The sequence below is a fragment of the Hibiscus syriacus genome, unplaced genomic scaffold, assembly GCF_006381635.1.
Source record: "Hibiscus syriacus cultivar Baekdansim isolate YM2019G1 unplaced genomic scaffold, ASM638163v2 tig00110392_pilon, whole genome shotgun sequence".
NCBI lineage: Eukaryota > Viridiplantae > Streptophyta > Magnoliopsida > Malvales > Malvaceae > Hibiscus > Hibiscus syriacus.
Window position 1 is genome coordinate 1,209,727 of NW_024062720.1, and position 133,140 is coordinate 1,342,866.

Below are 133,140 nucleotides of genomic sequence, written 5' to 3' on the forward strand. Positions count from 1 at the left end.
ACAATAATTCTTGCCTTCATTCTGCTTTGGCCTGAATTGTTGTGGAATTATATCGGATAAAGAAAGCTGTTGGAATATCCACACAAATGGAGATTTAATTTCAGAAATGTCAGTCTTTGCTTTCTTTCTGTTCTCTTCCTGAATTGCATTCACGTTTTTATCTCCATGATTTGGCAATGGATGACTTGATGCGGATGGTGTATTGAATTCCAACTTCCCAGTGTTGATCAAATTTTGAACCACTCTTTTGAATGCTAAACAGTTTTCAATAGAATGACCTGTAATTCCTTCATGGTAAACACAGTGTGCCTTTGTATCATACCAAGGAGGGAATGGTGGTTGCATGGGAACCAAGGGATAAGGCCGTATAACATCTGCTTTTAACAGCGAATCATAGATCTCTGCATACGATACTGGTAAAGGTGTAAAAGACAACCTTTCATTTTCCTTTCGAGATCCTCTAGCATCTGCTCGATTAGTGTTTGTTTCCTCTTTCTTAACCCTTGGTTGGGTTATTGTAACACTTTTCGATGAATCCTTGCTGTAAGAATTGGCATTGTTGACTTCATTCTCCTTTTTCCGGTACGTAGGTCTTTTGGAACTAGACCCATCACTTGATTCAATCTTGCCACTTTTCAAGACATTTTCAATTAATTCTCCAGAAATGACCAAATCTGCAAAATTTCTGGTTGCATTCCCCATTAGATGGTTTAGATAAGGAGCCTTCAATGTATGGACAAACATTACTGTGGCCTCTTTTTCTGACAAAGGTGGTTGAACTTGAGCCGCAGTGTCACGCCATCTCTGGGCATACTGTCTGAATGTTTCATTATTCTTTTTCTCCAAGTTTTGGAGAGTCCATCTATCAGGGACCATGTCTGTCACATGGCGATACTGCTCTAAAAATGCTTTAGCCAAATCTTTCCAGGATCTAATGTTGGCTTTGGTCAATTGAGTATACCATTTTAAAGTCGGTCCTGTCAAACTATCCTGGAAGCAGTGAATTAACAATTTTTCGTCCTTCACATATCCTGCCATTCTTCGACAAAACATAGTAATGTGGGATGAAGGGCATGTAGTACCGTTATATTTATCAAATTCGGGAGCTTTAAACTTGATAGGGAGGATTAGGTCTGGAACCAAACTCAACTCACTAGCATCAAATCCATAGAATGATTCAGTTATTTCCACGGATTTCATTCGTTCTTCTAAGCTCTTGATCTGTCTGGTCAGTTCTTCATTTACTTTTTGTTTCTCATTCAGCTCATTCAAATCTGGGATCAAATGCTCAGTATTAAGATCCCCTAATTTCACATCGGATATAAGCGGATTTTTGCTTGAAGATGCAGGATCCACTTGTTGATCCTCATGTGATTTGACTTCTTGTAACGCAGATGTACGAGCATTGATTTGTATAGGTGGAATACCAGAGTGATAAATTGGTTCTGGTGGAAAACCTAGAGGATATATGGGTTCTTGGTCAAAAGATACAGGATTTTCATGCATTTTTCCACTGATAGCCTGCCTTTTAAACATGTCCTCTATCTTCTTCATCATACTGTCTTGTGAATTTGCAATACTGGCTTCAATTTTTTCCAGCTTCATTCTCATTTCCTCTTGTTCTTTATGATGCTGTTCCTCAATACGTTGTATTTTATCCTCCATAATTCTCTTAGTAGCTTGTCTAGTACCGTAGTGATGTAGTATTTCTCTTTTGGCCAGAGTAACTGCGATTGAAAAATCTTTTAATATTATTTTTTCAAATTTTAATTAATGAATTTTAACTTAATAAATAAAATAATAATTCATAGCGAAAATTATGAAATGAATGATGAATGTATGCAAAATGCATGTATGTAAAAACATTGATCCCAAAAAGTTAACTGTCATAGAACAACTTTCATTGGCATACAAAAGTTTCTTTATAATAGTTCATAACTACAGATAGGGCATAGCTTTCCTATTAAGCTCTATAATTTCTTTCATTAACCATGACACCTTCTTTCCATATCTAGAAACTGGATCAACTTGATGCTCAATTATTTTGGCTTCAACAGCTAGTTCCCCAACATATCTGGCAACTTCGCTCATTTGAACCATGGCCTCGAACACCATATTGCTTCTTTCTTCACTTCTTTCAACATAAAACTCAGTTGACTTTTGCCACTGTTCATTCATTTCTCCAAGAGTCTGCTCTAACTCAGTGATCCTGACTTGACAATTGTGCAGAATTTTTTCAAGATCTCTAATGCGTCTTCGCAGTGAAGCATTTTCCTCATTATTTTCTTTGAGGTCATTAGGCCCTAGACGAACTTTTTCTTGAAACAATGATTCTTCAAGTTGCAAAATGTAAGCATTAAACTCTGAGTTTTTGTTTCTAGACTGATCCAGATCTTCTTCCAGTTTTGTTTGTGCTTCTTGCGTTCTTTGATTAAGCTTCTGGATTTGAACATCTTTGTTTCTGCATCTTTGCATCCAATTGCTAGCCACTTCTTGTTCTACCTCAAGTCTGGTGTTGAAATTTTTTCTTTCTAATTCCCATTTTTTCTTTTCAATATTGGATTCTTCCATCTTTTGGCCTCTGACTTCAAGTTCAGCAATCAAATGGTTCATTTCAGATTCAAATCCCTTGAACATGCTATTTTTCTCATCTTCAAACTTATTAAAGATGTTATTCTTCATCTCTTCTAACTCTTTGGCTCGATCTCTTTCTCTTTGCATTTCATTCATGATCTCGCGATGCTCAGCCTTGTGTTTTATAATTCGCTCTCGTCTGTCGACCTCAAAATCTTCCATTTTTTGCTTTCCTTTTTCCAGGCTTTTGAGTAGACGGCTATTCTTTCCCTTCAGATCTTCAACTCGTCTTTTCTCGATGTTCAACTCTTTATTCATCTGTATTGTTGCTTGGCTTGATCCTGATGCTTTTCGGGATTTATATAATTCCTGGTAATTTTTCTGTAAGGCTCTGTACTCATCCTCACCTTTTTCTTTATCTTTTCTCAATATTGCACATTGTGACGAATGAAAGTCAATGTCAACCCCCAACATAGCTTTATCTTGTCTCATTTGCTCTAATTCTTTCGACCAGTCTTCTCTTTCTGTTTCAAACTCAGCTCTCAGGATTTCAATCTCTGATGGAACTACCTTGATGCGATCATCCATAGAAATATCCTCATTTTGATCTGGTAGAGGAATATTTTCGTTTTTCCTGACAGATCTCCATTCTTCATAATCAGGAGTTAACATTTCTTTTGCTGCTTTAGCTCGGATGCAAAAAGTTGTTTTCCAAGCTGTAACGGCTTCCATGATGTTTCTTTTATAATTTTTGCTGTGAAATGCAAACTCAGATGACTGTAGTCCAGCAGTGACAGGTATAAATTGACGACCTTCATACTGTCTTATAACCAGAAGTGGTGCATATCCAATTCCTCCCCATAATCCGAGCAACATTATCCAGTTATAATCACCACATTTGTAAATGAATTCTCTTTGTATTTGCCACGGGGCTCGCCAAACAATGTCATTGCTTTGCAGATTTCGAAAGGCATTAATCCACATATCTTTCTTAATTTCTTTCGGCCATTCCTGCTCCAGAAATTCCTTTAATGGTGAATAATCCGTATTAAAGCGTCGGTATGAAATCTTTTCTGTTCTCCAGAAATGACTACGGATCCAAACATATAACAACTGAGTACACCCTGAGAATCGTCCACCTCCTAGCCTTCTACAAGCATTTAACGATCTGAAGGTTTCTGCTAGGATTGCAGAAACAAGATTAATCTTCTTCGGTAACTGTTCAAACAAATCTACCACTGCAGCTTCAACATATCCCAATACTTTTGGGAAGATGACCATACCATATATACCCAGAGCAAATAGATCGAATCGTACTTTAATATCTGGATGGCTCTGAATAAGTTCTCTGATGTTGGTCCAAGCAATGCCTTCGCTTTCGCCTTTTTGTTTTGTACGGGATGCTACCCATTCTTCTCGTACCCCGGCAATCTTTGCTAGTTTAACTCGAAAGGGTTGAGTTTTAATTGACTTTGAATAAATTCGATTCTCCAAAGTCCCATCTATATGTAGCAAAGTTGTGTATTCTTCAATAGTAGGGACCAAATCTTCTTTATTGAGAGTGAAGCAATTGTACCCCGGATTCCAGAATTGAACTAGGGCTCTGAGTAATTCATCATCAACTTCAATATAGAGCAAATATGGGATGTCTCCGTAAGTCTGATAAAACTGCAATTTTTTGTTTGAATCCCAACTTTCCCAAATGCTTCGCAAATCTTGCATATCATTTCTTTTTAGTGAAACTGAAGCATAACTGGCCAAGTCAGATACATAATCATCCTGCAGACTGTCTCCTTCTTGTCTTTGTAAATCCTCAGCCCACTGTCTTACTTCTGAGTTTAGAATTATTTGACTTGAACACTTTTTATCCATAGATGAAGGCTTTCCAATGAGACAATTAACACAAGGATCAATGTCTTTTATCCTGTATGATGCAATGCAAACAGAAAAATAAAGAAAACACAAAAAAGAAAATAAATTAGTTTACATAAAAAATTCAATAATAACATTTATTTAATTTAAACATGCTTTTCTAAATTTAAATAATTTAAATAAACATGTAATTTAAACAATAAATAAATTAACAGGAAAGACAGAATTCATTTCTCCTGTGTGTACACCTATTTTGGACAAAATTTCGGCATGACTTCGGATTGGAAGAGTTTCTAAGGTTTTTTATATGCAGGGTTTCAGATCTAGGAGTAAAGGTACTCGAATTGTCCATGTTAGTGCCCCCTTAGGCTGCTAACCCTCAACCCTAGTCCATCACAGACTAAAGTGGATCGAGTTCAATTCGAGGGGATACATTTCTCTATGTCTGACACGGAGAATAAATTCTCACGAAGACATAGAGCATATGAACCCCGGAAGTTAATTGCTAGGTCTGACACGGAGAATAAATTCTCACGAAGACGTCGCTTTCACTCCCACTTAAAAGGGACAACTTAATTATAAAGCTTTATGTAATGCAATGCAAGTGTTGTGTGTGAGGAGAAATGTTCATACCTCTGACAAAATAACTAATAAAATAAAATACTTGCAAATAAAACATATAAATATTATAAAAATAATAAATACATAAAAAATTTGAAAAGAAAGAATTAAAAATTAAATATATGAATTTTTAATTTTTAGTTAAAAGAGACAATTTATAATTACTTTTTAAAAGTTTGACCCGTGTCCCCAGCAGAGTCGCCAAGCTGTCGTAACCGGTTTTCGTCCGGGCACGAAAAATTAAATTTTGGCGGGGAAATTGATGTGAATAAATAATTTTGAAAATAATTTGAGAGTCGCCATCGGCCTTTTGGGTCAGGTAGGTCGAATACCTAAAAATTATCTTTTAAAAAAATTTTTAAGAAAACATTATTTAAAAGATGCACTGATCTGCGTTTTATAACCAAAAATTCATTCTTTTTAATAATAAAAAGGGATTCGTGGTCGGTTACGTTTAGGGAAGGATTAGCACCCCTACAACGCCCAAAATTGGTACTTTTTAATTATAAATTGTCTCTATTATTAAAATTTAAAAATTCAAAAAATATATTTAATTTATAATCCTATTATTTCAAAATTATATATAAAAAAAATATTTATTTATTTAAAAATATCCGAAAAGAACTTCTAGGTGCCTTAAGACAGTTCTTTTCTTTGATATTGATAAATATTAATTTAAATACTATTGTTTAATTTAAAATACCAGAATAGGACATCCAGTTGTATTAAGACTGTCCTTTTCTTCGATAAAATATAAAAAAAAATACTATTTATTATATGGATATTTATAAAAATATTTAACAATATAATAAAAATATTACTAAAACAACATATTTTAGGCAGTAAAATGAAAACATGTACATAACTAAATTATAAAAATAAAACTAAATCTAATTACTAATTAATTGAAGTTATAAGGATTAAATATTTTATTTTCTAATTTAATAATTTAGTGACCAAAATGAAATTATCTAAAATTCGACTTTTATAATAAAATTAATTAAAAAATATGAACTAGGGATAAAAAATTTATTTATTAAAATTAAGGGATCAAATCTGCTATTTATCCTAAATATATTATTTTAATAAAAAGGACTAAAATGAATAAAATTAAAATTCAAAGACTGAATTAAAATTATTATAAATTCAGTTTAGTGACCAAAATGTAAAATTTACAAATACGAGGGACTGCGGATGGGGTTTAACTATTTTATAATTACGCGCATAGTCCTTCCCGAAACGACGTCGTTCGGGAAGGACTATAAATGGTCCAAACCGGCTGGCCCGAAGGGCCAACCATTTCATTTCCTTTTTTTTCCTCTCTCTAGCAGAGAGAGTTTTAAAACTCTCTGCCTTCTCTCTAGCTTCCCTCATCGGAGGGAAGCCGGTCACTGGTCGGCCACCGTGTGCCGCCGTGAATGTCACCGCCGGCCACCGCATCCGGTGGCCGGAAAAAATTATTCTTATACTAATAGATAGATCGGACCGTCCTAAGGACGGTTCCGATGTTCTTTTTCCTTAAATGGCTCCCAATCGGAGCAGATCTGTAAATATACCTTCGGTATTTTTGGTTCTCCGGCGATGTTCAGTGTTTCCGGCGACGGTCAAGGCTTCCTTGGTAAGCCTCTTCTTCCTTTTTTTTCTTTTTTTTTCTTCTGGTTCTTTGCTGCTGAGATCGTTGGTATAGTTTGTTTGTTTTTCTTTTCTTTGTCTTTTTTTTTTCTTTCTCTCCGGTTCTGTCTCTGTCTCTGTCTCTCCTTTTTTTTCTTGCAGGTGGGGTGGTGGCTTTTATAGCCACCACCGTTGTAGCCGTCGGACCGGTCCGAAGAAGGGCTCTCGGTGAGTCACCGGACTACCAGTGGTGACTCACCGAGTAGCCATGGCGTGGACGGCTGGTATGATCTTCTGGAGCCTTCATTCGGGACGTGGCAGCGGCGGAGGCGGCGAGAAGACTGTCGGCAGCCGCGTGGAAGCTGGGGCGGCGCCGTGTGGCCCTAGGGTATCAAACCCTAGGGTTCCTCTCTGGAGCCATGTGGACCGTTGGATCGTGCCAGATCCAACGGCTGTGATGAGGCGGCTGAGGATGATTAGGGTTAGGAAACCCTAACTGGAAACCCAAATATTTAGGGTTTCTGGTTGGATTTGGACCGGTTTTAATTGATTTGTAACTGGGCCGGTTTAATTGTAATTGGTTTGTAATTTATATGGATTTAATATATTTAATAATAATAGTAAAAATAATAATAATAATAATAATAATAATAATAATATTAATAATAATAATAATAATAATAATAATAATAATAATAATAATATGGATAAAAAAAATAGTATCTTCACACTGATATCGTCTTTTCACCCTATGGGTACTATTGGAGACATCTTCGGAAACTATGCAACGAAGAGCTTCTGAGCGCGGCTCGGGTTGGCTCGTTCCGATCGATAAGAGAAGGAGAAGTGTTGAATCTCGTGGAAACCATAAAATCAAAAGCAGGGTTGGCTGTGAATTTGAGTGAGAAGGTATTTGTAATGACTTACGCCATAACAGCAAGGGCAGCCTTTGGGGAGAAGTGCAAAGATCAAGAAGCTTTCATATCCACTATATCAGAAGAAACCAAGGTGAACTCTGGGTTTTTTTCTTTCCGAATTTTTCCCATCACTTAAATTCTTGGATACTTTGTCTGGTCTGAGGCATAGAGTTGAAAAGGTTCATGGAGAGGCTGATAGGATAATTGAGAACATTGTTAACGATCACAAAGAGAAGAGAGCAAAAGCCACAAGTGAAGATGTAGTAGATAAGGAAGATCTGGTCGATGTTCTTTAAAGGCTTCAGGAAGTTGGCCCTTTCCCCTTAACTGATAACAACCTCAATGCCATCATCTATGTGAGTCCATTCTCATTCATGACATAAATCTGAATTTGGGTAACTGTTAATGTTAATAGTAACGTCGGTTTCAGGACATATTCAGCGGAGGAAGTGAGACATCATCAACAGTAGTAGATTGGGCAATGGCAGAAATGATTAAAAACCCAACAGTTATGAGAAAAGCACAAGCAGAGGTGAGAGAGGCATTCCAAGGCAAAGGGAATGTGGAAGAAACAAGGATTCATCAACTTAAATATCTAAAATGTGTAATAAAAGAGACATTAAGACTGCACCCAGTTTTCCCATTGTTGCTTCCAAGAGAAAGTAGCCAAAGCTGTGAGGTTATTGAATTCCGGATACCATCCAAGACCAGAGTCATGATCAACGCATGGGAAATCGGGAGAGATCCAAATCATTGGCCTCAACCTGAAAAGTTCGACCCCGAAAGATTCGTAGACAGTTCAATGGATTTCATGGGGACAAATTTCGAGTTCATCCCATTCGGGACAGGAAGAAGGATATGTCCAGGCATTTATTTGCACTTCCAAATGTGGAGCTACCACTCGCCCAATTGTTTTCAGCTTCAAATACTGTTTTTCGGCTTGAGGAACTAAGGCCATGGTGGACTCAGATACTGAGCCCGGAGGAGCTCAAAACAACCTACGCTTCCAACTCATATCTCTCTTCCACGAAAGAACAAGATAGGTTCTTGCCCATCGCTCACGTAGGCAGGATCATGAAAAAGGCTCTTCCCGCCAACACCAATATATCCAAGGATGCCAAAGAGACGGTGCAAGAATGCGTGTCGGAGTTCATCAGTTTCATCGCAGGTGAAGCGTCTGACAAGTGCCAGAAGGAGAAGAGGAAGACGATCAACGGCGACGATCTGTTGTAGGCCATGACTACGTTGGGCTTCGAAGATTACGTCGACCCCTTGAAGGGTTACTTGCATAGATTTAGGGAGATGGAAGGAGAGAAAATCGCGGCGGCACGTGATAAAGACGCGCCTCTCGATGACGACACTGTTGCTGGTGCCGGTAATAGTAGTGGGATCCATGGAATGATGGTGCACCAGTATCATGCAGGACCGTAAAAGAATCGAGCTTGAATATTGCTTCGACTCGATTCAAAAACTTTAAAATAGAGTTTAATTCGGCTCGAAAACTCTTGAGTTTAAAATTTTCAAGCTCAACTCGAACTCGAAACCTCAAATTGAAGCTTGAAATGAAAAAAAATAAACTTAACTCGAACGAATCTCAAACTTAAACTCAAACATTAACCTTAAATACATATAAATTTTATATTGTATTGTTTTTATAAAAAAAATCAACACATAAATCTTAGTGTTATTGATAATTTTTTTATAATAAAATCTTAGTATACACCATTCATTATTATTGCTTTATTGTTTTTTAATGAAAACAAAAGATTAATTTGCTAAGATTATTTTATAATGAAAAATATGTTTCTGATTCAGTTTTGCATGTTTTATAAATATTGTCGTATATTATTTATTTTATAAAATAAGATTAAAAGGTTTGATAATTCAATATATTCCTTTTTTTAAGTTAAGATATTTAAGATAGTATTATTGAGAATAATATCAGAAATACATTAAATATTCATTAGCAAATATAAGAGCACGTTTAGAAGAAGCCCAGTTTGCATTCAATAATCTATATACTTCGACAAGATGAAAGCTAACCACAAACAAATTAAGACGACAATGAATCAACAGACAAGCATAACTAACAGCCTCACTCTCCATGATTAACATTTACATTAAACGTATGCGAAGGTGGCCTCATTGCACAAACTTGAACATACTTTTAATATATACTTAATGTAATTTTTTTACTACTTTTTTAACTTCATCAAATTCTTTTGCACAAAATTATTATTGATTAAAAGTTAAAATGATATTTTAAAAAAAATGAAGATTTAAATATCATAAGTTCTTTTGTGAAAGGAAAGCTTCCTTCAATTATATCTTATAGACTCAATTATTTGAATCAAATTTTTACAATATAATATTTTTTTTATTGAAACCACTTAATACATTTATTTATTTAAAATATATCAAGAGTGTAACTCATATTCTTTATAATATATTTTATATAAAATATAAAAATAATTAAATAATTAGAAAAACATTTAAACTTTTGGAAATTAGTTCTAAATTTCAACGTTAAGACATGGAGAATCATAACCGTCAAATGTTTGTCTGGTTGTGAAACCTATTTGTCGGTGGGATTCCGCCAACGTCACATAGCTCATTCACTTTCCATCCACGTGGCATCGTCTCATTCAACTTTCCCCGTACTGGCTGTTCTCCGGGCACGTAGTATTTGTCCCACCACATGCATGAAACTTAACTCAAGTCCCCCATTATATTATCAAATTTGCCCTTATATTTCCAATAAAACCACGATAACATCTCTAACGTTGACCGGCTATTTCTTATTTTCTCATGAAATCTTGACCAGTTTGAATCTTAGCCGACATCCCGGCACCGTCAAGTTGGCACATGTTGTCGAATCGGACGGTGGTAATTTATCCAAGTTTCGGGATCAAAAACATTGACTAACTAACCTTAAACAATTAGATTGATTGCAACCTTAATATAACCGTTGAAGTTTTGGCACACGTGTAGATTATTTTTAGGTTTATTAACCGATTTATTTAAAGGTCTTGTTAGCACACTATAACTTATTTAAAAAGATCAATAGTCTCGACATATGATATTCGGAGTTCTAATTTCCGAAGGTACAACATAAAAAAAAAGGAGAAAACAATTTATAATAAAATTGAATTTTATATCAATATATGGTTCCGAAAATTTGTAAAATATATGAACCAATAAAAAGGAAGTGCATGGGATTGGGTGATGATATTCTATGCTTGCAAAATGGTTTAAGGTGCATGCAATTTAGGTAGCATATGTACTTAAAATGAGAATGCCTTGATTTCTGATGAAGAGATGCTAATAGCACGTGACCTGTTTCCTTGTGCGTCTTTACACAACCCCAAAACTTTGATTTTATTTCTATTCATTCCCAAAGTGTATCCCTTCCTTCTGCAGGTATCTGTGCTTACTTTAACATCAAGTTTGGGTCTTTAAATCCCACATCACTTAGATCCAATTGCTTCCCATCATTTCTCGTTCCTTTCTTTTGGAAGCACAATACCCAACTTTTGAGTTTGACCAAGAGTTTAACATAATTGAAGTTACCATTGGAACTCACACTTTTTAGTTAATATAGTTTGGGTTTATATTATAAAATTTTGAAAGATGAACTAGTGTGAATCTATTAATCTATCTCAGTAAAGAAATAGAGTTTTGTTTTCTTTAGAGATATTGATCAAGGACTAATTTTTTTTTTTGGTAAAAAAAACCCGCAGCAGAGTGGTTCACTTTGTAATTTAATCATATTCCAATCCCCTTCTCTCCTCAAAGTTCTCACCTTTCCCCGCTACAAAAACGCTCACTTTCCTTCACTTCCCGTTCAGTTCTTCAAACCAAAGGGACACACAACCCATTGAGTGAAGAAGGAAAACAGAAACCAACACAATGCAGCACGGACACCACCTTGTTCTTCTCTTTTTTCTCACTCTTTCACGTCTTCCAAACATCAAATGGCCACAACATCACACGTTTGCCCGCAAAACATCCGTCTTTATCAACATTCAACCATTACCTCACCCTCAAGCACTTGGCTCCAGAGATCAACCGCCGCACCACGATCACCGTCCTCGCCGTAGACAACGCCGCCATGCCATCTCTCTTGTCCAAAAGCCCTTCCATTTACACCACGAAAAACATCCTTTCCCTCCACGTCCTCCTCGATTACTTCGGTGCCAAGAAACTTCACCAGATAACCAATGGCACCGCACTCGCCGCCACCATGTTCCAAGCCACAGGGGTGGCTCCTGGGGTTTCGGGGTTTGTTAATATAACTGATTTCAAAGGTGGGAAAGTTGGTTTTGGGGTTGAAGACAATGGTGGGAGTTTGGATTCCAAACGACATCGTTTTGTTAAACGAGCCAAGTCAAACTCGAGTATTGTTGAGCTCGACTCGAACTTGAAAAATTTAAAAGTAAGCTCAACTCAATTCAAACTCACGAGCTAAAAATTATGAAGTTTAACTCGAACTCAAAATATAATATTGAAACTTGAACTCAAAAAGACTTGAACTCAAAAAAAATTATAAGCTCGATTGAAGCCTAAAATTCGAGCTTGATTGAAGTGAAAGAATAGTTCACTCAATGCTTACCAAAAGGCTCCATGATTTTGAATGCCAAATTACCTCTATTATTTATAGAAGTTAGTTGAGATGATCTTCTATGTTTTTTAGCCATGTGAGATTTTTTTTTTAAATTAAACCAAACAATATCATTTTGTTATGATTTTTTAGCCCCAAATTTATTTTTTAATTATAGTTATATAATTATATTTATTATTTAATATGTTTTACCTTAAATATTATGTTGTAGTTAATTTGAATTATTTTGTTTCACTTGATTTTATGGTTTTTAACTTATATATGTTATGACTTGCTTTGAATATGACTTGTGATATAAAAAATTATTTTTTATTAAATATTTTTGATATTTTTATTTAATTTTTTAAATAATTATGACGTCGTCCGATTCTTCCGACCGGTTGAACCAGTGAACCGGTAGCATGGCCGATTTGCTAACCGGTCCGGTTCTGAAAACCATGAGCACCGGATAAGGCAGCAGATGTACCGAAAGTATCCAAATCGAAATCAAAATCTAAGTCGACCCCGGAACCTGCATCGCCGGCAGATACACCGTACGGTGATGCAGCTGATCAAACAGCTGATGACAACGCAGGTGTGAGTTTTAAAGGTGGAAGGTCTGTTGCTGTTGGATTGAGCTTCTTGTTAGTGTTTTTGTTGCTTTAAGGTTTTTTACTTTCTTTCTTTTTTGTCTTCCATTTTCTTTTTTCAAACAGCTGATGACAATGCAGATTTTTTTATTATTGTTACGATTTTTAGTTTATAACTTCGAATTTTTCTTTAAAAAAATCTCAACTCTCACTTATCCACTGTTACAATTTAATTATCTTATAATTATTTCGAATTGTTAAAATAATTTATTAACATTTTTAGTTCTAAATTTGGGTTTAATTCCTCTTTAGTTATTAAAAATATACTATTGTTGAGAGCGAATAATTCAGTTTTTCTAATGGATTTATGAAAAAAATTGTAAATACGAGATTTGAATTTAAACGTATTTTGTGTCTGTATGAGTAAATTATTTTTCTATGAGTTGGATACATTGATCTCTTATTGTAACTTCAATTCAGGGACGGCACTAAGGGGGCAGCTATGGTCTTTGCCCATATAATAGCACTAGGGGTAGGCAGTATGCAAGATAAAATCATATTTTTATTTTAAAATATTTATTTTTATTTTTGAACTCGATTTAAAGTTTTTAACATAATAATAAAATTATACTTTATCTTTTTCTCATAAAAATCACCAATTTTGTTAAAAAGAAAAAATCCAAAGATTATTAAGATTTTTAATTATATTTGTAACTTAAACATACAATTAAAGTATTCTCCTATAACCATTCACACAAAAAAACTAATCACTTAAGATCATACAAAAACCATATAATAAAAATGTTAAAAAATAACTAAAAACTCGAACAAAAGATAGATACGAACATATCTGATCACATCAACAGATGGACTAAACTATTAAAAAGACCACCGATAAATTATAAATTGGAGTCGAACAACATGACGAACACAAATTAAGTATCCAAACCAAATCTAAAAGTTAAAAAAAAAAAAGATAAACATGATAACAAATAAGAGTCATCTTGATCATCCGCAACAATGTTAAATTCAATCCTGAGAAAAGAGTAAACAAAAATAACGATTAAACGATCGAAAACGTATGGTAAAAATAGAGTTATGAGAAAACAAAAAATTACTTACGACAACAACTAAAACTAAGACGAGTATTATAGTTTATCAACCAGAAACGATGAAATGAGAGTTTTTTAAAACCTGAAATTTATTGTAGTTCAGTTTTGAATGTATTTAATTTGCCTACTTGGTTTCTGTCAATCAAGACCCCAAATCCTTCAAGTTGTTTCTCAAAACTATGGGATTTTGATCTTGAAATTCTCGTCTGGATATAACAATTTTGTTTGTTAGTTTATTTGCATGCAACGCTTCAACCTTGTTTTGTTCATTCCAAATCTCCATTTTCATCCCTTCTCTAAATCTTTAGATACACACGATGGTTTTTGGCAAAGTCCCACATTGGTTGTGTATAAGGAGGAGGAGAAATTCTTTTGTTATAAATAAAGTTATCCTCCTCCTTAGTTAATTAACCCACAAATATAAGTCTTCTTCTTTATTAAAGGCTATTTGTATTCTTTCTCTCTTTGTAATATTTCCTCTATTAGTGAAATATTTTGGTGTTCTCTTTTATGTCTATTTAATAGCTATTGTCGGGTATAGTTGTTGTTAATTATTGTCCTATTAAAATTACTTGTCTTGGTAGTTCTGTCTAAGGAAAGTGGGTTTTAAGAGGGACCGTTGTGACCCCTCCTTTTTCCTGGGAATATACCTTGGGGTGATTTTTAGTACAATCGTTTTCACACTAGTCACCTAGATAATAATTTCGAAGGTGAATCTGTTATTGGTGGAAATTAACCAGAATTCCATAACAATTGGTATCAGCGCTCTTGGTTTATTTTAGTATGCTCTGTGGTTGCGGCTTAGGCTGATCTTCCACATCAGAAAAAATTTCTTGGGATAATTGGCATTCCGCATTGACAACTATTAAATATAATTTGTAGAAGAAATGGCAGACGCAACAAAAACATCCACATCGTCGTCAGCAACTGTGACAAATGTTAGATTTGCAGTGGAGATTTTTGATGGCACCGCTCATTTCGGCATGTGGCAAAGTGAGATTCTAGATGCCCTATTTCAGCAGGGTCTAGACATTGCTATTGAAGGAGAGAAACCAGATGATGTTGAGGAGAAAGAATGGAAGAGGATCAATAGATTGGCATGTGGTACTATTCGATCATTTCTTTCTAGAGAGCAGAAGTATGCATTTTCTAAGGAAACTTCTGCAAGTAAATTGTGGATGGCACTGGAGGAGAAACTTTTGAAGAAAAGCAGTCAGAACAAGCTCTACATGAAAAAGAGATTGTTCCGCTTTAACTATGTACCAGGTACCACTATGAATGATCACATTACTTGCTTTAATCAGCTGGTGACTGATCTGATGAATATGGACGCGACTTTTGAAGACGAAGATCTGGCTCTGATGTTGATGGGATCACTTCCTGATGAGTTTGAGTATCTTGAAACTACTCTACTTCATGGGAAAGTTGACTTGTCTCTCAGTGAAGTAACTGCTGCCTTGTATAGTTATGAATTGAGAAAGAAAGACAAACAAGAAAACACAAGTGTCGAAGCAGAAGCTCTTGCTGTTAGAGGCCGTTCGAAGAGTCAGAATAAAGGAAGCAGAGGGATATCGAAGTCAAAGTCCAAATTGAGCAAAGACGAATGTGCCTTTTGTCGAGAAAAAGGGCACTGGAAGAAATAATGTCCCGGGCTAAAGAATAAAGGCAAACCTGAAAGGGGGAAGGCTGTCTCAGAATCAAATGTGGTCGAGTATAATGATGCAGATTCAGATTTACCATTCGCTGCTACGCCATCAACCAGCTGTTCCAGTTCATGGCTGTTAGATTCAGCTTGTAGCCACCATATGACCCCCAATAGAGAATGGTTCTTTGATTTTAAAGAACTAAAAGGTAGAATTATCTACACAGCAAATAATTCCCCTCTTGACACACTTGGGATTGGTTCACTTGAGGAATCAGGATGGATCAATCAGAACCTTAACAGGTGTCCATTATATACCAGATTTAATGAGAAATCTCATCTCTGTGGGAACCTTAGAGTCAAAAGGTTTAGAAGTGAGGGCAAAAGATGGGATTATGAGGATTATCTCTGGTGCACTGGTGATAATGAAGGGAATCTGAAAAAGAAACAATGTGCATTACTTTCTGGGTAGTACAATTGTTGGGACAGCAGCAGTGGCAGCTTCTACTGATGAACATGAGTCAGAAGTAACCAGATTATGGCATATGCGCTTGGGGCATGTTGGTGAAAAATCCTTGAAATTACTCATAGATCAAGGATTATTGAAGGGTGCCCGGACTTGCAAATTAGCTTTTTGTGAGCATTGCATCAAAGGGAAGAAGACGAGGGTGAAATTTGGAACAACAATCCATGATACTAAATGTATTTTGGATTATGTTCAATCAGATGTATGGGGGCCTTCCAAGACAACTTCATTCGGAGGAACACACTATTATGTCACCTTTGTTGATGATTTTTCCCGGAGAGTTTGGGTGTATCCAATAAAGACAAAGGATGAGGTGCTAGGATTTTTCCTTAAATGGAAAAAGATGATGGAGACTCAAACAGGCAGAAAAATCAAACGTCTCCGTACAGACAATGGTGGAGAGTACAAAAATGATCCATTTCTGAAAGTCTGTGAAGAGGAAGGTATTGTCAGACACTTCACTGTCAGAGGTACACCACAACAGAATGGGGTGGCAGAGCGTATGAACTGAACATTAGTGGAGAAGGTTCGATGTATGTTGTCTAATACTGGGTTAGACAAAGAATTTTGGGCTGAGACTTTGGTCTATGCTTGTCACCTTGTCAACCGCTTACCATCGACTGCTATTGGTGGTAAAACACCATTAGAGAAATGGTTTTGAGTACCTGCTACAGATTATGATTCCTTACATGTGTTTGGTTCCACTACATACTACCATGTTAAGGAGTCAAAGCTGGATCCAAGAGCAAAGAAGGCGATCTTTATGGGGATCACCTCTAGTGTGAAAGGCTATTGTAACACCCCCAACCCGTACCCGACCTGGATTCGAGTCCGAGGTGTCACATTGACTTTTCAAAATATTTACTTGTATAAAATAGTGAGTAATTTAAAACTTTTATACATGTAGCTTATTCAAAAGATTTCCATAACTATTCAGAGCTTAAATGTTTTTACAAAACCGTTCAGTGCATATACAATTCAGACATTTATTTACATGCCAACCATTTTCAATGTACAATATACATCTAATTCAAAACATCTTTTCTGATCTGATCTTCGGTAAGAAGTAACTGACATGTCTTGCTCCACATTGCTCTCTATATTCTTCTCGAACCTACGTGTGAAACAATCACACGCTAAGTCGATGACTTAGTGATGCAAATAAAACATATAATAGAAATCATAAAAACATCCCATATAACAAAACACATGAACATTTAATACTAACTTATCATACAAAATCATATACCCTTTTATATAACAAAGACACTCATGTACATATATCATCATCTACTTTCTTAGCATTATCATATATATTATTATCATGATCTCTATCATTATCATCGAATTATTTATCCCATAATCTTGTACTTATCATTTCTGTATATCATATCACTCATATATCATTTCACCAAAAGCATATACATTATATATATTGTATTTATGTTATCTCTTTGATTAGCCCATGGTACACTTGTGAGAACTATCGATATGTGAGTCTATAGAGGTTGTGCACTAATGTTGTCACCACAGCTCGTATCATTGCACCGAAGTGCACGTAGAATTGCACCGTAGTGCCATATAATAATGTCCATAAGGACCACATATCATTCCTTAAGGACCACATATCATTCCTTAAGGACCACATATCATTCCTTAAGGACCACATATCATTCCTTAAGAATCATATACATATACCAGGGATCAAGTATGTGTCTCACAAGACTTCACACATGTTCCAAAGAATATATATATATCCCGAAGGACCACGTAGACCCTCGACTCTTGGCATGCCAACTATACCCCTAGCTCTCATGACACATAACATGGGCATTATTATTTATTTCATTTCAAATATTCACATAAACATGTAATTCACTTTCACATATCACGTATCACATAGCTTCTTTTCATATTATCACATAGTTCACTTACACGTAGATCATTTCCATATAATTCACAGGTCACATATCTCATGCTCTTGTATTCATATAACATATAATCACATAGATTACTTTCACATCACATAATTCATAGTTATGATTTCATATACTTACCTAATTACAAAGCTAATTCACATATACCTGATTTCATATAATTTCTATCATTTCTCACCCAATCACATTTATTCATGTAAACATACTTATCATATCTTGTTCACATATGATCATATACTTCCTATAACATATAGAAACACCTATAACACTTTCACATAGCTTATATCGTAGTTCTAAATATATATATCATTTAATAGTATTTTTATTTAGGTAATAATTTAATCTATTTTTTAATTCAATTTCATAATTTCATTATAATCTTTTCATATAGCTCCATAGATATTAGCATATAACTTATCTTGCATATTCGTATCGTCCCTTTATATTCAAGTTTCCTAATTGATATATTATTCCCATTTCATTCTATAATTCAATCTTATTTAGTTCCCTTAACTCTCATTAAATCAAAATCTCTATTATACTAATTCCCATGATGGATCATATCACTATGTACTTGTCCAACTCATGTTTACCTAGTTCATATCACTTCTCATGAACTCATTCTCATCATATTTTCCTATTCTTACATCTTTTATCTCATAACCATGTATTCACATAGTCTTATATTTCATTATCATATTACTTATATTTGTTCTCCTATGACTCTTTATAAACATATATTTCCATTTCCCTACATATCTTGACTTATCTTCTATATTCATATAATTTCATAACTTATTTATTTCTCTCATTAACACTTAACCGTATTTTTACATAAACCACATAGCACATACAAAACAAAACCTATCAATTCATATAATCAAACATACATACACTTCATATCGTTAACATACTTATAAGCAAGACTTAATGAGCTATTACTATAGGAATAGACTTATCACAAGTCCAATTTCCATATAATCTTATACAATAAGATGCACTCACCTGGGCCTCGTTGTTTGAATCAATCCTAATCCTTAGTTTGTTCCGGAACAAGCTTTCATTCTATATCTACATAATAATACATTAATACTTATCAGTATACTGATTGATATATTCGAAACTATCACTCCTTAGGCTCAGAGAAAAGCCAATTTCATCTTTTAATGAAGGTATGCATCGATGCACTACTGATGCATCGATGCACTGAGGGCATTCGATGTTCATTTTATTATAAATGCATCGATGCACTCCTTATGCATCGATGGACTGACGACATTCGATGTTTGTATTTAAATTAATGCATCGATGCACTTCATATGCATCGATGCACCTTCAACAAATTTCTGGGATTTATCATTGATGCATCGGTGCATAATGAATGTGCATCGATGCACATTGCCCAGAAATGTCATTTAAGCACGAAAATCTCTTCTTACTCTACTTGACACTTTATATTTCTCCTCTTTTAATATCCCTAACTTGCATACTCTTACTTAAACTAATTATTATCCATTAAATACTTCTAAAACTTAGAAATCTAATTCTCCATGTAGAATTTAAGAATCTAACCCAAATTCCAACATGTTCTAATTTGAATTCTAACACCTCATACTTCTTAGTTAGCTTTATGACAAGTCAAATCCCACTTTCAATTCTTATTATGAACTCTACTTCAAGATTTCACTTTTCTACTTCCTTTCTTTAATTCTTCATATACTCCTCATCTTATGATTTTAAGATAATCTAAGCTTTCCTTAAGCTTAGTTATTATCTAAGGATCAATAAGCAACCTTAAATTCATCAAGAATTTGATCCACAAGAAAACTCACCTTTAGCTTGGCTTCACGGGGAAGGAGAAGAAGAAGATGAGAGAAATGTCTAGAACTCTAATTTTTCTCCCAAATGTCATCCACGTGGGTTATAAGATAACCCCAAATAATATTAAATTCATTTACTTGATAAAAGACTAGTTTGCCCTCTTAACTTTTCCTTATATGCTAAATTATCCTTCTCCAAATATTTTAATCCAGTTCATGAACTTTCAATTTATCTAATTTGGTCACTGAAATTAAAATCTCACAATTTGATCACTAACCCGGTATGAGGGATGTTACAAATCTCCCCTCCTCTAAAGAAAATTCGTCCTCGAATTTTCACTGAACAAATCAATAAGAACATATCTTCTATTGTTCTCATGTTACCTCATTTACTTACTTTTTCCGTCCTGTATTTCTTCAATTGTCTTTTTCCTTTATACATTTATTTTCTGTTACTTATCATAAACACAGTAACTCATAACCTCAATCCATTTCATTTCTTTATTCCATTTCTCCTTTATTTATTCCTTATACACAAATCATATCTTTCTTTTCATATTTTCATACTCTTGTCTTATCATCTATATTCATCTCTATATATTAATCTTAATTGTATTCTCATAACTTTGATAACCCATTTCTTATACAGAATTTCATTTTATATCATTTCCTTGTACTTGTATTTTTCCTTCCTTAAGATTCCATGCAAATACTTATCTCCTTTTCTATATCATAGCTATCTAATTAGAATACACCACTATATTCAGTTTCACATCATAATTGATTAACTCAACTTTATCTTTTCCTCCAATCTTATAACTCTATCACCTTTACTCTGACAGCTAGTCAATAACATATGTTCAATCTAGGGTACAAACCCTAATCAACCAAACACATACATCCTTTCAAATCGAAATTATCTTAAAATTCGTTTATTTAACTTGTCAATTTCACCTCCATTCTCATACATCATGTACTTTTCGTTATTCAAACTAAACGTTCTGACTTCCTTTGTCTTATAAATTGATCATCGATATACCCATTCTTAAACTCTTCTTATCATCCTCAGCTTTACTCAAATATACAACTGTATCCAGATTCATTTCATATTTGGTTATCATATCCTGAAAATATATATAATCTTATACTTCCAGTATATTCCCATCACATATTCTTGTTAGCCAACGCTAACTTTTTCCTTCTAGAATGCAAAACAGTATCTACATCCCTTGATCCATTTAAAATACTTCTTATTCTTCACTTTATATAATTTCTAGCAAAACTCTTAATTCATTCCTCCACTTTCATATATATCTTTAACTTTTCATTCAATTATCCAGAACCAGACTCTACTACTTAAATGAGTCTGAATTTCCTCCAATTGATCTTTTATCTTGAAATACCACCAATTCCAATCAAGTTTGTAGTTGAAAATCATAATCTCTATCTCTCTTTGGTAGTGCTAATTTATGAAATACTAGTTCCCTTAATCATTCTGAGTTTTTATTTCTCCAAACTTTTCGTTCTGAGCTTTTTCTCTTTAAAGCTTTAACACAATTAACCATTTCTTGAAACGATAACAAATTCAAAACCAGTAACACTCTTTTAATTTAAGGCGCAAGTCCTAACAAAATATCACATGTATCATTTTCAGTCGGAATTAACTCAGCAGCAATTCTTCTTAGCTTAATACACTTATAATCATACTTATACAAGGTATAATTCCCTTGTTTCAAGCTCGTGTATTCCAGTTTCATCTGTCTTATAAACTGGTCATCAATGCACTTATTCTTGAACTCTTATACAATTCTAATCACATCATTTAATCTTTTAACATTCTTATGGTGACAATTGTCCACCATACTCTAACTTACCAAAGTAGTAACAAAATTACTCAATTCAACATCTCCACTTTGAAGAAATGAAAACCTTCTATCATATCATTCAACCAAAGGTCTATAACAATAGAACCTTCCTCAAATCCACCCTTGAACTTGGGTGCTCGCAACTTTATCAACTAATTTGATACATTCATTCCATGAGTTAAAAAAGTATAAATTGAAAACACATCAGAATATTCTTCAATCATGAAGAATAATTTTCAAAATTTTATACAAGCATTTCCTGAGGTGTTCGCTCTTCTCCCTGCCTGGCCAGGGCAGGTGAATGCTATTACCTTCAGGTTTATTACCTTTCACTTCTTTCGAAGCTCTTATTATCATACTTTTATTATCACATAATAATCTATTTTTTTATTAGCAAGACATCATACTCCTTACACTATCAGATCAGAATTTTTCACTTTGAGTTGGCATGTACACTTTTTAAAACACTTCTGACTTCGATTTAAGCCTAGAATCGGCTAAACCGTAGCTCTGATACCATTAAATGTAACACCCCCAACCCGTACCCGACCTAGATTCGAGTCTGAGGTGTCACATTGACTTTTCAAAACATTTACTTGTATAAAATAGTGAGTAATTTAAAACTTTTATACATGTAGCTTATTCAAAAGATTTCCATAACTATTCAGAGCTTAAATGTTTTTGTAAAACCGTTCAGTGCATATACAATTCATACATTTATTTACATGCCAACCATTTTCAATGTACAATATACATCTAATTCAAAACATCTTTTCTGATCTGATCTTCGGTAAGAAGTAACTGACCTGTCTTGTTCCACATTGCTCTCTATATTCTTCTCGAACCTACGTGTGAAACAATCACACGCTAAGTCGATGACTTAGTGAGGCAAATAAAACATATAATAGAAATCATAAAAACATCCCATATAACAAAACACATGAACATTTAATACTAACTTATCATACAAAATCATATACCTTTTTATATAACAAAGACACTCATGTACATATATCATCATCTACTTTCTTAGCATTATCATATATATTATTATCATGATCTCTATCATTATCATCGAATTATTTATCCCATAATCTTGTACTTATCATTTCTGTATATCATATCACTCATATATCATTTCACCAAAAGCATATACATTATATATATTGTATTTATGTTATCTCTTTGATTAGCCCATGGTACACTTGTGAGAACTATCGATATGTGAGTCTATAGAGGTTGTGCACTAATGTTGTCACCACAGCTCGTATCATTGCACCGTAGTGCCATATAATAATGTCCATAAGGACCACATATCATTCCTTAAGGACCACATATCATTCCTTAAGGACCACATATCATTCCTTAAGGACCACATATCATTCCTTAAGGACCACATATCATTCCTTAAGAATCATATACATATACCAGGGATCAAGTATGTGTCTCACAAGACTTCACACATATTCCAAAGAATATATATATATCCCGAAGGACCACGTAGACCCTCGACTCTTGGCATGCCAACTATACCCCTAGCTCTCATGACACATAACATGGGTATTATCATTTATTTCATTTCAAATATTCACATAAACATGTAATTCACTTTCACATATCACATATCACATAGCTTCTTTTCATATTATCACATAGTTCACTTACACGTAGATCATTTCCATATAATTCACAGGTCACATATCTCATGCTCTTGTATTCATATAACATATAATCACATAGATTACTTTCACATCACATAATTCATAGTTATGATTTCATATACTTACCTAATTACAAAGCTAATTCACATATACTTGTTTTCATATAATTTCTATCATTTCTCACCCAATCACATTTATTCATGTAAACATACTTATCATATCTTGTTCACATATGATCATATACTTCCTATAACATATAGAAACACCTAAACTTTCACATTGCTTATATCGTAGTTCTAAATATATATCATTTAATAGTATTTTTATTAGGTAATAATTTAATCTATTTATTTAATTCAATTTCATAATTTCATTATAATCTTTTCATATAGCTCCATAGATATTTAGCATATAACTTATCTTGCATATTCGTATCGTCCCTTTATATTCAAGTTTCCTAATTGATATATTATTCCCATTTCATTCTATAATTCAATCTTATTTAGTTCCCTTAACTCTCATTAAATCAAAATCTCTATTATACTAATTCCATGATGGATCATATCACTATGTACTTGTCCAACTCATGTTTACCTAGTTCATATCACTTCTCATGAACTCACTCTCATCATATTTTCCTATTCTTACATCTTTTATCTCATAACCATGTATTCACATAGTCTTATATTTCATTATCATATTACTTATATTTGTTCTCCTATGACTCTTTATAAACATCTATTTCCATTTCCCTACATCTCTTGACTTATCTTCTATATTCATATAATTTCATAACTTATTTTATATTCTCTCATTAACGCTTAACCGTATTTTTACATAAACCACATAGCACATACAAAACAAAACCTATCAATTCATATAATCAAACATACATACACTTCATATCGTTAACATACTTATAAGCAAGACTTAATGAGCTATTACTATAGGAATAGACTTATCACAAGTCCAATTTCCATATAATCTTATACAATAAGATGCACTCACCTGGGCCTCATTGTTTGAATCAATCCTAATCATTAGTTTGTTCCGGAACAAGCTTTCATTCTATATCTACATAATAATACATTAATACTTATCAGTATACTGATTGATATATTCGAAACTATCACTCCTTAGGCTCAGACAAAAGCCAATTTCATCTTTTAATAAAGGTATGCATCGATGCACTACTGATGCATCGATGCACTGAGGGCATTCGATGTTCATTTTATTAGAAATGCATCGATGCACTCCTTATGCATCGATGCACTCCTTATGCATCGATGCACTGACGACATTCGATGTTTGTATTTAAATTAATGCAACGATGCACTTCATATGCATCGATGCACCTTCAACAAATTTCTGGGATTTATCATTGATGCATCGGTGCATAATGAATGTGCATCGATGCACATTGCCCAGAAATGTCATTTAAGCACGAAAATCTCTTCTTACTCTACTTGACACTTTATATTTCCCCTCTTTTAATATCCCTAACTTGCATACTCTTACTTAAACTAATTATTATCCATTAAATACTTCTAAAACTTAGAAATCTAATTCTCCATGTAGAATTTAAGAATCTAACCCAAATTCCAACATGTTCTAATTTGAATTCTAACACCTCATACTTCTTAGTTAGCTTTATGACAAGTCAAATCCCACTTTTAATTCTTATTATGAACTCTACTTCAAGATTTCACTTTTCTACTTCCTTTCTTTAATTCTTTATATACTCCTCATCTTATGGTTTTAAGATAATATAAGCTTTCCTTAAGCTTAGTTATTATCTAAGGATCAATAAGCAACCTTAAATTCATCAAGAATTTGATCCACAAGAAAACTCACATTTAGTTTGGCTTCACGGGGAAGGAGAAGAAGAAGATGAGAGAAATGTCTAGAACTCTAATTTTTCTCCCAAATGCCATCCACGTGGGTTATAAGATAACCCCAAATAATATTAAATTCATTTACTTGATAAAAGAGTAGTTTGCCCTCTTAACTTTTCCTTATATGCTAAATTATCCTTCCCCAAATATTTTAATCCAGTTCATGAACTTTCAATTTATCTAATTTGGTCACTGAAATTAAAATCTCACAATTTGATCACTAACCCGGTATGAGGGATGTTACAGCTATCGTCTTTGGTGTCCAGAAACAAAGAAAATAATCTTCAGCAGGGATGCTACCTTTGATGAATCTACCATGTTGAGAAAGGTGACTTCAGAAAAATTGGACCAGACAGATGGAACTCCCAAACAGGTGGAGTTTGAAGGAGGCAAGATTGTCCCAACAAGTAAAGAAACTGATGTTGACTCTCCTATGGTAGAAGAAGAGTCAGATGAAGAAGAGGTTCAGACCCAAGAACCTCCACAGCAACATGAATCAATTACACTCAGAAAGGGAAAGAGGACCATTAGACAACCTGCTCGTTATGATGATATGGTCTCTTTTGCATCACCAATTGCAATTGATGACGTTCATGCCACTTTTAATGAAGCAGTTCAAAGTTCAGAACATAAAAAGTGGAGGATCGCCATGAATGAAGAAATGCAATCCCTTCAAAAGAATCAGACGTGGAAACTAGCTAGTCTTCCGAAGGGAAAGAAAGCAATTGGGTGCAAGTGGGTATATGCAAAGAAAGATGGATTTCCTGACAAGAATAACATCCGCTACAAAACAAGATTGGTGGCTAAAGGCTACGCTCAAACGGAGGGAGTTGATTATAATGAAGTATTTTCTCCAGTTGTAAAACATTCCTCCATCAGAATTTTGTTGGCTTTGGTAGCGCAGTTGGATTTGGAACTAGTTCAGATGGATGTAAAAACTGCATTTTTACATGGAGACTTGGATGAGGAAATCTACATGACTCAGCCAGATGGATTCAAAGTTGCTGAAAAAGAAGAGATGGTGTGCAAATTAGAAAAATCGTTGTACGGATTGAAACAATCTCCAAGGCAGTGGTATAAGCGATTTGACAAGTTTATGATAGGGCAGAAGTACACAAGAAGCAAATATGATCATTGTGTGTATTTACGCGAGCTAGAAGACGGATCCTATATATATCTTCTTCTTTATGTTGATGATATGTTGATAGCTTCCAAGAGTCAGACAGAAATTGCGAAACTAAAGACTCAATTGAATATAGAGTTTGAGATGAAGGATCTTGATGAAGCGAAGAAAATTCTAGGCATGAAGATATAAAGGGATAAGAAATTGGGGAGGCTTTGTTTGTCTCAAAAAGAATATCTAGGAAGGTACTAAAACGTTTTGGCATAAATGAGATGTCAAAACCAGTTAGTACACCTCTTGCTCCTCATTTCAAGCTCGGTGCATCAATTTCACCTAAGGATGATGCAGAACGGGAATACATGTCAAAGGTTCCATATGCAAGTGCTGTTGGTAGCTTGATGTATGCAATGGTGTGTACGAGACCCGATATTTCACAGGCAGTTGGGGTTGTGAGTAGGTATATGCATGATCCTGGAAATGAGCATTGGCAAGCTGTGAAATGGATTCTACGGTATATTCTGAACACCGTAGATATTGGTTTGGTCTTTCAGTAGGACAAACAAGACGGTCAGTGTGTAGTTGGGTATTGTGATTCAGACTATGCAGGTGATTTGGACAAGCGTCGATCAACTACTGGTTATGTGTTTACATTTGCAAAGGCACCATTCAGTTGGAAGTCCACCTTACAGTCAACAGTGACTTTGTCTATTACAGAGGCAGAGTATATGGCAGTTACAGAGGCTGTGAAGGAGGTAATTTGGCTTCAAGGGTTGCTTGATGAATTGGGAATGGAACAAAAACACATCAAAGTGCACTGTGACAGTCAGAGTGCTATTCATTTAGTAAAGAACCAGGTTTACCATGCAAGGACGAACCACATCGATGTTCGATATCACTTTGTACGAGAGATTCTAGAAGAATGTGGAGTCATAATCCAGAAGATTCGGACCACTGAGAATCCTGCTGATATGTTGACAAAAGTGGTAACTGTGGTCAAGTTTAAACATTGTTTAGACTTGGTCAATATTGTTACAAATTAAAAGATTGTTTTTTAGAGATGTGTGTGGAATTTGCCAAGGTGGAGATTTGTTGGTTTTTGACAAAGTCCCACATTGGTTGTGTATAAGGATGAGGAAAAATTCTTTTGTTATAAATAAAGCCATCCTCCTCCTTAGTTAATTATCCCACAAATATAAGCCTTCTTCTATATTAAAGGCTATTTGTATTCTTTCTCTCTTTGTAATATTTCCTCTATTAGTGAAATATTTTGGTGTTCTCTTTTATGTCTATTTAATAGCTATTGTCGGATATAGTTGTTGTTAATTATTGTCCTATTAAAATTACGTGTCTTGGTAGTTCTGTCTAAAGAAAGTGGGTTTTAAGAGGACCATTGTGACCCCTCCTCTTTTCTAGGAATATACCTTGGGGTGATTTTTAGTACAATCGTTTTCACACTAGTCACCTAGATAATAGTTTCGAAGGTGAATCTGTTATTGGTGGAAATTAACCAGAATTCCACAACACACAGCTTTTTTCCCATCATTGTTTCTGATGTCAATCTTAGCTTCAAAGCTGAATATATTCAAAACTATGGGATTTTGATCTTGAAATTCTCGTCTGGATATAACACTGTTTTGTTTGTTAGTTTATTTGCATGCAACGCTTCAACCTTGTTTTGTTCATTCCAAATCTCCATTTGCATCCCTTCTCTAAATCTTTAGAGACACACAGATTTTTCCCATCATTGTTTCTGATGTCAATCTTAGCTTCAAAGCTGAATATATTCAAACCAGCTTTTTTGACTTAAACCCACTTCTTCTGTATGTTTATGGTAACGGTTTGCTCATTCTCCTTGTCTTTTTCTCTTGCTATGAACTCCTTTTTTATTTATTTAATAACTATTTATCACGTAATAAAATATAAAATGTTCGTTTATAATTTTATTTTAATTCCTTTTCAATAACGGTTTGCATGCATGAACTCAAATTTATTCTATATGTGTATATTATTGAGTTTTGGGAAAGATGAAATCTTAAAATCTGGAGAAAGGGGAAAGGGCTTTGACTTTGATCCGACAAACAGAGAATCTAAACAGTGATAGCTGGGGCCCGTTGTTTAAGAAAATTTTGGCCATCCCATAAGGTGGGGCCCAATTAATTTCCATTAATATTTCGTTGATTTCTGATTTTTAATACTATAATTTATTTATATTAGGGTCTTGGAATGATAAACTCATGCTTTCGGTGCTCGTAGGGTTGAACATCATACATGGTGGCCCCTCAAACTCGAACAACAACAATGGCATCGCCAGCAACATCGCCAGCACCAACAATGGAAACGCCGCCAGCTCAAACACCAGGCCACCGCCGTGTACGGTACGTGAACAGGATCAATACATGCCGATAGCCAACGTGATCCGTATCATGCGCCTTGTCCTCTCTACCAGTGATAAATCTAAAAATTAAAAAATGATCCAAAATTTTAATACTATATTCTAAATTGGGTATGCAAATTTTCTTATTTTTTTATATTCTTATTAATAAATTAAATTAAATTAAACATTTTTCTCAAAATATTGGGTGTGCAATGGCTATGAGCCATGTACATCCGCCCCTCTCCGACGGCGCCAAGCTAACCATCCAAGAATGCGTCTCGGAGTATATCAGCTTCATCACCGGGGAAGCCAACGAACGTTGTCAACGTGAGCAACGCAAGACCATCAGCGCCGAGGATGTGCTTTGGGCCATGGGAAAGTTGGGTTTCGACGAGTACGTCGAGCCGCTCGCCGTTTTCTTGAACCGGTATCGGGAAACCGAGAACGAGAGGACTTCATTGCGTGGAGAGCCGGTTTTGAAGCGTGGGATGGACTACGGGTCGTCGATAATGATGGCGCCGACTTATGCACCACCTGGTTTCCATGTGGGACATCGTCAACAGGGGTTTCTCGACGGGACAACCGCCATGGGAGGGTATTTAAGAGATGGTTCTGGTGGTGCTGCTGGAGGAGGATCATCTTCTTCACAGGCTTCTTTGACTAATAATAACTTTGATCCATTTGGTCAGTAGTCAGTACATGTGACAAAGATCAAGATGCACAAAAAACGCAAGCAAAATATGTGTAAACAGATAAACTTGAGAAAAGCATTGGGGGTTTTATTTTGTTGTTGCTTTAATGCAGTTGGGTGCATTCATTGGTAAGGTTAAACAGCTTTTGCTTTGACTGCCTTTTTACTTTGTTTTTTGAAAGGGTATTTCGAGTTTTCATGTACATTTGAAGTAAGCCCGTTGAACATGTTCCAAGTAACTTGCATTTTCATAAAACAAAAGCCATAATCTTCATCTTCTATGAAGGTGTTGCCCAAGCAACTTGATTTTTATGATTTGGAGTAGACTGGGAAGAAAGCTTCTAGTCTTATATGGAAGATTGGAAATGTGATGAAGTCATTGGACAAAAGTTGTCTTACACCACCACTTCCATGGAGTGAAGTCCTTCTCAAATCAAAACCAAGTTACAATGGGAAGATTTATTCCTGGTGACATTGATTCTGTTGGTGATAAAAAGAAGTCAAGTGACGAGAATGTTGCAGTTCAGTCCATACGACAAGGTAAACATTCTAGAACCACCGACCTTAGAAACGGTCACTTATGAAAACCCATAAAAGAAATGCACACACAGAATCCAACTTAGGATCTCTCGTCTCATTCTCATTTCTATTCCAACCGTATCTTATTAGACTTTAATCAAATTAAAACTACACCGTTTTGAAATTGGTCAAATCAATCATCTTCCATCTAATCTAACCGTTAATTTCCATTATTAAAGTTAAAAGAAGAAAGGCACTAGGAAATATTTCTTCCCTATGTTGTTCTTTTGATCTTCTTCAAAAACCCACTGGCGCCTGAAGATACTAAATTTTTTTCCATATTATTATTATTAATATTATTATTATCCTTATTATTATTAATATTATTATTATCATTGTTATTATTATTATTATTATTATTATTATTATTATTAAATATATATATATATATTATTAAAAAAAATTATTACAAACCAATTTTCTGGCCCAAACCAAACTGAAACCCAAAAATATTTAGGGTTTCAGTTAGGGTTCCCTAACCCTAATCTAGCCAGCCGCCAGCCGCCATCTTCAATCTCAACCGTTGGATCTGGTTTGATCCAACGGTCCATCATTTGCCAGAGGAAACCCTAGGGTATATACCCTAGGGACACGTCCACCGCCGCTGCTGCTGCTTCCAGAAGCCCTCACCGCCTCCGCCGCTGCCACGTCCCAAATGATGCTTCCAGAAGATCAACGCCAGCCGTCCATGCAAGGCTACGGGGTGAGTCACCACTGGTAGTCCGGTGACTCACCGAGGCCCCGCTCTTCGGACCGGTCCGAGACGAACACCGGTGGTGGCTATAAAAGCCACCACCACCTGAAAACAGAGGACAGACAGAGAGACCGCAGGAGAGACAGAAACCAAAAAAAAAAAAAAAAAAAAAAAACAGAGAAAGGAAAAAAATAAGCTATACCAACGATCCCAGTCTACAACCACAGTATAAACCAAAGGAAAAGAGAAGAAGAAGACTTACCCTTGAAGCCTTTGTAGCCCTCGGAAGCCAAACGTTGCCAACCGCCGTTTAAGAAGGTAGAACCCTTCGGTTTTGTTTAGATTTACTCCGATTAGGAGTCTTTTAGAGAAAACAAGACCGGAATCGGTCTTAGGGCATATAGATCTACAATTTGGGGGTGTTTTTGGTGAATTCCGACCACCGTCACGGTGGCCGGCGGCGGTGGCCGGCGCGGAGTACGGTGGCCTATGGCTGCCGGTTTCCCTCCGGTGAGGGAAACCTAGAGAAAGGCGAGAGAGAAATCTCTCTCTCAGTTTGAGAGAGAGAAGAAAGAGGAAAATGAGATGCTGGCCCTTCGGCCAGCCAACCTAGGGTATTTATACCCTCTCTAAACGGCGTCGTTAAGGGAGGACCTGTGCGTAATTATAGAAAGGTTAAATCCTTTCCGCAGTCCTCTGAATTTTAAACTTTATATGTGTCACTGAACCTAATTTTAGATCTTTATAATTTGGTTCTTTAATTGTGGATTTATTTATTTTAGTCCTTTCTATTAAATAATATATTTAGGATAAATACGTATTTAATCCTTTAATTTTAATAAATAATATTTTAATCCCTAGCTTATATTTTTTATTAGAATCTAATATCCGAATTTTAGATGATTTTATTTTAATCACTAATAAATAAAAATAAAAAAATAATAACAATTAATCCCTATAGTTTTGATTAATTATGAATTAGATTTTTAATTTTATTTTTATTGCAATTTAGTCATTTATTTTATATGTTTTAATTTATTTTATTGTTTTTAAATATATTGTTTTAATAGAATTATCTTTTATATATATTGTTAAATATTTTGATATATATTCATAAATATATATATAAATATTAACTTTTAAATATTTATTTTTATATCGAAGAAAAGGACAGTCTTAATACACTGGATGTCCTATTCTGATATTTAAAATTAAACAATATTTATTAAATTAATATTTATCATATCAAGAAAAAGAGCTGTCTTAAGTACCTAGAAGTTCTTTTCGGATATTTTTAAATAAAAAATATTTTTATATAATTTTGAAATAATAGAATTAAATTAAATATATTTTGAATTTTTAAATTTTTAATACTAGAGACAATTTATAATTAAAAAGTACCAATTTTGGGCGTTGTAGGGGTGTTAATCCTTCCTAAACGTAACCGACCACGAATCCCTTTATATTAAAAAGAACGAATTTTTGGTTAAAACGCAGATCAGTTCATCTTTTAAATATTGTTTTCTTAAAAACTCTTTTAAAAGATAATTTTAGGTATTCGACCTACCTGACTCAAAAAGGCCGATGGCGACTCACAAATATTTTCAAAATTATTTATTAACATTAATTTCCCCGCCAAAATTTAATATTTCGTGCCCGACGAAAACCGGTTACGACAGCTTGGCGACTCTGCTGGGGACTGGTCAAACTTTTAAAATTAATTATAAATTGTCTCTATTAGTTAAAAATTAAAAATTTATATATTTAATTTTTAATTCTTTCTTTTCAAATTTTTATTTATTATTTTTATAATATTTATATGTTTTATTGGCAAGTATTTTATTTCAGTATTTATTTTTTATGTCAAGGTTTACATTTCCTCCACACAACACTTGCATTGCATAACTAAGCTCTATAATTGAGTTGTTCCCTTTTAAGTGGGAGTGAAAGCGACGTCTTCGTGAGAATTTATTCTCCGTGTCAGACCTAGCAAGTAACTTTCGGGGTTCATATGCTCTATGTCTTCGTGAGAATTTATTCTCCGTGTCAGGCATAGAGAAATGTATCCCCTCGAATTGAACTCGATTCACATTAGTCTGTAATGGACTAGGATTGAGGGTTAGCAGCCTAAGGGGGCACTAACATGGACAATTCGAGTACCTTTACTCCTAGATCTGAAACATTGCATATAAAAAACCTTAGAAACTCTTCCGATCAGAAGTCATGCCGAAATTTTGTCCAAAATAGGTGTACACACAGGAGAAATGAATTCTGTCTTTCCTGTAATCTATTTATAATTACATGTTTATTTAAATTATTTAAATTTAGAAAAGCATGTTTAAATTAAATAAATGTTATTATTGAATTTTTATGTAAACTAATTTATTTTCTTTTTTGTGTTCTTTATTTTTCTGTTTGCATAGCATCATACAGGATAAAAGACATTGATCCTTGTTAATAGTCTCATTGGAAACCTTCATCCATGGATAAAAAGGGTTCAAGTCAAGTAATTCTAAACTCAGAGTAAGACAGTGGGCTGAAGATTACAAAGACAGAAGGAGATAGTCTGCAGGATGATTATGTATCTGACTTGGCCAGTTATGCTTCAGTTTCACTAAAAAGAAATGATCTGCAAGATTTGCGAGGTATTTGGGAAAGTTGGGATTCAAACAAAAAATTGCAGTTTATCAGACTACGGAGAGATCCCATATCTGCTCTATGTGAAATTGATGATGAATTACTCCGAGCCATAGTTCAATTCTGGAATCCAGGGTACAATTGTTTCACTTTCAATAAGGAAGACTTGGTCCCTACTATTGAAGAATACACAACTTTGCTACATATAGAGGGACTTTGGAAAATCGAATCTATTCAAAGTCAATTAAAACTCAACCCTTCCGAGTTAAATTAGCAAAAATTGCCGGAGTAAGAGAAGAATGGGTAGCATCCCGTACAAAACAAAAAAGGCGAAAGCGAAGGCATTGCTTGGACCAACATCAGAGAACTTATTCAGAGCCATCCAGATTAAAGTACGATTCGATTTATTTGCTCTGGGTATATATGGTATGGTCATCTTCCCAAAAGTATTGGGATATATTGAAGCTGCAGTGGTAGACTTGTTTGAACAATTACCAAAGAAGATTAATCCTGTTTCTGCCATCCTAGCAGAGACTTTCAGATCGTTAAATGCTTGCAGAAGGTTAGGAGGTGGACGATTCTCAGGGTGTACCCAGTTGTTATATGTTTGGATCCGTAGTCATTTCTGGAGACAGAAAAGGTTTCATACCGACGTTTTAATACGGATTATTCACCATTAAAGAATTTCTGGAGCAGGAATGGCCGAAAGAAATTAAGAAAGATATGTGGATTAATGCCTTTCGAAATTGCAAAGCAATGACGTTGTTTGGCGAGCCCCGTGGCAAATACAAAGGGAATTCATTTACAGATGCTGGGATTACAATTGGATAATGCTGCTTGGATTATGGGGAGGAATTGGATATGCTCCACTTCTGGTTATAAGACATATGAAGGTCGTCAATTTGTACCTATCACTACTGGTACAGTCATCTGAGTTCGCATTCCACAGCAAAAATTATAAAAGAAATATCATGGAAGCCGTTACAGCTTGGAAAACAACTTTTTTGTATTCGAGCTAAAGCAGCAAAAGAAATGTTACTCCTGATTACGAAGATTGGAGATCTGTCAGGAAAAAACGAAAATATTCCGCTACCAGATCAAAATGAGGATATTTCTATGGAAGATCGCATTAAGTGGTTCCATCAGAGATTGAAATCCTGAGAGCTGAGTTTGAAGCAGAAAGATGGATGGTCGAAAGAGTTAGAGCAAATGAGACAAGATAAAGCTATGTTGGGGTTGACATTGACTTTCATTCATCACAATGTGCAATGTTGAGAAAGATAAAGAAAAAGGTGAGATGAGTACAGAGCCTTACAGAAAAATTACCAGGAGTTATATAAATCCCGAAAAGCATCAGGACCCAGCCAATCGACGGTACAGATGACCAGAGAATTAAACATTGAGAAAAGACGAGTTGAAGATCTGAAAGGAAAGAATAGCCGTCTACTCAAAAGCCTGGAAAAAGGAAAGCAAAAAATGGAAGATTTCGAGGTTGACAGAAGAGAGCGAATTATAAAAAACAAGGCTGAACACCGCGAGATCATGAATGAAATGCAAAGAGAAAGGATCGAGCCAAAGATTTAGAGAGATGAAGAATGACATCTTTGATAAATTTGAAGGCGAGAAAATCAGTTCAAGGATTTGAATCTGAAATGAACCATTTGATTGCTGAACTTGAAGTCAGAGGCCAAAAGATGGAAGAATCCAATGTTGAAAAAGAAAAATGGGAGCTAGAAAGAAAAAATTTCACACCAGACTTGAGGTAGAGCAGGAGTGGCTAGCAATTGGATGCAAAGATGCAGAAACAAAGATGTTCAATCCAGAAGCTTAATCAAAGAACGCAAGAAGCACGAACAAACTTGAAGAGGATTTGGATCAGTCTAGAACAAAACTCAGAGTTTAATGCTTACATTTTGCAACTTGAAGAATCATTGTTTCAAGAAAGGTTCGTCTAGGCCTAATGATCTCAAAGAAAGTAATGAGGAAAATGCTTCACTGCGAAAACGCATTAGAGATCTTGAAAAATTCTGCACAATTGTCAAGTCAGATCACTGAGTTAGAGCGACTCTTGAAGGAACAATGAACAATGGCAAAAGTCAACTGAGTTTATGTTGAAGAAGTGAGAAAGAAGTAATATGGGTTCGAGGCCATGGTTCAAATGAGCGAAGTTGCCAGATATGTTGGGGACTAGCTGTTGAAGCCAAATAATTGAGCATCAAGTTGATCCAGTTTCTAAGTGCGGAAAGAAGGTGTCATGGTTAATGAAAAAATTATAGAGCTTAATAGGAAAGCTACGCCTTATCTGTAGTTATGAACTATTATAAAGAAACTTTGTATACCGATGAAAGTGTTCTATGACAGTTAACTTTTTGGGATCAATGTTTTTTTCATACATGCATTTTGCATACATTCATCATTCATTTCATAATTTTCGCTATGAATCATTTTATTATTAAGTTAAAATTCATTAATTAAAATTTGAAAAAATAATATTAAAAGATTTTTCAATCGCAGTTACTCTGGCCAAAGAGAAATACTACATCACTACGGTACTAGACAAGCCACTAAGAGAATTATGGAGGATAAATACAGCGTATTGAGGAACATCATCATAAAGAACAAGGAAATGAGAATGAAGTTGGAAAAAATTGAAGCCAGTATTGCAAATTCACAAGACAGTATGATGAAGAAGATAGAGGACATGTTTAAAAGGCAGGCTATCAGTGGAAAAATGCATGAAAATCCTGTATCTTTTGACCAAGAACCCATATACCCTCTAGTTTTTCACCAGAATCAATTTATCACTCTGGTACTACCCCTACAAATCAATGCTCGTACATCTGCGTTACAAGAAGTCAAACCACATGAACAACAAGTGGATCCTGCATCTTCAAGCAAAAATCTCTTATGTCCGATGTGAAAATAGGGGACCTTAATACTGAGTTGATCCCAGATTTAAATGAGCTGAATGAGAAACAAAAAGTAAATGAAGAACTGACCAGACAGATCAAGAGCTTAGAAGAGCGAATGAAATCCGTGGAATAACTGAATCATTCTATGGATTTGATGCTAGTGAGCTGAGTTTGGTTCCAGACTAATCCTCCCTATCAAGTTCAAAGCTCCCGAATTTGATAAATATAATGGTACTACATGCCCTTCATCCCACATTACTATGTTTTGTCGAAGAATGGCGGATATGTGAAAGACGAGAAATTGTTAATTCACTGCTTCCAGGATAGCTTGACAGACCGGCTTTGAATGGTATACTCAATTGACCAAAGCCAACATAGATCTTGGAAAGATTTGGCTAAAGCATTTCTAGAGCAGTACCGCCATGTGACAGACATGGTCCCTGATAGATGGACTCTTCAAAACTTGGAGAAAAAGAATAATGAAACATTCAGACAGTATGCCCAGAGATGGCGTGACACTGCAGCCCAAGTTCAACCACCTTTGTCAGAAAAAGAGGCAACAGTGATGTTTGTCCATACATTTAAGGCTCCTTATTTAAACCATCTAATGGGGAATGCAACCAGAAATTTTGCAGATTTGGTCATTTCTGGAGAATTAATTGAAAATGTCTTGAAAAGTGGCAAGATTGAATCGAATGTGGATCTAGTTCCAAAAGACCTACATACCGGAAAAAGGAGATGAGGTCAACAATGCCAATTCTTACAGCAAAGATTCATCGAAAAGTGTTACAATAACCCAGCCAAGGGTTAAGAAAGAGGAAATAAACACTAATCGAGCAGAGTCTAGAGGATCTCGAAAAGAAAATGAAAGGTTGTCTTTTACACCTTTACCAGTATCGTATGCAGAGATCTATGATTCGCTGTTAAAAGCATGTTATACGCCCTATCCTTGGTTCCCATGCAACCACCATTCCCTCCTTGGTATGATACAAAGCACACTGTGTTATCATGAAGGAATTACAGGACATTCTATTGAAAACTGTCTAGCATTAAAAGGGTGGTTCAAAATTTGCAACACTGGGAAGTTGGAATTCAATACACCATCTGCATCAAGTCATCCATTGCCAATCATGGAGATAAAAACGTGAATGCAATTCAGGAAGAGAACAGAAAGAAAGCAAAGACTGACATTTCTGAAATTAAATCTCCATTTGTTTGGATATTCCAACAGCTTTCTTTAGCCGGTATAATTCCACAACAATTCAGGCCAGAGCAGAATGAGGCAAGAATTATTGTGATATCATCAGGAGAAAGGGCATAAAATCCACTATGTCCTGAGTTTAGAAACTTGGTGCAAAAATTGATGAACAATAGAAATAGAATTCTTTGAAGAAGAACCCGGGAAAAAAGAAAATGATGTTTGCTCATCAGAGGATTCTAAACCAAATCAAAGAATAAATGATCCTGTAATCATTAATGTGAATCATCCACGATGATTCCGGCACCAATAAGCCAAAGTAGTTATTACCACTCCTCTACCATTTCCATATAAAGATACCCGTAGGGTACCTTGGAATTATACTACCAATGTTTCAATGGTGGGAGGATCTGATTCTCTAGATAAAACAAAAGAGAAAATACAGAGTTGAGTACATCTCGACGTCTGAAGCAGTGAGCGAGGTCGGTTTCTTTACAAGAAGTGGGAGATGTTACTCTCCCGAAACATCCAATGCTTCAGAACAAGTGAAAGCAAAAGGAAAAGCTGTGGCAATACCTCAGAAGGTATTTGAAGATGAATCCCTTCCAGCATTCAATGAGCCTGTGACAGAAAAACAAGCTCAAGAATTTTTGAAATTTTTGAAAAATAGTGAGTATAGTGGTTGAACAACTACACAAACAACAAGCGAGAATTTCTATTTGATCTATTGATGAATTCAGAAGCGCATAGGAATGCTTTGATGAAAATTCTCAATCAAACATTTATCCCCAAGATATATCCTCAATAAACTTGAGAATTGTGGGACATATAGCCGCCGACATTACATAACGTTCACAGATGATGAAATACCGGAAGGCGGAATGGGGTCAGTAAAAGCTTTGAACATCACGACACATTGTCATGGTCATGTGCCAGGAGTATGATTGACAAGGGGTCTGCTCTCAATTTGATGCCTCTAGTTACACTTCAAAGAATGCCTCTGGATCAATCACACATGAAGAGTTATCAGAATGTGGTACGAGCATTTGATGGTACTCAAAAAGAAGTGCTTGGGAAAATGGAAATACCTTTGTTAATTGGCCCAGTCGTGTACAATATTGATTTTGTGGTGATGGACATCCACCCCACATATAATTGTCTATTAGGGAGGCCATGGATTCATTCAGCAGGAGCCGTTCCTTCTTCATTACATCAGAAATTGAAATTTGTTGTTGATGGACAACTCATGCGTCAGTGCTGAAGAGAAATCATTGCGTCTGTAACAAGCGATGTTCCATATATCGACACCAATGATGAGGCTCTTGAATGCTCTTTTCGAGCTCTTGAATTTGTAAATGGACCTTATTGCAGAAGGAAGCAAAATTCCATATCCCAGACTGTCTGATTGCACCAAGATGACGGTACAGCAAACTTTAGGCATCGGAGCTAAAGCTGGAAGAGGTCTAGGAAAGAATCTTCAAGGGATTTCAGTTCCTATCAGTATAAAGATGAAAAAAGACCGTTTTGGGCTAGGGTTTAAGCCAATCTTCAGCAAAAGAACAAAGAGATGAAAAGAAGATGTGAAGACGACAGGCAAAATTGAAAGAGGAGAAATCCTTTGGAAACACTGTCTTTCCCACAGTTGAGGACAACCTTCAGATCAGGGGAAAATTAATGTGGAACAGCAGCTTGTTGAAGCCTTTAAAGAAGAAAAGTTGATGAAAGATCAAGACATAGTTGAAGAAGCTATGAATGGATTATTTATCACATGATCGCGAATACAACAAGACTGGCAAGTACTTGGATGATTCGACCAGTCTTCCTGGAGAAACACTCACCAATTGGACCACTGAAGATCTTCCTATAGTTTTTAATATTAATGCAGAGTAATATCAGAACTAATCTTTATGTTTAGCTCAAAAATATGAAAACTTTTTGTTAGCTTGTAAAAGAAATTATGTTAAATATAAGAAACTTTCTTTAAATTTTCAGATGGCAATCATTCTTTACATTTTATTACATTTTTACATTTCATAAATTTACTATATTCTTTCGGAAATATTCCGATTTAAATTTGCAGGTGTCACAGTGTTAATAGCATGTATTCCTAAATTTAATCCAGTGATAAATTTAGAGCAGCCTATGTCTGGAAGAAATCAATGGTTGTGAAGATGAACTGGAATGTGATATTCCTACTGAACTATTAAGATGGTAGAAAAAGAGACAAACAAATTCTACACACAAAGAAGAGGTTGAGACTGTGAATTTGGGAACAGATGAAGACAAAAAAGAGGTAAAATTGGCACTACTCTGACAGTCCATATAAAACAAGAATTGATAATCTCCTTCAAGAGTTCAAAGATATCTTTGCCTGGTCTTATCAAGATATGCCTGGTTTGAGCACAGATATAGTGATACATAAGCTTCAATCAATCCAGAATATAAACCAGTCCAACAAAAGCTCAGAAGAATGAGGCCAGAAATGTTGTTGCAAATCAAAGAAGAAGTGATGAAGACATGGAAAAAACAACATTTATAACCATGTGGGGCACATTCTGTTATAAAGTGATGCCATTTGGATTGAAAAATGCAGGGGCAACATATCAAAGCCATGGTAACTTTGTTTCATGACATGATGCACAAAGAGATTGAAGTATATGTAGATGACATGATTGCCAAATCCAGAACGAAGAAGAACATATTCAAAATCTGAGGAAGCTTTTCCAGAGATTGAGGAAGTATCAATTAAGCTCAACCCCGCAAAATGCACTTTTGGGGTAACTTCTGGAAACTTTTGGGATTGATTGAAAAATGCAGGGGCAACATATCAAAGAGCCATGGTAACTTTGTTTCATGACATGATGCACAAAGAGATTGAAGTATATGTAGATGACATGATTGCCAAATACAGAACGGAAGAAGAACATATTCAAAATCTGAGGAAGCTTTTCCAGAGATTGAGGAAGTATCAATTAAAGCTCAACCCCGCAAAATGCACTTTTGGGGTAACTTCTGGGAAACTTTTGGGATTTGTGGTCAGCAAAAAAGGAATCGAGATTGATCCAGATAAAGTAAAAGCAATTCAAGATCTTCCACCACCCAACACAAAAAAAGAAGTTCGAGGCTTTTTGGGGAGATTAAATTATATATCTCGTTTCATTTCTCAATTGACTGACAAATGATCCAGTGTTCAAATTACTTCGAAAGAACAATCCTGAAGTCTGGAATGAAGAATGTCAGGAAACTTTGGATATTATTAAGAAATATTTATCCAATGCCCCAATTTTAGTATCACCAATGCCTGATAGACCATAATTCTTATTTGACGGTCTTCGAAAATTCGAGGGATGTGTACTAGGACAGCATGATGAATCAGGAAGGAAAGAAAAAGCTATTTATTATCTGAGCAAGAAATTTACCGATTGTGAAGTTCGATATCCACCAATACAAAAATTATGTTGTGCTTTGGTGTGGACTACTCGAAGACTCAGACAATATATGTTATACCATACTACTTGGTTGATATCAAAACTTGATCCTTTAAAGTTCTTAATGGAATCACCAGCTTGACAGGCAGAATGGCTAGATGGCAGATGTTATTATCTGAATTTGATATTGTATATGTCAACCAAAAAGCGATAAAAGGAAGTGTCATAGCTGATTTCCTGGCCAGTCGTGTATCAATGATTATCAGCCTTTGAACTTCAATTTTCCCGATGAAGATCTGAAGAAGTCAGAACAATGAACAATTTGCAACTTGGAAGCTTTAATTTTGATGGAGCATCTAATGCTTTGGGACGAGGAATCGGGGCAGTGTTGATTTCTCCAGAAAATGTTTATTATCCCTTTACAAGCAGACTGGAGTTCTTTTGCACCAATAACATGGCGGAATATGAAGCTTGTGTCATGGGGTTGAAAGCAGCTATAGAAAGAAAATCAAATTTCTCAAGATATATGGAGATTTCACGTTAGTGGTGTATCAATTGCGAGGAGAATGGGAAACGAAAGATCCCAAATTATTGGAATACCGAAATTTTACACTCGAATTAGTGAAAAGAATTTGAGAGAGTTACCTTCAATTATCTCCCTCGAGAAGAAAATCAAATGGCAGATGCTTTGGCTACATTAGCTGCTATGTTTCAGGCAACTAGAGGTTGATATGATGCCAATCAAATGCAAGTATATGAAATTCCTGCACATTGTTATAGTGTGGAAGAAGAGGTAGATGGTAAACCATGGTATCATGATATCCTGCAATATATCAAAATCAAAGTTATCCACCAAATGCATCAGAAATTGATAAAAGAACCTTGAGAAGAATGGCTGCTGGATATTTCTTGATGGAGAGATATGTATAGAAGAAGCAGTGATCAAATGCTATTGAGATGTTTAAATACCAGCGAAGCTCGAAACGTCATTAAAGAAGTACACAGTGGAATATGGAACACATGCAAATGGTCTTTCTATGGCCAAAAAATAATGAGATATGGATATTATTGGGCTACCATGTACACAGATTGCATTGATTATGCAAGGAAATGTCATAAATGCCAGATATATGCAGACAAGATCATTTACCCCATCTCCTCTACATGTAATGACAGCACCCTGGCCATTTTCTATGTGGGGATAGATGTCATTGGGGCAATCACACCAAAAGCATCTAATGGACATTGTTTCATCCTTGTGGCAATTGATTATTTTACCAAATGGGTTGAAGCTGCTTCATACACTAATATTAAGAGGTCCACAGTCTGCAAGTTCAAAAGAAAGAGATAGTTTGCCGATATGGCTTACCAGAAAGGATCATTACAGATAAGCTCTGAACCTGAACAACAAAATGATGACCGAACTTTGTACACAGTTCAAGATCAAACATGCAAATTCAGTGGCATATCGTCCAAAGATGAATGGGGCAGTTGAAGCAGCAAATAAGAACATCAAGAGAATCATTACAAGACTACTGAAACCTACAAAGATTGGCACGAGAAGTTACCTTTTGCTCTATATGCATACCGAACTACTGTTCGAACATCTACTGGGGCAACACCGTTTTCTTTAGTCTACGGGATGGAAGCAGTCTTACCATTGAAGTTGAGATTCCATCGCTTCGAATATGAGAGAAATAAAATTGGATGAGAATGGATCCAAGCTAGATTTGATCAATTGAACCTTATTGAGGAGAAAAGATTGAAAGCTATTTGCCATGGACAGATGTATCAAAAACGGATGATGAAGTCTCATGACAAAAAAGTACATCCAAGAGATTTCCAAGAGGGTGATCTAGTACTAAAAAAGATCTTGCCTATATATAAAGATTTCCGTGGGAAATGGATGCCTAATTGGGAAGGGTCATACGTTGTGAAAAAGGCCTTTTCCGGAGGAGCATTGATCTTGGCAGAAATGGATGGAAAAATTCTGAAAAATCCAATAAACTCAGATTCTGTCAAGAAATATTATGCTTGAAGAAAAAAAAAAAAAAGAAAAAGAAGAGAAAGAAAAGAAAAAAAAAAGAAGGAAAAAAGAAAAAGAAAAAGAAAAAAAAGGGGTCAAGGTGAAAACCCGCAAAGGGCATTGTACCAAAGGAAGGATTTGAGTTTGAAAACCTGAAAAGGCGGCTCAAATACAGGTTGATATTAGGCATCTGGCAATTGACTCTCTTAAGATTTTGATGGTTTGGAAGAAGATTCACATCTACAAGCATTTTGACAACGATTGAGATCTTCCAGACAAAGGCTTACATCATTACTCTAAGTTGTGTCAACTTGATTAATTTAGAAATACTTATGCTTATAATTTGTTGAGACATTTGAATTTTTATTATTCTTATGATTGCCAGAACTTTGAATACAATTCTATCTATTTCAAGTTCAATTTATTTGAGATTCAATTTATTTTTGGAAATTCAATTTATTCTTTTCTATTGAATTAACATAATTTTGAAATAATTTAAAGATTTCTGAATATCACTTTATGTTAATACTTTTAAATACATGGAATACAAAGTAGGCAAATTATTACTAGCTTAAATCCATGAACATCAAGATTATTACACGGGATTCTACCGACAACAAGGTCGAATTCGCCAAATCTACTCATCAATTGCTCCAACCGATCACCATTCAGTTCTTGCACATCTGTTTTCAAAGATATACTAAAACAGTAGAAGATGATCTTTGCAGTACTGATTCCAGCAAAAAGAAACAAGACATTGATATCAATAGAAAACATGTTTCTATACAAATCCTTGTGTAAGGTTTTTAGGAAACTTAGAAGCATTTCCACCTCATCAGGTTCAAGTGGAGTAACTTTATTCCTTCCAACCCATACTAGATTCCATTTTCAGCACTCATCAAGAACATACTTCTGGACACTCGAAGGTGGCTCATTGTCATAGGCTTCAAAAGCCTTACAGATCCTTTCTGTCAATTCGGCACTTCCTGAACATGTTTATAAACAATTCAACCTTTTATATGTGCTCAATAGCATCTTCTGGAAGTGTTCTTTGAGTTATCTGATCTGGTTGGACAGAACATAGCATCTTCTGGAAGTGTTCTTTGAGTAATCTGATCTGGTTAGAAGAACATAGCATCTTCTGGAAGTGTTCTTTGAGTTATCTGATCTGATTAGACAGAATAGCATCTTCTGGAAGTGTTCTTTGAGTTATCTGATCTGGTTTGGCAGAACCAATCATTGAATTTAGAAGATGAATTTGCCAATAGCATCTTCTGGAAGTGTTCTTTGAGTTATCTGATCTGATTAGACAGAATAGCATCTTCTGGAAGTGTTCTTTGAGTTATCTGATCTGGTTTGACAGAACCAATCATTGAATTTAGAAGATGAATTTGTCAATAGCATCTTCTGGAAGTGTTCTTTGAGTTATCTGATCTGGTTGGACAGAACATAGCATCTTCTGGAAGTGTTCTTTGAGTAATCTGATCTGGTTAGAAGAACATAGCATCTTCTGGAAGTGTTCTTTGAGTTATCTGATCTGATTAGACAGAATAGCATCTTCTGGAAGTGTTCTTTGAGTTATCTGATCTGGTTTGGCAGAACCAATCATTGAATTTAGAAGATGAATTTGCCAATAGCATCTTCTGGAAGTGTTCTTTGAGTTATCTGATCTGATTAGACAGAATAGCATCTTCTGGAAGTGTTCTTTGAGTTATCTGATCTGGTTTGACAGAACCAATCATGAATTTAGAAGATGAATTTGCCAATAGCATCTTCTGGAAGTGTTCTTTGAGTTATCTGATCTGATTAGACAGAATAGCATCTTCTGGAAGTGTTCTTTGAGTTATCTGATCTGGTTTGACAGAACCAATCATTGAATTTAGAAGATGAATTTGTTAATAGCATCTTCTGGAAGTGTTCTTTGAGTTATCTGATCTGGTTTGGTAAGAACTACAGAACCAATCATTAGAATTAAAAGATGAACTGCATGATTGTCTTCATTAAGAAGTTTCTTTTCAAGCTTCTTTTGCTTATTCCTTTCCCAAAAATCATAGCACGAGTTTCGCCTTTGCTTGTAACTGGGATTATCACATGATGGCTTCCCACCTTTTACCGGAAGAAAGCTATTTGAAGTTTCAACTTCTGAGAATCACATTTTTGTCAAGAATAACACTTCATCAGAATCAGAATTCAGGATTTCTCGGTATTAGAAGAACTATTGATATCTGTGAAATCATCCTGAAAGGTTACTTCATAATCAGATGAGTTGTTATCAGAATCAACATGTTGTCTGAATGCAAGCTTTTCAAGAGCCTATACTATGAGTTTTATTCTCAAGAGGTTTTGTGACACTATATCTACATCTACATTTGTCAAAGATGATAAATTCTCTAATTCTAAGAAGAAAGATCTATTGGGTTTTTACAATTGAAGAAATATTCAATTCACCAATCTGAAATCAAACAACTTAACATTCATGCATCATATTTAGACATTTGCAAAAATAGATGCATTTTCATTCTTTTTTATTCTTGTTGAAATTTTAACAGGAATTTCAAAGATTTTAGCAAAGATGAATCCATCATTTGGTGGATCATCTTTTCCAGAGAAAGTTCATAATGAGAAGAACTCATCTGAAGAAGGAAGAAGAAGTTCATAATGAGAAGAATTTGTTCAACCTTTTACCTGAATCCATCATTTGGTGGATCATTTTTCCCAGAGAAAGTTCATAATGAGAAGAACTCATCTGAAGAAGGAAGAAGAAGTTCATAATGAGAAGAACTTGTTCAACTTTTTGCTTAAATTCATCACTTGATGGATCATTCTTTTCCAGAGAAGGTTCATAATGAGAAGAACTCATCTGAAGAAGGAAGAAGAAGTTCATAATGAGAAGAACTTGTTCAACCTTTTGCTTGAATTCATCAAATTGATGGATAATCATTTCCAGAGGAAGAGTTCATAATGAGAAGAACTCGTCATCTGAAGAAGGAAGAAGAAGTTCATAATGAGAAGAATTTGTTCAACCTTTTGCTTGAATTCATCATTTGATAGATCAACATTGCCAGGTAAAGTTCATAATGAGAAGAACTCATCGGAAGAAGGAAGAAAAAGTTCATAATGAGAAGGACTCATCAAGAGCTTATTCAACCTTTTGAATGACTCTATCACAAAAAGGAGGTCATCATCATCCCCAGCAGAAAGTTCATAATAAGAAGAACTTAGTTGGAGAAAAAGAAGAATTTATTCAATATCTCCATAATGATCAAAGTAAAGTCAAATAGATAAAAAATTTTATTATCTTTTCATCTTTGCCCTATTCTTGTTAACACAAGAATGAGCAAAGAGGGGCAGCTGAAGATACTAAATTTTTTTCCATATTATTATTATTAATATTATTATTATCCTTATTATTATTAATATTATTATTATCATTGTTATTATTATTATTATTATTATTATTATTATTATTATTATTAAAAATATATATATATATATTATTAAAAAAATAAATAATTACAAACCAATTTTCTGGCCCAAACCAAACTGAAACCCAAAAATATTTAGGGTTTCAGTTAGGGTTCCCTAACCCTAATCTAGCCAGCCGCCAGCCGCCATCTTCAATCTCAACCGTTGGATCTGGTTTGATCCAACGGTCCATCATTTGCCAGAGGAAACCCTAGGGTATCTATACCCTAGGGACACGTCCACCGCCGCTGCTGCTGCTTCCAGAAGCCCTCACCGCCTCCGCCGCTGCCACGTCCCAAATGATGCTTCCAGAAGATCAACGCCAGCCGTCCATGCAAGGCTACGGGGTGAGTCACCACTGGTAGTCCGGTGACTCACCGAGGCCCCGCTCTTCGGACCGGTCCGAGACGAACACCGGTGGTGGCTATAAAAGCCACCACCCACCTGAAAACAGAGGACAGAGACAGAGAGACCGCAGGAGAGACAGAAACCAAAAAAAAAAAAAAAAAAAAAGAGAAAGGAAAAAAAATAAGCTATACCAACGATCCCAGTCTACAACCACAGTAAACCAAAGGAAAGAAGAAGAAGACTTACCCTTGAAGCCTTTGTAGCCCTCGGAAGCCAAACGTTGCCAAACCGCCGTTTAAGAAGGTAGAACCCTTCGGTTTTGTTTAGATTTACTCCGATTAGGAGTCTTTTAGAGAAAACAAAGACCGGAATCGGTCTTAGGGCATATAGATCTACAATTTGGGGGTGTTTTTGGTGAATTCCGACCACCGTCACGGTGGCCGGCGGCGGTGGCCGGCGGCGGAGTACGGTGGCCTATGGCTGCCGGTTTCCCTCCGGTGAGGGAAACCTAGAGAAAGGCGAGAGAGAAATCTCTCTCTCAGTTTGAGAGAGAGAAGAAAGAAAGGAGAAATGAGATGCTGGCCCTTCGGGCCAGCCAACCTAGGGTATTTATACCCTCTCTTAAACGGCGTCGTTTAAGGGAGGACCTGTGCGTAATTATAGAAAGGTTAAATCCTTTCCGCAGTCCTCTGAATTTTAAACTTTATATTGTAGTCACTGAACCTAATTTTAGATCTTTATAATTTGGTTCTTTAATTGTGGATTTATTTATTTTAGTCCTTTCTATTAAATAATATATTTAGGATAAATACGTATTTAATCCTTTAATTTTAATAAATAATATTTTAATCCCTAGCTTATATTTTTAATTTATTAGAATCTAATATCCGAATTTTAGATGATTTTATTTTAATCACTAAATAAATAAAAATAAAAAAAATAATAACATATTTAATCCCTATAGTTTTGATTAATTATGAATTAGATTTTTTAATTTTATTTTTATTGCAATTTAGTCATTTATTTTATGTTTTAATTTATTTATTGTTTTTAAATATATGTTTTAATAGAATTATTCTTTTATTATATGTTAAATATTTTGATATATTCATAAATATATAATAAATATTAACTTTTAAATATTTATTTTTAATATCGAAGAAAAGGACAGTCTTAATACAACTGGATGTCCTATTCTGATATTTTAAATTAAACATATTATTTAAATTAATATTTATCAATATCAAAGAAAAAGAGCTGTCTTAAGGTACCTAGAAGTTCTTTTCGGATATTTTTAAATAAAAAAATATTTTTTTATATAATTTTGAAATAATAGAATTATAAATTAAATATATTTTTGAATTTTTAAATTTTTAATACTAGAGACAATTTATAATTAAAAAGTACCAATTTTGGGCGTTGTAGGGGTGTTAATCCTTCCCTAAACGTAACCGACCACGAATCCCTTTTATTATTAAAAAGAACGAATTCTTGGTTATAAAACGCAGATCAGTTCATCTTTTAAATATTGTTTTCTTAAAAACTCTTTTAAAAGATAATTTTTAGGTATTCGACCTACCTGACTCAAAAAGGCCGATGGCGACTCACAAATTATTTTCAAAATTATTTATTAACATTAATTTCCCCGCCAAAATTTAATATTTCGTGCCCGGACGAAAACCGGTTACGACAGCGCCTATTTTAAAAACTTCTAACTTGTTTCTCCAATCATAGAATCCGGTATCAAAAAACAATGCTACCAAGAAACCTTCTTGTTTTCTTGCTGTTTCTTCTCCTCCTCCTCTTCACCCTCGATTCTCCGATTCTAGTCCCTGCTGAAAGCACCAGTTTCAATTTCCCATTCTTCACTGTCAGGAACTTCACTCTCCTCGGCGATTCCCATCTTAAAAATGGCGTCATAGGCCTAACCAGGGAGACTGACGTTCCTTCTTCAAGCTCTGGTACCCTCATCTACAACTTCCCAATTCGTTTCTTCGATCAAGAATCCAATATCACAGCTTCTTTCTCCACGCGTTTCTCTTTTTCCATCATCAGCACCGACGATCCAAGCTCTTACGGCGATGGCTTAACATTCTTTCTTTCGCCCGACAACCAAATCCTCGGGAGTCCAGGCGGGTATCTCGGGCTTGCTAACTCTTCGGGTTTAGCCAAGAACAATTTTTTAGCCGTTGAGTTCGATACCAAGCTCGATACTCGATTCAATGATTCGAATGAAAACCATGTCGGTTTGGATGTTAACTCGCTCATCTCGATAGAGGCAGCTGATGCATTGTTTCAAGATATTGATTTAAAGAGTGGGAATTTGATCAGTGCTTGGATGTTTACAAGAATGATTTGAGGGTCTTGCATGTTTCTTGAGTTATTCGACTGTGAAGCCTCCGACACCATTGTTGTCCGTGGATATTGACTTGTCTGGTTATCTTAAAGACTATGTCTTTGTCGGGTTCTCAGCTTCAACTGAAGGGAGTACAGCAATTCATACGATTGAGAATTGGAGTTTCAAGACTTCCGGTTTCCTTCCCGTGAGACCAAACTCACATCCTCATAATGTATCTGGTACTTCAGTTACAATAATGACTGTTCCTTCATCAAATACTCCCAATAAACACCACAGCAGGCTCCGTTTAGGACTCGGAATCGCCGGTCCGTCTTTCTTCTTCGTGGTTCTGTCGGTTTTCGGTTATGTTTCCGTGAAGAAATGGAAGGATACAAGAGTAGACAAGAATCTCAAAGCTGAGATTTTGGCAGGGCCTAGGGAGTTTAGTTACAAAGAACTGTACGCAGCCACAAGAGGGTTTCACTCAAGTAGAATCATCGGATGTGGGGCTTTTGGAAATGTTTATAAGGCCGTTTCTTCTTCGGGTTCCCTTAGTGCAGTGAAGAGATCGAAACACTCAGGCGAAGGTAAAACCGAGTTCCTTGCTGAATTGTCCATTATAGCTGGTTTGAGGCACAAGAATCTGGTTCGGCTACAAGGTTGGTGTGCCGAGAAAGGTGAGTTGCTGCTTGTTTATGAGTTTATGCCTAATGGAAGCCTTGATACGGTGCTTCATCAAGACCCTGAGAATGGCATATTGCTCACATGGTCCCATAGGCAAAACATTGCTGTAGGATTGGCCTCTGTCTTGGCTTATCTGCACCAGGAATGTGAGCAACAAGTCATTCACAGAGACATTAAGACGAGTAACATAATGCTTGATGGTAACTTTAATCCGAGACTCTCTGATTTCGGATTGGCAAGGTTGATGGATCATGACAAGAGTCCGGTTTCAACCCTCACCGCAGGAACTATGGGCTACCTTGCCCCTGAGTATCTTCAGTACGGTAAAGCGACCGAGAAAACCGATGTTTTCAGCTACGGTGTTGTGATTCTCGAAGTAGCTTGCGGTAGAAGACCGATCGAGAGGGAAGGGGACTAAACAGCCAGAGGATGACGAATTGGTTGACTGGTGTGGGGCTTGTTTGGTGAGGGAAGGATCATTGAAGCTGCTGATAAAAGGTTGAATGGGGAATTCAAGGAGGACGAAATGAGGAAGATGTTGCTCATAGGTTTGAGCTGTGCACACCCCGACGATGCTGCGAGGCCCTCTATCAGACGAGTCCTTCAGATCCTCAACCACGAGGCTGATCCGGTAACTGTTCGAAGATGAAACCGAGTCTTACTTTCTCTTGTAGCTTAACTGTTGACGATATCGTTTCGGATGATGGAGAAAGCAAAACAACTGCTTGAAAGTCCACCAGGGTTCAAAGTTCATGGATTGTTTGATTCTTTCATTGCTTTGCTTATATACCATCACTATAATACCTAGGAGTTCATTGGTTTGAGTTCAAAAGTACCATATTGAACTCTGTGGCCACTGCTGTAATCTGAAGATACGTTTCCAAAGTTTTGAGACTGTGTTTTCTTGCTCTCATCCGCCATTGCTCCTTAAATAATACTCAATTGACAATCATCCCTTAATTAATAAATGAGAGGTTTAAAAGCTATTATGAACAAGTGAGAGGTTTTATAAGATGAAAGTTATCAAGAACTGCTACGGCATGCATGTCTATTCTCTGATCAACAAGAATCCGAGGATTACAGCCGTTGATCATACACTGGAGTTGAATCCAGGGGAAAACAGTAAGACCAAGTTAAAGCTCAAAACAACGTGGGACTATCAGATCATTAACTGTAGAACCCCACTATCAACCCCACAAAGTAAAGGTAAGTCACGTAACTGCCATTTCACCGCCCACTTTTGCAATTCCCTTATAAAGTTGGAAACTTTGCTCCTCGCCCTGGTTCTATATATCAGCTCAAATTCCCACAACAATTCAAGCTTTAAAAATGGCTTCATTTTCACTTCAGAAACTCTGCAAATTCTCTTTGTTTTTTCTAGTTTTTGTCTCGGTCACCGTCGCCACTGCTTCTTTTCAGTTCAAAGTTGGTGGGGATAAAGGTTGGACAAAACCAAGGGCGAGGCTGAGCCAGCACAAAGTGCGCTACGGCGCAGGGCCTCAAAAAATAAAGGTCCCGAAATAAAGTATATCTATCGGTTGTTGTCATTAAGAAGAAAAATAGGTATAGAATAATGATTAGATCATTGAGGTCATGATTTTGATAATCCTAAATTCGATTCTCGTTAACAAGTAAAATTATTTTTAGGAAAAACAACGCAAGTGGGCCTGCTAAATTAATGAAATTAGTCATTTATTATTTTAGAAAAATAAATTCGAGATCTAAGGATTCATTTACAAGAATTTAGACAGGACCTCCAACAACCTAGTCACGGCTTTGGACAAAAGCAACTGGAAAATCCGAAACTTACAACGAATGGGCCTCCAGGAACCGCTTTCACGTTGGGGATTCACTTTGTAGGTCTACTATACATACATACAAGCGCATAGTTTTGCTTATGTTTGGTTGTGTACTTGTGTGTTGGTAGATTTCGAGTACAACAATGACTCGGTGTTGGTGGTGGACTCTACAAGCTACACCAACTGCAATGTTGCTGATCCTATCTTTAAGTTGAAAGACGGCGAAAGGGTTTTCGTATTCGACCGGTACGGGTTCTTCTACTTCATCAGTGGGGAGCTAGGTCACTGTCAAGCCGGTCAGAAACTGATCGTTCGAGTAAGGGTGCACCCTGTGGCTTCGATCAGCTCTCCTCGGCCGGCACCGTCGCCTATGGAAAACGATTACGGGGATGGTTGGGACTCGTTTTGGGGGGCTCAGCCGCAAAATTCGACCATCAAGCAGACGGTTGCATCATATTTCATGACGGCTCTCGGAGGAGTGCTGGTTATGATGTATTTGCTGATGTAGTTAGCTATCGTATCATTATTATCGTAATGTCTTTGGAAATGAATATAAATTTATTTCAAATAAAATTGGTCCATGTAAAATGTATAGGAGATGCTTAAAAATTGGCAAGCAACGTGAGTCGTATACACTGGACAGACATAAACCTGAATATAAAATTTAATTTAAAAAAATAAACTTGTGTAAAGCTTCAAAGTTTGGACCAGGCTAAGCTGTCTTTGTTCCAGCCCGACCTGGCCATAACAATGGGCTAACAAAATACAAGGCAATGATCCTACAAAGGTCCAAATGAACTGGTTACTATTAAACCCGCCCAACAGACCTCAAATTTCAACATATTTCCTCCTTACCTTTTAGGGGGTGTTTGGTTCAAGGATTGTCACATTTCCATGTTTGATTGGCCGGGAATCTCATTCCCGGTAATGTTTTATTACCAATAGTAGATTTTTTAGGGTATATTATCGGGAATGTCATTACCTCCCTTCCCTTAGGTATTGTAACATTACCGACGTTTTGGACTAAAATGCCCTTAAATTTTTATTTTTTTTCAAAAATATATTTCTTCTGTCATTGAATAATAAAAATTCTACGAAGGTTAAATTACAAATTTATCCTTAAATTATTTAGATTTACAAAAAAAGTCTATAATTAAAATTTTATATGAAGTTCAGGGGTTAAAAAAATTTACCCTTTCATTAAACATTTTTTATATTTTTAATTTTGTAAAAAAAATTATATAAATATTATGAATTTAATTTTTTAAAGAAAATATATAAATATTTTACAATTTGTAATATTATACAAATATATAATAAGGACAATTTGGTCAAATATACATTCCAATAATCTTTTATTCCTTTAACCAAACACGGTAATTTTATATTCCTGCTAAACCAACCAAACACAAAATACAACATTCCCAATAATCCTATTCCCTGGTAATCTTTTATTCCCACTGGTAATCTTACATTCCGTGAACCAAACGCACCCTTAGTGGTTTGTCATCGTTTCTAAGATCTATATAAATTACCTATAAAACATCTTATATTTGGATTGAATATTACCATGGCAATTAGGGTACAACGAGTCGAGTCGAGTTTGAGTATTATTCAAATCGACACGATTTGAAAATTTTAAAGTCGAACTGAACTGACTCAAAAAATCGTAAACTTAAAATTGTCGAACTTGACCCAAATTCGAGATCAAAAATTAAAGTTCAAAAGCTCGTAGGCTAAAAAGTTAAATTTCACAATTTCAACTCAAAAGCAAAATAATAAATTGAAGCCCTACCCGAGCTCGAAAAAACTTGAACTCAAAACATTCTCAAACTTAACTCAATTAAATCTTGAATTGGAGTTCTCGAAATATTTTTTTTCAACAATCTAGGGTGATTAAAATGTAGTATCTATTCAAAATTTTCTTAATCAATCCATAATGTACATAACCTACAAATACAACCGCTCGAAACTAGAACTTTTAAAAAGAACAATAATTCTTTCACAACTTACGGATGGGTTGAACTTAATTTCCTAAAATTAATACGGAAGGTGAGATGGATGAAATGGCTTTCCCCCTAAACAAGAGTTGTTTAGGGTTTTAGGCAGCGATGGGATCGTTGGAGATCCGATTAACCAAGGATGTTTGCGCTTCAATTTTTGAAGGTGAAGTATACAATTGGTATCAATTATAGGGTGTTATTTATCGAGTCCTTAATTATTAAAGTTATAAATAATATCTTTTAATTATATGATACTATTTTGTTGAACTTTCGACTATTAAAAATTATAAAATAGTCTTATTCATATGTTTCAAATTTGTTTTTCATTAAAAAAAATCGATGCAGTCTGAGCTGAAGTTAACATGTTGACTGAGATATAATAATCTTTTAAGATATTGAGATTATATTTTATCATACCGTAATCAACATGTTAACATCCAACTCAGACTGCTGTTAATTTTTAACAGAAAATAAAAATTTAAAACATATGAATAATCAAATAATTATTTATAACTTTTAATAATATGAAAACTCAAGGAATCAATGTCTTATAGCTAAGAAATCATTTGTGTATTCTAGATTTTTTGTAATAGTGAGTTTCGTATACCCCATTGTTTTTTTTTAATTATTAAAAATAATTGTTAAAATACTCAATTTAAACTTTAGTATTCGTTTAGGAATTAACTTAAATTATTTCTTTTTATTTTTGATTAATTTGGGGTAAATATAAGACAATATTTGTTTAAAGATAAACTCTCAATCTTTCGACATTGAACCGTTCACACCCTTGGTATCTATGGTGCTCAAACTCGGGTCCTCAAGGAATAACAACAATTATTTTGCCACGGAGGTCAGTTAATTCATGTTGATATTTCTTTTTATTAATCTGCATAACTTACATTTACGATATATAATATTATTTTTATAGTTTATTAATAATATTAGTAATCATAATGTAATTGTAAATTTTAAGAACCAAAATAAATGTTATTTAAATTTTAGTAATTATGAGTGTAATTATATGTTAATTTGACAAGAAAAAAGTTTTTTTTTCTTTGACAATTACACTCGTAACCATTTAGTTATTGAAAAAATTAATTTGATCATTAATCTTTAATTTTATTAATTAAAATATTAAAATATTTAAATTGCTACCATTGTTAATATTTAATGGAGATGGTGCAACGACAGTTAAACATTTTAGTATGATACATATTTAATTTCAAACCCGAACCCACCAAGCATAAAGGAAGAAAATTTAATTTTCATACTGTCACGCCAGTATTATAGGCAATCCTGGTACGATTACTCTGGGGATGAACACAATTTCTACACAAATGAAACGAAAGTTAATCGAAATTGTCCACAAAACCTTGATGTCAACAAGGAAATATAATTCCAAGTGACCATCTTTTATTTAAATGATTAGTATTTGTCCTAGATTTAAATATAATCTTAAGAAAAAATTTATATTTATTTTAATAATAGGTATAAACTTATATATTAATGGTTGATTTGAGCGTTAATATTTTTTAATACTATAGAGTGATTATAATATATTAACTATTTAAAAAAAATCAATTTATTAACAACATGTCTTACAGATGCATGCACCTACTCAAACTCGAATCTTGTAAAAGAATAACACTCTTCTTTACTATATATCCTTTATAACTATTGATAATGTAAAAATCCTACAAATATAGTTATTTGAACTTGGAACCTCTAGAAAAAATAATATTCCTTTTTAAAATTGAGTTTACTCGATGAGTTCTAAACCTTAACTTTTTTAGGCCTAACATTGTCCGTAAGATAAATAATTAATCAAAGAAAACTCGTATTTTAATTGGACACAAACAATTTCAGAATGAACATTATAAATTAAATAAATAACTAATCGAATAAAATTTAAATTTTAACACGTCCACTTCTCCGCTCTTCAAAAGAAAAGTTGTTCTATTATGTTGGAAAGTATCTTCTTATCCCAAAACGCGGAGAAAGTCGATGATAAGAAAGGCAGGAAAAGTAGATGGAAAATTTGTTCAATTTGGCTGAGGGAGGAATTGGGAATATCACGAGAGAATTATTAAAACAACTAACGAGCAAAACACAATGTAGTTTCACTAAGAAACTCGTTGGAAATAGTGATGCAATTTCATTTTGTGATCAAAAGGAAGGAAACGAACCAATTATTTTGTTTTTTAAATTAATTAGTGGGTTCATGTGTACTCGCTCGATTAAGATATCTTGAGATCTAGAGTCGATTATAATCGACGGTGTCAGAAGGAGATGACAACTAAGGCGGAAGTGGGAAGACTGCTGGAGATCTAATTTGAAGGATTTAACCCTTACCGATGACATGACCTCTGATAGGAAAGTATGAAGACTTAAGACCATGGTAGCCGAGTAGTGCGGGTCACATCCATAGGGTGTATTATCTCTATCTTCTTTTAATACATTTGTAGTAATTTTCATATACGTTTCTATCATTGGAATTTATGAAGGTTTAGAACTAAGGTAGCGGAGTAGTGTTGTCTTAGTTTAGGTTTTAATTCATTTTAACTTTATTCCTTCTCGTAGTTTGCTATCGTTGACTTCTGTATATCCTTCTCTTCATGTTTCATCTTTTTAAATTTAGTCGGGTCTTACGTTTCTGTCTATATACAAAGATTTTTTATGCATGGATTTATTTACAAGGATTACTTCCATTACAGACGCGTATATGAAGAAAGCATATGAAGACTGTTCAACTATGTATTTATTTATTTATACATTGTATTTTATCTTTATTTTTATTTTTTTGACTGTCGGATGTCTTTCACGGAAGTTGCTATCAACTTGGCGTTGGGACAGTCTACTACCCTACCTCCCCTTACCCCATTACATATGAGAATAGAATTTTGTTGTTATTGTTATATCTATTCAACTTCGATGTAAAACAATTATTTATTCATTTATAGTTCCTTCTTCTTCTTAATTATTTAGGAAGACGATGCCGCCAATCTTTAACTAAATATCTGTCATTTACATCGTATTATAATTTTCATTATCTTCTTCTTCTTCTTCATCTCTTTAATTTCTTTTACATATTTAAAATTTACGTAATTCACTTAATAGGTATTTAATTTTTTATTCATAATAATAAATATGTTTTTATTCCACTCTTATTAAAGTATATTTTTAGTTCCTTTTCATGATTAAATTTACCGTCGTCTTTTTTAATTGTTGTTTATTTGATTATTTTAATATTTTTTTAATTGACACTTAACTAATAATCTCATTATGCACCATTGATTTGGATACTTCAATTGATTTTCTCTTAATAGATCTCGTTCATGGGTGATAGTTTTTTTTCCCCTAATTTATTTAATATAAAAATAATTATTTAAATTATATCTCGAAAAATATTTTAACTTTTAAAAAAAATTGCTAAAATTAAGTGTCTAAGATTTTCTCAGCTATAATTTTAACTTACTATCATTGTATTTTTAATTTTATATTATTTTTTAAAAAAAGAAAAAAATAAATAAAAACTTAAGATATTTATAAAAAAACCTAAACTTTTATTAAAAATATATAAAAAAATCTTAAAAACTAAAATTTATCATTTCAACCCTTGTTACCAACCCTCGCCGGTTATCTCTAGCCACTGTCGTCATTTTCAAACGGTTCAGTTTTGATCAAAATTGCACGGTGGTTCAAATGGTAGTAACAATGTGGTTTATGGACGTTGGAATCGAAGAAGAAGAACGACGGTGCCTTAAATTAGACGAACTTTTGAACACTTTTTTACGGAAAACGATGATAGATTACGATGAAAGACCTGATTTTGATCAGGGTCAACTTCGATGCTTATTATAGTCATGACTAACCCGTTGGCTGCTATGGAAGGGGAAGGAGGGAGAAGGGAGGAATCACAGAATTGTTGTTGGGTTTTTTTTAATAAAAATATTTTTATTTATTATTTATTTTTAAATAAATTCTTAAAATTATCAGAATATGACGTGTCACTTAATGGAGATTTTTAACGACAGTTAACGTTTGACACCTAAAAATATATTATTGGAAACATTCGACATATATTTTTATTGAAAAATTGAACCATACAAACGAATATGCTCGTGAATGTTAAATGAACACGTTCGCGAACACAAAAATGAATACGTTCATGAAATTGTAAACGATGACGTTTAAAGAACCACCTTTAAAAATAAATAAACAGATACGAACACAATGCTAAAAATTTAAACAAACACAGACTGAACATGAACACCTTAACAAATAAACAAATGAACACAAACACAATCTTATTCGTTCAAACTCGGTTCATTTACACCCTTATATAAAACATATGTTAAGGTTGCAAGTTAGAAGAAAATGGAAGAAATACGTGAGGAACAAAAATGAAAGAAAATTCTGATGCTGGATTGCATGATTTTGATACTTGATAACAACAAAAACTGTTAAATAAAGAAGGCCAATCAGAGAGGAGAAAATGGAAGAAATAAGTGAGGAACAAAAGCCAAAGGGCAAACCCTGGGTTTGAAGCCAATGAATAAAGTGTGGAGAATCCAACTTGACCTCTAACCCCTCCATTTTTGTCCCTCCCTATTTTCTTTCATTTGCTCTCTGATGAACAGCACCTGCATTCTTCATCATCCTTTGCAGGATGCCGTTGTTTATAGAGAGCAAAACGAACTGTGCATACGCGTAAATAAGACGCTTTCAAGTGAGAGGAAAATTACTCGGACAGAGACGTGAAATTAGACAGCAACCCGGCAGTATACACATGGGACATGGGCATTGCAGGGACCAGCAGCTGATTTGGTCCCTATTAATTATTATTTTTTAACATGAAAAGAATTAGTTTTTGAAATATAAATAAAAAAGTTATATTAGCCGGCCCCATTCAATTAAAAAACAATAGGTACTATTTATGTGATTATTGATTTTATATAATATCGAACCTCTCTATTTTATTTTAATTTCCTTTTAATAAATTTTTAATTCTGTCCCTCTATAGATATAGTATATTGCTGTTTAACAATTAAATTATAATTTAGTGAGATAAGATATTAGATAAAACTAAAGATTTAAATTAAAATATTAATGGAACAAACTCGATTAAAAGTGTGATTCAATAGATACATATATTATTTGATTCGAATTAATATGTAAGAGAAATAAATATCAATAATTAGATAAAAAAAAGAATAAATTAAAACCAAGAAACAGTAATAGCTTAAAACTGGTCCACCATGGCCCTGAATAAGTTGGCCGAAGCATAGATTTATGGGTCAGAATCAGAAATGCAAACAAACCCAACACAAGAGTTAGAGTTGTGGTTAGAATACGGTGGTGTCCTGCAAAATGTTTAGATTCCCAATGTTGGGAAGATGTGTTGAGGTGGGCATGGCAGACAGAATGTAGCAACATTAACTAGGAAGACGCTCACTGCACTTGACCTTGTAATTATTATTTATGTTTTCCTTTGTAAAAGAATTTCAGTTCATAACGAAATCGAATAGGGACAAGAAATTTTGAAAAAAAATTTAATAAAAATTCAAAGTTAATGATTTGTTTATTCAAAGACAATCAAAATAATTAAATTAAACTAATCTTTAAAAAACTCCAAATCCGTAAACAGTGCCAGCAAATCGTTTCTCCTCTTTGCCTCCATGTAACCCAACATCTGAAACCGCACCATTTTGCCAGTTCATCGTACCGTTCCCCGTTATTTGTGCACCTTTCACGTAATCACTTGCGGTTCCATTGACGACTATTCTTCCTTTTTCTTCCCATTATTAGTTCCGGTAACCGTCAAAACTAACGGCGTTTACCCCATGCCCCGGATATATTTATTATTTTTGCGCCTTCTTCTTCCCTATTTATGTCTTAAAAATTTTCATTTAGATTTATACCTCTAAAAAGCTATCATTTCCTCTCTCTAAATTTATATCGAACTATCTATCGTCACGCGAACAAGTTTATTTGTCAAGAATTCATGTCGGTATGGAATCATTTCTGGGTTTTCGATAAATTTCTGTTAGAATTTGTTGATAAAGGTTGAGTTTTGCTGTTTTCATTTGATTTGTCTTGTTCTTAATGGTATTTGAGCTTCTGAGATTGTTTTGATTCATATGTTTTTGGGTTTTGATTCTTTGTTCTACTGAATTTTCCCTTTGCTTTCGAAAACGAATCAAGCTTGATGTTGTTGTTAATCAAAGTTTTTCTCCCTAAATGGGCACGTTTTGTTTTCTATGATCAATATTTTACCCTGTTTTGTATCTTTTCGGTTCCTGTTTTCTTTCATGAGCTTAAAGGGGAATTGGTTTTGATCTTTTTGTTTAGTTTGATCGATTTTTCTTGTGCAATAGCGTGTTTCTGGTTGGAAATTTTTGTTTCTTTTAAAAGTAATTCCATTCAATAAGAACTCTGGAAGTTGGAATTTATATTGAACGAAAATGGGATGCATCAGGAAACATATCTTAGCATGATTTCAGAATCTCGGTCTTCAGGAACCAGAAAAGTTCAATTAATTTATCATTGGTTTTGTGTTGAAAATGTAGCTTCTGATTAATTGCTGAATCCATTAAGTAAGGCCTGAGAAGTTAGGATTGCCTTGAAGTTCTTTGAGAACGTATCAAGAGCTGGAATATCAATTAGCTTTTTTCGGGAATTTTTAATCTTCTAATTTGTAAATAATAGCTTGGATTTCATTAGCCTACAAAATTTGTTCATTTTCCGAGATCTACGACAATGTTTTATTTCGAAAGATGTGGCTAATTTATGCTTGGATTTCAATGACTTGATATAACTTTGATTGTTAGTTTATGTTACTTCGACTTTTGGTCGATATTGTTTCAAGATAAGCTTTTCACTGTATCTCCACGACTGTGATCATTTCAAGTTATCCGGTTGTGGTTTTTTTATAAATGATAATGCTTTTTGTGTGGAAACTTTTTTCATGCCCTTCAATGATTATTGTGAATTGTACTCAATAATTGCTCATTTGCAAGCTACTGTGTAATTCGTTGTATTGTTGCTATCTCGGGTTGTCGTTGTTCCGTTGTTGCACCCACAGACATCTCTTCTTGCATGGTAATTGTCACCAATCAATGATTATATGATTACTTAGAACAGTTATTTCGTGAACCATTTATGAATGTTTTTGTTAGTCATATCCCATTTTGGATGTAGCTACAACGGACCGCGGTCTGTTTAAGTCTGTAAATGAGTTGTAATAGTTCAAATGGTTTGGATAGGCTCGTTGAACCCACATCTGTTTGCCCTCAATATTGCAAAGCTTGCAAACTAATTTGCGTTTGTTGAATATGTTTTACTTTATTTTAAGCTGAAATTGAAGTTATGTGAGAACCTTATAGTGTCAAGGAGATCTCATTTATAGGAGCTTTCCGGCATATAGAGGTTGCTGGTTTGTCTCAGTGAAGTTATATTTAATCGAATGTGCTGCATTCTATTCGTAGTTATCTACTGAACAACAAAATACATTGGCAGTTGTGTTTCAATTCTTTTTCAAAATTTAGAAGCCTATAATGACTTGGAATGTGTTGCATTTAACTTTTCTTTTTGCTCCGGTAGGACAAGGGTCGGCCATTGCCAAAATTTGGTGAATGGGATGTCAATGATCCTGCATCAGCCGAAGGATTTACCGTGATCTTTAACAAGGCAAGGACGAGAAGAAAACCGGAGGAAAAGTTGAACCACCTTCAGGAGGTGATAATAATGGCAAGCCTGGAGCAGAAGCCACCAAAACCCAACCTGTAAGTAGCCTCTAATGACCATACTTCTTCACATCGAAATGCATATACCAGGCAGCAGCCATAACTCAATTGTTATAAACCGTTGTGATTCTCGATTTCTATCCTGATTCGTTGCTGTTTTGTTTTTCAGAAAAAATGGCTTTGCTGCATGGCAGCTCCGCCGGCGGAATCTTAAAATAGTCCTGCCTGTAATAGAGCTTTTCCACAAGAATGTTCAAAACTCCACCATCCCAAACAAGATAGAACCCTATAGGGCTGTAATAAGCCCTTCTGGAATTTTTATGTTTTTTTTTTACTTTTTTAATATTTACTTTTTGGTGTAAAATTTGATTTTGGTGGGATGAAATTTGATTAGTCATCTGATCGAATCAGATGTAAGAAAGCTCTGTTATTACATAAGATAACTGAAATATCACAAGGCCTCTCATTCTAATGTCGTTTGATTATCCTTTTCCTGTCAATGTGCCAAGTTTCGACAATATATGTAATCAGTAGTATGTAAAGATCTAATCACCGTTCACTTTAACGCCATTTAGGGAGTTGCATATACCATTTTGGTCTGCAAGCTTCTGGAACTCGGATTCGATGGTCTTTGCGATCTTGGCATCTTCGGGATCCAGCTCAGGAAAATCTACGTGAACTGATCCCTGTTTGATTGGCCTACCAGTCTCTATAAGTTTAGCTTGTTGCTTTATGTGATCGTAAAGCTGTCGATGATAGGTGTGGTCTAATAAGAAGCAATTATCTACGGTTCCATTGCTGCTGCTGTTTCGTGATGACCCGGAACCATCCTTGCGAGAAAAATGTGGAAGGGATGAATAATCCATTACCTGCATGGTTGGAACGAACGTATCAAAAGTATTGCATCTGAAAGAACGAGAGAGTATTGCAGCTAAAAGAAACCGAAACATGCTTTCAAGATAGTTTTACGAACATGCATAGATGAGTTCTTTCTTACTTTGAGTAACTCATCCCGTCCACAACCTTGAAGCACCTGAATTTTCCTCTTCGTCCTTCCTTGCAAGAGAGGTTTAACAGCCTGCCATTTACAGAAAAGCATTAGAATACATGTTCATACGAGTTAGCTACGAGAGAACAACGGAATTGTCAAACAAATACCTTCCAACATGTTGAAATATGTATGGCGCATTGACAATATAATATGTCTCCGTTTTCTCCGGATAATTCAAGTCATCAATTGTTGATATAGTAGTCAGTAGCTGCATCAGCAAGCAACCAATGAGACCGACCAGCATTAGAAAAAAAAGAGATATATAACAACTGGACACCAATGACTGGAAAAGGGTTTTAAGTTCTTAGGAGCAAAATTTAGGCTTTATTTAAACAGGAATAGATAAATCACATCACAACAGTTGAATTACTACATTGAAATCAGGCGAGGAGTTAAGTTGTAGATTAAGGAGACAATGTTGGAGAGAGAAATGGAGATAAAGAGATGGTCGGGAAAAAATTTCTGTGGTAACTAAAAGACACCTTTATTTGGTTCAATGCCGAAAGCTTCAAGCCAGTCATATCCAAAACCTTCAGACATGTTCCAATATGTCGTCCATACTTCTTTGTGGCCGCTGGCTGTTATAGAGGCAACATGTTAGACCATATAAAAAGTAAGTACACACGTGAAGTGAGAAATATCTGAGTCTGTACTCACCAGTACTACGCGATCTCTATATTCATTCATTTGAATGTGTGACTGTACATAGTAATTCACCTAGGAACACAAAAGAATTACATTTAAGTATCACGGAAATAACTCCATACGCTGCAGCTGAAGTACATACATGTATCTTAGAGTGCTAAAAGACCATGTTAATCGGCATGAAAATTTCAAGAAAAATGAAGAATCAAAGCAACATAGCCAAAAGATGCTTTCCATCAAGCAAAAACTATTAATGGAACAAATCCGTATGAAGGAAAACGAGTGGGGAATCATAGTATGTCCTGGTGAATTTTTAAGCACATTTCAAAAACGAATTAACTTCTGTTGTCCTAATAAGTTATACCAAAGTAAAGTTTTAAAGATCATATTGCTAATTCAAAGCTCAATGGCAAGCTCCGGATGATTTCTTTCAAAACAGCTTTAATAGCAAGCTCAATTAAAAGTTCATATTGCCGGATTGTACAGTCTTAAATGCAAGTTTCAGGTTAGAACAAGTTCCGATCTCCTTACGGATGCTTTGTCATATGTGCTGAGTCCAACACCGAGAGCAATGACAGGAAGACCCTGGAAATATCAAAAGCATGATGAGTTAATCATGGAACTACTTTCGAATGTAACATAATGTTGGCAAACAAATGTGAGGCACTGAATCTACTGCCAGGGAAATCAAACCCGATAATCCTACAAGTAAATACCTCTTTTGAGTAACCCGACAATCCTACAAGCTGAGAATCTCGCACTGCTCTATATAAGTCAGCTGGAATAATTGGTTTCTATACAATAAAGAATAAATGAATCATCTCGAGCATCACCAATTTCCACAATAAATCAGGCTGTTTCAGCAGTATAGTTTTGCAATATCATGAACTGAAACATAATAGTAATCGATTAGTTTATAATCAGAAAACTCACTGATAATATATTGTCAATTTCATTCTGTATTCTCCATTGTAAGCAATCAGTTAACTGGAACACACAAATATAGGAGTTAATAAACAGGAATCGGGAAATGAGGACAAGAATGAAGAGATCTTTGGTACACAACATTTTTTATTGCTTAAGGGGACCCCGAGGAACTCACCATTTTATAGGCTTTCTGAACATCCCAGTCTCTTGCTTTCAGAAACCTCTCTAGTGTTTCAGCTAGATACCCATGGTGCATGTTCTGCAAACCAAGAAAGTCAACTTGAAACTTAACTTCGGCCGACCATAGTATAAAACATGGATTTAAAACGCTGTATTCATCCATTTGATCCACACAATTCCATAAAAACAGGTTGATATAGCAAAACTTCCTCGTAACACCTCAAATATATATAAGAAAAAGGGTTAATGGGAAGGAAACCTTATCACCGGCATTTAATTTATCTATACCGATACATAGAGATCTAGATTCTTTGTGGCACTCGTCGAATGAGCTTACAATTCGATAATAGTATACCACCTCACCATTGAATGATAACTAACTACCAAGCTTTTGTAGTAAAAAAAAAGAAGATTAAAATTAGCTACTGGGAACTAAGCTTCTTCCAATTTATATAACTAGGATGCTCGGCCTTAAATGGGAGTTTCGAATAAGGGTACATCAACCATAAACAGTGAGAACAAACAAATCTCCTAATGGAAACAAACTAGAAATTCACAGAACAGAAAAAAACAGTTGACTGAGATAGATCAAGCAAAAGATAGATCAGAATCAGCAAAGAATATAAACTCTTAACCATGAAATTGCAAAAAAAAAAAGGAGCTATCGGATCAAGTCCACAGCTGAAATCAGCTTTAAAAACTAAGCAAATTATTACTGAAAATACATATTAGCTCGTATTTATTATCTGCAGCCCCTTATATCAGCATCCAAATATATAAAAAGAAAATCCCAAAAAAAAATCTAACCTGAAATGTGCCCTTCATTTTCTCGTCAACTGTTAAGTCAAATTTTCCAAAAGGAAAATTAGCAAACAAAAAAAATATTGTTAGTGATTTGCGGATCAAAAAGAGAGAAACCCCAGAAAGATAAGATGACAAAAAATCAATCTCTTTACACCTAAATCTCACCATTTTCCATCAAAGACACAAATTTCTTGATAGCTTCTTCATGAACATTGCTCATTTTGTCTTCCTCACAAATTAACGACAACAAAACGTAAAAGAACAAATTTGATAACAAAATACTAAAGCTTTAACTGAATAAAGCTCGAGTTCTACTTGATCTCTCCTCCTCGCTCTCTTTACAACTTAAAATTGGAGATTTTAAGCTTAAGGACCACCGAAAGAGAGAACTTTTTCAGAAGGAAAAATATTAATAATAAAAACTGAAAATTTTCTTATCAGCTGCTTTAGAGCAAGTGTTTAAAAAGCAGGCATAACTTCGGTTAAAATTAGCAAGAAAATGAAGTAATTAGAAAATTAGAAAGAAAAATATCCCAGTATATAGTTTTCTTTTTCTTTCAGGAAGAAGGAAAATCAACGATAGTATTAAAGAGCGGTAGATGTTTTGTGAGCTATAATATAGGGTAGTCGTTGAGACACATTCATTGATTCACACCTAATAGATATTATTTGAATCAACACACCTTGGGTGTAAATTAATATATATATATATATATATATATGGTTAAAAATAAAAAATTCTATATCACCAAAAAGAAAGAAATTATCAGTATACAAATAAAAAATGAAAAACTTGTTTTAATATGATAAAAGACACTACCTTAAAAAAAGACACTGTCAGTGTATGACATGGATAGACTAAGGTGTTCGAAAAAAAAGTGGAAAATATTTAAATATTATTTAGCATTACTAAATATTACTTTATGAATAAACTATTTTCCATTATTTTGGCCAATACATTCACCATTTATTATTATCTGCCACTAAATTTGCCGTTGATGGGTCGCCTTCCAATTTGTTTTGTTTTTAATTTTAAGCAATAAAGGAAAGAAAAAATTTAAAATTATCGTATATTTTATATATTTAATATGACCATCATGTATTATTTTTAGATCTTTTAAAACCATCTCAACCCTATTTATAAAAGAACATTTTTACTTATATTAAATAATGATATAAAATTAAATCAAAGAGAAGACGATAATGGTTTTGATTTGAGGGTCGTAAACCTGTAAATTGTAAAAGGACGATCTCTTTGACCTCTAAACCTCTCGTTGTTTCCATGTCAAAAAGGTTGACCAAGTTCGCTAATTATAATTTGACCTAAAAATTATGAGTTAAGATTAGCTTAACCCATAAGACAAGAGATTTGAGACTTAATTTGTTTAATTTCATAATTAAAAACATTTAAAGGGTAATTAAATTAAAAAAACTTAAAAAAATGTTTCCCCCCCCCACAGAATTAGTGACTAATTATGTTATTTAGAATTGCATGTGTTATGTTGACCTTGATAGATGGAATTTAGTCCATTATCCAGAATTAATAATAATAATAATGGCAGCACTACGAGATAATTAATTAAATCCGAACGACCCATGACATATGAAATAAAGTTATCAAAATATAATAATAAAAGTTTAGCAACTTGAATAAAGTTTATATATTTTATCAACTATCGGTTCATTATATTAACAGAATATTTTATTTTAGACGTAATTATTAATGAATGTTTTTTTTTCTTTATAATATACACTAATGAGTTCTGGTGAAATCGAGACGCTTTCAATGGCTGACCCCTTTGCATAACATCAACATTTCATGAATTCTACATTTCTGAAATGAAAAAACAGACGAACAAAACAAAACAGAAACAGAAACAGAAGGAAAATGGTTCTGAGAAGTGAGAACGATTAAAAGAAATCAAATTCCAGATAGTTATTTTGGTCCTTGGTAGCAGGAACAGCAGGTTTATTGCCAGCCGATGATGTTGGGGCGGAAAACCGCTCGATCTCAGCCGGTTTTGGAATCTCCGGTGGACTCGCACAACGGATTAAAGCCCAGTTCACGCCTTCGAAGAAAGGATGTTGTTTAATCTCCGTTGCACCTCGCTTATAGGCCAGTCTCTGCTGTGGCTCTTTGACTAGCAAGCCCCTTATCAAATCTCTGGCTGAAAAACTTACGGCCGGTGATTCGGGAAATCTCAAGGGCTGCCCTACAACATTGAACAGTGTTGCTCGGTTCCCAGACCCTTTGAAAGGAGTTTTACCAAACAATAGCTCGTACAAGAATATCCCGAAGGTCCACCAATCGACTGCACTTCCGTGTCCCTCACCTTTGATAATTTCGGGTGCCAAGTACTCATGGGTCCCTACAAACGACATGGACCGTGCATTGGTTGGCTCGGCAATAAGCTCAGGCAATGGACTGACTTGTTTTCCCATTTCATTCTTCGGTTTTCGGTCTTTCTTTGATTTTGATGAAAAGAAGCGAGGAGAAAAACATGTCGTTGGAGTCACACACACTGGCTGAATGCATGAGGGCTCAATGCAAGCTGGTTGTACCCAATAAACTGGGTTCTTCCGCAAGGGTTCAGACTCTAGTGCGGATGACTTGACTAGGATCGGGCTGACAGCACAACGGAGGGAAAGATCAAAGTCTGAAAGCATTATGTGTCCATCTTCTCGAACAAGAACATTTTCCGGCTTGAGATCACGGTAAACGATACCGAGCATGTGGAGATATTCCAAAGCGAGGAGAACTTCCGCTACGTAGAATCTACATATTGAAGGAAAACATAGCAATGACTATTGGACTTCAGTTTCATCTTATTGTCATTAAGTTACAAAGAAACAAATCACTCCTTGCCACATGATTATTATGCAAATCAGAGACTGTCAAAACATCTACGGGTAAAAGAATTCGGAGTTGTTATCTGAAACAAAACTCAACCTTTAATTCGAAGCAATTCTTAGATCGACAGATCCACAAATGCATAGAAGAGAAATACAGTCTAAGCTAGTGTAGTCATAAAATAACCCTTCAGAACTACCACAATAAATTAATTTCTTTGGCTAGAAAGAAACACAGAACTTATATTACTCAGAATCGGGTGTAAATACCAACATGAGTACGCTTGATTTTTCCAATTTTTGCATGTATATGGAGCGTCTTGTCTCCATACTCATGACTGGATACGCATCGAACATGAGACCGAAGAGTAATGTTGTGGTAAACTATACGGTTTCATCTATATATTGGTTCATATAACTATTATCAGTTATAACATATAAACCTATAAGGTGGCATGTTGCAACGATACTAAAAGTAATACTAAAACCAATACCGATAAAAGCAAACAATGATAATTAAATCATACAAACTCGATACACATTTAACTCTACAGATGTTAATAGGTAGGAGGAATTCACATACTTTACTGCTTGCTCGGTAAAATGCTTTCCTGGTTGTCTCTGTCGTAGTGTATGCAAGTCACCACCAGGGCAAAACTCCATCACCAAACATGAAAATTTATCAGTCTCAAAATGGGAATACAAAGTTGGGAGGAAGGGATGGTCCAAGGATTGTAGTATTTCTCGCTCAGTTTGAGCTCGAAGTAGTTTCTTACGACTTGCTAAAGATGCTTTGTCCATCACCTTCATTGCAAAATAACACGTTGTTCCACTTAGTTCCGAAAGATAGACACTTCCAATATCCCCACAGCCTAATCTCTTCAATAATCGGAAATGGTTCAAACCCAATACACCGTCTTTTCCTTGGACAACTTGTATGGCTTCCCACCGAATATCGTTTGTCTTATTAGGTCTGTTTATCCGGCTACTTAAGCTGACATATGAACTTTCATTGCTTACATCACTGCTGGTGCTACCTCTACACATACTGCTCTTACCGCTCTCGGTATAATCACGATCACCAACTTTGGCACTTCCACTAGTCTTGAAAAGGTCAGTGGCCCCATGACTCGATTTAGCCGAAGCTGAACTAATTCCATGTTCCAATGCTTTCGTTTCTTCTTTACCAGAACCTTCTGGTAATCCACCATCCTGACACACTTCAGAACCAACATGAGTCGGAACTTCTTTCCGATTACCCAATGATAGACCTGAATCTACTTTCTCTGTCAACGAATCAACAGACTCTAATCTATAAGTTTTCGATGCTTTTACATCGTCCACACAAACTTGCTCAGATGCAACTTGCTGTACAACCTTTGGTGTTGTCTTCAGTGTAACAGGCGCCAATTTGCTCGTCTTTGCTATTTGCATAGGAGAAGGCCGAAAACAATCACCTTCGGTGGCCATTTGGTTGCCAAACAGTTCCCTCTACTTTCCCGGGGAAGCTCTGGCGCCAGATTTCGAGGCCACCGAAAAAGGAAAACTTGCTACTTAGATCAGACTACAGAAACCCATTATTCTCCTCGATCGACGACTCAAAGTTCCATCCACCAGCAATTCTAGTTACTTTCATCTTCAACATCTAAAAACTGATATACAAAAAAATTGAAAGAACAGAAAATTAACACCTGCAAACAAAGTATTCACATGGCAATCAAAATATATACTGTATACTTTAAATTAAAATTCCACAAACCATAACTAGTGGCTTGATCTATTGCATCAAAAAATTAGGTGATCCATGAAATAAATATAATACCCTAGATTTTTACAATACCCTTTTCAAGATTAAGAACTAGAGACAATCCAAATCAATTAATTGGATAGATAAGCAGAAAACCAAAGAGGAAAAGGGCAATACAGAGTGACTAATAACAGGGAACTGAATGCAAAACCAGATCAAAATATATCCTAAAAGCAACAAAATAACCAAGAAAAATCTACCTAAAAATGGCAATCCTTTAGAGTCATCAGGATTAAAAGGTGCAGACAAAATAAAAATAGGGATAAAAGAAATCAATCAAAACACAGCAAGAAATGCAGTCATTGATTCATAGCTCTCTCTAAAAGACAGGAAAAGGAGAAGATAAACAAAGAACCAAAAAGGAGAAGATAAGAACAAAGTAAAGAAGATTCAATAGAGATTTCTCAATAAATACAAAAGACCCACCTTTGGATCCAAAACCCCACTATGAACCATATGCTAAAAGACAAAGTAGAAGCTTAAAAAATACCCAGCAAGTAAATCATAAAACTCGGTTAAAGCTACGAACAAAGAAAAGAGGAAAGTTTGGGAAGGAAAATGAAAATTGTACCTGAAATAGTTTTCAAAGATGGGAACTTGGGAGGCCATTCCTTTAACAGTGGAGCGTAAAAAGACACCAGCTTTATCTGGCTTGTTCACTTACAAAATACTGTAGAGAGAAAGAATTTTAAAAAATTGAGGGGAAAAAAGGCTTTTGTTTGTGAGAGAGAGGTTGGATGGATCTACCATGAAGTAGACAAAAAAAGAGGGGTCATTGAAGTTAAGTAAAACGTTCAAATTATATTTTGTTTTTTCCTTAAAAACAACAACAATAATCTAATAAAAATATAGGTAAATTATATCATTTGATCATTTAACTATTTAATCCTTTTATTTTTACTATCAATCTTTTAAATTTATCAATTGGACTACATACTATTTAATTTTATATAATCAGATCATATCAATTTTATCCTAATTTGAATTTAATTTAATAAATTAATCAATTAATTAGAATATGACACATATCAACTCAAAATATGATATATGTCAACACATGATCATGATATATATCATCACTTGATTTGATAATTTTTTCTTAATTTATTTTATTTAATTAAATAAAATTTTCATCCAATCAAATATGACTCATTGTCTCACTATAAAGAAAATATACTAAATTAAAATGGCATTGTAAAGGGTTTAATCTTATGATCCCATAGGGTGGCCTTAACCACTAAATCAAATGTTTCGTTCGGTATAATCTTTACATCAATATTTAGTTATCTCTTAATATTATTGATAATAGTGAGACGAAGAAATATAATATTTATATATTATAAAATAAAGACTTAATTATAAAATAAGTGCCCAAACTCTGTCGATTTTCCTAAATATGTGCCCGAACTTATTTTTGATTCATTTATGTGCCTAATGTTACAAACGTTACCATTTTAGGTGCCCGACTGTAACGTCCGTTAAAAACTTCATTAATTGACATGTGTCACATTTTGGTAATTTTGATACTTTTATTTAAAAATAAAACATCATTATATTTAAAAAATAACCCAAAATCCTCTTAATTATAAAACCCCAAATCCCTAAAAATCCTAAATATCTAACCCTAACATATTGATGTCATCCTTGCCATCTTCCTAGTCGGAACTCATACGTTGTCATCCTTGTCGTCGATTTGCTGTCAGGATCACGTCTTGTCGTGATTCGTAGCGTTAGGGTTCATTAGGGTACACACATTGATTAGCCATCGATTGACTCCTGTTTTGGTGGCTTTTCATGGGGTTATTGGTCGTCAGGTGGAGGTGAGTTTGGATAGAGGTTCATCGACGGCAAAAAGGCGACAGTCGGCGTGGATTTAGGTGTAGGTGATGAAATTAAAGTTATCCAAGTTTTGGGATTTTTTTTAGTTTTTTCTTTGAAAATTTTAGGTTTTTTAATGTAATAATATTTTAATTTTGTTTATAATCATTCGAACGTGACATGTGTCTTTTAAAGATATAATTTAACGGCCGTTACTATTAATGCACTTAAAGTGGTTATGTTTGTAATATTAGAGACCTAGATGAATAAAAAAAGTTTGAGCACCTTTCTAGAAAAAACGATATTATTTGGGCACTTATTTTCTAATTAACTCTAAAATAAAACATATGGACCTGCAAGTTTTGTAATTTTATTTTGAGATGGTTTAATTATAATATCAATACTTAAGAACGTGTGTTGTTAACTTTTATCCTAATCTATTACTTTTTTCAACTTTCAGCCCCTGATTTTGTTCATTGTTCTAACTTTCATGTCAACTACTTTTTTTGTATAAAGTGATGATATAATTAGAATATTAATTTATCTCGAAATCGATATATTTTAATTTGATTTGACTGTATATTTTTTTTTTAAAAAATCGAATTTAGATCATATCAAATCAGAATTCATAGAGCATGGGATGGGTCATAACGAGATCGAGTTAAAAGTGAAAAATCTTTGATATGGGGTAATAATATAATTTTCTTTTATAAATTTAGAAATAATTATTATAATAGCCCTCTTTTTATAAAATTTTAATTAGATTTCTATTTTATAGCTAAACGCATGATGAGATATGTATCACTACTAGCAGAAGGCAGGGTAAAAATCGTTGATCCATGAATGCATCCATTCACCAAACAACTTTTGAAGGAAAATGACAAGAGCATCAAAGGCCAAGTTCGAAAAATGTGATCTGGGTTAAACATTTGCAGTAGCACAGGAGGTAATATACCCCGTAAATACATCACAAAATCTGATGGTCTCCAAAGACATTTAAAGCAAAGTTGAAAGTCCACACACAAAGGAACAGCTAATATAAGTCACCTATAAGATATCCAGAGACACAACACATGGGGGGGAATGTCTCCGGACAATTCCACATCCACGAAATTTGTTTCTTAAAATTAATGGAAAACGGGAATACTTCAGAAACCCACATATGAATGGAAAAAAACCAAAAGGCAACACTTAAAACACCGAGTGAACACGAAACTGCATCATGGGATTCTGACCTTTTCCCTTGGGCACAGCTTCAAGCTTTTTGTTATCTAACTACAGAAGACGAAACCCAAAAAACAGGAAACAATTGAGACCAACCATAACAAACAAAGCAGCATATATAAGTATATAACAATATATCCAATTTTAACATATACCAAAAGAACGGCAGCCTGAGGAAAGTACCGGAAAACATGATTACTGATGTTCTTTGCCAAATGCCTAGCCCTGCATCATCAAACCTCTCATTTGCATGGAAATATCCCACAATTCCCAAGCCTAAGATCCGTAATGCTCCTCAATCTAATCAAACCAGCCCACAATATATAACTTTACCCAAAAAAGCTTAGCTGACCACTTGGATTTTTTATGAAAACCCAATAATTACACCAACAAGAAACTCTAATTCTAAAACTGAAGAACGAAACTGTTAATAGAATATAAAGATTGAATTGAATATTAAACCAAAAAAAAAAAAAGAGAATACCATGGTGAGGGCGATCTCGAGAGGAGGCAGTAAAGCAATATTAGAGTGGAAGAGAAGGACCGAGTCAACGATCTCAAAGACATTTTCATTTTGTGGGTTGACTCGGCCGAGTAATATACCATTGACCGCCGTGCTCTTGTGCTTCAGAGCGTGTAGAACCAGCTTCATATAAGCGTTCTGAGAGATCTCGTACTTCAACTCGGCCGCCAGTTTTGGTTTTCTAGAATGGTTTTTGAGTTCGACTCACTGAGCCTCTTGAATCTGCAAAAATTCGAGTTCTGTTCTCGAGGCTTACGTTAAAAGATTCTACCAAGATACCAGTTTGATGCGGCTAAATATACTCTCGATGAAAAAAACTATGGACAATAGCCCTATAAATTATCAATAGTTGAAGACAATTTTTACGAAGTCGTTAGTAATTAATTAATAACCTTTTTTATAATTTTAGGATTAAATCATAAAGAGAGAAAGTATGAGAATAAGACAAAAAATTACTTCAAATTATTTTTTTATAAAAATATTATTATTTAATATAAATTGTTCTATGAAAATTATAAAATTCTTATTTAATTCTTATAATTTTAGTTTTTCTTTTAATCCAATTAATATAATATAACAATTGCAATCAAATCAAACACTCCTATAATCGTAACTAACAACTTATACTATCATAGAGTTAAAACAATATTTCTAAATAATTATTAATTGAGTTTATTTTATAAAAATTCCATCCATGGTATATCCCTAATCTTACAACATTGTAATCGTAATAATGTTATCAACCAATGTAAATGTTATTGTATATTAGTGTAATGATTTTTCTGGCGACTTACTACAAACAAGATTCCCCATAGTATTCTGGAAAAAAAGCTGATTGAGATTTGTTATTAATAAAGATAAAGATTAAAGTACCGAAACGTTCCTTATAACCAAATAAGGTAAAAGAAAAATCATTGCCAGAAGAAAATCTAAACCCATAATTACCAAAAAAATAACAACTAAATAAGAAACAATTATTACTAATAGCATCAAAATAATAATGTGTAATGCCATACCTCGATAATTTCATTCCATGAATCATCTATCCTAATATCGATTAGTTCCGATTAAGCGTATTTGATTGGTGCATTATAATTAGAATTATTGCTATTATAGTGTTGCAAAATTAAATACATTTGTTTGTTGATGGGAACAAAACTACGCGAGAATATTTACAATAGAGATTTTGCCAGACCCAAGGTTGGATTTCAAGAGGGTTTCAAGCGATTGGACAAAAAAGCTTGTGAAAGCAAAAGGTCACTCATGGGACAAGAGGAACTCGAATCATACTGGGCGAGATTGACCTTATTGTCAAGAAGACTTACAGGTACAACAGGGAACAGTACCTTAGGGTTTTTGTCCAGCCATCAATATGTATAGGATAGCAAACCTTAGGCATAACATCCAACATTACATCCTAATCAGAATAGTAAGGCAACCAGTTTTTTTCATTAAATACGAAATGTTTACGGTACAACAGTTAAAGGATAAAAAAGGAAGGTACAATCCAACAAGCTCTCTCTCTGTTTCTTCTACTTGACGAGATTAAAAAAAAGCAAGTTTCACATATTAGCACGTTTTCGCTATTTCATCAATAAAAAACACACCAACCAGTCAAAGAACAATCTCCATCACCAAACAACAGCAATTACAACTAAATAACTCTAAAGAAGCATATATGATATATCAAAGCCGGTACTAAAATGCTCCTTCCTAATGGTATCTCAGAAGAACAATTAGGGATAGGGCTGACAGGATTGGATCAATGTCCCAACAAGATCCTCACACTTCCCAACCATTACTATCTTAATCCTATAATAATAGTAGCACGTTAAGTGGCTGAAAAATCAAACTAACTAAAATATTCTACAACCTACAATTGCAAATCTAGCTTATTTCCCTAGACTGCATTAATCCCTAATAAGTTGGCATTTGCAGCAATCTAGGTGATTACTAAAAAATATTGACTAAACTAAAGATTTAGCATTACTATATAAAAAGCTAAAACAAAACTATGGGGGAAAACATCTAACTAGCAAACTTCAGAATATCTTGCTATAGTCTACATAAATCAAATATAAATAAACTAGAACAAGGCAATCAAATACGGATATGAATGTTTTCTAAACCATACAATAGAACAATATTCTAATATGATATGTCCTCTGATCTTGAAAGCCTTCCCCAAATGCTATAAGTAAAAGCTTCTAGAACTTGTGAGAAAGTGCCTAGCGATGCACAGTGCAGATCTAAAGCCTGAATGGAACTTTTGCCAAACATTAAGCAACTTCATCACAACGTCCATTCTATCTTGCATATGGATGGTATCGACTACTGCTACTATAGCCCCCCCTTCCATAGATCCCACCTCCTCCATAACTAGCACCAGGACCAGATTCATAACCACCACCATAACCTGTACCTGAATAACCACCATAACCATCAGCTCCACGACCATACCCACCTACACCACTTCCACCATAACCCCCACCAAAACTACCAACATAACCAAAGCGGCCAGAATAACCAAGGGAAGATTCACCTCGGTAGCCGCCTAAGCTACTCCCTCCAAAGCCGCCATAACCTCCACCAAATTCACCACCGTTACCATAACCATAGCCACCACCAAGTCTACCACCAAGACTCCCGTGTGTTCTATAAGGACCAGGACCAAACCCCCCATCAAAACCCCCATATGAACCACTATATCCACCAAAACCATCATCGTAAGAACGGCCCCTAGAGTTGCTACCATATGAAGGAGCAGGTGGTGGGTTTGAGGCTTTCTTTGGTTCAGCTTTCTTGATCTCCACCTACAATAAAGCAATTCAGTTAACCTAAATTTGGCTGCATGTAAACTAAATTGATAGTCCTTTGCCTAAGGAGATCTAAACCTGTATCAATTTCCACCTATAATATGACCCGTAGAGAACAGGGGGATTATGTGATATGAAGAGATGATTAACCAAACTAACAAGACGCTATTAATATCGACAATAATACGACAATGGAGAATGCAATGATGCAACTTCCACCAAACACCTTTTTACATGCCGTTCCTCGAAAGATATGTCCAATTTCACTAAGCTTACCTGGGTACCTGCCATATCAATCATATTTCCTTTTGATAACATATCATCTACAACCTCTTCACTTTCAAAAATTATAAAGCCAAATCCACGAGACCTATTGGTTGCATGATCACGGACAATCTGGTGCTCGATCACGTTTCCATACTTGGAGAAGAAATTCCTAAATTCAACTGAATAAAAAAGCACCACACAAACAAGAATTAACATTGAACAACATGCTTCCATAGTCACGCTACACCTAAAATCAAAACACCTGACTTTGCACTCCTAGTCTCATACCTTCTGTGGTTGAGGATGGTATACCACCAACAAATATCTTTTTTGTCTTAAAATCCTTTGAATGACTAGAACCTTTAGGAATTGTCCTCTTTATCTCAACCTGCTTATAAAGTTGATTTTATGAGCATCATCCTTAATTTGTTTAAATAATAATTACTAATATAAATATATATACATATATAAGTAATTGTAGTTACATTGACCAAAACTTTCATTATCCAGATAATGAAATATTGAATCTATCTTAACCTCATCTTTGGTAACATAAAGATATAATTTACCTGTTTTCCGTTGATGATATGGTCTTCCTCAATGACCTTGTCCACAACAGATGGATCAGCATATGTAATAAATCCGAAACCTCGAGGCTGGCCTGTGTATCGGTCTTTCATAATTACAGAATCGATTATCTCCCCATACTTTCCGAAGTGCTTATTAAATTGAGCTGAATATCCATTAGAAATAAAACCTCAAATCAGCAACTAAATAACTTCATCCTTAAATTAATATCAAATAAAATCTAATTATCAACAAAATTAAATCCAATTTAGTGCTTTTTCTAATTCGTTGCTAGCTAAAATTTTTATTTTTCCCCTTTAATTCAATGAAAATATAATCCGAGAACAAAATAATAAAAGCAATACTAAATTTAAAGGCTCACGAAAAGTAGTATCTTTGGCCAATCCGCCGATAAAGATCTTCCTGCATTAAGAAACAAAATTAAACTTGAAGAAATTTTCCAGACAAGTTGAATAGCTAAAAAACGCACGAATTAAACAAGACATAAAGAATTTCTATCCATTTTATCTAGGGATCCAAACAGGATAAATTCAATTGAATAGAGAGAGGAAAAGAATAATACTAACCCGGGGCTAGCTCCATCTCCACTGAGGGGGTTATCGTTCTTGGATTTCGAACCCATGGAGTTAATTCGCTCTGTTTATTGCTCGATAAAATAAAATCAATAAATATCGAGGGCAAAACGAAAGGGATTAGGGTTTCTATTTGACAAGAGAACGTGAAGAAGAATAAATAAAGCCGGTTCTTTTTCTGAATGACTATTTTGCCATCGAACAAAATTCAATGGACTAATATACCCTAACCGACCGACTTATCCGCCTGCCACGTAAGCAATCATTGTCTTGTCGGCTCGATCGTTTAAGGTATCGAATTTACATGCTTTTGTCTAAATTACCAATCTTGAATTAAAATATAATTTTGTAAGGGGTAAACTAATTATAAGTCATTAACACATGGCTATGTTATGATCATCAAATAAACCAAATACACAAACACAATCGAATGCCACGTGTGCTACGTTATGAGCAACCGTGGTTGCTTCTCTAAGTAAATTATGATCATCCAGTTCAGTTGGTAGAGCACAAGGTTTTTAACTTGAGGTCGTGGGATCGAGTCCCACGAAGGGCATTTCATAATTCGAAAGTCTCTTACGGAAGCTGCTCTCAACCTGATGTTGGGGGTAACCTACTATCTTACCTCCCCTTATCCCATATATATGAAAAAAGGGACAACCATTTTTTTTCATGTGAAAACTAGTAATAAAGAGAGGGGTTGGTCAGTTTGAGTGCAATAATTTTTAAAAAATTATTTTAATAATATAATTATTTTAATAATTTTTAAATTATATATCAAACAATATTTTTAATTATGACTTATTCGTACATACTACAATATGTAAACTAATTATTTCATATTTCCCTTCCGTGTAAATGCCCTAGTTATTATGAATATAAATATTGATATAAATGTTTTATCGGATAAATATAACTATCAATGTAAATGTAATAGCGCTAGACATTCAATCCTCTCATTGTTTATTTGCTTCTTCCTTCCCTTTCTTCTTCTCTTTCCCCTTTTATTTCTTTACTACCATGAGCAGCAATGGTGGCGGCGGATGCGGTGGTGTATCTGAAGGGTCAAGAGTTTCGATCCCCGATAATGCAAAGAAAACGATCCAAAGCATAAGGGAGATCACAGGGAAACAACACGGCGATGAAGAAATCTATTCAATTCTCAAAGAGTGCTTTATGGATCCCAATGAAACTGCCCAAAAGCTTCTTTATATGGGTAAAACGAATAAAGATTTAAATGCTTGTTTTTGGACTTATTTATCTGTTATTTTGGTGCTTTCGATGTCCTTTTAGGGTTTCTCTGTTTCCATGTGTTTGATGGGTTAATGATCTGTTTTCTTTTATGTGCGTATTCTTGCGTTGAAAAGCGTTAGAAAGTTGGGATTATTGAGAGGCGGTGTTTTCACGCTCTCATATGTTTTGGCTAATGGAAAAATGAATGCATTGTTTGAGTTGTTGATTTCGTGTTTTGTGTTTGAAGTTTGAACAATGGAGAAGGCTGGTTTCGGCTAGTTTTTGTTTCTTATTAATGGAAAATGGTTTGTTACGTATGTTTGTTTGATTATGGATGCTCTTTGTTTGCTGGGAAATTCAATCCTTTTCATAACCTGTTCCTTTTGTTTTGATTTATCAGCTATAGCAGCCTGCCTCTTCATTTAAACTTTTTAGGTTTTAATAGCTTTTTTATTATTATCCCACCATCATAATAATTTGATAATCTTATTCTAAATTTCTTATTGGTTCTATCAATGGTAGGCCTTCTGAATTTGAGATGCTGTGATCATCTTTTCTCTAGTCTTTTTCTTATCATTTTTGGATATTCTTATCTCATTTAGTGCATACTTTTGTCTCTGCTTATTGTATCTTACTGTTTACTTTTTGAAAGTATGACTGTCCCATTGTTCGGTTTGCAGATACATTTCATGATGTGAAAAGAAAGCGTGACAAGAAAAAGGAGGCAAGTCTTCTTTCCTTCATGTTTTTTTGGGTTGAATTTTGCCGTAGTTAGCTTGGTAAATTGTGAATTATAACTGAATTCTTCTTCATGCAGGCAGCTGGTACACAAGAACGAAGGGGACAGGGCAGTCGAGGGAACTATTATTCATCACCTAGTAAAGGTATTAGTTCCTTTTACCTCCTCTATTTATATCAATTTATGAATTTAACATATTTGTTTATTTGTAAGTTGCTAACGTGACAAGCTTTGTTCTCTTAAGTTATTGGAGGTGGAAGAAATTCATTTGCTAAGAGAGGGTATGGGGTTAATCGTTCCACAGATAGAGGTTCTATGCCTTCCCAAGTATCTCAGAAAGTGAAAAATAACACACCACCTTACATGAAAAAGTAAATATTCATAATAAAAGTTTTTTGTATCTTATCATGACTTTTATGCCCTTGTTAATTTGTTAATTCTGAGGAATACTTCTATAACTTATATAGAATCTTTCTCCTTTCACAGAACATCAACTGCCATACTCAATGGTACTACTAGTTTACCAAATGGGAACTCCAGTCATGGACATGGACCCCAATTATCCGTTGGCAGTATAATTAGTGAAAGTAAAGGTGGCTTACATCTAAACAAGACATCAAATATTTCAGAGCAAACAGTTGTCAGAGAACCTCCTGCACCCATTCCTTCTCAGTCCTTTTGCTCTGTGATTAAAAGTCAAGAGAAGTCTGCATCAAATTTGAATGCCTTATCGACTTCTAGAACTTCGCCAATTCTCTCTGTTGACAATTTATCTGCTTCAGATCCTGGGTTGGCATCAACCGTCTCGCAGCATGCTTGTGCTGTGAGTACCGTAAACCATGAAGTTGGAAACCAACAGGAAGCTACTGAATTAAACCATATTCAAGGAAGCAAACTTGTTTCCTGTGGTAATGATGTATCTAATACTGAGAAGATGGTGTCTGAGGTTCCAATCTCAATGCAAGGAAAGGAGGAAACCAGAAAATCAAATGATTCTGAACAGTTTAAGCAACCCAAGCCTGTAGAGCAAGGTATTACCTCGTTCCATGACACCATAAAATATAGTAGTCTATAGTAGTTCATGTGGTCTTTGTTTAGTTTTTTTGGTCTTTCCTGTTTATCTCCTTTCAATGTACAATATTGCCTTTTTTAGAAGTTCTTCCATGGGAGGCTTCTGTTTCCCTTCCATGAAGAACACATTTGAGAAGTCTGTGCGACACTTTGCAATTTTCCTTGTATTGCTACTGGTCTCTAAGTTTTGCACCTGTTGTTCTTTAAACTGCTATTCTTGTAATTAGTTTTTCTTTCCTTTTAACAAATAGAAATAAAGTTCTTATGGTTAATGTTGCTAATTTATTCATTTATTGTTTTGTTGCTCTCCCTGCTTTTGAAGCATCCCTTGCTTAGATATTGACATAAATGTTGTCTTGTTGTGCTTTGGTGCTCTTTTTTTATTTGTCTTTTGTCTTGTTTTGAAACAGTCGTCGCATCTGAGGTTACAACCATCGCTGGTAAAGCCAGTTTTCAATTTCCCGCTGATTCAAATGTCTGCAATGGTCAACATGTTACTTTTCCAACCCACTTCCAAGTTTCTGAAGCATTGAAGAATGGCTTAACTTTTGGAAGCTTTGATGCTAGTTTTGGACATGTATCAAAACCCACTAATGTCTCTAATTTAGAGATTAATTCTGCAAGGCCTGTTGAAACTTCTCAGGGTGTTGACGGTGCTGCTGGAGAGCCTGCTTCTAGGTTGGTGGATGTTAGCTTCTTCATTTATTTTAATTTATATGTATACACAATTTTTTGGATCAGGGGTAGGGTGAGTGATTGTCCAATGTTGGAACCCATGACTTGATGTCAACAAGGACTTAAGCAACCTAGGTCATTTGCCGGTACACCAGTGGTTTAGTTGACTTAATTTATATCTTTTCGGGGCAGTGTTATTAAGGTGTGCAGCTGGTTGCTGCGTCTTAATGCCAGACAGTGAAAACACCATAGGTTATTTCAGGCACGTCACACTTGATCAGGTGCATACTCTTTTGTAAGGCCTTAGATGGAAAAATCCCTCCTAATTGAAGTTTTCCAATTTCTAAATTACTATGAGTAAAAAACCAGCCAGAGGCCAAGCCCATTAGCTAAGGAAAGAAACCAACCTAGATTGTGTCTACACTTGTTTGATGCCTGTTAGGCCCCGGAAAGAAACCAATTCAGCAGTTCTAATTCTTTAATGAATTGAAGTGATTACATAAGCCAGGGAGCGATTGGTAATGGCTACCTGATGTTTTGTCCTTCAACTGTTCGAAGTCAAGAAGAACATAGTTCTGTTCAATCCTCTGTTGGATTACCAAGGAAAATCATGTTTGGATAACATATGTAGTTTAAAATGCACCTGATTTTCTATTTTGAACAGTATTCTGAGTTATCTATTTTGTTCCTTAATCTTTAAATCTTATTGGGTGATTATAATTTCTCTGGCAGCCATGGTATATTACCAGCTGTGGAAGGGGACAACACTGATCAACAAGAAGCTCCTCCTGAGTTTGAGAAAGTGCCCGAATCAGATTGCAATGTATCATCTGATGCTGACTTGAAAGTTGATCAGTCCAATCAAGAAATGCATCTGCACCCAGAGAGTAATCAGAGTGTCATTCCAAATGTTCCAAGCTATGGGCTAAGTTTCATGCCAGCATCGGCAGCCCACCATGCACAGTTTGATGGACCTGATGCAAGGAACCATGATGTTTCTCGTCTGACAAACCTTGTTGTAAGCACTTACTACTTATTTGTAACACTCTTATGCACATTCGACTTAATTGTTTATAGTACTCCCTTCATCCCTTCATTGGCTATAGTTAAAAAAAGTTGATTAATACGTGGCATATGTACTTTTTGTATTTGCTTCAGTTTCTACTTTATTTTTATAGTTCATGGTTCTTGAGTAGTGTGGCATATGATGAGAAAAGTGATCAGCTATCTTATGCTCCTACAAACTCAAAGATAAAATGGTAGTCTGTGCTTTGCGCTATATGATAATTACATGCTTCTTACACCTGTGTTGTCAAATTTGTAGGGTGGTTCACCAGCTCCATCTGGCAGTTCAACTCCACCTATACAGAGTTCTGTTGCTGCAGCCCCACAGGCAGTTCATCTTTTCCGACAGCCATTTCTACCTAATTACTTCCCTTATCCCCACTATCTTTCACCCTTTTATATGCATCCAATGCATCAGTTTCTAAGCCCCACTGGGCTTCCTCAGCAACCTTCAACTGGCAATGTATACATGCCTCCTGGAGCAACTCCACCTGAGGTTAAATTCCCTCTACCACAGTTCAAGCCTGGAACTCATGCAGGAAATCCAGCTCACCTCACAATTCCATCTGCTATGTTCCATTGACTTCCCCACCTATTGGTTTCAATTTACGTGTTCCATCAGTGACTTCTGCAAGCTCTAGCAGCAAGGACGATATTGCAGCATTGCAGTTGAAGGAAAATCACATATGCACAACTGGACCGCTGGTTGGTTTTGCTGTCCTTTTCCTTTTATACTTTCTCTATCTGTTTTACCATGATGGATTATATGCATTGTAGTATTGGGTTTTTCTTTTATCTTGTATGCATATGCTGCTGTATGCTGCTATGCATATAGTATATTGATATATCTTCACTGTACTTTTATTAGCAAGTTAATTTGAAGACTTTTTTGTGGGTCAGAATGAAGGTTCAGCTCTCTGGATGCCTGCACCAGGGCAAGATCTATCCAACTTGCCGGTTAATTCTTTATTCAACCTTTCCCTTCATGGCCAACAGCTTCCTTACTCTCCTGCACAAGCTGGTCATGGTGCTTTTGCTGGGCTTTATCTGCCGCCTCCACAAACGATGGCAGCTCCTTCCAACGTTAACACCCTACTACAACAGTCTCAATCCATGGCTGCTGCTGTCAGAACTGTAGGTCCCCAACGGGCACTTATCAGCAGCCTCAACTTGCACAGGTAAACTGGAAAACTAATTACTGAACCATTAAAAGTATTACGATGATGCAATCTAGAAGAAAACCATTGAGGAACTCTTCAGAAGGTAAAAAACTGAAACTCTGGCCTACTCTTGGAATGTATATGTGAAAGGCATCTCAGACATTAGAGTTGATGTGTGGTGGGGAAAATATATTTGTTGCTGACTTTGTGTTGGCTTTTCGTCCCCGCCATTTGTGTTTGTTCTGGGCAGAAAACTCTGTTCGTTGTTCAATTGGGACTCTTATTATTGTCGTAAGAGAACTCTAGGAATTGAAGAGGTCAAATAGATTTTTGAATTAGGTGGGATTTTGCCAATTTTCCTTCTCTCTTTGATATTGTCTCACCTGTATATTAAATTTTGAATTAAATAGTGAGGAAACGATAATATAAAGCTGTAATTGGTATATGAGAAGATTCTATATGTTTAGTTGAAATCAAAAGCTACCTAGTTTTCATTTTTCAGTTTCTTCCTTAACTTGGTTGTTTTATGCCACTTCATGTAATTTTGTTCTTGCATCATATCAGAGGTCACATTCGTAATTATTGTTCTCCAAACATTACGATGAACACAAACATGTGGCTAAATTTAAAGTTCCCAACTCAAATATTATTACAACTAAGCAGTTTCAATGGAAAAAATGGATTCCAGTGATGTACTATTGGTTCAATTGTGTCAAAGTTGTTGCTCCAGGCACCCATTTTCCTTCGGCTTGTATTTTGTGTGCATTTAAGCTTTTGGAGAAGACGGCTGCAAATATCTTTTCGAGATCAGCTGTTTCTCTTCTGATTCTATCGGTTGCAAGCATTTTCTCTCAGATTTGCTCCAAGCTGTCATGGATGCTGGTGGGCAGTCTGTAAACCTGTTGCCGGTCTACGTCTTTCCAAGGAAAATGAAAAATCGGATTTCGTTTAATATATCGCCTATAGTAAGGATGCAAAGCCTCCGTGAGGGCTGAAGTAGCAGTCAGTCCATACTGGAAGACAAATTCATCCAGGTGCGAAGAAGGCTCTCCTGAATGGGATTGCTTTCTAACTGGAGCACCCTAGTTTCTCTCAGGGGCGCTCTATGTCGGAGTCGAGTTTGCCACTATTTTTGTGATCTCCTTTATTCGCTTGATATAGGACCTTCGAGATTGCACCCTCGGGGTGCTTCTTGAGATCTGCAGCAAGTTTCAAGTGTTCCTCCACCCTACAAAATTACCAAGATAGAAAGTATGCATCAAGGCAGAGTAATTTAGGGAATGTACAAAGTACACATAAAGATAGTATGCTCCCAAAAGAGTCTTTTGATTGCATATAGACAATCTTACTTAGTAATAACTTGTGCAAGTTTCCATGCACGATCTAAATCGTGGCTGTGAGAAGAATGAAAAGACTCTTATGAACAATGTGTGACTGTGACTTTCCATCAATCTGCATGTTAAGTTTCTCCAAGAAAAAAACCATATGATGACTTTCATCGAATGCCATATCTGCTTCCGCCTTCCTCAAGATGTGCATTTGAAAAGTGTTTGATTCTAGTTCCTCCTCTTATCTCTTTTTCTTGAGAAAGCAAGTTTCCTGCTTTATACTGTATTTGGTTAAAGAATGGAGATCTGACACAGAAGAATGAACAGTTTGTTGTTCTGAATCCTGTTAAGAAACCCCAGCTCGAAGCTCAGCTCAACCTCTACAGATATTTACTCTTCTTGATTCTGAGAATTCATCTACTCTAAGATCTTGCAAGATAGCTTCAACCTTTTGAAGATGTTGATTGGCCTCTTCCTTGTCTAGATTCTGACAGAAACTCTCTCCAATTTATCTTCCTTGAATATCTGCCTAGAATCTTTCTTTCCACAGAAATTTTTACAGCTTCTCCACCAAAAACCTTACCAACTTATATAAGTAATCTTCTGATGGATGCAAGAACTGCCGTAAGCAATGCATATAATCTGTTCTAAGCATAATTTCAGAAAAATAATAACTAAAAAAAACAAAATCAAAGGAAAGTCCATGGCTACTTCTCAAAAATTTTATTTAATTTATAGTGCATGAAATAAAAGCTACAACTCCGCATTAAGCCAGTATTCAGATTCATCTGTTTCTAATTTTCCTTCGATAAGATTTTTCCAGGGAAAGGATCGGCTTCCCTAATCAATTCAGCAATAAAACCAACATGCAGCAAAATCTACCATTGCCAATAAGAAATCATCGCTACAAATCCGAAATATTTCCATTAAAATTCAGCGCCACATTTTACATGATACTATACCTCGGTGGAATCAAACGTCCTTAGTGGTTAAGGAATTTGTTAATCTTTTTAGAGGTTTTAAGTTTAAGCATCGACAGAGATATAAGTGTTTATTGTCAATTGGTTGAGTCTTCATCTGCTCTTCACCAGCCAGTTTCACCATGTTTGGCTTAGCAGTGGCCTCCATGAGACCAGAGATTGAGTTGGACTGTCTGCACAGTTATTAGGTGCTCATCATCAACAATGGCTGTCACACCAAGAATAACGATGTGAACCTTTTGGTTCATGGGATGACCATCTCCCTCACTTGAATGTCAGACAATATCGTTCTGACCCCAGGATTCGGTGTCGGACTTGTTACTGATGCTTTCATTGGTGCTACTGCTTCGGATAGCAAAACCCTTTATGTCTTCCCCACTGGTGTTTTAGAATAACCACTTGCTCCTTTTTCAAAATTTATTGTCCTCCAATTTTGACGTTCATAGCCAGGGGTGTAAATGAAACCACTATGTTTTTGTTCGTTTATTTATTTTTAGAAGTATTTATGTTTGATTCGTTTTTTTATTTATTTTTAAACATGTTAGTGTTTGAATATTTATTATTTGCAAAAACATCTGTTTAATGTTTGAGCATATTCCTTTAATGTTTGTTTAGCATTTGTTTGTACGTTCATTTTTCAATTTTTACTTTTCCCAAAGAGAAATGGTAAAATTATATCACTAGTGCTTAAACTTCTTAAGATTTATAATTTAAACTTCAAATTTCATCATGTATACAATTTAATCCTTACCTCCACCAATTTTTAAAATAAAAAAGGAGAATCAAATAAATGAACTTCTAAAAAAGTCATTAAGCAAGCTTGTTCCTAAATGAAAGAGTCAATAAATGAACTCATAAACGGACTTATAAACGAGTTTGTTCATGAACATAAACAAACCGAACACAACTCTATTCGTGTTCGTTCGTTTATTAAATGAACATAAAATTTTTATTCATATTCATTTATTTAATTTAACAAACGAACATACACGAACGTTATGCAAACAATTCACCGACTTCTCTGTTCATTTAAACCCCTATTCATAAATAATAAAACACGAATATTAAAGTCTCCAATTCGGTTGAACACTATATTTTCTAACATGCATATTAAAACAAAATCCTAACTCTCGAAATATATATATTATGGAAAATATGGGTATTTCTACCCTACGTCATCTTACTTTAAGGTTAAGGAATGACAAGAAATAGACAAGACCAAAAATGTTATAAAGAAGATTTTCAATCGAAAAATGTTAAGAAAAAGTTAACAGTTTAAGTTACGCCTAACCTAAAATGTTTTTATAACATTTTCGGTAATGCCTTTTTTCAGGCTTAAATTAGGCTGCACAATAGCTCAACACTTGAAACCGTTGGCTAATAATCAGTACAACACTCGAAGCTGTTGGCTAATAATCAGTACAACACTCGAAGCTGTTGGCTAATAATCAGTTCAACAAACTGTTAGTATAAACCTCACCTTTCAATTCAAAAACCTTACTCATCCTTCTCATGAAACCAAAAATTCAGTCACCATTCTTTATATCGATTCCAGTAACCATTAACCACTTCCCGTATTTACTAGAACCAGGAAATGCTAACAGACCGAATTAAAGTTAGCAAATTAAAGCGACATAATAAGTCGATATATCTTTCAGCATGTCTCAACTAGTTCAAGAAAACATACATCATTTCCATATGCATTAGGAGATATAGGTTTAACACACAACACCGCATATTCTAGTAAAGGAAAACCATTATCAAATTCGCTAGAAATGCACACTACTTAAAGCAGTAAGTATTACTTGCTTCATTAATTACTTTAAATGTTCACGTGAATTACTTCATGTATTTCAGCAGGAATTTCCTGTGGAAGTCATTCCTTATGGTATCATTAATGAAGCGCTTTTGAGGCTTGTTTTCACCTCGGGCCTGATTCTTGAAGACCACATCATCGTCCCACCTAAATCACATAAACAAAGATCATAAAAGAACTTGACCCATATGCAATCTCAGGCTTTACTTAAATAACCAAGGGGGAAGTTCTGATATCTCATGCAAGGTACCTTCTTTTTACACCGAAAGATGTCGGGTTATTGAGTAGTGGATTTCCCCGAAGAAGCTCAGCCTCTTTGGCTTTTAGCTGTTCTTCTTGCTCTAGTTTTTCCTGCACATGCATAAGGCATTTTTTTTGGTATTGATGAAATATATTAAATGATACACTCTATAGCTGTAAAATCAAGAGGAAATCTAACAGCATTGAAGCCCCAGAGTAATTAGCAAAGAAACTATGGCATAGAGTTTACCTGGCGGAGTTTCTCCTCGGCCTTCTCTTTCCTTATTCGTTCAAGCTCAGCCATAAGAGCTTCTCCGTCGTCCTCATCATCCTCATCGTCATCATCACTTACACAAAAAATTAGATCTTTAAAAAGAGTGTAGAAAAAGAGCAATATCCAGAAGTTACCAACAAGAGGGAAAATTCTTCTATAGATCAAACACACAATGAAACTACAAGTTTTTGCATTTTAGTTTTTTATTGACTTCAGAAAGACAGAAATCATGAAACTATATGCAGTATGTTACGGCGGGCATTCTAAACCATTCAAAAAACTTAAAGAATTCAACCATCAGAAAGACTAATTGTCCTAGCATAAAAAACAGAGATAGAGGCAACGAATAGAACCTTTCATCGTCATTGTTGACTTCCACATCAGAATCATCAGCGTCAACACTGCGTGGAACAATTCGGTCTTCAATCCCCCTTTTCCCCCTACAAGTGACATTCACAGTTAGTGAAGTGCTTTGACAGCTCATTAATTCAATAAAAATAGGCCAGTTGGCAATTTACCTTCCAAAAGAAGATGGTTCCCCTTCCTATGATCTCTATCATCTACAAAAATATACTCACATATTAAGAATCAAAATTATAGGAAATTTATGACAACCATATATATATATAGAAGAGAATTCATGCAAATATACAAAGAACGGTCGCGAAAATGTTCTCCTCCTTACCATAATAGGACTTGTCCTTTGATGAGAAATGCCTCCGTTCACGCTCTTCAAGCTCATCACGGAGGCTTCTCTTCATCAACTCATCCTGGGTGTCCTGTCCATCCTTTCTGAATTCTCACACAAGCAAAAGAAACCGATAAATAATCTCATTCACGATACAACTAGAGCTACAATACATCTTGTTAATGTCTAGAAGTAGGATTTTGAATTATGCTGATCCAACTCTCCATTTTTCGTGAAATACCTGCATCTAACACTTGTGCCTAACACACAAGTGTGAGGATACTACCCCTAAAAATCCTCCAAATACATGAAACTTAGAAAATTTTGATTATACCCATGAGAGACATACTCATATTTGACATCTCACAACAAAGTTTGAGTAACATAGGTTTCGGATACGGAAAATCTCCAAAATCAACCCTTAAAACCACATTATGACAACACCATGCAGGTGAAATGACAACACGAGCAGCGTAAAAGTAAATATTTGATGAACAAACAAGAGTTAGTTTCAGCCAGGATTATTACCTTCTATCTATGTACATCACACATTGAACTAAGAACAAAAGAAAAATTAACAACATAATGAAAACATGTTTTAATACCCTAAATTTTATTCTTGGGCCATTGACACCCTAATGCATACGAAAACAAACATATACACTCTAGAGAAGTTACAAAAGAATCACCTAGGCTTTAGAGTAGTATGAGCTGCAAGGTCCCGCGACGAATACTTCTGAGAGGGGCCAAAAATACGAGTACCACCTTGTTCATTCCCACCTTTGGCAGGTTGCCATGTTGGTCTAGCAGCAGTTGTCATGTTTTCTTTAAAATATTATCAACAAATAAACTGAACCTGCCTGATTGAACGTATATTCTTATAAGGATCAATGCAAAATAATGGGGAAAAGAAATAACTTCTGGGTATCTAAGAAAGAGGTAAAATTTTCAAAATTAAAAATTAGGAATAATAAGAAAGAGCTAAACAACTTGAACAATTGGTTCCATTTATAAACAAACTTTATGGAATCAGAACAAGTGCAGAAACCCAAATATTCATCGGATGAAACGATGCATAGAAAAGAACCATAATCCGCATAACTCAACATATTCCTATAACAATCAATGCAAAATAATCGGGAAAAAACGCTGGGCATATAAAGTCTAAAATGCTCAAAATTATCAACTCTAACAAAGAATAAAGAGCCAAATAACTTGAATTACTGATTCAACTTAAAACACAAATTTGATCATATACGAAAAACGCAGAAACGCTAACTCTTTTCAATTCTATTTTCCTTCGCAAACAAATAGAAAGTAAAGGAAAATCAGTTCTACCTATCAGATTAAACCCTAAATCAGACAGTAAATTAAAACAAATGAAAATTAGAGTCTTACCTTTATCTGAACCACCAATAGATTCGACTGGACGAAGAAAATTCTAGGGAGGAAGAGAAAAAGGATTTCTTTTCCCCAAAAGTAAGCCAAACAAATATATAATAGGCAAAACTTCATCAGAGTTCCCTGTACTTTTGAATAAAAATTAATGTGACCCTCATATTATTTTTTAATTCAATGTGACCCTCCATCTCATAAAATAAATTCAATGTGACCCTTTGACCAATTTTTTTCATTGTTGACCATACGATACTGATATGGAAACTCACAGTGCTAAAATGGTTGTCCACGGTGCTGATATGATAGTCTAATATGACAAATTAATGTGATGGATGACATGACAGATTAACTAAGTTGATAACTCAAACATGACAGACGGACTGCTACGTCAGTATCGTGAACTGCTACATTAGCACTGTGGACTGGCACGCCAATACTGTAACAATCAATGACGAAAGACGTTAGTCAAAGGGTCACATTGGGTTTGTTTTATGAATTGGAAGGCCACATTGAGAGAAAAACTAATATGAGAGCCATACTAGTTTTTTTAAAAGTAAAGGGACTTCTAATTCATTTTTGCCTAAATAATAATATTAGGTTTTCGAATCGGAACAAGTTATTGTCGGTTTGACTCGGGTCTAAAATTCGAAGACCAGCCCAATTGAATTTTTTACTTTAATATTGGACTTTGCCTTGTTTGGGCCTTCGACATATATTTTAGCTCAAATATTTTTGTCCATTAACTTCATGGTAGATTATTTATCTGGTACTCTATCTATTCTTACGTTTCTATTTTGGCATCCTAATTATTTTTTAAATCATATTTAATATTATACTTTTGGTGATCCAAATATTTGTTTTAATCAAAAGGACCACTATTTTGATCCCTCTATTTGCTTATAATAATGTAAATGGAAGATGTTTAAACTTCACAGATTTTTAGACATTGTGTTCTTCGACCATTTTGAATAAATCAAAAATACAAAAAATTCGCATTTTATATAAATAATAGAGTAAAGTATATAAATAATCCCCAAATTTTTAGGATACTTGTATTTTGGTCACCCAACTTTTGAAACTTGGAATACAGTCATCAAAATTTTAATTAATTTTTATTTTGATCCCTACCGTTACCTCATATTAATTTTTGTTGATGTGGCACTTAACTTTTCTGACTTGGCAGCTTCTTCTTCCTCCTCCTCTTCTACTTTTTCTTCTTTTTCTTTCTTTCTTCTTCTTCAAAGGAGTCATCTTTAGCTTCAAAACCCAATTCTAAAACCGACCCAACATGTAGGAGTGATGGGAGATAGCAATTACCAAGCTACAAAGACGTCGAAGTTGGGTTTGAAGCATGGCGGGGGAGAGATTGTTGAGGTCTTGTTACTGAAGCTGGATACTGCAAAGCTACCGGGAAAGATCGGGAGATTTATAGCTCAAAGACTTGTGCATTCGTTGGGATAAAGAAGTCACTGGTATTTTATAGGGGAAGAGCTCCTAAAGGAGGGAAAATCAAATGGGTCATGCATGAATATCGCCTGGAAGGCAAATTCGCTTACCATTATCTCTGTACAAGCTCCAAGGCCTATATCCTTATCTTTGATCGTAAACTTCATGTCTTTTTGCACTTATTCCAAGGGGAAAACCTTTAATTTTACACAGTAACATTGCATTTTAAAAGCAATTGGTTGTTCCTTTGGACAATGAATTGAAAGTCATTAATCCGTGTTATAACTCTTGTTACTGTGGGTTTTTACATGTACTTTTCAGATTAACACTGTGATCTGACAGTAATATGATCTCTTTAGAAATAGCTTTTTGCATTTGGACTTTTGGCCAATGAACTGTATTTCTCTAAATCTGTACGTTAAAAGCAAATGTTATCTTTCCATTCATGTATGTACACTTGTTAAAGATTACTATTTTACATGCAAGATCTGATCACCACTATGAGGTTTAACAATTTCACTCTTTTGTTAAATCAAAATCTAACGAAAAGAGCTGCAAGCCTGCAAGCTGCTGCGTTCTCTCACTGACCGTGACAACTGCTCTTACGATAGCCATAACCAATCCAAGTACGTGTCCTGTTTCTCCACCAATGCTACCACCCTTCCTACCTGCCATGGTGGATTCAACCTTACGTTGCCACTATCAGTACCACCTTCAACCTCCTTCAACGATCTCGCCCCTGCCGTGCTTCAAACCCAATCTCGACGACTTTGCAGCTTGGCAATTGCTATCTCCCATCCATCCTGCATGTTGGGTCGGTTTTGGAATCGAGTTTTGAAGCTGAAGATGGTTGCTTTGAAGAAGAAGAAGAAAAAGCAGGAGAGGAGGAGGAAGAAGAAAAATCTAAGTTAGAAAAGTCAACGGGGTTAAGTGTCATGTCAGTAAAAATTAACGGGAGGTAACGACAGGGACCAAAATAAAAACGAACTAAAAATTCGATGAGTGTATTGCAAGTTTCAAAAGTTGGGTTACCAAAATGCAAGCACCCAAAAAATTCGGGGGACTATCTATATACTTTACCCTAAATAATAAACAGTTCGTGAGATTAATTGAGTGGTTGTTCTTTATTTTACAAGATTATTATTTTTGAAACATTATTTTATAAGATTACATATAAAGTTATAGAGTGTTTTGTCAATATATAATTAGATCTTTTAAGATATGGTTGATTCATATGATTAGTTTGTGAATTTTTTAGCCGAACCCTTTGAAACCTAAACAATTAAACGGTATTTAAAATTTAAAGACAGTCGTCTATGCTTTGTCTTTTAATCTTTTTTAAACGTATTTAAACGGAATTTAGCAGATAATATGTTTTGTCAATTACACGAATTAAATAACCTCGTTAATTAAATGAATTGTCATAAATTTAAATACGACATTTGTAAAAATATTTAAGTATTTATTATAAAATAATTCAGAATTATTCGAATAAATACTACTGTATAATTATAACAAACAAATTAAAAAAACAGACATTTAAACCCATTTCTACCCTTGACCTCAAAGGTCCAAATGCCCCAAACCCAACCCGGAACCTAATTTTAACGTGAAGAAACAAAACCTAGAAGTCTGAAACTATATTCACCTGCAATATCCATATTCTAATATCAGTGCTTTTGTTCCGAACTATCTTGCATCATTGTGTTGGAGCATTGCCTTGGAGTAAATCACTTACTGGTATGCTCTATTTTCGCTTTAGCATTTGATTTTTGCTTCGTGGGTTACTGGTTCAATCAATTTTAATTGCTTTTGCAGCTTCATTTTGAAGGCTTTAATCCTTGCATTAGCTGCTTTTACAGGAAACTCAGTTTAGTGTAAGATAAATATGAGCGTAAAAAGTCGGGCACGGGTTCTCATCTCTCTATTGCGGCCGGGCTTTGACAGGAAACTCAATTCACATTTTGAGTTGAAACGAACCTGTAAAATACTTGGTATGGATTCGATCCGAACTCTATCCGATCCTACTCAATAACTGATAAGCAAAAACCTTTTTATTGAACTTGCATATAATCAAAGATTACTTATTTAATTGCAAACAAATGTAGAATCTTTTCATGCATGATAATTTAGATTACTACAGAGCAGCTTAAACTGTGCTCCGCATTGCTGTTGGATTAACTTTTAAGGTCAAAAGTTGTACTAAATGAGTGAAAATGTTTTAACTAATCTTGTTAATTAAACAAACCAAATTAAAATAACTAAGAAATTAGTGTTTTTAATCATATTATCTCAATATATATTGATGCTTGCATGAAATGCATGTATCTAAGTCGCTTGAGTACTTATTTCTCTTTGTAATAACAATGACAATATCTATGAGAACCTCAGTTCAGTTCTACTATCATTTTTTTCTTTCTTTCTTCTAGCTCCACCATCGGAAAGAAGGAATAGAGTGGAAAGCCAAGACATGAGTGAGTTAAAATCCAAGTTTATGCAGGTCTATTCCGTACTAAAATCAGAGCTTCTTAATGAAACTTGTTTTTAATTTACCGATGATTCCCGACAGTGGGTAGAGCGTGTAATTCCTCATCTCTCTCTTTCTTTATGTTGTTTCTCTTTTAGCCATGTATTTTTTGTTCATCGTCGATGGTTTCATTTTTGGGTTCTTATTGACTCGTTCTTAAGTCTTAAGAGTGGATACATTATAGTTTATGGAGTTCTTTGTTTGGATTCTGTTAAAATTTCATTCTTTTGAATTTAGTGTTGCATGGTTGTAGCTTTTGATGAACATGTCTGTCACTTGTCAGCGTAAGGGGAAAAGTTGGTTTTAAGATGAAAGATACATGGTTTCTAGCTGAGCCTGCTAGATTTTATTTCATTTTTCATTATTGAACTTTGCATTCAGTATAAAATGACTGATCATGAATTGATGCATCATATTTTTTTGGCTATATGTGCACTCTGGTATTTAAATAGCATCTATCCTGTTATATGGAACTAATTATTCTCATTCATCTCCTTTCTTTAGTGGTTTCTTACTGAGAAAAGTGTAAATCATGATGGTTTCTCCTTTTGTTGCAGATGCTCGATTACAATGTATCTCAAGGTGTGGATTGATTGGGGCTCTCAATAACCAGAAATCCATAGTAAATAGGCTTTGTATTGGAATGTTTGCTTACTGACTCTACTGTTTGCAGGTAAGATGAACCGAGGGTTGTCGGTCATCGACGTCTTCAAGTCATTGAAAGAAGGAAAAGAGCTGAGTGATGATGAAGTTTTTCTTGCTTGTGCCCTTGGTTGGTCCATTGAATGGGTGTGGCTGAAGGACACATAAGCACTCTATTAGTCATCTTCGTTTTCGGTTTTCATCAATAATTGCAAGAGTTGTTTAATCTCTATTGTACTGCAATTGACTTAACATTGATTCGTGCAGCTTCAAGCGTATTTTCTCATTCAAGATGATATCATGGATCAATCTCATACTCGCAGAGGTCAACCGTGCTGGTTCAGGCTTTCGAAGGTATATGATATAACAAGAATATCCCTACCTTTGTAGTAATAAAAGCGAAACCCTTTAATTCCTTTTATACTATGTGCGAATAAATTGGTTTGCAAACCATTTGATCCTGTTGGACGAGTTAGGAACTCGACCTAGGTCAGTTAGCTTTCTTGATTCCGCGAAAACTCCGACTTCTGAAAGTTTCATTGTAGGTTGGAATGATCGCTATCAATGACGGGTTAATTCTACGCAATCAGATCTTCAGAATTCTCAAGAGGCACTTCATTGGAAAACCTTATTACACCGATTTGCTAGATTTATTCAATGAGGTCAGTTTTTCTTCTTTGTTGCATTGGATGCATACCGTGATGATCTTTTGCTTTCGACATTAACAAGTCACACTGGTGTTTGTGAACTAATCTTTTTAGGTGGAATTTCAAACCGTATCAGGCGAAATGATAGACTTAATAACCACACTTGAAGGGGAGAAAGATTTATCGAAGTACTCGTTATCAACGTAAGTGACTGTTTGTTAACTGCAACTTGAGTGCAAAATGATATTCTGTTTTGCATACAACGCATAAAATGGTTTTTTCCTGATGCAGTTACCGCAGGATTGTTGAGTACAAGTCGCTTATTACTCATTTTACCTTCCGGTGAGTAAAATTCTATTTTACAGCTCATATTTTCCAAGATTTACGATCCATTGTCAGTCTAATCAAGCAGTGTGTATTGTACATCGTGATCATTCGTTTTATAAGGATTGCTTCTTATTTCTCAATATGAACCAGGTTGCATGTGCATTACTTATGGCAGGAGAGAATCTTGTCGATCATACTGGCATGAAGAATGTCCTTGTTGAAATGACAATTTATCATCAAGTGCAGGTGATCTTTAATTGCGAGACAGCATTTCTCAGCTAATATTAAATATCTATGTTTTCTTCTGTTCACCTAGCAATTTTTTCCCTCTAAATTGCAGGATGATTTTCTAGATTGTTTTGGTGATCCTGAGGTAACTGGCAAGGTGAGTTTTGGAAAATAACCATTCTAGTATCGTTATCTGGTTATGCAAATGGTGATTAGTTAAAGGCCTTACTAGCTAATTGCTTTCTACTCTATCAGATAGGAACTGATATCGAAGACTCCAAGTGCTCTTGGCTGGTTGTAAAAGCTTTGGAACGTGCAAACGACGACCAAAAGAAACTGTTATATGTAAGTCTCAAATCACACATCCCGAACCTTTTGCGTTTTAGACACCGTTTCTGGCTTCGCCTCGGCTGGACATAATATACATGTGCATTCTTTGCCGATTTCGTTGTTATACTAATGTAATTTCTAAATCCTTAGCTTCCTTACTTCCCAAGTCACCTTCGGTTGCTTGTGCCCCTGGTTCATTCTAGACATAAGCAGCCTCATAGTCTGGATTGACGATGTCGCAACCAAATTAAATCTCTGTTGCTGCAACATAAACATTTTCTTTATTTCATTTCCAGGAGAACTACGGAAAAGCCAATCCAGCATGTGTCGCCAAAGTGAAAGAGCTGTATAAAACTCTGGATATTCAGGTTCGTCGTGGTTGCCATCGTCTCCTGCTTTGCATACATGAGCTGCGAACATTTCTTTGACAGATTTCCGGAGCCTACTTGTAGGATGCATTTGCGGAGTTCGAGAGCAAGAATTACGAGAAGATAACGAAGCAAGTCGAGGCTCATCGATGCAAAGCTGTGCAAGCTATTTGGCGAAGATATACACACAAGAGGCAGAAATGGAGATTTGAACTGAGCAAAGATGAACAAACATCGGATTAACCATAGAGTAATAAATGTTGGCAAAATCTATACGACTTGGGACAGTATTTTTATTAGGAAAAGCAAATTAAATATAGAGATATGTTGTTAAAACAGATTAACTATTGGGAATTAAGCACATATTGTCCAGAAATGGAGAACAAAACCGAACTTTTAGCTAAAATTATAACTACTTTATCCGTTTTGCTTTGTAGTATTTCTCCGACGGGAAATCGGTACATTGAATCCTCGTACTCAAATATTCTAATTCATTTCCAGGGGGTTCTTTATTAATCTGTTTACAGTTCTCAAGTTTTATTAATATTCAATCAATCTGTTTAGAAAGATAATTTTTGGTTATTTGTTGACAAGTTGCCATGGAAAAAGCTGAGAAATTAAAGATAACTCTGAAGACGAGCCAACTTTGTAAGGGCAAGCTTTCTCATAACTTGTCGTTTGGAGAAGTGAACTCGGAGGAAATCGAGAGACATCCGACATTGTATGCAACGCCGCGAGCACCGGCGGGCAAGCCATGGGGGTCGAAGTCGAGCTGCCTTTGCTCGCCGACAACTCATCCGGGCTCCTTCCGGTATCGTTACCATAGAGCTGGGATGCCGAGGACAGGGTCCGTCGGATCGAAACTTTCAATGCTTGGTAACTCCAAAGCCGGGCAAATCAGTGATTCTCTTCAAGCTCAGTAGGAGTTTCGATACGTGCATGCATTTGTATTCTTAATCTCGATTGATTCAACTAATTAAAAGTCTATTTGTATAGTATGAACCGGTTGTATTTTGTTTAATATGCATATATAAATCTATGGTTTTTTTATTAATACTAGAAAATAATATATATTTAAAAATAATTATTAATCATTTGACATGAAACGTTCACATCTCTTATATTCTTGGTGCTCAAACTTATAACCTCAAAAAACAATAATAATTCTTTTACCGCCAGAGTTTCTTGATTTGTGCTCACTATATATTTTTTGAAACAAAGAAAAATACACTTTATTATTTCTAATATTGAAAATTTAGCATTATATTTATGTTTTGTTAAAATAATGTTTTATTATATTATAAATTATAATATTTACAAAATAATATATTTTGATATAATTTAAATTTGAGTTAATTGGACCATAATACCTTAAACTATGACACTCATCTAAACTAGTCCATAAACTTTTGGGCATTCTAATGTCATTCTCAAACTATGACTCTCATTCTAAAGTGGTTCTTATACTTTTGAATATTTCAAATTTTTCCTCAAACTATGGCCCTCATTTTAAATTGATCCCCAAACATTTGAATATTCCAATAATATCTCATAAATCATTCGAAAGATTAGGGATGAAATTAGAACATTTAAAAAATTGAAGACTAATTTAGAATGAGAGTTAATTTGATGATGCAGTTAAAATATTTTAAAATTTGAAGATTATTTAGAGTGAGAATTATAATTTAAGGATGAAATTAAAATATTCAAAAGTTTAAGAAAAAACGTATTGAAGTTATGGTAATATGAGAAAGATAAATAAAAGTTTGAAAGAAAAATATTCCATGTCGCATACCTGACTTTGGTGGGTGAGTCTTCCAGTGGAGATTTTCTACATACACAATGACTCAAACCTAAGACCTTGCTTAAACAACATTAAGTTGCTTACCACTTAAACCAACATCCATTGGTTTTTTTAATACTTTTGTGTTGTCTTTCTTTTTCTTGTTTAGCCGATTACAGGACCAATCTTCATATTGGTTATTGACCGTCGGAGATTATTAGTTCTCTTATTTTTTATACTATGTACTCTTTTTTTCTTGAGTCTTTTTAATTTAAATAAAAAAAAATTGTCATTATGACGTTTTTTTTCCTCTTATGACTGGTTTTTTTTTTCATGCTATTGTAGTATGATTCTTATGGAGATACAATCTTTAAGAGTCCTCCAAATACATTTAAAAAATGAATCATGCATCTATGGAACAGAGCTGTGGCTGAGCCGGCGCAAACTGCGCGACGGCGCAGGATCCCACAAAATAGGGATCTCAAAATTTTGCTGTAATGAACCAGAGTACTAGACCTTTGGCCTTTGGGGAACACGAAAACATCACCCTTTTTAATATATTTGGTGTAATACAGTTGTATTAATATTGCTTATTAATATAATACAACATTGGATGCGGGCAACGATTACTTTGGGTTCCGTGTGATTGCAGACAATGCGCTCCTTTGTCTGTCAGTTACTACAATTTATTGGTAACCTAAACAGTGTGCTCCCATTTCCCCCTTTGTCCTATTAAATGTACACGAGGTTTAATAACGACTGGCATAGATAGCTTCATTTATAAAAGCATATAATAGTTATTTTTCATGCTAGAATGAATATAACTGAGTTGTTGTGTTGATGATAGCAAAGGAGAGTAATAATGAGTTTGAAACTTCATAAGCATTGGTTATAGAAAATAGAGCCCCATTATAAGAATTTGCACAAGGCCCATTATATCTAGCCACGGCCCTGCTATTGAATACATATTTTTATTGGACATTCCCACCCGACTCTCCGATGTTTTGGAACAGATTCACCTGAGTATGGTTTAGTACATTTTGGGCATTGCTATGATGTTGATATGTGAAGTAGAGTTTGGACAGGATGAGGGTGAAGTGAGTTTCCATCTCTGGATTCCCCCCAACTGAATAACGACAGGGTTCACGGATAAGCTATTTGTGATGCATTGTAAGGATGGATTTAAGCTGTGCCACTTGTGCAGGAATCTCATAGTCATCACTAGTTACTTTATCCGACTATCCTAATTTTCTGCGGCTTCTTCGTTTGACACTTGTAACCTTCTCCATGCATCTTATAGATTCTTTCATGTGCACGGTGCACCATATTCATCTATTTTGGAATGGTTCTCCATTGGATTTTCCTCATATCTTCTTCTCCACCTTAATCATGTCGGCTTTTGTTGGCACGTATGCTGGTAAACTCTCTTTCTCTCCTGTCTAAAATGCATGTTTCATATGTACATTACATATATGGTTTTTTAATGCATGAATTTATATTTACAGAGGAGCTGATCAAGAATGCCAAGTACATTGCCACCCCAGGCAAAGGTATCCTGGCGGCCCACGAGAGTACCGGAACTATCGGAAAGCGTCTCTCCAGCATCAGCGTCGAAAACATCGAGTCCAACCGCAAAGCCCTCCGCCAGCTCCTTTTCACCTCTCCCAACGCCTTGTCCTACCTCTCCGGCGTCATCCTTTTCGAGGAAACGCTTTACCAGAAAACATTTGATGGGAAACCCTTCGTTCAAGTCCTTGAAGAAAACAACGTCGTTCCGGGTATCAAGGTCGAGAAGGGGACCGTCGAGATAGCCGGCACCAATGGCGAGACCACCACTCAAGGGTTCGACTCATTGGGGGCGCGGTGCCAGCAATACTATAAAGCCGGTGCGCGTTTCTCCAAGTGGCGGGCGGTGCTCAAGATCGGTCCCAACGAGCCGTCCGAATTGTCGATACAGCAGAACGCGCAGGGATTGGCTCGTTACGCGATCATTTGCCAGGAAAATGGGCTGGTCCCCATTGTTGAGCCTGAGGTGCTAACTCATGGCCCTCACGATATTCAGAAATGTGCCACCGTCACCGAATCCATGCTCGTGGCGGTTTACAAGGCGCTGAATGAGCATCATGTTTTACTTGAGGGCACCCTTTTGAAACCTAATATGGTCACTCCAGGCTCCGACAGCCCAAAGGTAATGTACAGATCATGCTTCTTATATTTTCACGACGGCTGAAAAACACTTACATTGATTCGCACAGGTTGCAACGGAAGTGATTGCACAATACACGGTGACCGCACTTCGCCGAACCGTATCGGCAGCAGTGCCGGAGATAGTGTTCTTATCAGGAGGTCAAAGTGAGGAAGAAGCTACGGTTAACCTGGACGCGATGAACAAACTGGAGGTGTTGAAGCCATGGACGCTGTCATTCTCTTTCGGACGAGCCCTGCAACAGAGCACTCTCAAGACATGGGGAGGGAAGAAGGAGAACGTTGCGAAAGCGCAAGAAGCGTTTTTGTCCAGATGCAAAGCTAACTCCGAGGCCACACTCGGGAAGTACAGCGGTGGAAGTGCCGGTGGATTGGCTTCCGAGAGTTTGTTTGTTAAGGGTTACAAGTATTAAAGCGTTTATGTACTTTAGACTTTCTTTAATTTCTAAGCTAGTATGTGGCCTACTACTATAATATATACTGTTTTATAATATATATTCATTCGAAAAATTTACCCAAATTAAGAGAAAAAGAGTTGAAGCCAAACCTGCTTTAACGTGTCTCTTTATGCCAACACTCGTATGGATCACTCTGCATCTGCAAGGCCTTTGGGTCAAAATCATTGAAACATACAGGAAATACGATACTTTAACAAAAGAAAAGAAATTTTGGTACTTACACAAATGGAATAAATAGAATAATTTGGGGTTAGGTGAAAAATACAGAAATTCGTTCCTCTTTGCTTTAGTTTGTTGACCATAATGACTTAACACTCCCAGTTTCCATGCTTTCTCTCTCGCCATTGGCCATTTTGCTCTGCAATTCATTACTATTTCCCTTCTCTCTCTCTCTCTCTCTCTCTCTCTCTCTCTCTCTCTCTCATAGCATCTAAGCTGCATCTCGATGCCAAAACCAAGATCAATGTCAAAGGTATTCAATGGTTTGATTTGTTAAGTTTCTTGTTGTTGCATTTTATGAAGTTTCATTCAGGATTAAGAACATAAACATTCTAAGGTTTAATGCATTAAATTAAGAATTTTAGTTTTTCACAACGTACAAGTGATGATGATATAGCTACACAAGTTTCCCGAGGGAAAATCAGCTTTTTTTCCCTTGAGAAATGGCAGTAACATGAAATCACCAGTTCTCAAATAAAAGAAAATACACCAAACGTCGCATCGAAGGCCATAAACTCACAGTAGAAAAACCCCCTCACAATCTTCTTCTTCTCAGGCAGGATTCCCTTAGCTCTCTGTTTGCTGGAACGCCATGTAAAGAAGAAGGAGAAGAGGTTTAATGGGTCAAATAATATCTTTCATTCGAAAACGTTTGTTGGGTCTATTTTTCAAATCCATTGGAAGATGTTCGATTCGTCGAAGTGAGGAGATATAAGACGAATTAGAGGACTCAAATGAGTATACTTTGTATTCTTCCAGTGATGTGACAGTGACAGAGGCTCCAGCTTTAGATTCCATCAAAATGCCGGCTCTACTTGCATTGATATTGTTGAAGAGAACATGCATGATCCCTCAGCATGTGTTTTGAACGTGGATAATCTGGAAGAAAGACAATTAGTTCTTGCCCCCGATAGATGGATACGCCATTATTGCAGTTCTCAAAGGATGGTAGCCACTTCTCTCGACTCTAGAGGTGAGAAGTGGGAAATTGTTTGAATATAAGTAAGAAAGACTCAAGTTTGAAGCTAGAGATGTTTGCATTTTGCAGGATTCTTGTTCAGAAACTATAAGAAGGCAATAGCAAATATCCTTGAACTAAGGACCGGAGGGTGTATGGTTTTGCACGGTATAGACGCAACGGAAATGGCGAACCATTGTTACCTTGAGCCATTAAATTCGATCGAATCATTTACAACTTGTTGGTTTTTGTTCTGACGAATCAGTCGAATCCCAGAAACAGTAGCCGAAAAAATCTTCACTTTTGCAAAAACTCGTATATAAAAATCTCACCTTTATTCCCATTTTCCTTTTGCAGTCGGATCAGTTGTTGATGAGCTGTTTTTTCAAGAACGCTAAGGAGATGATAAACGAGAGTGACGAAATCCATATGACCCACAAATCGAATGGCTTCTTTCTAGACTGGAATTTGCGGGGGCTGGCGGCTGCCGTGGGGCTAAGGCTTATACAAGAGGTGCCGTTCAATTTGACCGATTTTCCAGGGTACCGCACCAAGTATGGGTTGGTGGTGACAAGAATTTCTACTGTCATCCTAGCAAAACTTACATATTTGGTTTATTTCCAACTATATCGCCATGAAAGTGTACTGTACTGTAAGATGATAGTAACTTGCAGTTACTTTGTTCATCGGAAGTAGTAATATTTACCATGAAAACATTCAATTGAAGTAATATTACCATGAAAACATTCAGTTGAAGCTAAATATCATGAAATGAAGTTGCTTACTGTAAAGCTCAATGGCGTCGAATCAATACCAGGTTAAAGCTTTAAGCAGTAACCGTTAAAACCCTCTTTCAAGTAGAACACTCATCAATTTGGGATCCAAATGAGCAAGTGTTTCATTTGCAAGCAGATGAGGAAAAATGCACTTTTCATTCACCAAAACTATCGTAAGGGACTACTGAGGCATTGGTTTTATATTTACTTGTTAAATGTTTGATTCTCTTCTCCGACCTTTTCATCTCCTTCAACTGTATCTACATTTGTGCAATGATTCTTCAGAACTGTAGATATGTCGGCTCAGAAGCACCGGCAAGCTTGAAGTTTTCGACTGCGGTGTCGAGATTTTTTTTCCAACCATCAATTCCTATTTTGCATTCAACTTGAGATCGTTCAAAGAACATGTTGCCCCAGAAAAGATGTATTTGTGATCTCATGACAGCTGCCTGTTCAGCTACTTCCTAGGCCGAATGCTCACCCTGAATCACGGTTCCCGGTATCTCATTTTCGGCCGCGTTTCCAGGTCTCTTCCTTCTCTTTGACAGCTCTTCCTTGCTTGAATTTGGATCTGTCAACTCGTCAAGTCTCTGCTGCTCCAACTTCTCCCACATTTTTGTTGCATTTTTGTTGCATGTTTCATCTTCTCCTCCGCACTGTCGAAAAGTTGAAATGTTTCTGCAGGATCCCAGGTCGAGAGGTCTATTTTGTTTGCAAGCGCGACAGACCAATTAAGTTAGGCCATTTCGAATTGCTGCTGCCCCAATGCCAGCATCCCCTCGTAAAAGTCAGGTTTGATTAAGATTGCTTCGGCATACTTCTCTTTGGCCAAATAATACTTTTCCTGAACTCAATCGTAGGCTGTTTGAAGTTTTTCCGACACTAACTCCTCCCCTGCAGACTCATCTAACGGAATCTGTTTCCTTGCGGCACACATATAAACATTTCCCCAATTAAAGAAAGCCAATGCAACCACCTCCTGGAACTTGGCAGCAGCTTTATCGAAGAGAATTTGAGCTTCCTCGCTCGTAACTGTCTCCTCAAGAGCTTCTGAGCAGTGCTCCATTCCAAGCTCATGCAAATCAATATGAGCATCAGGATCGAGACCAGCATGGTTGCGGAAAAGCTGAGCAAACTCAAACAGCAAATCATCCATCTCCACTTCCTTGCACTCTGGATCCTCGGAAGCCACCATTGTTTTTCCCTTTGAAGCTTCTTTCTCTGTCTTTTCAATATCAGTATCAACACCTTCCAAAACAGATTCACCAAGGGATGAGTGTGCCAAACTTTCATCCGACTTAGTTACCTGGCTCTCCAAAAGTTTATCATCCTCTTCTTCTAGTAACGGTGGCTCCTGCTCCGGACTCACATCAACAATGTGCAATCTCAACATCCCAAATCCACTGGCTTTATCCGCATCAGACTCTATTGGAACGAGGGCATCTACGGAAGACTCGGCCAATCTGAGTTCTGTCGTGCATGTAATAGTCACCAAATCTCCATCATTATCCTTCTATGATCAAAACTGACTTGGACGAAGGAAAGTGTTTGCTCACAATCTCTCTCAACACTTTGAAGGCACAATTAAGTGGCATTTGCGAAAGCCTTATGTCATGATCATAAACAAGTTTCAACGGCCTCCATTGAATTGCCACCTCTGGTACCTGCCCACACATAGAAGTAGCAAAGACTGTTCTCTCTGGCCATCATTATTCAGATTATCAGTTGCTTTTGAAGAACCTCTAGAAGGCTTCAGCACAACTTTTGGAAACTCAATCTTGTTCCTAGAACCAGTTTGAGCTGCTATGTTTTTTGGTGCTTATCCGACTTATTACTTGGTGATACAACCGATCCTCGAGAAGGTGATACTGATGTCTTCTTAGGCACTGGCCGAGCAAGTAAGCTAGGCCCAAGGCCAGCAACTAGGGCACCACGAACAGCAGAAGCCCCAAGCGCAGCTGGCGATGGTCGACTATGGAGGTCCTGCTTAACCTGCAGGCAAGGACCCAATGCACTGCTTAATCTCCGAGCAATCTCCAAACCATCCTTGTTATTGGGTTCAGCCCCCAAAATAATTTGAACATCCTCCATTGCCATTTCATACTTTCCAACTGCCTCAAAAGCTCGAGCCCTTCGAAGAAGTGCTCGAACAAAGAGAGGCTGAACCTGAATTGCCATATTACACTCAGCATAATCAACGGTTTCATTTGCATCAAACAAACAGCTCTATTGCTGTGAAAGACGGCTCGGTCAGGGTGGGTTTTAGTGACAAGCTTAAGAGCATTATCATAGAGTTGAAGAGCAGCAACGTAGTCCTTATTTTGATACTTGACATTGCCTTCTTCTCTGAGCTCATTGGCTCTTTTCAAGAACAGAAGAGTCCAAATCAACACCACCATTAACATTATTACTGGAATTATTTTCAACTGAAACCAGGTTTGACTTTGAACCACCCTTCTTCTTCCTACCCCCTGATTTCCCCATAAAATGACAAAAAATTCAAATCTTTTGTTCCTCCGTTGCTCAAAAGACATAGGCTGAAGAATTCTATTCTAATTCTCATACAAAACAAAGTATAAAATCTTTGCAAACGATACTTGTAGTCTATTAGAAACTTGGGTCAGTGAGAGAAATGATACTTTCTGAAAACATAGTAAAGTTGAGAGCTTGCTAGCTTTCTAGCATTGATGATTGAACATGAGAATTGGGATTCAAGTGAGAATAAAAGGAGAGGAAATAAATAGAAAATGGGGTTTGGATTTGAAACCCTAGTGGTTTTAAGATAGCCGTAGCTGAGGGAGAGATCCATGGTTTAGACAAATTAAGCCCAAGTTGGCCTGCAACCTTCCTTTGCATGAGACCAAAAGTGGCCATGCAGTTTGCTTAAAGCCCAAACTTCCAAGGACAATTTGGTAACACAGTCTAAAGGGTCTTAGGTTTTAAGGTTCTTGTTCTTCCTTTCCGATTCCCAGTAGTTGTTCTCTCTGCGACTGCTACGAGCCAGGCTCGCTTGAGGCACACATTGTTCTATAAAGAAACTTCTTCAAAGTTCAAACTGTGCCCAACTGCCCTTGTTATCTCTTTCGAGCCTTTGGAAATTCAGTTCAGCGGCCACCCATCTGTTCTACCTTTTACTTCTTTTTTTCCCAGTATTATGGCTCTGAATTCATATATATAATATAATGTTCCAAAAGTTGTTCTTTTCTCTCTTTTTTGCTGGGTTCCATGCAAAGTTTGTTCTTTGGGTACCGAAATTTGCGTTTTGGTTTGATCCATTTTTAAGAAAATTTGATCCCATTCTTACTGTTTTTATTTCTAATATAATCTCTTCATGTTGGTATTTTGTCAATTTTTTAACTTCAATCATAACTTTCAACTTGTTGTAATTTGCTTTGATTCATTCTTCAAATAGATTGTATTGAAATATTAGAAAGATGTCTACTGAAGCACCCACCACCATGGAGACTGAAACAGTGGCATCGGAACCTAAACTCAAATCCAACTCACTTCTCCCAAAACCGAAGTTTGAGCCTCTGAAGGCTCATGAAATGTCCGATGGCCGAGTCCAGTTTCGGAAGGTATCGTTCCTCCTAATAGGTATTCACCTCTGAAGAAATACTGAATGGATATCTATACACCGATATATGAACAGATGAAGATCGACATCCGAATGAACCTTAAAGCTCAGAAGGTTGAACTGAACTAGATTAGATACACCCGATATCAGTAACCTACAGAAGTGTGCAGACTTTGTCCAAGCTTTCATGTTGGGTTTTGATGTCGTCATTGCCTTTTGAGGTTGGATGAGCTATATGTTGAGTCCTTTGAGATCAAGGATGTTAAGACGCTTAGACGAGAACACTTGTCTCGTGCCATTGGTAGACTGTCCGGGAAAGGCGGTAAGACGAAGTTTGCTATTGAAAATGCTACAAAGACTCGAATCGTCGTTGCTGACAGCAAGATTCATATACTGGGATCTGTTGGAAACATCAAGATTGCTAGGGATTCTCTTTGCAGCCTCATTTTAGGTTCCCCTGCTGGGAAAGTTTACTAAAAACTTAGACAAGTTACTTCCAGATTGGCAGAGAGGTTTTGATTGCTTTCGTTTATAATCTGTTGACTTTTGCTCTTAAATTTTGGATATTTTAACTGTTATGCACACTGAATTCTTGGGGGGAAATTGAAAAACAAGATCTATAGGATAAAGCATTTGTTAGAAGTTAAATTTGGGATGAAAATTTACTGTAATGGTGGTGGTATTGAATTCTAGGTGGTGGTAAATTTGCATTTTAGACTACAAATCTTTGAATTTCTGTCAAATTGATCTGAATATGACTATGTGAATCAAAGTCCAATTTTACTGCTGCAGCAGTAAAATTTCTGGTACATAAATCTGCAGTTAAAACGAAAAACAAGGATAGAATTTCAATTGATGAAACCAGAGTGCTAAAAGTTTTCTTTGAGTTGCAACAATTTTTTGCCAATTGTGTATAAACAGTTCAAATCAAATGGATAATCAAGTAGGGAAATTTCATGAGTAAAGTTTGTCATTGAGTACTAAAAAGAACAATGAAAATGGAGGTGTATGTCAGCTCCAAAGAGAATTCCGGCAGCCTGTTCTTCGTTGCCATGCATAATTTAAGAGGTTGTATCACCATTTCTCTCAAATGACTTTCATAACACCAAATAATAAGCTCGTATTTAGATGAATTTCTAGAGTGAGTAAAATGAAGCATGCATGATAACATGAGTGAGATTCCGATTTACTAACCGGAAGACTGTCCTCCAGATTGCGCATTAGCATTCTTCTCTGTTGTTCCAGCTGTCACTTGAAGAATCAGACAATAGATCAGTACCAAAGATTCCGGGATTAATAGCCGAAGAAATGAAGGCTTTCTTGGAAAGCAAGGAAGGAGTTAAAGGGCTGGTGGATTCCGGGATTACCAAGATTCCCAGTTTCTTCATCCGTCCTGCAGATTCCATGGATGCCACCTTAGCCGCGCAGCACCTTCAGATTCCGGAAATAGACCTATAGGATGTCAATTTTTAAGATGAATAAACTTATGTAAAAAATTCTACAAAAGGTCGCCAATATTGGCAATTAGATATCCATGGCGATAAGGCACATTGACCCACTGATCCTGATGAAGAACTTGGAGTCGATCGATATTATTTTCCAAAAGTATAGTTAAAAACGATGCATCGGTATGGGTGGATGTGCCTAAGGTCAGCTCAGGCTGAGGACATGGAGGATGATAATGGCATTGAATAAGAGCACGTTCCATGCATTTAATGCTTGCCAAGTAGTGTCTCCTTAGCCCCAAAACCTCCGATATCAGTTCAGATAATGTATCCTTCAGTTGCACTATGTGTTTCATGTACTCACTCGTTGCCTTCCTGCAAAAAAGCCATCAATAGTAAAATTTCTTCACTGATAAAATATTAGATACGGTCAGTGGCGGATCCAGAAATTTAAGAATAGGGTCCAAAATTTTAATTTTCTTTTCTTAAAAATAATGGGTATGCTTTGATGCTATGAAGAGAGGTTGGAAAGAATGATGTAGGCCTATAATCGGTCTATATGGTTGCTTCCTTAAGGGTCCATTCAAAGGCATACTTTTACCTGTTGTTGGGAGATATGGCAATTATCAGATGTACCCTATCGCATGGGCTGCTGTCGAGGGTGAAAGCGCAGATTCTTAGTCTTGGTTTATAAGTATAGTGGCATCAGACTTGGGATTGGATGATGGATTTGGCTACAACATCATCAATGACCAACACAAGGTAATTAAATTTACTTGATGCTAGTTGTTAGTTTACTGTTAACAATCTGAGTTGCTGTTGTTATATCACTTGCTGCTATATCTCAAATTGCCACTATAGTATTAATTGCTAATTACAATTGGTCTACAAAAAAACTTGTTTGTTTATTTCTAATGCAACATTCTAGATCAATTGAAAATGATATTTATCTGAAAACTAAAATTAGTTACAAGCAGTGTTTTGATATTGTTCTATGATAATTGAATAAAATCTAAAATTAAGTAAAATTTTGTTTGACAGGGTATTGAGATTGTTGTAAATGATGTTCTACCACGAGTAGAACATCGAAATTGTGCTCGACACATGTTTGCGAATTGGACTGGAAGGAAGAGAGCAAAAGCATATAAGTTTACCTTTTCGAAAATTGTGAAGTCCACGACTGAGAGAGAATGAGAGGAGAACAAAGACGCACTGTCAAAGATTGATAGCATACTTGCTACTGAATTGTTTAGAGAAAAAGAGAAAATGTGGACCAAGGCATTTCAAATGATGAATGCTAAGTCAGATATAGTGGACAATAATTTATGTGAGGCTTTTAATTCGAGCATTGTTGATGCAAGGTATAAGAACATCATTACAATGCTTGAAGAGATTCGAGTCAAGATAATGACAAGAATAGTTATAAAGTAGAGATTCTTGACTATATGGAAGTACAATTATGGGCCACTAATCAAGAAAAAAATTGACATCATGAAGAAAGACAACATTCAGTGGAGAATGATTTGGAATGGAGATAATGAATGTGAGGTAAAGAAAGAGAATAAGTAGTACATTGTAGACTTGAATGAAATAACATGTACATGTAGAAGGTGGCAACTATGTGGGATTCCGTGTCTGCATGCTTGTTGTGTAATATGGCATACTGGTGGGGACTCAGATGAGTTTTTATATTCCTATTATCACAAAGACACATACAGTAAAGCATATAAATATGCTTTGCAACTTATTAATGGGCCTCAAGATTGAAAGAAATCTAGAATTGGCCCTGTTCTTCCACCTGTTAATAGAAATATGCCTTAAAGGCCTAAAAAATCGAAAGAAGCAAAAAATGAACCAAAAAAAGTCAAGTCTGGACATATTAGTAGGATTGGTCTTATTATGACTTGTAAAAATTATGGTGGACAAGGTCATAATAAAAGATCATGTACTCAGCCTAAAACTGTAAACTAGGTATTTAGAGTTAATGTGTTGAGTTTGGTGTAAAATTTAAAGTTATGTTAGATTTTTAAAGTAGACTTTTTTTTGTTGTAGGAGAGCAATATGGATGAGAATTCTTCAACAACATCAACAAGTATGATCGTATCAAACCCAACACACATATCAAGGAAATGAAAGGAGAAACAAAAGGCCCATGTTACTTCTAATAGATCAATGAGGAAAAAAGATACGAAAGGATAGGCCTTTACACAAATTTGACGACTGGAGAACAAACATTCTATGTAAGAACATATTAAATAAGTAATAGTCTTTTCTTCGACAAATTAAATAATGTTTTAATTTTCTGATCTGTTATCAGTCTGGTACAAGTGCATCAAAGAAGAGGAGAAGAGCTGAGGACCCTATGGGCACTCATGAATCAATAGCACCAAATAAGAATAAATGAATTGTCTGATCGAGTGGGTCTTTTGTTGTGCTGTTTTTTTGTTAGGGTATATGTTTGGGTTGTGTTTTTTTTTGTGTATGGAAAATATCTTCCTAACTTGATATGAGATACCTTTTAGCACAAATATTTGTATTTGAATTGTTAAAGAGGCAAGAGCCCGCCCCTTAAGATTATCACATTACTTTTCTAGCTTGTTCGATTAGGCCAATCCAATTTTGTTGGTTTCTTCAGTTTAAGCAGTGGTTAAATAATCGAATACCTGTGATGTTCTGACATGCATGTCAACTAAAGCAAAGGCTGAGGTTAAACTTAAGTATTAAATAATGAAAACTTTAAACCTGTAAGTAGAAAAATTCATTTTGGGTATTCTTCTACGAGCATGTGGTGATGCATATTAGTGTTTATTGTGCCCTAAGAACATTTTGGAAATAAGAAAATGTGAAGGTAAGTTATATATATATATATATATACATATATATATGAAGAAAATAAAGTTTTTTAATTAACTCCTCAAGAGAATAGAAAACACTAAACTTAGTCATTTGTTCTTAATGAGTAAAAGTCAAACATTTAATAATAGACATATATAAACACTTAATCTTTAACAAAACACCTAAAGTGCTATTGCAAGTACAATTACCACAAAGATACATATAACACACTCCATTGAGCAAATACACATTATCTTATATTTTTTTTTCTTTCTTCATTGTTTTAGATTTTTCCTTCAAGCTCTTAATCTTTCGTTTTAATACATTTTCATTGTATTTACTTTGCATACTTCCAATTTCTTTCACTTTGCTTTGAACACTTTCTCTTTCACTCTCTTCCAACAACACACTATTCATTTGAGCAGTAGAAGTAAAAAGAACAACTTGTAATATGTCTTCTAAGTCTTGTATTCTCTTTCGTTAAATTTCACTCACTATCACGTAATTTTCGTAGTAAGTAATTTGTTCGCTATGGAATGCTACCATCATACCATTCAAAATACCTACAACCGTGCTACAATAAGGGGAAAACATATTTGTTTTCAATCGGTATATGCAATAACACTTTATTGTACATGCATTCTTTATCTCAAGCTAACTAATACAAAGTCATTATAAACATATTCTTACCGGAAAATTTGAGCAACCGTAATACCTTCTTCCGGGGTTTAAATCGCTCCATGAAATTTCCCTAGGTGTCAATTTATTGCAATAACATTTTTTTGGTTCACCGTCGTACACGAAATGTCATCGAGAAGAACTAACGATGGTTGGAGATTTGAATCTGTCCATTAGACAATTTTTACTGAAACCCAAAACATACAAACAAGATTAATTATTAAATTAAATCAATTCACAAAACAATGTTCATTTCGAACTAAACCAAATAAAAACTAAAATTTATGCGTAAAACACAAACCCATATAATAAATCATTTTGAACAAAAGTATGCAATAATGTTCAAGAACTCTGAACAACCCATTCATACAATCTACAAAACTCATTCGAAACCCGAACAACCCCAAAACATTTATCAAAACTTAATTGAAAATCCATTCGAAATTGAAGAAATAATTGATGCTTCGATTCAAAAAAATCAACTCACCTTCGAAATATACGATTGTGTAATCGGATTGAAGCTGCTGCTTGAAGGAAAATGAAGAATTTGAGAGGAGAAATGATTTGAAATATTGGGGTATCTAAACTCTAATATTTTGGGAAAAATCAGTTTGAAGATGCCTGTGAGATATTTAAAACGCTTGTTTCATTTTCTTTAATTAAATTGAACATTTATTATGGATTAAATAAGGTTTTGTTTAATTACAAAATTGAGTAGTATGCTTGGCATGGTGGCAAAGGGCATCTCATTTCACGTCTTTGCCCCAGGTTTAAGTCCCCTTCTACGCAAGTAGTTGGTTTTTATTCATTCTTTTCAATACGCCCCAATATGAGAGAGACACATGTCGCTCTCTTATAGCAAAAAATTCTCATTAAAATTAATTTTTTAACAAAAAAAGGTTGACGTGTCAATTCCACATCAGCATACATTAGTGATGTGGACACGCCACGCCATCATTTGTGTCCACATGTGCTTGCTTAGTCAGCTGGAGGCGTTGACCGTCAGTTGACTAACGGTTTCCATCTAACGGGGGATTCTTTTGAATTAAAATAAAACGTTGTGGGATCAAATGTTTCAAAAAAACAAGAGGGATAAAATTGCATATACTGTCAAACATTAGCGGTATTTGTTTGCATTATGCCTTTTTGGTATTATATTTATTATTATATTATTTTATGTTATTTTAATTTTGTGATTAGGAATTACTGTGACAAGGATTTAGTTGAACATAAAGAAAGAACTAGAAAGTTGAAATTATGTACTACTTTTGTAATAAACAAAATAAAATTCATTAGTTTTCATTTTTTTTGTTTTGAAACATTTTGAACGTGTTTTTTACATTGCTTGCTTTTTACACTACTTAGAATGTCTCGTATGTGCTAATACTAGCCTCAATTTAAGTATCAATTTTACGCCTTTAATCTTATAAATGGCGAAAAATTTTAGATTAACTTCTCGAAAATACTCTCCGACCATGCCTATTAAGCCATGTTCGCTTCTTCTTCATGTAGAAAACCAAACTTTGGAACCATTTTGAACACGATTTTTACTCTACTTACAATGTATCGTATATGACGATATTATCATAATCGAAAGATAAGTTACAATATTAGGCCTCTAATCTTATAGATTACTAATTTGTTAGATTAACTACCCAAAAAACCCTCAAACATGCCTATCAAAACATTTTAACATTTTCTTCATACATAAAACAAACTTTGGAACCAATTTAAACGCGATTTTTAACTCGTTTACAATATCTCATATATCTCGATATTTACCTCAACTGAAAGATAAATTCTCATACTAGGCCTCTAGTCTTATAAATTACGAAAATATTGAGATTAATTGCCCGAAAATATACTTCGATCATGCTTATAAACACTTGCGATTTGGGCTGAAAATTTACATACTTCACATTTTGTTTAATGCGAGTTATGTTAAATACAACACACAATAAATTTCTTGGGATGTTTCAATAGTTTCTTGGCTCAGGCTAGGGTAACATTTTGGAAATAGGAAAATGTGAAGGTAAGTTATATATATATATATATATATATATATGAAGAAAATAAAATTTTTGAATTAACTTGTCAAGAGAATAGAAAACACTAAACTTAGTCATTTGTTCTTAATAAGTAATAGACAAACACTTAATAATAGACATACATAATCACTTAATCTTTAACAAAACACCTAAAGTGCTATTGCATGTACAATTACCAAATATATACATATGACACACACCATTGAGCAAATACACATTGTCTTATAAAATTCATTTTCTTTCTTCATTGTTTTAGATTTTTCCTTCAAGCTCTTAATCTTTTGCTTTTAATCTTTTGCTTTAATTCATTTTCATTGTATTTACTTTGCACACTTCCAATTTCTTTCACTTTGCTTTGAACACTTTCACTTCCACTCTGTTCCAACAACACATTATTCATTTGAGTAGTAGAAGTAAGTGAACAACTTGTAATTTGTCTTCTAAGTCTTGTATTCTCTTTCGTTAAATTTCGCTCACTCTCACGTTATTTTCGTAGTAAGTAATTTTTTCTCTCTGGCATGCTACCATCATACCATTCAAAATACCTACAACCGTGCTACAATAAGGGAAAAACATATTTGTTATCAATTGATATATTCAATAACACTTTATCGTACAAGAATTCTTTATCTCAAGCTAACAAATACAAAGTCATTATAAACATATTCTTACCGGAAAATTTGAGCAATTGTAATACCTTATTCCGGGGTTTAAATCACTCCATGAAATTTCCTTGGGTGCTAATTTATTGCAATAACACTTTTTTGGTTCACCGTCGTACACGAAATGTCGTTGAGAAGAACTAACGATGGTTGGAGATTCGAACCTGTCCATTAGACAATTTCTACTAAAACCCAAAACATACAAACAAGATTAATTATTAAATTAAGTCAATTCACAAAACAATGTTCATTTCGAACTAAACCAAATAAAAACTAAAATTTATGCTTAAAACACAAACCCACAGAATAAATCATTTTGAATAAAAGTATGCAGCAATGTTCAAGAACTCTGAACAACCCATTCATACAATCTACAAAACTCATTTGATACCCACACAAACCCAAAACATTTAACAAAACTTAATCTAAAACCCATTCGAAATTAAAGAAATAATTGATGCTTCGATTCAAAAAAATCAACTCACCTTCGAAATATACGATTGTGTAATCAGATTGAAGCTGCTTCTTGAAGGAAAATGAAGAATTTATGTAACATCCCAAAAATCGGGTCAGTGACCAAAATGTAAGAATTCAAAACTTAGTGGTTTGATTGGAATATTTTAAAAAGTTTAGGGATTTATTATGGAATTTTGTGTAGGATTTTATATCAAATTTGGATTAGTGGAAGCGTATTATGGTCTTTTCATAAGAAATATTTTTATTTTTCCTTTTGTGGGATATAAAACACGTGGGGATTGAAGAGGAAAAAGGGAAAGAAAAATATGGAGAGTTTTGGGGTTCAACTATCTTCTTCTTCTCTTCCCGTGACTCATGAGTAAGGTAAGTTGGTTTCAAATGATTATTCCTTTCATTTTAAAGTTGAATTTTGATTCTTGGGATGATAAGAAAGCTTAAGGAAAGCTTAAGGTAACTTAAAACTCAAAGATGAATAAGTTGTGAAAGATTGAAGGTAAAGAGTTTTTAAGGGAATTCTTAAGAAAGAGTTCATAAATAAGTTTTGAAGTGAAATCTGACTTGTCATAATCTGGAATAAGAAACCTAAAGTGTTAGAAAAGGATTTAAAACATGTTGAATATTTGGTATAATTCTTGAGTTTAAGTATTATGGTGAGATATTGAATATTATGATGTGTTCAAGTGATATAAGATGGCATAAGTGAGTATAGTTGAATTTGAAGTAATGAAAGGAGTTCCAAGTATGAAGTTTATGTAAGTTTAGTTAATTCTCGGGTTAAAATAAGAAATTTTGGGCAAGGGGTATCGATATTGTTCATTCAGTACCGATACTTCAAAGAGAAAATGAATGATATTTAGGTATGTGTATCGATACTAGATGAACAATATCGATACCGTAAGCCAAAAGTTGATAAACTATTCAATGAGTATCAATACCGAATGAGTAGTATCGATAATAGGGGTATCGATACCATTGAGCAAGTATCGGTACCATTTTAAAGATGAATTCCAGAACGTCAAAATGGTATCGGTACCGAAGGGGGGTATCGATACCATAGAAGAGTAGTATCGGTACTATAGTGGAAGTATCGATACTATTGAGCCTGAAATGCTAAATTAAGAGTTTCTTTTAGCTTAAGTTATATTGATTGGTTATAAGCGAATTGAACTCCGATATTTATATTCGATTGTTCTTGTGTAGACATTGAACGAAGTCAATTTTTGGACGAGTCAGCAAAATAAGAGCTATAAGTGCTCTTTTGACTATTGAGGCCAAGGTGAGTGTGTACTTTTAGAATAAATGTATTGCTATATGGAAACTAGACTTGTGACAAGTATGTTTCTGATATTTTGAATACATGATTGCATGAGTAGAAACATGATTATGATTTATACTGTGTGAATATGTCTAGTTTGCATTACATGATATGTGACATGAACTTGTGTGATATGTGTTATAATACAATTATCTAAGTGACCATAAGTTATATGCCTATGTAACATAAGTTATATGATACGATATAAGTGATTATATTCACTTGTGATATATGTTATGAGACATGACCCATGTGACTACATGTGAAATGGTAAAAGTTATGTGATGATTTGTGTGACTATGTGATTATATGACAAATATAAATGAGAATGCCCTGTTATGTGATATGAGTGCTAGGGTATAGTTGGCATGCCAAGAGTCGAGAGTTTTACGCTGTCCTTCGGGACATATATGTGGTCTTTTGGAACATATATGTGGTCTTTCGGGACAATTCTATGTGGTCCTTAGGGACAATTCTATGTGGTCCTTCGGGACATTTTATATGGCACTCAGTGCAAATTATACGAGTTGTGGTGACAACATTTGTGCACAACCTCAATGTACTCACATACCTTAAGTTCTCAAAAGTGTACATGGGCTATTAAAAGAGATAATATAAATAAAGTGTATGTGATGTTATGTGTGTTGCTTTGTGAATTGTATTATATGAGGTGTATAAATGTTGAGATATAAAACCTAAATAGGTTTTAGGGTTTTTTTGTTTTGTTTGGGCCAGTCTGTTGGGCCTCGATTTGGGTTTTGTAATATTAATAAATATAATTAATATAATAATAATAATAATAATAATTATTATAATTATAATAATAATAATAAATTTTAAAATAGAATAAAAAAAATTGATGTCTACAGCTGCCCCTCTTTGCTCATCCTTGTGTTAACAAGAATAGAGCAAAGACGAAAAGATATAATTTTTTCATTTGGCTTCCCTTGATTATGATGGGAATGTTGAAATAATTCTTCCTTGGATTAGCTCTCTTATTATGAACTTTTCCGCTGGGGATGTTGACCTATTTCCTTCTGTGATAGAGTCATTCAAAGGTTGAATAAGTTCTTCTTATTTTGAACTTCTTCTTTCTTTTCAGATGAGTTCTTCTTATTATGAACTTTCTCTGGAAAGGTTTATGCTAATCTATCTGCTTCTGTGATAGAATTATGCAAAAGGTTGAACAAGCTCTTCTCATTGTGAACTTCTTCTTCCTCTTCAAATAAGTTCTTCTTATTACGAACTTTCTCTGGAAATGTTGATCCATCAAGTGATGAATTTGAACAAAAGGTTAAACAAGTTCTTCTCATTATGAACTTTTTCTTCCTTCTTCAGATGAATTCTTCTCATTATGAACTCGAACTGGAAAAACTGATCCATCAAGTGATGGATTTGAGCATAAGGTTGAACAAATTCTTCTCATTATGAATTTCTTCTTCCTCCTTCAAGTAATGAGTTCTTCTCATTATGAACTTTCTCTGGAAAAGCTGATCCATCAAGTGATATTAATTTATAATCCTATTATTTCAAAAATTCAAAATATATTTAATTTATAATCCTATTATTTCAAAAATATATAAAAAAATATTTAAAAATATTGGAAAAGGACTTCTAGGTGCCTTAAGACAGCTCTTTTCTTTGATATTAATAAATATTAATTTGAATAAAATTAAATAATAATTTTTTATAATATTTAATTATAAAATACCAGAATAGGACATCCAGTTGTATTAAGACTGCCCTTTTATTCGATATTGACAAATAAATGTTAAAATAATTTATTTAAAAAAATATAAATTATTATTTAATATATATATATTTAATAATACATAATAATAATAAAAATATTTAAATATATAAACAAGAAAAATTAAAACAGTAAAAATACAATTAGAACTATATATTTAAAAGCAATAAAATAAATGAAAAGATTTAAAATTAGTGACTAAATTATAGTAAAATTAAAATTAAATATCTAATTCATAATTAATCAAAATTATATGGATTAAACATGCTATTTTATTATTTATTAATTTAGTGACTAAAAAATTATATAAAATTCGGATATTAGAATAAAATAAATTAAAACATACTATTCATATTAAAATATTAATTATTAAAATTATAGGACTAAATCTATTATTTACCCTAAATATATTATTTTAATACAAAGGACTAAAATAAATAAAATTAAAATTAAAGATCTGAATTAAAAGGATTATAAACTCGATTTAGTGACTAAAATGTAAGTATTACAAATTCAAGGGATGGCGGATGGGATTTAACAATTATTTAATTACACAAATAGCCCTCCCCGAAATGGCGTCGTTCGGGAAGGGCTATTTAAAGCCAAAATCGGCTGGCCCGAAGGGCCAGCTTCATTTCTCATCTCTTCCCTCTCTCTCTCTTCTCTGAGAGAGAGAAAAATTCTCTCGCTTCTCTCTAAAACAGAGATAAGCTCTCCGGCCGGCAGCCGCTCGCCGGCGTTGACCCTGCCGCCGGCCACTGCCTTCGGTGGTCGGAATAAATTTTTTTTACACTAAAACGTAGATCGGACCGTCCTAATGACGGTTCCGATGGTCTTTTCTTTTAAACGGCTCCTAATCGGAGCAAATCTAAGAAATATACCTTCGGTTTTCGAAGGTTTTTTGTGACGTTTGAAGAGGTCTGGTGGTCGTAGCTTCCTCGGTAAGCCTTTCTCCTCCCTTTTCTTTTGTTTTTTTGTTGATGATTGTTGTGATTTGGTCTCTATTTTTGTATCTTTGCTCTCGGTTTTTTGTCTCTCTGTTTAGTTGCTCTCTCTAGTCTGTTGGTTGCTGTCCCCGTTCCTCTCCGTTTGTAGGTTTGGGTGGTGGCTTTTATAGCCACCACAGTGTTCGGCTCTGACCAGTCCAAAAGGGGAAGCTTTGGTGAGTCACCAACCTATTATGGTGACTCACCCCTAGAGCAGCGACGTGTGTGGCTTCGTGGCGGTTCTGGAGACTTCGACGATGGTGGTGCCGTGGCAGCAAGGAGTCGGTAGCTGCTGGTTGGGTCACTTGGCGTTGGAGGTGTCGGCAGTAACTGAATAGTTGAGGAGGAGGCGACTGGGATATAAACCCTAATTAATATTAGGGTTATATATTTGGGTCTTGTAATTGGGCCTTGTGATTTAATATTTGGGCCTGTAAAATAAATAAAATTATTTAATAATAATAATAAAATAATTATAATTATAATTATTATAATAAAAATAATAGAAACGAGATAAAAATTTAGTGTCTTCAGCTGCCCCTCTTTGCTTATTCTTGTGTTAACAAGAATAGGGCAAAGACGAAAAGACAATAAATTTTTATTCAGTTGATTTCTCTTAATTAAGAGGGCAATATTGAACAAGTTCTTCTCATTATGAAATCTTTCACTGGGGATGACAATTCATCTCCTTCTGTGATGTAATCTAGCAAAAGGTTTGAACAAGTTCTTCTAATCATGAACTTCTTCTGGAAATGTTGATCCTTGAAAGAGGTGTCATTGATTCAAATTCATATGTGATAAATTAAGGCAAGGTTGAACAAATTCTTCTCATTATGAATTTCTTCTCCTTCTTCAGATGAGTTCTTCTCATTATGAACACTTCTGGAAATGTTGATGTTGATCTATCTCCTTCTGTGATAGAGTCAAACAAAGGTTGAACAAATTATTCTTATTATGAACTTCTTCTTCATCTTCAGATAAGTTCTCATTATGAACTTTCTCTGGAAAAGTTAATTCATCAAGTGATGAATTCAGGCAAAAGGTTGAACAAATTCTTCTCATTATGAATTTCTTCTTCCTCTTCAGATAAGTTCTTCTCATTATGAACTTTCTCTGGAAATGTTGATCTATCAAGTGATGAATTAGAGCAAAAAGTTGAACAAGCTCTTCTCATTATGAACTTCTTCTTCTTTCTTCAGATGAGTTCTTCTTATTATGAACTCGCCCTGGCAATGCTGGTCCATCGAATGATAAATTCAAGCGAAAAGTTGAACAAGTTCTTCTCATTATGAACTTCTTCTTCCTTCTTCAGATGAGTTCTTCTTATTATGAACTCGCTCTGGCAATGCTGGTCCATCGAATGATGAATTCAAGCGAAAAGTTGAACAAGTTCTTCTCATTATGAACTTCTTATTCCTTCTTCAGATGAGTTCTTCTTATTATGAACTCGCCCTGGCAATGCTGGTCCATAGAATGATGAATTCAAGCGAAAAGTTGAACAAGTTCTTCTCATTATGAACTTCTTCTTCTTTCTTCAGATGAGTTCTTCTCATTATGAACTCGACCTGGCAATGCTGATCCATCGAATGATGAATTCAAGCGAAAAGTTGAACAAGTTCTTCTCATTATGAACTTATTCTTCCTTCTTCAGATGAGTTCTTCTCATTATGAACTCGACCTGGCAATGCTGATCCATCGAATGATGAATTCAAGCGAAAAGTTGAACAAGTTCTTCTCATTATGAACTTATTCTTCCTTCTTCAGATGAGTTCTTCTCATTATGAAATCGACCTGGCAATGCTGATCCATCGAATGATGAATTCAAGCGAAAAGTTGAACAAGTTCTTCTCATTATGAACTTCTTCTTCCTTCTTCAGATGAGTTCTTCTCATTATGAACTCTTCTAGAAATATTGATCCATTGAATGATGGATTTGAACTTTGCTAAAATCTTTGAAATTCCTGTCAAATATTCAACATGGATAAAATGAATGAAAATGCTCCTATTTTGCAAATGTCTAAATATGATGCATGAATGTTGATGCAATCTTCATTTGACTTCAAAATGGTGAACTCGGTTTTCCTCCACTTCATCATTTATTGCCAGGGTCACCTCTGGATATCAGTGTAGCAACTTATGCTATCAAGCTTGCATTTCTGAAGAACCATCTGATCAACTTGTATCTTTATGTCTTCTTTGCTTCATGAAAGTCTCAGAAGAATTGTTTCATTTGTGGAACTCTTATCGTAGTCACAATTATGACCCTGATGCCCCATTTTGTCTTGGATAAAACCAACTTTCTTTGCTTGGAGTTGTGCAGAAATCCGATAAAGCTTTCATCTTTGAAAAGAGAATTTGTCATTTTTTTAAAAAGGGAATCTATCATCTTTGAAGAGTGTAGATGTAGATATGCCTGACTCAGCAGAGATTAATTAGGAGAGTAGAGTCTGTTCTAACTTAACTCTTGAAACACATCATAAGGAAGATTTATTCAATTCCTTTCATGTCCCCACATTTAAATCAGATCTCAAATAAGGCAACTTGGACTGTATCATGTCGAGATGCTTAACAACAACTTGTAATTCAACCTTAGTTGGTACCACTAGTTTCTTATTTAAAATTTCAGTTCTCATTCTGTGGAAAGAAACCTTTATCTTGTATCAATAAATGGAAACCATATGATTGCAACATTGGTTCAGCACCATAATCAATGGTTCGTAAAACATTTGACAATACATTCATCTTCTCATGTGGTTTCAGCTCAGATGTTCGTAAAGCATTTGACAACACATTTATCCCTTTTTTTATGGCTTCTGCCAAGATTTCTCAATCATTGAAGCTCTTTGCATGGTGTTCAAAGTTTTTGTATGATGTCATAAGACCACTTGAGAACAAAACTCAATGGGAATACAAGTGAAATACTGGTATGACCAAAAAGTTGGTCAAATTCGCCAAATGTGCTGGTGTCGAATTGAATAGGAGACACTAATTGATTTCGATATCATCTCGGGCAAGGGAAAGTGTAATACTGATCACATTTTCTTCTGTAATGAGCATGGTAGAAAGTAGAAACACTTCAGCTATAGGATATATGCATAGAAAGATATCCGTGGAATTCTTGCTGTTGGGGATGAAACGCACATGATAAAACCCAAAATAGATGAAAACTCAATTCTTCCTGGCTGGCATGATAACCTCAATAACTACGGGAAAGAGCAATATACATGAGTTTCTCTCTTCAATGTCATCAAGTAAACAAAACTGATGTGAAAAACAGCTTCGTAACCTCAACAGTATGGTTGAAATTAATTGACATGAATCTCAAAGAAATATTTTCAATTATCACCGACACACAAAATGCAAAATTCAAAGCTGAGATCTTGAGGAACTGAACCTTAGATCGAGTAGTCTACCTGGGGACCATCTTTATTCATGCAACTGTGATGTAGCTTAACAAAGAACACGATGTCATGTGAAACACGGTTAAGAAGATTGGGTATTTGAAAAAATACTTGTTGAGTAGATATTTGTTCAACAACATGATCATAATGTAACTGCCTGATGAACAAACAATTATGTATAGTCAACTTCACTTTCATTGTTTCACCATTTTCATTCTTCATACATTTCTGTCTCATTGGAAATATTTGTTCAAGTCAATGATCTTGACACATGATGATGTGGGCCTTCAGCATGCCCCAACAATTACTGATACGAACGTTCAAAATACATCAACATTCTTCATTCTGATTGAAAAAGGCTTTCAGCATGCCCCAGCATTTTCCTGATATAAACATTCAGGATACATCAATATTCCTGATTCTGATTGAAAAGGGTTTTCAGCATGCCCCAACATTTGCTTCTTGTTAATCTGAGCCTTCAAAATGCCCCAACATTTGCTGATACAGATGTTAAAAGTGTGTTCACATTATTTCTTGTTGAGATGAGCCTTCAAAATGCCCAAATATTCATATTGCTGTGAGCCTTCAAAATGCCCCAATATTTTATTTCTGGTTGAAATGGGCCCTCAAGATGTCCCTCTAGATCTGTCTGAATTGGGCTTTCGAGATGCCTCAATATTCTGCTTCTGATTCACTCTCAATGTATGTTTGACTAGAATATCATGATCCCCACGAGGTCCAATTTTGACAATGGACTGTGGTGGATACTTGTGGCTTTATTCGTGCTCTAAATCTGTTTATCTTGAATACTCTCATTCTGTTGTCATTAAACAGCAGTGTTGTCAGGTAACAGGAAGAATTCTCTTCATGTTGTCACAAACTTAAGAAGTAATCAATCATTCTGACAGAAACATCTGAGATATGTGTCTTCTGAATGAGGTGACCATTTTCTGTATCTGGAGGGATTTAATCAGACAGAGTAGTAAAAATAGCTTGGTAATCTGTTCCAGGCTGACACAGTGACTTATCATATTTCAGTGAAAGCCATCTCTGAAATATACTTTTCTGTGGGAGAGAAACCAATTTATGTGAACAGTAATCTGATGCAATAGCAAGATTACATATACAATGGTACATGCTTTTGAAAAATCTGCACCCATGCAACATGTTGATTTTGATAACAACTCATCTGATTATAAAGCGATCTTTCAGGATGATTTCACAGATATTGATAGTTCTTCTGATATCGAGGAAATCATGAATTCTGATTCTGATGAGGAGAGTAAACTGTTATACTTGACAAAAATGGGATTCTAAGAGGCTGAGGCTTCAATAACTATGGAGAGATGTGGTCTAGATTCATCAATTGCAGAGTTGACAGATTCTGAATTCATCAATTGTAGAGTTGACAGATTTTATATGTGCTTCTCAAATGGCTAAGGCTGCTGACGCAATTCTTTCAGGAGAAGATAGGAAGCCATTATGCAATGACCCCAATTACAAGAAAAGGCAAAACTTGGGCTATGATTTTTGGGAATGGAATAAGCAAAAGAAGCTTTAAAAGAAACTTCTTAAGGAAGACGATCATGCAATTCATCTTTTAATTCCAATGATTGTTTCTGGGTTTTATATCAAACCAAATCAGAGAACTCAAAGAACACTTCCAGAAGATGCTATTAGCACATTCCTCTTCCAAATTCAATAACTAGTTCTGTGGTTCATACCAAACCAGATCAGATAACTCAAAGAACACTTCCAGAAGATGCTATGAGCACATTCCTCTTCCAAATTCAATGATTGATTTTACCAAACCAGATCAGATAACTCAAAGAACACTTCCAAAAGATGCTATGAGCACATTCCTCTTCCAAATTCAATGATTGACTTTACCAAACCAGATCAGATAACTCAAAGAACACTTCCAGAAGATGCTATTAGCACATGGCATTTGTTCCAGTTAATGTTTGGACTGGGATATCACAGTACTTATTCGATGTAGAGCCAGAATTTGTAGATTCGAAGCATTTTCATGCTACTACACTGAAAAGGGCTATATTCATAATTCTGCCAATTAAGAACATATTTTCTCTTATTTTGCTTTCTCCATGTGCTGATGCTTTTCCATTGACAAAGAAATGATGGCCTTCCTGGGATCCAAGAACAAAGTTGAACTGTTTATAAACATGTACAGGAAGTGCCAAATTGACAGAAAGGATCTGTAAGGCTCTTGAAGCTTATGACAATGAGTCACATTTGAGTGTCCAGAAGTATGTTCTTGATGAGTGCTGAAAATGGAATCTAGTATGGGTTGGAAGGAATAAAGTTGCTCCACTTGGATCTGATGAGGCGGAAATGCTTCTAGGTTTCCTTAAAAACCATACACGAGGAGGAGGATCTACTAGAGATATGTTCCCCAGTGATATCAATGTCCTGTTTCTTTTTTGCTGGAATCAGTGCTGCAGAGGTCGCCTTCTACTGTCTTAGCATATCTTTGAAAACAGATGTGCAAGAACTGAATGATGATCGGTTGGAACAATTGATGAGTAGATTTGGCGGATTCGACCTTGTTGTCAGTAGCATCCCGTGTAACAATCTTGATGGAAGCAATAAACATCATCATGATGAACTAGAAGATTTTTGTTGGTGCATTTTCTTGCGATGACTGCTACGACAGCTGTCTCTTTTGTTGTTCCAATATATCCTATTCTTTTCAAATCATGGAACGATTTAGTTAATAGTAAAACTGGTCATCTTCAACTTTTGAAATACTGTAACCAATGTTACCCTATATATCCAGAGTGCAAATAATGATTTGTTCATGGATTTATGATGATGATGATTGGTTTACTTTGTATTCCATGCATTTAAAAGTATTAACATAAAGTGATATTCAGAAATCTTTAACTTATTTCAAAATTATGTTAATTCATAGAAGAATAAATTGAATTTTCAAAAATAAATTGAATCTTAAATAAATTGAACTTAAAATAGATAGAATTGTATTCAAAGTTATGACAAGCATAAGATTGATAAAAATTCAAATGTCTCAACAAATTATTAGCATAAGTATTTCTAAATTAATCAAATTGACACAATTTTGAGTAATGATGTAAGCTTTTGTCTGGAAGATCTCAAACGTTGTCAAAATGCTTGTAGATGTGAAGTTTCTCCCAAACTGTCAAAATCTTAAGAGGGTTCAATTGCCAGATACCTAATATCAAGATGCATTTGAGCCGCCCATTCAGGTTTTCAACTCAAATCCTTCCTTTGGTTACAAGATGCCCATTGCGGGTTTTCATCTTGACCCTTTTTTTTTCTTTTTTTCTTTTTCTTCTTTTTTTTCTTCTTTTTTTTTCTTTTTCTTCTCTTCAAGCATAATATTTCTTGACAGAATCCAAGTTTATTGGATTTCTCAGAATTTTTCCATCCATTTCTGCCAAGATCAATGCTCCTCCGGAAAAGGCCTTTTTCACAACGTATGGCCCTTCCCAATTAGGCATCCATTTCCCACGGAAATCTTTATGTATAGGCAAAATATTTTTTAGTATTAGATCACCCTCTTGGAATTCTCTTGGATGTACTTTTTTGTCATGAGACTTCATCATCCGTTTCTGATACATCTGTCCATGGCAAATAGCTTTCAATCTTTTCTCCTCAATAAGGTTCAATTGATCAAATCTAGCTTGGATCCATTCAGATTCATCCAATTTTGTTTCTCTCAAAATTCGAAACGATGGAATCTCAACTTCAATTGGTAAGACTGCTTCCATCCCATAGACTAAAGAAAAAGGTATTGCCCCTGTAGATGTTCGAACAGTAGTTCGGTATGCATATAAAGCAAAAGGTAACTTCTCGTGCCAACTTTGTAAGTTTCAGTGGTCTTTGTAATGATTCTCTTGATGTTCTTATTTGCTGCTTCAACTGCCCCATTCATCTTTGGACGATATGCCACTGAGTTTGCATGTTTGATCTTAAACTGTGCACAAAGTTCGGTCATCATTTTGTTGTTCAAGTTCAGAGCATTATTTGTAATGATCCTTTCTGGTAGGCCATACCGGCAAACTATCTCTTTCTTTATGAATTTGCAGACTGTGGACCTCTTAATATTGGCATATAAAGCAGCTTCAACCCATTTGGTAAAATAATCAATTGCCACAAGAATGAAACAATGTCCATTCGATGCTTTTGGTGTGATTGCACCAATGACATCTATTCCCCACATAGAAAATGGCCAGGGTGTTGTCATTACATGTAAAGGAGATGGGGGTTACATGAATCTTGTCTACATATATCTGACATTTATGACATTTCCTTGCGTAATCAATGCAATCTGTGTGCATGGTAGCCCAATAGTATCCATATCTCATTATTTTTCTGGCCATGGAAAGACCATTTGCATGTGTTCCACATATTCCACTGTGTACTTCTTCAATGATGCTTCTAGCTTCGCTGGTATTTAAACATCTCAATAGCATTTGATCATTGCTTCTTCTATACATAATCTCTCCATCAAGAAAATATCCAGCAACCATTCTTCTCAAGGTTCTTTTATCAATTTCAGATGCATTTTGTGGATAACTTTGATTTTTGATATATTGCAGAATATCATGATACCATGGTTTACCATCTACCTCTTCTTCCACACTATAACAATGTGCAGGAATTTCATATACTTGCATTTTGATTGGCATCATATCAACTTTCTTAGTTGCCTGAAACATAGCAGCTAATGTAGCCAAAGCATCTGCCATTTGATTTTCTTCTTGAGGGAGATAATTGAAGGTAACTCTCTCAAATTCTTTCACTAATTCGAGGGTAAAATTTCGGTATTCCAACAATTTGGGATCTTTTGTTTCCCATTCTCCTCGTAATTGATACACCACTGATGATGAATCTCCATATATTTTGAGACATTTGATTTTTCTTTCTATAGCTGCTTTCAATCCCATGACACAAGCTTCGTATTCCGCCATGTTATTGGTGCAAAAGAACTCCAGTCTACTTGTAAAGGGATAATAAATATTTTCTGGAGAAATTAACACTGCCCCGATTCCTCGTCCCAAAGCGTTGGATGCTCCGTCAAAGTAAAGCTTCCAAGATGCATCATTTGTTCTGACTTCTTCATTCATGGATATGCACAATAAATCTTCATCTGGAAAATTAAAACTCAAAGGCTGATAATCATTTGATACACGACTGGCCAGAAAATCAGCTATGACACTTCCTTTTATCGCTTTTTGGTTGACATATACAATATCAAACTCAGATAATAACATCTGTCATCTAGCCATTCTGCCTGTCAAAGCTGGTGATTCCATTAAGAATTTCAAAGGATCAAGTTTTGATATCAACCAAGTAGTATGGTATAACATATTGTCTGAGTCTTCGAGTAGTCCACACCAAGGCACAATAATTTTTGTATTGGTGGATATCAAATTTCACAATCAGTAAATTTCTTACTCAGATAATAAATAGCTTTTTCTTTCCTTCCAGATTCATCATGCTGTCCCAGTACATATCCCATTGAATTTTCAAAGACCGTCAAGTAGAGAATTAATGGTCTATCAGGCATTGGTGATACTAAAATTGGGGCATTGGATAAATATTTCTTAATAATATCCAAAGTTTCTTGACATTCTTCATTCCAGACTTCAGGATTGTTCTTTCGAAGTAATTTGAACACTGGATCACATTTGTCAGTTAATTGAGAAATGAACCGAGATATATAATTTAATCTTCCCAAAAAGCCTCGAACTTCTTTTTTGTATTAGGTGGTGGAAGATCTTGAATTGCTTTTACTTTATCTGGATCAATCTCGATTCCTTTTTTGCTGACCACAATCCCAAAAGTTTCCCAGAAGTTACCCCAAAAGTGCATTTTGCGGGGTTGAGCTTTAATTGATACTTCCTCAATCTCTGGAAAAGCTTTCTCAGATTTTGAATATGTTCTTCTTCAGTTCGGGATTTGGAAATCATGTCATCCACGTATACTTCAATCTCTTTGTGCATCATGTCATGAAACAAAGTTACCATGGCTTTTTGATACGTTGCCCCTGCATTTTTCAATCCAAATGGCATCACTTTATAGCAGAATGTGCCCCACATGGTTACAAATGTTGTTTTTTTCCATGTCTTCAGGATTCATTTTTATCTGATTATATCCTGAAAAGCCATCCATGAATGAAAACCATGCGTGTCCTGCAGTATTGTCCACCAAGGTGTCTATGTGAGGTAATGGAAAGCTATCTTTCGGACTAGCTTTGTTGAGATCTCTGTAATCCACACACATTCGAACTTTCCCATTTTTCTTTGGTACGGGAACAATGTTGGCTACCCATTCTGGGTATTTAGCTGCCTGTAGGAAACCTGTATTGATCTATTTCATCACTTCCTCTTTGATCTGTAACAACATTTCTGGTCTCATTCGTCTGAGCTTTTGTTGGACCGATTTATATTCTGGATTGATTGGAAGTTTGTGCATTACTATATCTGTGCTCAAACCAGGCATATCTTGATAAGACCAGGCGAAGATATCCTTGAATTCTTGAAGAAGATTTATCAATTCTTGTTTTATCTGGATTGTCAGAGTAGTACCAGTTTTCACCTCTTTCATTTCTTCATCTGTTCCCAGATTCACAGTCTCAATCTCTTCTTTGTGAGGTAGAATTTGTTTGTCTTCTTTTTCTACCAATCTTAATAATTCAGTAGGAACATCACATTCTAGTTCATCCTCACAACCATTGATTTCTTCCAGACATATGGGCTGCTCTAAATTTATCTCTTGATTAAATTTAGGAATAAACATGCTATTAACATGGTGACACCTGCAAATTTAAGTCAGACACATTTCCGAAAGAATATAGTAAATTTATGAAATAAATAAATGTAAAAATGTAAGAAAATGTAAAGAATGATTGCCATCTGAAAAGTTTAAAGAAAATTTCTTATATTTAACCTAATTTTCTTTACAAGATAACAAAAAGTTTTCATACTTTTGAGCTAAACATAAAGATTAGTTCTGAATATTACTCTGCGTTAATATTAAAAACTATAGGAAGGTCTTCAGTGGTCCAATTGTTGAGTGTTTCTCCAGGAAAGCATGGGTGAATCCTAACCAAGTATTTGCAGTCTTGTTGTCATTCATGATCATGTTGATAAATAATCCATTCATAGCTTCTTCAACTATGCTTTGATCTTTCGTCAATTTTTCTTCTTTAAAGGCTTCAACAAGCTGTTGTTCTACATTAATTGTTCCCCCTGATCTGAATGTGGTCTTCAACTGTGGGAAAAACATGTGTTCCCAAAGGATTTCTTTCCTTTTCAACCTTGCCTTTCTGTCTTCACATCTTCTTTTCATCTCTTTGTTATTTTGCTGAAAATTGGGCTTAAATCCAAGCCCAAAACGATCTTTCTTCATCTTTATACTTACAGGAACTGAAATCCCTTGAAGATTCTTTCCTAAACCTTTCCCAGCTTTAGCTCCGATGCCTAAAGTTTGTCGTACCGTCATCTTGGTGCAATCAGATAATCTGGGATATGGAATTTTACTTCCTTCTGCAATAAAGGTTGCATTTACAAATTCAAGAGCTCGGAAAGAGCATTCAAGAGCATCATCATTGGTTTCAATATATGGAACATCACTTGTTATAGACGCAATGATTTCTTCTTCAGCTCCTACGCATATTAGTTGTCCATCAACAACAAATTTCAATTTCTGATGTAATGAAGAAGGAACGGCTCCTGCTGAATGAATCCATGGCCTCCCTAATAAACTTATATGTAGGGTGGATGTCCATCACCACAAAGTCAATATTGTACACGACTGGTCCAATTAACAACGGTATTTCCATTTTCCCAAGAACCTCTTTTTGAGTACCATCAAAGGCTCGTACTACATTCTGATAACTCTTCATGTGTGATTTATCCACAGGCATTGTTTGAAGTGTGACTAGAGGCATCAAGTTGAGAGCGGATCCATTGTCAATCAATACTCCTGGCAACATATGACCATGACAATGTGTCGTGATATTCAAAGCTTTTACTGACCCCATTCCGCCTTCAGGTATTTCATCATCCGTGAACGTTATGTAATTGTCAGCGGCTATATGTCCCACAATTCTGTCAAGTTTATTGAGGGATATATCCTCAGGGATAAATGTTTGATTGAGCATTTTCATCAAAGTATTTCTATGTGCTTCTGAATTCATCAATAGATCAAGAATAGAAATTCTCGCTTGTTGTTTGTGTAGTTGTTCAACCACACTATACTCACTATGTTTCAGGAATTTCAAAAATTCTTGCGCTTGTTTTTCTGTCACAGGCTCATTGAATGCTGGAGGGGATTCATCATCAAATACCTTCTGGGGTATTACCATGGTTTTTCCTTTTGTTTTCACTTGTTCCGAGGCATTGGATGTTTCGGGAGAGTAACATCTCCCACTTCTTGTAAAGAAACCGACTTCACTCACTGCTTCAGATGTCGATGTTGTACCCAAACTCTGTATTTTCTCTTCTATTTTTTTCTAGAGAAACAGATCCTCCTACCATTGAAACATTGGTAGTATAATTCCAAGGTACCCTGCGGGTATCTTTGTATGGAAATGGTAGAGGAGTAGTGATAACTACTTTCGGCTTTATTGGTGCAGGAATCACCGTAGTTGATTTCACATTAATGATCACAGGATCATTTATTCTTTGACTAGGTTTAGAATCCTCTGATGAGCAAACATCATCTTCTTTTTTCACTGGTTCTTCTTCAAAGAATTCTATTTCTCTGTTGTTCATCAAATTTTGCACCAAATCCCTAAACTCAAGACATAGTTGAATTTCATGCCCCTTCTCTTGATGATATTCACAATAATTCTTGCCTTCATTCTGCTTTGGCCTGAATTGTTGTGGAATTATACCGGCTAAAGAGAGTTGTTGGAATACCCAAACAAAAGGAGATTTAATTTCAGAAATGTCCGTTTTTGCTTTCTTTCTGTTCTCTTCCTGAATTGCATTCACATTTTTATCTCCATGATTTGGCAATGGATGATTTGATGTAGATGGTGAATTGAATTCCAACTTTCCAGTGTTGATCAAATTTTGAACCACCCTTTTGAACGCCAAACAGTTTTCAATAGAATGGCCCGTAATTCCTTCATGGTAAACACAGTATGCCTTTACATCATACCATGGAGGGAATGGTGGTTACATGGGAACCAAAGGATAGGACCGTATGACATCTGCTTTTAACAGCGAATCATAGATCTCAGCATATGGTACTGGTAAAGGTGTAAAAGACAACCTTTCATTTTCCTTTCGAGATCCTCTGGACTCTGCTCGATTAGTGTTTGTTTCCTCTTTTTTAACCTTTGGCTGGGTTATTGTAACACTTTTCGATGAATCCTTGTTGTAAGAGTTTGCATTGTTGACTTCATTCTCTTTTTTCCGGTACATAGATCTTTTGGAACTAGACCCCTCATTTGATTCAATTTGCCACTTTCAAGACATTTTCAATGAGTTCTCCAGAAATAACCAAATCTGCAAAATTTCTGGTTGCATTCCCCATTAGATGATTTAAATAAGGAGCTTTCAATGTATGGACAAATATTACTGTAGCCTCTTTTTCTGACAAAGGTGGTTGAACTTGGGCTGCTGTGTCCCGCCATCTCTGAGCATACTGTCTGAACGTTTCGTTATTCTTTTTCTCCAAGTTTTGGAGAGTCCATCTATCAGGAACCATGTCTATTACGTGGTGGTACTGCTCTAAGAATGCTTTAGCCAGATCTTTCCAGGATCTAATGTTGGCTTTGGTCAATTGAGTATACCATTTTAAAGCTGGTCCTGTCAAACTATTTTGAAAGCAGTGAATTAACAATTTCTCGTCTTTCACATATCCTGCCATTCTGTGACAAAACATAGTAATGTGGGATGAAGGGCATGTGGTACCGTCATATCTATCAAATTCGGGAGCTTTGAACTTGACGGGGAGGATTAGGTCTGGAACCAAACTCAACTCACTAGCGTCAAACCCATAGAATGATTCAGTTATTTCCACGGATTTCATTCGTTCTTCTAAGCTCTTGATCTGTCTGGTCAATTCTTCATTTACTTTTTCTTTTTCATTCAGCTCATTCAAATCTGGGATTAAATGCTCAGTATTAAAATCCCCTATTTTCACATCAGATATAAGTGGATTTTTGCTTGAAGATGCCGGATCCACTTGTCGATTTTCATGTGATTTGGCTTCTTGAAATGCTAAAGTGCGAGCATTAATTTGTATAGGTGTAGTACCAGAGTGATAAATTGGTTCTGGTGGAAAACCTAGAGGATACATAGGTTCTTGGTCGAAAGATACAGGATTTTCATGCATTTTTCCAATGATAGCCTGCCTTTTAAATATGTCTTCTATTTTCTGCATCATGCTGTCTTGTGAATTTGCAATACTGGCTTCAATTTTCTCTAGCTTCATTCTCATTTCTGCTTGTTCTTTATTATGCTGTTCTTCAATACGTTGTATTTTATCCTCCATAATTCTCTTAATAGCTTGTCTAGTACCGTAGTGATGTTGTATTTCTCTTTTTTGGCCAGAATAACTGCGATTGAAAAATCTTTTGATATTATTTTTTCCAAATTTTAATTAATGAATTTTATCTTAATAAAAAATATCCATAAAGAAAATCATGAAATGAATAATGAATGTATGCAAAATGCATGTATGCAAAAATGTATTTGATCCCAAAAAGTTAATTGTCATAGAACAACTTTCATCGGCATACAAAAGTTTCTTTATAATAGTTCATAACTACAGATAAGGCGTAGCTTTCCTATTAAGCTCTATAATTTCTTTCATTAACCATGACACCCTCTTTCCAAATTTAGAAACTGGATCAACGTGATGCTCAATTATTTCAGCTTCAACAGCTAGTTCCCCAACATATCTAGCAACTTCGCTCATTTGTACCATGGCCTCGAACACCATATTACTTCTTTCTTCACTTCTTTCAACATAGAAATCAGTTGACTTTTGCATTGTTCATTAG

General features: G+C 35.2%; 10 protein-coding genes, 1 long non-coding RNA gene and 8 pseudogenes across 13 annotated transcripts; 12 read left to right on the forward strand and 7 right to left on the reverse strand.

Moving 5' to 3' along the window:
- The first annotated feature begins 7,596 nt into the window (after positions 1-7,596).
- LOC120123389 (tabersonine 16-hydroxylase 1-like) lies at positions 7,597-8,547 on the forward strand. The gene is made up of 3 exons (XM_039142292.1): positions 7,597-7,686; positions 7,775-7,876; positions 8,026-8,547. The coding sequence occupies exons 1-3, from the start codon at positions 7,597-7,599 to the stop codon at positions 8,545-8,547; spliced, it is 714 nt and encodes a 237-aa protein (XP_038998223.1).
- A 4-nt stretch (positions 8,548-8,551) lies between these two features.
- On the forward strand, positions 8,552-9,026 carry LOC120123390 (annotated as a pseudogene).
- Positions 9,027-11,489: 2,463 nt separating this feature from the next.
- On the forward strand, positions 11,490-12,861 carry LOC120123391 (annotated as a pseudogene).
- A 15,739-nt stretch (positions 12,862-28,600) lies between these two features.
- Positions 28,601-29,432, forward strand: LOC120123392 (nuclear transcription factor Y subunit B-9-like). Its single transcript, XM_039142294.1, has 2 exons — positions 28,601-28,809; positions 28,970-29,432. The coding sequence occupies exons 1-2, from the start codon at positions 28,601-28,603 to the stop codon at positions 29,430-29,432; spliced, it is 672 nt and encodes a 223-aa protein (XP_038998225.1).
- A 19,039-nt stretch (positions 29,433-48,471) lies between these two features.
- On the forward strand, positions 48,472-50,469 carry LOC120123314 (annotated as a pseudogene).
- Positions 50,470-51,069: 600 nt separating this feature from the next.
- Positions 51,070-52,047, forward strand: LOC120123316 (mavicyanin-like). The gene is made up of 3 exons (XM_039142241.1): positions 51,070-51,208; positions 51,528-51,596; positions 51,668-52,047. Exons 1-3 carry the CDS (start codon positions 51,070-51,072, stop codon positions 52,045-52,047), a joined length of 588 nt encoding a protein of 195 aa, XP_038998172.1.
- Positions 52,048-59,386: 7,339 nt separating this feature from the next.
- LOC120123317 lies at positions 59,387-61,756 on the forward strand. Its single transcript, XM_039142243.1, has 3 exons — positions 59,387-59,552; positions 61,145-61,326; positions 61,457-61,756. The coding sequence occupies exons 1-3, from the start codon at positions 59,547-59,549 to the stop codon at positions 61,647-61,649; spliced, it is 381 nt and encodes a 126-aa protein (XP_038998174.1). The 5' UTR covers positions 59,387-59,546; the 3' UTR covers positions 61,650-61,756.
- LOC120123315 lies at positions 61,731-65,254 on the reverse strand (annotated as a pseudogene).
- Positions 65,255-66,658: 1,404 nt separating this feature from the next.
- On the reverse strand, positions 66,659-70,323 carry LOC120123280 (serine/threonine-protein kinase D6PK-like). Of its 2 annotated transcripts, none has more exons than XM_039142197.1 (3): positions 70,123-70,323; positions 68,328-69,396; positions 66,659-67,670 (listed from the first exon to the last, which is right to left on the reverse strand). In XM_039142197.1, the coding sequence occupies exons 2-3, from the start codon at positions 69,212-69,214 to the stop codon at positions 66,806-66,808; spliced, it is 1,752 nt and encodes a 583-aa protein (XP_038998128.1). In that variant the 5' UTR covers positions 69,215-69,396; positions 70,123-70,323; the 3' UTR covers positions 66,659-66,805. The 2 variants fall into 2 exon arrangements, with proteins under 2 accessions (XP_038998128.1, XP_038998129.1); XM_039142198.1 differs by lacking the exon at positions 70,123-70,323 and adding an exon at positions 69,752-70,050.
- Positions 70,324-72,270: 1,947 nt separating this feature from the next.
- LOC120123282 lies at positions 72,271-73,428 on the reverse strand. The gene is made up of 2 exons (XR_005516181.1): positions 73,078-73,428; positions 72,271-72,818 (listed from the first exon to the last, which is right to left on the reverse strand). It is a non-coding gene; the product is annotated as an uncharacterized LOC120123282 (long non-coding RNA).
- Positions 73,429-75,228: 1,800 nt separating this feature from the next.
- On the reverse strand, positions 75,229-77,503 carry LOC120123281 (heterogeneous nuclear ribonucleoprotein 1-like). Its single transcript, XM_039142199.1, has 6 exons — positions 77,354-77,503; positions 77,149-77,189; positions 76,769-76,932; positions 76,488-76,587; positions 76,209-76,378; positions 75,229-75,929 (listed from the first exon to the last, which is right to left on the reverse strand). Exons 1-6 carry the CDS (start codon positions 77,407-77,409, stop codon positions 75,423-75,425), a joined length of 1,038 nt encoding a protein of 345 aa, XP_038998130.1. The 5' UTR covers positions 77,410-77,503; the 3' UTR covers positions 75,229-75,422.
- Positions 77,504-78,322: 819 nt separating this feature from the next.
- Positions 78,323-83,753, forward strand: LOC120123283 (GBF-interacting protein 1-like). The gene is given in 11 exon segments (XM_039142200.1): positions 78,323-78,575; positions 79,273-79,316; positions 79,410-79,476; positions 79,576-79,702; positions 79,818-80,362; positions 80,813-81,080; positions 81,810-82,095; positions 82,402-82,708; positions 82,711-82,847; positions 83,043-83,280; positions 83,283-83,753. Coding segments are annotated over 11 exon segments (2,277 nt in total). The 5' UTR covers positions 78,323-78,379; the 3' UTR covers positions 83,345-83,753.
- Positions 83,754-87,234: 3,481 nt separating this feature from the next.
- LOC120123284 (protein CWC15 homolog) lies at positions 87,235-89,516 on the reverse strand. Its single transcript, XM_039142201.1, has 7 exons — positions 89,318-89,516; positions 88,626-88,732; positions 88,452-88,500; positions 88,294-88,380; positions 87,917-88,013; positions 87,677-87,777; positions 87,235-87,573 (listed from the first exon to the last, which is right to left on the reverse strand). Exons 1-7 carry the CDS (start codon positions 89,446-89,448, stop codon positions 87,450-87,452), a joined length of 696 nt encoding a protein of 231 aa, XP_038998132.1. The 5' UTR covers positions 89,449-89,516; the 3' UTR covers positions 87,235-87,449.
- A 3,542-nt stretch (positions 89,517-93,058) lies between these two features.
- Positions 93,059-96,922, forward strand: LOC120123287 (annotated as a pseudogene).
- Positions 96,923-99,696: 2,774 nt separating this feature from the next.
- On the forward strand, positions 99,697-110,845 carry LOC120123288 (fructose-bisphosphate aldolase, cytoplasmic isozyme 1-like). Of its 2 annotated transcripts, XM_039142203.1 has the most exons (4): positions 99,697-99,741; positions 99,830-100,512; positions 100,580-100,951; positions 110,816-110,845. In XM_039142203.1, exons 1-3 carry the CDS (start codon positions 99,714-99,716, stop codon positions 100,940-100,942), a joined length of 1,074 nt encoding a protein of 357 aa, XP_038998134.1. In that variant the 5' UTR covers positions 99,697-99,713; the 3' UTR covers positions 100,943-100,951; positions 110,816-110,845. The 2 variants fall into 2 exon arrangements, with proteins under 2 accessions (XP_038998134.1, XP_038998133.1); XM_039142202.1 differs by lacking the exon at positions 110,816-110,845 and having other exon boundaries at positions 100,580-101,000.
- LOC120123290 lies at positions 101,993-102,822 on the forward strand (annotated as a pseudogene).
- LOC120123286 lies at positions 103,078-105,493 on the reverse strand (annotated as a pseudogene).
- Positions 106,256-107,169, forward strand: LOC120123289 (annotated as a pseudogene).
- On the reverse strand, positions 107,738-108,318 carry LOC120123393 (1-aminocyclopropane-1-carboxylate oxidase homolog 11-like). Its single transcript, XM_039142295.1, has 2 exons — positions 108,020-108,318; positions 107,738-107,948 (listed from the first exon to the last, which is right to left on the reverse strand). Exons 1-2 carry the CDS (start codon positions 108,316-108,318, stop codon positions 107,738-107,740), a joined length of 510 nt encoding a protein of 169 aa, XP_038998226.1.
- Positions 110,846-133,140: the final 22,295 nt, after the last annotated feature.

What these genes read in the sequence shown, in the direction of transcription:
- LOC120123280 (XM_039142197.1), bottom strand. Translation starts at nt 69,214, where the DNA reads ATGGCCACCGAAGGTGATTGTTTTCGGCCTTCTCCTATGCAAATAGCA. An exon ending in TTTACCGAGCAAGCAGTAAA is followed by an intron (nt 67,671 to 68,327) that starts GTATGTGAATTC and finishes TTCAATATGTAG; the next exon opens with ATTCTACGTAGCGGAAGTTC.
- LOC120123288 (XM_039142203.1), top strand. Translation starts at nt 99,714, where the DNA reads ATGTCGGCTTTTGTTGGCACGTATGCTG. An exon ending in TTTTGTTGGCACGTATGCTG is followed by an intron (nt 99,742 to 99,829) that starts GTAAACTCTCTT and finishes TTATATTTACAG; the next exon opens with AGGAGCTGATCAAGAATGCC. An exon ending in CAGGCTCCGACAGCCCAAAG is followed by an intron (nt 100,513 to 100,579) that starts GTAATGTACAGA and finishes TGATTCGCACAG; the next exon opens with GTTGCAACGGAAGTGATTGC.
- LOC120123317 (XM_039142243.1), top strand. An exon ending in AAGCCACCAAAACCCAACCT is followed by an intron (nt 61,327 to 61,456) that starts GTAAGTAGCCTC and finishes TTTGTTTTTCAG; the next exon opens with AAAAAATGGCTTTGCTGCAT.
- LOC120123393 (XM_039142295.1), bottom strand. Translation starts at nt 108,318, where the DNA reads ATGAAACACATAGTGCAACTGAAGGATACATTATCTGAACTGATATCG. An exon ending in GCCAATATTGGCGACCTTTT is followed by an intron (nt 107,949 to 108,019) that starts GTAGAATTTTTT and finishes CGGAATCTGAAG; the next exon opens with GTGCTGCGCGGCTAAGGTGG.
- LOC120123284 (XM_039142201.1), bottom strand. Translation starts at nt 89,448, where the DNA reads ATGACAACTGCTGCTAGACCAACATGGCAACCTGCCAAAGGTGGGAAT. An exon ending in AAAGGACAAGTCCTATTATG is followed by an intron (nt 88,501 to 88,625) that starts GTAAGGAGGAGA and finishes ATATTTTTGTAG; the next exon opens with ATGATAGAGATCATAGGAAG. An exon ending in CCGAGGAGAAACTCCGCCAG is followed by an intron (nt 87,778 to 87,916) that starts GTAAACTCTATG and finishes ATGCATGTGCAG; the next exon opens with GAAAAACTAGAGCAAGAAGA.
- LOC120123392 (XM_039142294.1), top strand. Translation starts at nt 28,601, where the DNA reads ATGCTTTCGGTGCTCGTAGGGTTGAACATCATACATGGTGGCCCCTCA. An exon ending in ATGCGCCTTGTCCTCTCTAC is followed by an intron (nt 28,810 to 28,969) that starts CAGTGATAAATC and finishes TATGAGCCATGT; the next exon opens with ACATCCGCCCCTCTCCGACG.
- LOC120123281 (XM_039142199.1), bottom strand. Translation starts at nt 77,409, where the DNA reads ATGGGTTCGAAATCCAAGAACGATAACCCCCTCAGTGGAGATGGAGCT. An exon ending in GGCCAAAGATACTACTTTTC is followed by an intron (nt 76,933 to 77,148) that starts GTGAGCCTTTAA and finishes ATGGATATTCAG; the next exon opens with CTCAATTTAATAAGCACTTC. An exon ending in ATATCATCAACGGAAAACAG is followed by an intron (nt 76,588 to 76,768) that starts GTAAATTATATC and finishes CTTTATAAGCAG; the next exon opens with GTTGAGATAAAGAGGACAAT.
- LOC120123316 (XM_039142241.1), top strand. Translation starts at nt 51,070, where the DNA reads ATGGCTTCATTTTCACTTCAGAAACTCTGCAAATTCTCTTTGTTTTTT. An exon ending in AAAACCAAGGGCGAGGCTGA is followed by an intron (nt 51,209 to 51,527) that starts GCCAGCACAAAG and finishes TTTGGACAAAAG; the next exon opens with CAACTGGAAAATCCGAAACT. An exon ending in TCACGTTGGGGATTCACTTT is followed by an intron (nt 51,597 to 51,667) that starts GTAGGTCTACTA and finishes GTGTGTTGGTAG; the next exon opens with ATTTCGAGTACAACAATGAC.
- LOC120123389 (XM_039142292.1), top strand. Translation starts at nt 7,597, where the DNA reads ATGACTTACGCCATAACAGCAAGGGCAGCCTTTGGGGAGAAGTGCAAA. An exon ending in CTATATCAGAAGAAACCAAG is followed by an intron (nt 7,687 to 7,774) that starts GTGAACTCTGGG and finishes AGAGTTGAAAAG; the next exon opens with GTTCATGGAGAGGCTGATAG. An exon ending in TAGTAGATAAGGAAGATCTG is followed by an intron (nt 7,877 to 8,025) that starts GTCGATGTTCTT and finishes CGTCGGTTTCAG; the next exon opens with GACATATTCAGCGGAGGAAG.